The 144,179-nt window shown below is 39.2% G+C and overlaps 1 protein-coding gene and 1 long non-coding RNA gene across 3 annotated transcripts; both read right to left on the reverse strand.

Annotated features, from left to right (window-relative positions):
• Nucleotides 1-18,848: 18,848 nt before the first annotated feature.
• Nucleotides 18,849-101,535, reverse strand: ZFAT (zinc finger and AT-hook domain containing). Of its 2 annotated transcripts, XM_066336492.1 has the most exons (17): nucleotides 101,285-101,535; nucleotides 90,834-91,004; nucleotides 85,072-85,332; nucleotides 75,614-75,787; nucleotides 61,941-62,091; nucleotides 60,206-61,662; nucleotides 58,790-59,022; nucleotides 52,332-52,419; nucleotides 48,399-48,548; nucleotides 46,400-46,573; nucleotides 43,200-43,288; nucleotides 40,637-40,775; nucleotides 37,662-37,700; nucleotides 34,637-34,755; nucleotides 33,130-33,256; nucleotides 30,893-31,023; nucleotides 18,849-20,081 (listed from the first exon to the last, which is right to left on the reverse strand). In XM_066336492.1, the coding sequence occupies exons 1-17, from the start codon at nucleotides 101,301-101,303 to the stop codon at nucleotides 19,842-19,844; spliced, it is 3,762 nt and encodes a 1,253-aa protein (XP_066192589.1). In that variant the 5' UTR covers nucleotides 101,304-101,535; the 3' UTR covers nucleotides 18,849-19,841. The 2 variants fall into 2 exon arrangements, with proteins under 2 accessions (XP_066192589.1, XP_066192598.1); XM_066336501.1 differs by lacking the exon at nucleotides 37,662-37,700 and having other exon boundaries at nucleotides 101,285-101,533.
• A 26,534-nt stretch (nucleotides 101,536-128,069) lies between these two features.
• On the reverse strand, nucleotides 128,070-140,059 carry LOC136372042 (uncharacterized). Its single transcript, XR_010745438.1, has 3 exons — nucleotides 139,914-140,059; nucleotides 135,306-135,416; nucleotides 128,070-128,473 (listed from the first exon to the last, which is right to left on the reverse strand). It is a non-coding gene; the product is annotated as an uncharacterized lncRNA (long non-coding RNA).
• Between the last annotated feature and the right edge of the window lie 4,120 nt (nucleotides 140,060-144,179).

The following is a 144,179-nucleotide window of genomic DNA, read 5'->3' on the forward strand; positions in this document are numbered from 1 at the left end:
GAATGAAGTCATCTGTAAACCAAATTTTTTCTTCCTTTACAGGTCCCTGTTAGATAAATGTCTCTGTAAGCAAAATATCTTTAAATTAAGGGCAAGAGGTGAAATACATTGCTAGTAGAAGCAGGCAGGGCTTCAGTGAAATTCAAGAGGAAAATCTGACCTGATAAATGCATTTTCTTGAGTTGTGAGAAGGTAATTTGGACTTAAGAAAAATAATCTTAACACTGAGAAATTACATTATTTCATACAGAAGATACACTTGGGAGAAAGTAATATTTACCTATTTATATATATGAAACATGCGTCTTCCCCAAAAGAAAAGGTCATTGAAAAAGCCCCATCTAGTGTCTAATTCAAATAGCCAGGATGTACTCTAGTTTTCAGAAGGTGACAAACATTCCCCCTTACTAAAACAACTGTCTTCACTCAGGCATAAAATAAGAAACTTGAATATCCTGGTCACTTCTATAAAGGAAGACTGGAAACCTGTTCAGAAAGTGCAGATAAATCACCTAAGGAATAAAGCCAGGAGGAGGAGGGAGCCCCAGGGGCCTCTGGTGTGTGCACTCGTGATTGACATCTCCTTAAAATCTTCATGTCAAAGTTTCTCCAGTCTCTTGACAAACTGCATTTTTACTACATTCAGCTCAGCAGGAAAAGTGTGATAACTTAGAAGGATGAAATTCAAAAGCATTTCTGGTTCATTTGAAATAGCAGCAGCCATGACTAGGTAATAGAAAACAAAGTTCTTTTCATTGCTGTGAATCCCAATGATGCCATCTGAGGCAGCAGCAATAATGTTTGATTTTTCTTCTACATTTGTCATACAGGGACTGAGTGCCTTGAGGGAGGGAATGAAACAACAGCTCCCAACATTCAGACAGGTATATATTTATTTATACACTGAACCACAAGGGTAAGGAGTTGTGGGTGTAATACAAGGGGGCCTTCAACCTACAGCATTCAAAGCCATGAGCAAAGTAATTCAATAATGTAAAGTTTTGATCTGGTTTGTGTAAAAATCGAATTTATATTTTCTCACTAAAGTGCAAGCAGGTGACCATTGTCCACCCCAAGAGTGGGCAGCAGCCTGTCTGGTTCCAAGGCTGGCCTGTGTCTCTCCTACCACCCATGGATCACATCAAAGTGATGTGATGGCAGAGGTAAAGTGATTGAGGACTGCCCTGTACACAGTATCTTCCCAACAGGGTAAGTTGCAAGGAAATTATTATCAGAAGACACTTGTACGAAACAAGGTAAACAAACCATTTCTTCATCTTCCTGGAGAAAACAACTTTCACTTATTACACCACTAAAAAGCACTCTCGTTAAATTTAGCTACAGAGATGATTTTTCTGCCTAGTCACACCCCTGTTCTGGCTACTTGGCTAGAGGTTAGAAGTGGGTGAGGCAGCTTTTAGGAAGCTACCTGTGTTTCCAAAACCATGCTGGAAGGAGCCTGGTTATTTAGTTCAATTCCCTTCTTCCTAAGTAAGTTTTCATTTTCATGCATTCCTGTGCAGCTGTGTCTCAGCTGGATATTACAGTGCCAACATTTTGAAAGGAAAATTGCTTTCTGTTTCTCATAGTATTTCATGTACAAAGCATCCCTTACAATCCAAAAATGCAACTCAGGTCTTCTCTGCTTTTCCAGATCTGTGGTCCTTATTGTCATGTCCAAAGCACCAGGAATTACACTGGCATAGATTAGCACCAAGGAAAGAAGGATGGCATTTCTGTCTACCTTTTATATGCTGAGGAAGACTCATTTAATTTTAAAATTATTTAGAATAAAGCAATGTGTATCTGAAAATTCGTGGCAATTAAACTAAACTGTACAAATGAAAAAGGGCCAGGTTTTTCCCATAGCTGGCTGCAGTGGATGTTCATTTCTGCTTGTTTGTCACTCAGAATAACGCAAAGAAAGGTTTATTATCTATTACCAAGAATGGTTTATCATGTCTGTTTAAATGGCTGTAAAAGAGCTTTTGGAGACACGTGAAGCTCTGTTTATGTTATAGGCAGCACTGCAGCAGCAAAAGGCACATTTCTGCACCCTTCTTGTGAGAGGTGAAGATTTTATTTTTCCTTTCAAAACACATCTGTACTTAACATTGTCAGAAGGCACTGGACAATGCCTTAACATAAATCCTATGTTCATCTTTCCATAAAACAGCCCCCATGCCTGGGGACTGCTCCTCCTAGTCCTCTGGTGGGAGGGCTTGCAGGCACCATCTCCTCCTCACAGAGGGCCTGTGCTGGGGCAGGACTGTGTGCATCTCCCTCTGTGTGCCTCCCCTGTGAGATACAGCCTCTGTCAGTTGCTCTTTGGTTAGCACAGGTATTTATAGCATATCTAACCTCACTCTGATTTATCACAGCCTTTTCTTACACTTCTGTGAAGATTATCCTCGCTGCTCCAAAGGGAGATTATCCAGTCAAACAAGTCCTCAGAATGAGTGTCAAATAGGAACTTAATACCAAACCATCCCACCCAGGGGTCCTCTGCAACCTCCAGTAGTGCTGCTGCTGCCATTTTCTGCTATCTCCCACTTGGTTACACCACAGATGTGCTCAGATGCCTTTCTGCAGCTGTACAGCACAGGAGTGAGGAGGAAATGGAATATGCAAGTCAATTTTGTAAACTGAGGATTAGAGAGGACTAGGAGCAAACAAATGCTTGGCAGAAAACCAGCATGAACTGGAAGACAGACACACAGGATATATCCCTTGAGGCATCCAAGCACGAAACATTCACACCCCAAAACGGTCCCCACAAAGACCCATAAATGGGAATTTTGGGAGTGATGAATCAGACCTTCCATTTCCCCCGTGTTTCACTGGAAGCAGTTATAAATCATATCCATCATTACAAGTGCACCTCAGACAGCAAGGAGGTGGGAAAGGGGCTAATTTTAACCCATTAAGAGTTTTCAGGCTGCCAGACTCAAGTTGTGTGTCTTTGCGAGGGTGAAATAGAAAGAAGGCACCTAAGGGTACTTGAGAAAAATTAAAGGCTAGCACAAGCACATCACAAATTCAAAGAAATTCTGCACCCGGGATTTAGAAGAGCACTAGTACAAAGTAATAACTTATAAATCCTTGATTCCCTGAAAAATACTAATGCCAGTCATCTCAAGCTTTTTACTTATTGCCTGTCTACACAGCTGCCTTTCAGTTTAAGCATTTGGGAGAAACTTCTCTGGACAACACAGTGTGATTAAACTTTAAAATCCATTTCATGACACAATCTTCTACACTTTCTGAAGAGAAAAAAAAAATGGTATTCCACTTAAAATTTAGCAACAGAGCAGACCCTCTCTTGCCAGTTTTCACAACATGAGAAACTTCTTTGGGAGAAAAAAAATGAAAGAACCTACATAATTGGAAGGGGCTGGCAGGGTGGGGAGAGAAAAAAATTTGCTGATTATGTTTAGGGTTTTATACAGAGGATTTTATAAAGGGAGAAAGATCCAAAACATATTTTGGGGAAAAACTGTGCAGAATCTGTTCAGATCCCAGGCTGTGCCATTCCAGCCCTGCTCACTTATGAAACAGAGGTGGAAGCAACCAGGGCAAGAATGCTCCATCTTCTGATTAAAAAAAGAAAAGAAGAGTGGAAGGAATTGTTATCACTGCATTTGCAGCACAGCAGGCTGACTTCTTTTATTTTCTTTTTCTCCTAACTTACTTGTACAAGTGCTCCATTAATAATTCATGCTCTTCTAAACGGCAGGGCAGCCGCTGCTGCTTTGTCACATCTCACAATGGCTGAGTGACAACGCGGCTCTGACTCCAGGCCACTATCTTTGACTATCTGCCGGGAGAGACACATCGCTGTCCTTCCTTTGTCATTCAATCGCTGACACGATGGTGACAAGTGCTGGCCTGGCCTGTCATTCCCTTCAGCCTCCGATAGCAGAATCTGCCACTTTTCAGCGCAGGGTCTGCACTCCTGCGCCCCGGAGAAGGAGATGTGTGTCAATGCCGGTGCCGACTCGCTGGGCTGCTTCTGCTGGTTGTTTTTCCTCTGGATACAAATTTGGATTGACCATGCTTCAAAAAGCACAGAGTTTAAAAGCTGCTCTGGGACTAGCACCCAGCTAAAGCCCATAGAATAATGGTGTCCCCAGAGTGGTGAGAGGGAAAAAATTGGCTCTTTTTCAAGGAGAAAGTCTCGGGTGACAACGCCAGATTTCAGGGCAAGCAATAAGGGATCCCACACGGCAAGAATTATATGTTCCCTATGTTAGAAATGACCACGGCAGGAGATGATATTAATTCCTTAAATGCTTTTATTTAAGAAGGGGAAGCTCGGGGGATGGCCTACGCCACTACTGCTCCACCGCGGAGGAGACGCGGCTCGGCCCTGCCACAGCCGCCATTGCTGCAGGGCCGCTGCAGCGCCGGGATTCTGCCCTCACGGGCGTTCTCAGGAACGCAATCTGGCGCGTTTGGTCAGGGTCATCACCTTTGCTCAGTCCTTTGTGGTCATGGCGAGGGGGCAGAATCAGCCTCAGATAGCTGAGGGTCCTCTCGGTGTTATAGTGTCTCTCTTTTATTTGGACTTTGTGTTGGGTTCCGGTCGGCTCATTTTGCCACCAACTGCACTCCCTTTTGGAGCGGAGCACCATGGGAGTCCTTGGGTTTTCCATGAGGCTGGCAACAGCAGTTTGATGGGGGAACAGGGAACAGGAAGAGGAGCAGGCAGAGGGCAGGTGGGAGGAGCAGCAGAGGGTAAGGGGCTTACAATACAAGGGGTAAGAAACTGGGGTCCGGGATACAAACTTTCGAGGGAAGGTAAGGGGTATGCAAGTTGCTATGGATACCAGTGCACTCAACAGTAACAAGTAACAGTAACCAATCTTCCAACACTTGAACAAGTAGGAGTCCCTTAATTTTATTCACTTCACCCTACGTGGGCCAAGGAGCTTTTGGCCTGAGCTGGCAGGGCGGTGTCAGCCCCCAGAGCCCTCCCTAAAGGAGCGCAGGGCGGAGCCGGCAGGACACACCGCGTCCCTTCCCGCCGTGCTGGAGCCACGCCAGCTGCTTCACCGAGATTCCTAAAGAAAACAGTTCTGCTCTCCTTTCCAGATGCTTGCAAGCGGTGGGGGTGTTTTTGACAGGCACCAGGAAAGCTCCTGGGGCCGCCTGTGTCTGTACTAGGGACTCGCAGCCCCCGCTCGCTGCCGGCGGCACACGCTCGGTGCGTTCAGCCGGAATCGCTCCGGTCACAAACGCGCAACATCCCGGAGCAGCCGGGCCCCTGGGCCGCCGCTGACTCCGGGACAGCGCTGCCAGCCCTAAAGGCTTTCCTAATTTCCAGCACTCGGATCTCCCCAGAATCGGGGAGGCAGGCAAGTGCAAACCAAGGATTTAGCTGTAGGCAGAGATGTCAGTGCCAGCGCTTTGTCTCAGTGCACTCGGAGGAGGCAGTGGGGCATTCCCAGCACTCAGCCAGCACCCTCGGAAAAGGTTCACTACACACTGCTGTTATAAACACAGGGGACAAAATGTTACCCGAGCATCCTTTTCCCCGTGGAGACTCTGAATGCTGCATCCTTTATCCGTCCCTGCTGCAGCGCTGTTACCAATTACAGTCATTAAAGAAGAACAGCTGGCACTTGTTCGAGTAGAGAGCTCTCTCCAAAGCCCATGGAAGCCGATGAAAAATAGATCTCCTTTCTTTTACTGGATTTTGGATCAGATTCAGAGAGACCTGATGGTTTAGAAAGCAGGGAGTTGTTTGTTTTGGGTTTTTTTTTTCCCATTCCTTTGTTACTTCTCCATCTCGTTTTTGTGACTAGGGACCATTTCTTTTTCCAGTCTATACAAGAGGTTGGGGTTGCTTGACTCTCTCCCCTCCATTTTTTGAGGAGGGTCTAATTAAAAAACTCCACAGCAGGGCTGAAACAACTAGAAACTAGAAAGAGAGAAAGAACGAGGCAAAACAGCAAAGAGCATCAGACTTTCCATGTCCTTTTGCACACGATGCTTTTTTCCATCTAAGTACTTTCATGGCTGTTCCTTGGATTGTTCAAAGCTCAATTTGTCTTGCAAACAGATCTTACTGAAAGGTTTTAAGCAAGTCCTAGCTAGAGAGTCAATTAACATGTAATCTTTGACATTTTGTATCAGCACCAGCTGCCAAATGAGGGTTTTTTCTTTACACTGAATGAAATCTATTCCTTCAGTGCTAGAAAATTTGATTTTACATTATATTTTTTCTATATTCATCCAGGATGCTCTCTTCCAATCCCATGGTGGGGAAGTGCACTGAGTTTTGCTCCAAAATTACCAACAAAATCCTTCTTGAGCTCAGGGAGTAACAAATTAATCCAACAAGTACTATGTTGGGAGATGAAAATTTGCTTTCCTTTCACCTTGCTCTTTTGGGGCCAGATTTTCATTTTCACACCTGTAAGGCTCTGACCAGTGGAAGGGTGGCATGTTTGGATGGCCACAGCAGCTGCTGACACTGCCTTCCATTAAACTGTTCCCTCTCCTACTGTACAACAGCAACTTGATCTGAGATTCCCTGCTGTAATCAGAATGCAAATCAGAAGTTCAGCTGTTGTTGCTTCACAAGGCAAAAAACACCAGGAGAGTGTAAAAGGCTGGACAGCTGAGGCCTGTCCTCACTACCCTTCCCAAGTTGCCTAGACACCAGGCCCTTTATTTGCAGTGCATTAACGCCTTGAGCAGCTCTGGCAGAAAACATGACAGGTGAGGTGCTTCATTGGACCGCGCAGGAACCTCAGAATCCAACTTGCAGACTGGTTTCTGTAATTTCTCAGATAACTGTGAAAGATTCCAGCTGAGGTTTCAATTGGTACAGCTGCAGAAGTATTTAATAGTGCTAATTAAATTATTATCACTGCTATGTAATTTCACAATGTGTAATAAAATGAAGCCTGTTAGTTTTAAATATGCAGGTAACTAAATTTAGCAGTTGCAATAAGTTCCATCTTGCTCACCTGTCTGTATCACTGTTGAATCCCCACCAGTCACAACATGTCTGAAATTCCACATCAGTTCAAAAAGCTGTAATTATCTCTCTTTGAAAGACTAACAAGTAAGCAGGATTATATAAAAGGATTAAGCACATATAAAAATAACATACTAGAAACTGTAGGTGGACTAATCTCTGAATCACCTGAGAAGGCTGAAATTTCCTTCTTTTATGGAGCTGGGTGTTTTCTACATCTTGTTTAGCTCTGTAGAATGATTGAAATAAACTGCCACCTGTGCCCAGCAGAAAGGCTACAAGAATGTTGTCATGAGAGCTCCAGTTCTGGGCCACTTGCCTGAATCAGTCACAGCTCTGCAAGTGGCCCTGTCCCTCTGAAGGTCATGCAAACATGGGTAAGTTTCACATCAAGTGATACCACCACTTTTTTCTCTTAATACTTGTGAAAACCAGATAATAGCAATACTCAGAAAGAGTTATTATCATCATTGTGTTAATGACAGTCATGGAAGAAAGGGTCCAGCTCAATGAGGTGTGACATGGAAACAAATTTTGGGGGAAAAAAAAAAAAAAAGAATAAATGGGATAATCTGAAACCCAAATCCACAAGGAAGTGATTTACTGCAGTGCTGTGTGGACTGTGTAATCCTAAAGCAGAGTGGAGTTCAAGCCTGTAAAGAGAGATTTCTGCCACATGAATATGTCTGGTGCATCTCCAGCACGAAGGGACTGTGCCCACCCAACCTGTTGCCCTCCTGTCAGCAGAATGGCTCCACCTCAGGTTCACTTCACAAGATGGTCAATTAAATCAAGCTGATGAAGCAGACAAATCCAGCCAAAGGACAAATTAGGCTGCACAGAATGTCTCATTGCCAAGACAGAAATGTAACACAGGGAACAGATGCAGAGGGGCTGCTGGACACCCAGTGCCAGGAAACGCTCTCAGGAATTAATGGCAATATGGTCTCCATGCTGAATAGGAGAAACCATGCCATGAGATGCATGATCCAAACACTGGGGCTGATTAAAAGCAAAAATTAGAGAGAGGGCAAGATTATTCAAAGAATAGTCCAGCAGGTAACAGTTTACCATCTTTCATGAAGGGTGGATCAATATAAGAATGTTCCCAATGAGAGAAGAAATTAATTGCAGCCAGTGTTGCTGGTGTATGAGCAGAAAGATCACCAAGGGTCTGGAGCAGGAGCTGAACAGGCTGAAGTTTGTATTACTCAGTGTTAGATGGAAATGCAGAATAATTACTTTTGCAAGCTTGCAAAGGATTAAACTGATTTAAATAGGATTAATCTAGCTGAAGCCCACTCCATCAGCTGTGTGACAGTAATTAATATGCAGATTAGAAAAAAAAGCCAAAACCCCAGACATTTAGTCTGCACTAAAGCAACATCCTTCTTTCGTAAATTCAGTGACATCTCAGGCTTTACCACAATAGTGGCCAGCTATCTTCCAATGCACAAATATATTAATGTACAGATGAAATTATTTTTAGACTTTTTTTAAAGGCCAAACAACTTAATTTGGGACTATAAACTTAAGTTCTAGTTTCAAATACAAACTTAGAAAGTATTTAGGAAAACAATATTCAATTTACTTACTGTCTTGGTTTGGGAAGACAGGTATCTGCCAGGGAAAGCTGGAGTTTCCCTTGGAATGGAGAATGTCAACCCTCCCTCCAAATTATTATCATTTTGCAATTAGAGGCTTTCAGGCAAAGATTTCGGAATAGGAATAACAGTTCTTTACTAGGAATATTAGGAATACAAATGCAGTAGTACAAAAAAACCAAGCAAACAAACCAACAAAAATCCTAGAAACCGTGAGTCAGAAATACAACCTGCACCCTGTTGGTCAGGGTGTTGGAAGCAGTCCAAAGCAAACCCTCCTGGAGTGGCAGATGTGGTCCTGGTGGAGCAGAGATGATCCTGTAGAAAGGGTCCAGTGATGGCAAGATGGGTCCAGTCTTCCTTCTGGAATCCAGTGGAAAAAACAGCATACCTGGTGTTCTTAGGTCTCAATTTTTATCTAGGTAGGAACTGGTTTGCTCCCCCCACTGGGTGGGGCACCTCCCAATGGGATGATGCAATGTTTTTAGTCATGCAGTGAGCCTTAATGGCCCATTAACAGCAGATATCCCCGGGATGGAGGATGGGCCATGGATGAGATAAGGAACATTGCTCCATCTAGTTTTAACAGCTGGTAACAGAAGGCACTCACCCCCTCCTCCCCAGAGTTATGAGAATGGGTTATAGGAGAGATAAAGAAAACATCTCCCCAACTGGTTTTAACAGATGGAAAAATAGAATAAACATTTTTTTTTTTGGTTACATTACCCAAGACACTTACAAACACACATAATGAGGTTCATAGAATCATAGATTGGTTTGGATTTGGAAGTGACCTTAAAGATTATCCAGTTTCAACACTCCTGCCATGGACAGGGGCATCTTCCACTATCCCAGGTTTCTCAGAGCCCCCGTCCAGCCTGGTCTTGAACACGTCCAGGGATGGGGCAGCCACAGCTTCTCTGGGAAGCCTGTGCCAGGGCCTCACCAACCTCACAGGGAAGAATTTTTCCTAGCATCTGATATAAACCCCTCACCTTCCAGCTCAAGGTCATTTTCCCTTGTCCTATCATCCCATGTTCTTTTAAAAAGTCCCTCTCCAGCTTTCTTGTATCACCTTTAGGGACCTGAAAGTTCCTATAAGGTCTCCACAGAGCCTTCTGAACAATCTCAATTCTCTGAGCCTGTCTTCATAGAAAAGGTGCTCCAGCTCATTGATCATCTCGGTGGACTTGCTCCAACAGGCCCACAACTGACAAAGGATGTCAAGAATAACTCGCTAGGATTGTGACTCCATTTGCACTCAGCAGACAACTTTGTCATAGACAGCCTCATGAGTTTTGTGTAGCCAGATATAAGAGAGAGTTGCAACTAGGGTGAAATGCTTTATTAGTAGCTGTGCATTTCTGCTGGGATGAGCTACATATTACAGGAAAAAGTTTTAAACTAGTAAAAGTTTTACACCACCTGGATGTACCTCTTTCTCTGGACTCACTTCTTCAATGCTCCCTTCCTGCCTGCAACACCATGAGCCCAAGGGCTCTTGGCTCACACACCACAGCAGGCTGGGACCTCTGTGGGCCATTACTTGTCTGAAGAGCTGCTGCAATCTCTGGTTTGTACAAATCAGACTCGACCTTTGGAAGCTGTGGGTTGGAGGTGCAGCTCTTCAGCAAGTCCTGGGCAACTCTTGTGTGTGTTTGTTTTCACAGCAGCTCCACCTCCTGCTCCAGATACTGCAAGAGCTCCCCAGCCACCCACATGGCAGGAGTGCTCCCCACCCATCTCCCATCTCCATCCACATGCAGCTAGATGCTCATTTAGTGGCAATGAAATTCCAGCCATTGGCAGAGGAGAATTAGTTCTGTTGTTTGTCTGCTGATACTTTATAATCTCTACATATGCACAGCTAATTTTGTTTTTAACCGTGCTTGCTGTTCCTCTCAATCTCTAATACCTCCTGAGAAGTGGTATAATCCTATTGGTTCTCATTTCCATGATACATGCTCCCAAGCACATTCAATTACTGCATGCATAATTGCCAGCTCACATAGGCTCAATTATTAGTTTCTAAATCAGGTATTTAACTAACCCTTCTAAGTCACTGGGAGGGTGATTTAAAGACAGATTCATATACCCTTGTGGTGTCAGGCTCAGTGAAACGGTTTGGGTTTGCAGTAAATCACACAGTATCCAAGTCTTAGTGCCTTCTGTTTTATAGGCAGGATCTAGAACAAGCAAAATCTCTACTACACAGAATCCTGTTACATTTCTGACTATAGGGATGTGGCAAACTGCCTTGAACAGCAGTATAAAAATGGACCAACCAAAGCATTCAGCACAACAAAGGAGCACCAAGGGAGCTGAAAGCAGAGTGAGAGAGGCAAGGCATTCTTTTGAATATAGAGCGCAAGAGAATAAGCATAAATGTCCAATTCAGATGCATCTAGGCTCCACTGGGAAACACGCAATTAAATGAGAATCTGGCTTCATATTGAGCTGTGACATGGGACAACCTGACATCCAGCCTAGAAACTTCATTGATGCCTCACAGTGCTCAGTGCCCTCAAGTCTTTTTTAACCAATATAAGCATAAAATAGACTCTAACAGCTGGTGAACAAGGGTGTGGAAAGAGAGAGAAAAGTCAAAACCACAGTTTGTAATCTAAGACAAAAGTTTCTCTGCTTTTAGTTGTGGCCAGGAGGAAAGAAGACCCAGTGGCCTCCCTATAGAAAATGATAAATATAGGATTTTGCTGATAAATACTTTGTTAATTTAAGACAGACACAATTCTGGTTTGCAATACTACCAAATCAGACTTTTCAAAATATCCCTATTGTGTGGTTTTGTAAGCTGTGTTGATGCTTCCCTGGTGTCACACTGGTCCCTGCTAAAGCATCTACAAAGTCTCCCATTTGGGGCTGGACAGTAGTTATAGAACAAGATACCTAAAATCAATATATCTGCAGTTCAAAGCTGGTCTCATTCAGATTCTTATGGTGAAAATACCGACCAAAACCATAACTGCTTGAAAAAGCATAACTGAAATCATGCTGCCATCACTCAGCCAGAGTCTGTCAGAGTCTGTTCTTTTGTGCTTCCATTTATCTGCCAGGGAAATATCAGTTTCTAGAACTTCTAAATTTTTTTTTGTTTTTTTTTTTTTTTTTTTTTTTTTTTTTTTTTTTTTTTTTTTGTTGTTGTTGCTTTGGTTTTTTTGTTTGTTGTTTGTTTTTTGGTTTTTTTTTGTTTGTTTCTTTTTTGGTTTGTTTTTTGTTTGTTTCCCAAGAGGAAAGACAACACGAAGGACACGAAGCTATCCAGCTTCTCTTGGCTGTGTCACAGATTTATAGCTACCCCTACTCTAATTTTCCATTTACACACATGGAAAAGCCCTGTGTTTTAAGAACTTATATCAATCCCACCTACTTGGAGGTCAGAGAGATTAAGACCTTTGGGGGAAGGATTTTTGTTGAGATTTTACAGCATGTACAACAAGCGCTGACTAAATTTTGAAATCTATTACATACAAATAGTAAAATAAAAATGCCAGAATGTGACATAATGAAATATTTCTTTTTTTGTAAATGATTGTCAGAACTTCTGTTACACTTGGCTTTCTTCTGTAACAGTTTTTAAGGTGATGGTTAAAAAAAAAAAACAGAACAACAAAGCAACCAAAAAACTAAGCCAAACCAACAACAACAACCACAAAATCAATCAAATAAACAACAACAACCCCCCCCACAAACCCCTCCCCAAAAAACCCACCAAAAAACCCCCAAACCAAACCAATGAAAAACCCCACAAAACCTCAAGCCCTTAATAAAGTTTACTCTTAGTGCATCCTCCATCTTCCTTTGTATGAAATACCATGGAATACATTTCATGCTGATTCCCTGTTTTAAGTAAGACTAAAGAAATACTAGGTTCTCTCAAAAGTAACAGCAATTTTACACAAAAGTCTAAGGTTTACTTGCTCCCCTTGTTTTTCTCACTTCAGACACAGCTGTGGAGAGGCTCTATAGTAAAGAGCATCACATGGATATCTGGCAGTTGCGGTGCATCTTCAGATAAAGTAAAATAAAAATATCATTATACTAATCCCCAAAGCCTGTAACACAACCATTTGGGCAGTCCCTTTATTTTCTGCTAAATTACATAGAAATCGGAATTTTCTGTCAGTTTGGTGGTTTGGTTCTTGGTTTTTTTTCATTCTTACCCGGAAAATTAAAGCATGAGCATGACTAAGTACATCATCTACAGCTCTGTCCATGTTTTCAGTTTAAACACACCTTAAGAGGCAGAGACATAACTAAACAGGCCACATTTCTAATGCAGATACATTATATTAGCAAAGACCTTTTGCCAGAAAAAAATAATCTACTCAGGCAAGTGGGAAAAGAATTTATTCTAAATAAATATAATCAAGTAATACAAAATTAAAATACAGAATCAGGATAGTCCCAGAATTAACCATACCAGTGTAAGGAGTTTTATCCTGTCACCATGATGCTCTTTTCCAAAGCCATAAATACCATGTTGGTTGACATCACTGAAGTCCCCAAAATGCTCATGACCAGCTGTCTCCTTGAGCTTGCCCAAGCCCTCTCTGAGCAGAAGGCTCACGTGAAACTCCCCAACATGCTTCAAGGGAAGTGTAAGGGATTAAGTTAATGCTCCAGTTCTCTTTGGGTCTGTTAGGAAGCTCTTACATGACCTCTTGTTCTGGTTGGACCCTGGCTGGACACCAGGTGCCCCCCAAAGCTCTTCTGTCACTTCTCCTCCTATCTGGACAAGGGAGAGAAAATGGAACAAGAGGGTCACTGAGTTTAAACACAGGCAGGGAGAGATCACTCACCACTTACTGCCACAGGTAAAACAGACCAAACTTGGGGAAATTAATTGAACTTATTACCAAGGGTCGTGAGAAGTAAAACAAAATGCCTTCTCCCTCATGTCTCCCTCCTTGCTGGGCTCCAGCTCCTCCCCCTCAGAGTGCAGGGATGGGGAATGGGGACTGAGGCCAGTTGATCACAGGTTGTTTTGTCTCTGCTGCTGCTTCCTTCTCCAGCTCAGCTCCAGCACAGGGTCCCTCCCATGGGAAAGTCCTCCATGGACTTCTACAACCTGAGTTCCACCCATGGGCTGCTCCAGACTGGGCTCCTCTCTCCACATGAACACAGGTCCTGCCAGGACCCCTCTGGGCATGGGCTTCCCATAGCATCACAGCCTCCTTTGGGCATCTCCCTGGTGTGGGTCTCCTCCATGGGCTGCAGGGGCACAGCTGCCTCACCATGGGCTGCACCAGGGGAATCTCAGCTCTGGCATCTGCAGCACCTTCTCCCCCTCCTTCCTCACTGACCTTGGTGCCTGAAGAGGTTTATCTTGCATATTCTCATGCTTTCTGCCTGCAATTCCTTCTGCACAGCAACTTTTCTTTCCCCTTATTAAATATGTTATTCCAGAGGAGTTACAAGCATCACTGCTGGGCTCAGCCTTGGCCAGTGGCGGGTCTGTCTTGGAGCTGGCACTGGCTCTTTTGGAGAACAGGGAGAATTTCTGGCAGCTTCTGACAGAAACCAAAGTGTTGCCTCCCTGCCGTTAAAACCAGACCAAGCAAACCCAACACACCCATTCTGCTGGCCAAGCTATTGAGTCAACACTGACAAATGGAGAGAGCAGATCCTTAGGACCACACAGTCCTGCTGAGCACTTCTAGGTTCCAAAGTAGACATCATTTATCTGGCACTTCAGTAAATAATTTTTGCAGCTTCACGTGTTCTGACCTCACAAAACAACACAGTTATGCCATGAGAACTTGTAAGTACTACAACTGGTAGTAGAAAGCTCTTGTGCTGTGATACCTCCCAGGAGTTCAAGCCAACACCCAGCACATGGGAATCACCTGAACAGAAATGGAAAACATCTCTGCATTAGTGGGACTACACTCTAAATAGACAAGGCTTCACGTGCAATTCATTTAAGGTTTGAAAATCCAATCTGATTAGCTAAATGCAAACTCTAATAGACTGTCACTCTAAACAAACTGTGGCAAGTGAAGGGTGATTGTTTCTGCTGGAGAAACTGACTGGCCTTTGACCAAGAGGTAAGAGGTATGCACAAAGCATAGAGATTTTCTGATTTGGACCTTTTTTATCATATCTTGGATTCAAACTCTCTCATTCAGTCAGTCACCATTAGATGAAAGTATTAGTCAAATATTCCTATCTGAACATTTGAACAAACTATCCGTCCCTAAAAGATTCTGTACTCTACTTTTAATACCCGAGGCCCATTCAGCTCCCAGAAAGTATTTTCACTCCTAATAGCAGTAGCAAAATAAATGCTATAAAGGCTAATCAAAATGGGGAACCATTTCCAGAACAAAGTGTAAAAACATTGACTGGCTCTGTAATCCACTGTGATATTTTATCCCTTATTTCACTGCTTGCCCATAAAGAATATTACCAATGTGGAGCTCCTGTGGTCTCATTCTCATATATCTTTATGTGTTCCTGTAAAACACACTTGCAGTGTGTTTCATTTGGGTGCACAACACAAAATTATCCCTTATTTTCCAGAAGATAACATTCCTTGAACTGAAGAAAAACCCATAGCAAGGCTTGCTTTATAAATTCCCATTGTTTGTTTTCATTTCAAGACAACAAAGACTTTTTGGTCCCTTTTAATTCACCTGGGCTGATCGTTACTTCCACTTTTCAGGAAAATTTGCAGCATTTCAAAAACCAGGAAGAGCTCTGTATAACATATTGACTGCGATTTCTCTCTTTATCCCTCTTTAGCAAACAAGCCTATAAAAATACTTTTATAGAGAATAAAAAGGTCATTTATAGTGTTGTCAGAGACATTTATTTTGTTTTGCTACTTTACAGGCAGCTACTACTCACTTCAAGCCTTGCACTGAACTTTTTATGAAGAATATGTGACATAAGGAAATATAAGTGATGATTTTGCTCCTATTTAACATCCCATCAATTCCTTCAGTGAGCATCCATCTTCTGACAAGCATCCTTGTTAGGTGTCGTTCTGAATATAAAAAAAGTCTTTTGTCACTTTGTTCTCTTCTGCTGTCATTAAATGCCCAGAAATCTGAGGTGTCAGAGAAACCTTTGAGGTCAGCTGCCCTGCTCTTCCCACTGGGCTCATCCCTAATGTCTGGCTGTATTTTACTCATGCAAAAACAGAGCAACTCAAGGTGAACTTTAGGTACTACCTTCTAAGCTAGTAGATCCTCCCTGGACAATGGCAATTCTGTTATTTCACCTAATATTTCTTTTCCTTGACCATTTTATTCCATGGTAGTGTTTCACACTGAGCTCTGCTTCTTCCCCTCTGGTGAAATCCTTAAACATTGTTGATCAGGGTACACACAGACACCTCAGAGAATCCCAGAATGGGTCAGCTTGGAAAAGACCACATTGGATCACCTGGTCCAACCTCTCTGCTCTGGAAGGGTCATCCCAGGGCACATGGGATTTCAACCAGTGTCCAGAACTGGTATCAATCACAAACACAGCATTTTTGTCAATCAGCATTTATCAAGAGAGAAACATGATGATTTCTTTCTCTGCTTCAACCCTTTTGAAGGCTGATGGGGTAGGGAATACAATCACTTGAACAGAATATTTTGTTAGGCAGATATGAGAGATCTGCAGTTTGCACTGTTCTTTGAAATGTGTGCCACTGTTTGTAATCACTTAAAGCACAATACAGGCAGATTGAGAACAGGAACACATGAAAGACCACCTTAACCAATTACCTGGTGGAACTATAACAGGGATGGATAAAATACTGCATATTCACTAGAAGTCCTAATAGCAAGTCTGATCCTCAGGATGAGCCAAAATACATCTGTGACTGAGTGAACATGAAACTCTTCCCAGATTAAAGGTTGCCCTTGTTTCAAGGGAGAAAAAAAAGACAAATAGAATGGTGCTGCTATTGATGGAAATGATGTCTGCTATGATAGGAAAGCTGGAAATGCAAATTGAGAAGCTGTCAGGCCACGTGCAGCACCACTCAGTAACCTCACTGTCATTGCATCACAAAAGAAACCAGAACATCTGCAGTTCACTGCAGGATTAGCATTAACTAAAGAAGCCACACTTTTGTTAATGATGCCATCTGCAAATAAGCTCATGTGACTCCCTGTTCAAACTTTCAGATAAAGCTCAAACACACAAACAGTAAAAACTGTAAGCTGGTATAAAGAAATCCAATCATAAACCACAAACCCAAATATAGCCATCCATAAACTTTGACTTTGTGCACACCATCTGTTTTACAAAGCTCTGCTCTGTGAGTGCTGATAGCAGTCATCCTTATTAACAGATCAAAAGAATTACAAAACAAAAATGAATCTTATTTTTAATCAACACTAGTAGCAGAGTCTTCAATTGAATCTCAATGCTCTTATATAAATACAACTCCAGGTGTGGGCAAGACAAGACTGGCTTACAGTCTTTGAGGGCATAGGATGGGTTGATAATTCTACATCCATAAAAGGTTCATGTAGGTGGGACTTAGGAAAGAAGTTCTCCCTGAGTGGTCAGTCTCAAACAGTATGCTTTTATACCAAGTATGCTTTTATACCAAGAGTTAGATTTTCATAAGAGCCAGAAAGCTAAAACTTACCTCATTTCCACTGGCACTTCACTGAACCTTCTGTGATCAGACTCCTCCATAGCAGGTGTGAAGAGTTCAAGCCAAAAATCAAGTTCTGATCATGCAAGTGGAACACAGGCCCAGAAAATTCCCTCACATGCCAGATTTTCTGCCCACTTGGATCTTAAATCATTTGAACAACTGAATATCTTGCAGTAAGATTTTTGCTACTTTCTTCCTTTCTCTACTAACGGTGCTAACAGGACTGCTCATTCTTGATATGCAAGAAGATTTCTCGTGTGTTTTGGGTTTGGCTTGGTTTTTACAAATTTGTAAACCACATGTCCATGTTGTGAGCAAATTTATTGGAATGTGAAATAATTTTCCTTTATTAATATTGAATGGATGTAGTTCATATTCTATACAGCAGCACTAAGATGCTGTATGGACTAAGAAATTTATAACTTTAGAAGAATTAAAAATATTAAAATGTTTTGCAAATCTGAATTGTGTCAATGTCACTTCTGTAATCTTGTTGGAAAACATGCCAATAAAAGTAACAATTTTTGCTGTTTAGGTCATGCCAGAGCTGGGGAAAAAAAAAAAAGATCTGAATTGAAAAGTACTTTTAAAATAATAATTAAAAAAGAAAGCAGAAAATTTACGTGTTTATGATTTAGTATAGGAAAATGTGATATAACTTACCAATTATATATCAAGCCTTAAATTACATAGATATGTATGGCTGTGACACTGAAATTAAAAGAAACCAACCCATGAAACTCTTTGTCCAAATACAGCCACACCTCTTCCAGATAGAATTACTCAGTCTATCTGAAAGAATCAGAGATCCCAAGTGATGCATAGAAAAATATTTTTCTGTCCCATTTTCAGAGAGGTTTTACACTAAGTTCACCACTGTTACCACATGTGATCATGAGGCTCTTCCAAATGGTTTTAACAGCAAACTGGTTGTTTCAATAAATGGCTAGTTTTTGAGACTGCTTTCTTCTCTTCTAGGTAACAAAAAGCATTCTTATAAATCAACACTGAATTTCAACCAGTAGTTACACAATCACAATTTTTTATGCACATTAATCATACTGATACATTTGATGCATCAGTTTCTATCACATTACAAATGTTACTAAACATTTCATGGCTCATTCTTGCCAAGTTTACTGAACATACACAGAATCAACCCTGACACTTGTGACCAGATCTAGTCAGTGACACAACATGGCAACAAGGTCTCCACCTTACAAACTTATCCCTGGGGCTTCTGCTGCACTGCCAGGACAAACCAGAGGAAACAAAGCTGCCACTCAAGTCAAGCAATTATCAGTTCTTTTCCATTAACAAATTTAAACTCCCCCTCATCACAGGTGTGGGAGAAACTGCCATGCACTCTGATTTTGTCCAGCATCAAGCAAACCCAGCAGACTCGGGATATGCTGACAACCAACTCACTGTATTACATCCATTTAGTCAAAGGCTTTTTTCCACTTTTTTACCCAGGACACCCATAAGTAAGCTCAATCACAAAGAAAAGTCTGCCTGTATTTCATGGTGGTACTTTCTTGATAAGAGACTACTAACTGGAAGAGTAACTCGTCAGAGTCAATGCACACCAGTAGCTTTTAATTAGCTACAAAAGGAAAACCAACACTTAAAGAAGAACAGAAGAAAACATGACAATTTTTTATTTATTCATAATTTTTATAGCTCAATTTTAAAAATATTAAACCAGAAACCATTTAAGATTAATGAAGAAAAATCTGGAACTATATACATGCATAATTAAGAATATCTTGATTCTTGTCAATATTTACTTAGGCTTTTTTGTACAAACTTTTTCACACGGTCATATTTACAAGCATGTCTGTTTAAAACATATGAATATATATCTCTTATAGAATTTATAAATATTTTGAATATTTTTTTCTTGAAAACAAAAGAATATTTACTTGATTTGACAGTTTTGGTTTCACCTTATGATACCAGACAGGTATTTATTCAGAGGGATAGAAACAGTTATCATTATTCAAATAGCTAAATAATAGTCATCCTACTGATACCCAGAATTATCACATATGGCTTTAAATACCTCCCAAACTCAAAGGATCATCTCACAGGTATAAACTACAGTCCATCTGTGGTGTGTTTCTAATTAAATCTCCAGCCTTTGTTTGGGTTAGATCCACAACTCGGCAGACACTTTCTAGGCATGGACTCAGAGCTAGGAGGCCCTTTTAATCATAGAAACACACCTTTGCTTCCAGCCAAGTCAAGAATATATGAAGCATGTATAAAACGGGATGTATGGATTTTCCAGACACTCTAGGTATCTTTGTAGATGGTTTTTATTATGGGATACCACAGTTTTGAACAGACAATATTTTGCGAATTTACAAGAATCAAGTGAGAGATCTTCTAAGAAGGGGAAGAATACTTTTTCCTTAAAAGCACGTTTTAGAAACAAAAGAGTCTGAGAAGGTTTTGCACATAATATGTCTAAGTTACTGATACAAGCCATCCAGCTAAATCACTTCAGAAATCAACTGAAAAACCATCAGCTTGCTTGCTTTTGGTTGGGATAAAAAAAAACCCCAAACCTCTGGCTTTGGCAAATCAAGAAATTATCTCCTTTGAGCATGGTTCTCTAGAGCTCCTGCACTGATTCCTCCACAGTTTGCTCCTCCACAGGCTGCACAGCTTCCTGAACATACACAATGAATTCTGAAGCCTCCCCGCCCTGGGTGTAGACAGTGACTGTCTCGATGCCCTCCACCTCGTCCGAGGACACCACCAGGTGATGCTGCTCCGCCAGCTCCACCGAGGCCTGCTGCAGCGTCTCCTGGATCATCAGCGTGTGGTTGGCTGACTGCTCCTCTTCCTTCACCTGAGGAGACACGGGAGAGCTTACAGAAATTGCACCTTCCCAAGGAATACCTGGCATTGTGATGATTAATGGAAATAGAGCTCACAAATTAGGAATCACACGGCTTTGAAAGAAAATGTCTGTTTTGCAGAAAATGCGAGCACTTTTGATTAATGAGTGTGTAGCTAGGCAGAAAGCTGAAAGCACCAACACAGCATCTCAGTTCCATGCACAGAGAGCTGCAAAGTTTCAGGAACACTGGTCTTTGAGACAGCTTTAATGTCTCACCAGTCACTAATTCAAAACTGCCTTTATTTAAATAATTATTTAAATAAATCTGAACTCAATCAATTCCTCCAGTAGCACTGAGTTGAGAATGCATCCAAAACCATGCAAGAAAACATCTACTGTATCCACCTTTCTTTCTCTACCTAGTCAATGACTGCTCATAGAAGTGCAAATTTCATTGTAAACCTTAAGGGAATTTTTTAGAAAAATGTAAAATATAAATATCACTGAAATAGGTTCCTAAGGCCTATTTTGTGAGGCAGCAATGTTTACATTATCGAAAGGAAAGTGACAGAAATGAGTGAAAATAAAAGATTTTTTACTGAACATTTTGCTTCTTGTCAAAATTTAAAAAAGGAACACAGTCTGGTGTTGAATTCCAAATTCATACAGGTGCCTGTCAATTACTGAAATACAACACATACTAGAATGCAAAACCAAATCTTAATCCTCAACCAGACCCATATAAAATCCCTATCCAAAGCATTCCAGACAAGTATAAATAACTCAGAAAATCTTAAGTCATGTGGAAGAAATGCATTCTCTCAAGTGCTAGTGATAAAATAATTTACTTTTAAGGAGAGAATGGAACAGCAATTTTTCAGTACGCAGGATGTATGCAAAAGCATTTGTTAGGGGAAGGTGTCTCTGCCCATGACAGGAAGGCTGGAATAAGATGATCTTTAAGGTCCTTTCCAATCCAAACCATTCTAAGAATCTATGGTTCTGTTTGCTGGAAACCAGTGTGTTCTTGAACAACTGAACTCTAAAGTGACCTTAAAAAGAAAAGGTCAGACATGGTAGATTCTAGGAACAGTGGAATCTTAGTTACAGAAGATAGAAAGGGCTTTTTTTTTTTTTTAGTTTGAAGCTGGTTTACAAGTAAATATCAATAGCACAATAAAATTCAAGTAAATATAATTAAGATCATTAATGCTGTTTAAGGAGAGAGAGGGAACAGAAGGGAAGAACTACAGTGAAGATTCCAAGGATCTGTTTAGTCCCTTAGAGACCAGCAAGAAGAAAAATAGCCCCTATATGCTTGTTTTCCTAATGCTCTTTTCTAATTTAATTTTTTTCCCTATGCAACTGTTCTCTTTGTTATACAGTAACTTTGCTTCTGACTTTTCTATTTAATCTTTAAAATATCTGTCAGAACATTTCAGAGATTCACCAGCCCCTTAGGACTTCACAGCACTCTGAACTTTCACTCAATTAAAAAGGCTATAGAAAGCTTTTTCTTGAACAATAACAAGTATGTCCAGGTGTTAAATTATTCAGAGGACCCCAAGTCAGTATGGCTGTAATATACTAATGAAATATATGTGGATTTTATCTGGTGAAAGATTTAATATCTAAAGGGAATTTGGCCATTGTCACTGACCTTAATGCAACAGCACAGTCACACCCACTGATCACCACTCTGGCTTCATTGCACAGGATTCAGTTTATAGGGATAAAAAACACAGGAATGGAATGAAGTCCTTTTCACATTCTGTTACTTTTATCAAACATAAAGTTTAAACAGCTCCTGCTGAAGTTCAAGCCCAACACCCTACACAGGTAGATGATGCGGGATATTTTTCTTGATGCAGTAAAATTTGCAACCAGCCCCAGAAAGAACAATTTATGTTGTCTCAAAATGCAGGTATCATAGAATCAAAGAGTCACAGAGTCACAGAATGGTTTGTATTGACAGGGAGATGATCTAGTTCCAACCCCTCTGCCATGGCAGGGACACCTCCCATTGGGCCTATCCAGCCTGGCCTCCCAGGGATGGGACATCCACAATTCCTCTGGGCAATCTGTTCCCATGCCTCACTGTCCTCTGAGTAAAGAATTGCTTCCTAACATCTAATCTAAGTCTATCCTCTTTGAGTTTATAAACAATCCCCTTTGTCCTTTCCCCCATGTATCACAAATCACTGTCTCTCTTTTTATAAGTCCCTTTCACCAACATACCCCTCACTAATGGAAGTTTGAGCCTCTTTGAAAAGCAAGGAGCCAAATCATGAAAAAAATCCCATAGCACTGTAAACTTGTATCTCTTGCTGCACCTAATGTACCTTTTTATTTTTAAATTATTAAAGAAACCCTAAATCCTACTGAAAGCAACAGAGCTTTAGTGAATTCAGGCACCAAAGTCCCTTTTCATAACTCTCCTGAGGGTACTCGCTCCACTGTCAGCTCCTCTGTGGAAGTTACGGACATACAGAAGATCTACTAATGAATATTGCAACAGGCCATGGAAAGTCTAGTCACCAATAAATTCAGATAGGAAGCTGCAGTTAAAAATGTTAGATAATTAGAATCTCACAGCTTGTTATGAATCAGCTTACAATTACAGCCCTTGATGCTAGAGATGCTCAAACAAATACAGAAATAGGAGTGTCTAAAATGTGGCCCTATAATTATGCAATATACACTAATCACTCTTGTTTTGGTGCACTACACACAACCCTCTGACAGCATGCCTCAGGCCAGAAAAAATTACACTACATTTGCTAAGAGCTGCAAGAATGCACAACACAGTATGAGATGGATCTCACTGTTGTCACTCTAAATCAAAAACCATAAATAATTTTAAATATAGCTTTGTGAATGTACATAAATAATGAAGAGAGGAAAATAAATAAAGCACAGTTGACACAAAAATGAAATGAAAGCAGAATCTCATCCAATTCAATAGAAGCAATCTAATACTGATTCAGTATTATATCCTTTTGAAATGAAAATGGTCAATAAAGAAAGTTAATTTAAACTCCCCACCTGACTTTATCGGTGTGGGGTTATTACCCTTGTCATGCAGGGTAAAGAAAACTAATGCCTTTATTTCTACTGTTTCTAGCTTCCAGTATCTTTTTTTGACAGCTATCTATAATCCTTTTATTTTGACAAATCACCACATTATTTGGGATATTTACATTTCAAATCAGTTCAATGTTTACATGCTTCTGCTTGGTTCCTATTAGATTGTTCCACAGGGAATAATCTCGAAATGTTAATTTACATCCTTCAAATTGATGAAACAGTGGGACAGCTGCCATCTGAATGAACGAAGTCACCACACTCAATTCTCTTTATTGGCTTCTAAAATCTTTTGAAGAGCAGCATCCAAGACCTCTTTTCTGTTTGAGAGTCAGCTGAAAAGCATCTGTCTGCTTATCCTTCGTTAAAGAATGACAGCAAGGAGCTGAAGCCACACACAGCTGGCACATTAAATCAAGTCAGTACCTGCATAAATATTCTTTATTAGCTAAATCTGTCTCTGGCAAAAGCCAATGGGACTTTCACGACCATATCTTCATAAGAAGCTCAACATCTCTAAATTCCAAATGTTCTTAATTTACATATCTGAGGACCATCCAAATACATGGAAGTATTAGCAACAAATGGATCTCTCTTAGAGGAATCTTGACCTCTCAAAGTAAGAAAGACTTTTAAAATTTGAAATAAATTAATTCAAGCCATTAAGGAAAATATACTTCTTCCCTTTCTTGAAAAGGAGAAAAAAAATTTGCAGTAAGATGCTTAAGACTTTTCTTTATCCTAGAGCTCATTCTGTGAAATACTGTAATATCTTCAATTTTATTTGAAGTCAGCAGGTCCATTGTGCTTGAAACAGTTTTGCTGGGCCTGCCCCCAAATCTTCAGTGGAATTTTTCCCTTGATTTCAGATTGAATGCTGCTTTTTACTTTATGAAGCAGAAAAGTTAACCACAGAGATCTTTGAGATTTTCAAAATCTTACTCTAGGCTGCAGATGCTCCTATTTATATCACAAAACATCAGTGAGAAAATATACAAAATATCTGCAGAAAGGATTAAAATGAAAGCATTTTAGATCACAGAGAGCACCTGGATATGTGATGTGTCAGTTTACATTGGTGCCTACAAGTTTTGTTTAGTATCATTTCAATAATTTCAACTCTTTCTCAGTTCTGGTTTACATACAGTTATATTGTGTGAAAAAGACGCCCAGAAAACACCATAATTTGATCATTTGAATCTCTATAATGAGCTACAAAACAAAGACAATCTGGTGCAAAATGGTTTTGGAATAATAAGAGATTGAGTATGAAAGAGTTGCTTTGCATAAAAAAAAACCCAAAACAGCAGGGAGACAAACAAATCTTCATACTGTTGATGCAGATTTTTAAAAAGTTTTAGCAGTTGGCTGGTTGAATATATTTTGATAGAGGGACTGTGGCTGGACATGGCACTCATCTGGCAAAATGCTGGATCACCCCACCTCCTTTTGAGGCAGAATGACAACACTGCCACTGTTTTAGGAGCTCTAACAGGACAATGATCTTGAATGAGATTTTATCTGTACGATGCAGAGATGGAAAAACTCCTCAAAAGCTGAGGAAACAGGGCCTCAGCCCCATCTGGCCCATTTAAAACTTTCCATTGCTGTTACTGTCACAGGAAGCATCATATTGCTCTGTATTCTAAAGCAACCACAAAACTGACAACATGTCTGTAACTCCATATACTGGCAAATTTTGTAGATTACCACCAGCTCCCAAAATCCTGTCAGGACCAATCCAAGCCAGACTGAAATCCAAGGTGTGCTGCTGAAGTACAATGTTCAGTAGCCTCTGATGTGACAGCCATGCTAATAATAGGTATTTACTTTTGAAATGTGCTATGCTATAAAATTATTTTCTGTGATCTGCTTTGAGATGATGTATAATCTTGGCTCTGCCTTCCTACTGCTGTCACTTTGAAGAAAGTGTCTTACCATGGTAGGTTTTTACTGGAATCTCAAGAGATCACAGAATAAAAGGATGAACGGAACTAAAATAATGGGTGAAACACATGGAAATCCAATATTTTCTGTTTATCTTCTAAAAAAGATCTGTTTAGTTGTTGTAATAGCTGATATACTTATTCTCCAGAACAAGGTTAAAAATACGTTACTGTCCTTTTCAGAAATAGATTTCTCATTTCACTTTGGTCTAAAGAAGTAGTAAAAATGTCAGTCCTGTCTCACCCTTCTGAGTAGAAGGAAAAGAAAGAGAATTCAGATGCCAACTACTACTCTTTATTTATGTAGTGCTTTGGATCAGGACCTGGATTGTATCAGCTATGCTACATGAAAAGGGTAGCTCATGTCCCAAAGGCCTTATAATTTCAATATAATTTCAGCATAAAACAAGAGAAAGTAAGCAGACATAGAAAAAGAGAGGTGAGAGAGTAAAACAAATGAGACAGTGGTAGTTCAGTGTGACAGGCATTAGTGTCAGTATACAACAGTCTATCCACAGATAATTGCTGTCATCCTATTTTTGACAAGTAATTGAGAGAAGACAATGAGGTACAAACTGCTCCTTATTAAAAATCCACACAACTAAGCACAATATGGAACAAGGAATTAGAAACTTGTTCAGAAAAAGTAATAAGCAATTAAATCTTCATGGACTAAGCAAAAGTGCGAGACAAGATCTTTACAGCTAATGAGAAATGGGACCCTAAGTTGGAAAGGAATAAAAAAACCAGGAAAGAAAATAAGATTTTGTTTGATGTGGCAAAAAAAAAAAAGGAACATCAAGTAAACAGGATAAGAGAGGGTGATGACAAGAAAAATAGAGAAAGTAATCTTTGAGTTTTTTTCTGAAAGAACACAAAAGGGATGAAACATAGACTGTGAATGTCAGAAAAAAAATTATCAAAGTTAACTGTAGCATAAAATAATCATGGCTTGGGCAACCATTGTAGCTAAAAGGTGAAATGAGAAACCATATAGGAGTCATCATTCAGAACAAATTGGCACCATTTAGGTATTCACCTGCAGGCAAGGCCCAAGAATGTTCCTGAGGAGGAAATCAGCTCTCTGGCTTGAATAATAGGAAAGACATCCCACAGAGTTGAGAAATAAAGTGGACTTCTGATGAACAGCTGTGCAGAAAGGCGGATACGATCACCTTAGTGATTGATAATAATGACTAGTGATTAAAACAAACTTCTCAGCCATCTTCAGACTGAGCTAAAAGTGATGGTTCTAGAGCACACAAACCCAGTGCAGTATAACAGGCCTAAAAACAGCAAATTACCAGCAATTTTGTCCATCACTATTTAAATGAAAAAAACCCTGAAAAACAGATAACATGCAAAATTTAACTGGTTACTACAGTGCATACCAATGTAAATCTGCTGTTTGCAATCCAAAATTCTACTATTCTGTAGTAGTAATTTGATGCAAAAAACCAAAAACTCATATTTGGACAGAGAACCCTACATGCTTTCTACTCTTTGCATCAAAGAGATCTGATACAAGAAATAAATTGCATTTATGAAAAAATAAACTAATTACATCAGGTTAATTACATCTTCCTGCCATTAAACATCCCTGCTAGCAAAATCTGGAAATGGAAGAGCAACAACTAGAAAACAAACTAGAGCTGATGAACACAGACCAAGAAGAGGAAACTCTTCTGATGTTGTGGTCAATGTAGTGAAGGATTCAGGAACTGAACTTTCAAGGATGTTCTTCATACATTGTGAAGGTGCAAGCATATGCACTTTGACAATCGTTTCCTTGGAGAGTTACTTACACCACTACACACTGAAAGAATCTCTTCTTAAAAAATAACATATCGGGGTGTTCATTTCTGAGGGCAATGTTTCCTCACAATAAACTCAGTATTTAAATCAAACAAATGTTTAACTTGGAAGAAACTTTTTATGGAACAATTAGTATCCTTGTTTGATGTACACTTTAACTGAAAGAAACAACTAAACATCAAGGCAGTTTGTAGTAAAAAACTATCTCTTTTCTAGTTAACAGAGAGATTTTTTGTGAAAAACAAGTTTTTGAACACAGGCCTGCAGAAACTGTAAATCAAGGATGTGAGTGATACTGCCTGACTGTTTATGTTTGGCATGAGAGCCAGGAAAATAGTCCACCCCTATAAATAATGGATTGAACAGTCTCTTCTAGCAAAATAAACAAAAACCCAAATGAATCCATCTCCACCTTAAGGCACAAGGGCAGAAGTCCATCTGTAATATGACACAGAGAGCTGAATGTGCAGAAAGGAAAAGCTCTTGTTTTACCCTTTCAGTCGTTTCACCTTCCCATGTGCTACTCCCACAAAACTCCTTTCTCCCCAGTCTCTTGCCTATATTTACCATCCACTATGAAGAGTATTTCTTGGCTTTTCTAAGCATTTATTAGCCTCTTTCCTAGTTGTTCTTCAAACTTAGCACTCTTTCCTCTCTCCTCCCCATCTTGCTACTTTTTTCATCTTTAAGCAGAGCAGAAAAACTCAAATGCCATGCTATGAAGTATTATCTTCTTTAGCTCTTTTACAAAGAGATCTAGAGTGGATCCCTAGTAACTGAACAAAGATGGACTTCTCCTGCCATGCTGTGATCAAAGCTTCAAAGGGGATTTTTGCCACTCTCAGATCATATTAATAAAACTTCACATTACTAACTTTTTTTAATCAGGCATTTGGTGAGAAATATATATTATACTCCTTAACAACTGCATATTTTCAGAACTCACACAACTGGATTTATCCCAAATTAGAAAAAAAATAACTTTGATAACAGATCAGTATACTCACTCATGGGCAAGATTAAGATAAAATCATTTCAGGCTCCAGACACAACCTTGGAAAGGTCTCATACACGTGACACTAACAGAACCAACAATGATTCCTATTCCAAGCATAATCCAAGCTAAGCAGGGCTAAGTTTGCATTTTTTGGGTTTAGAATCATAAGTTGAATCCAATTCTGTCTGGAATTGGTTACTGCTACATTGTCAAAGCCTTTTCTTTAATATAACCATTTGTATAAACAAGGAATATGAAGTTTCCTAAGTTAGAACTGAAATTCTGCTCTCCACATGCAATTCAGAAGCTGTGAAGAGACAATGTGATCTTGATTTCCCCTCCATTATAATGTGTATTTATAATTCAGTATACTTGCAGTAAGGCTGCAAGCAGAACAATAATTTAATAGAAGAACCCCTCAAACATGGTATTGTGTTAGCACACAGGGTAGGGAAGTGCTAAAGCATGAGCGCAGCAGCATTACTGAGAGATGCAGCTGGATTTCTACAAGATTTTACAGATAAAGTGTAAATGGGACTTTTATGAGTGAAAGTATGGATGAGGTCAACTGTGGGAGAAAGAAATTTCCAGGAAGGAAAGAGGAGACAAAATTAGGAACACTGTAGTATAACATTTACAGCAAAAATAAATCCTTTTAAAACATTCTTTAAATTTAGAATTAGAAGAAATTTCTTGGTGCAAATAAAGAAATATAAAGGAAACTTTCAGGGGCTAGCTAAAAATGAAATATGAAATAAGAACTGATATGAGAAATGGGTAATGTATGTTCTTAGAGCAAAAGAAAAAAACAAACAGCATAAAAATCAGGACAACTATAATAAATGTTGTTCAGGAAAAAAAAGTGGACCTAAGCTGCTAAGCAAGGACTCAGCGAGGCCATTAAAGAACAGGAGTGGAAATTCAGTGACAGATGATGTCAATACATTGCTGACACCCTGAATGAATTCTTTTTTTACAATCCACAAGAGAAGCTGAAGGTCATAGAAGAAAGTGTGGAATACATTTTCCAGTAGGAAAGTGAAACATGAACATATCTAAAGGTCACCTCAAGGTTAAAAATTAGGAAGCTCTGATAATTAAAACCCAAACAAGTCATAGGTACAAATGAAGGATATTCCACAGAAAGCAACTCAGTATTGAAAAAAAAAAACCCACGACAGTTTCTAATAGGGGAGGATTAAAGTCAAGTTAAGAACATTTAAAGACTTCTTTCCCTCAGATTAAAATTGGGTGTGCCTGTAATTCTGGAACAATTTTCCGGTGGGAACACAAGAGCTGGAAAGTAACTACAGCTGTATAACAGAGCAGACTATGATAACAAACCGATTCCTATAGAAAAATAAACGGGAAAAAAAGTGAATACTGAAAAGAAAAATTTAAAAAACGTGAAATATTCTAAAGGGAGGAGAAACTGGGCATTAAAATAAAAGCAGCAAAGAGATTCTGTGCTCTGAGAATTCAATATTTCATTTGATATAGGAGTGGTGCTTGTAAGAGTTTGATATCAGACCAGCAAGAGTCAAAAGAGGTGATTAGGGCTTAGCAGACTGCAAACTCAAAAGGCAAGAAATATGGATTGAAAAGTGAAGAAGAAAATTAATTTGGAATATAAATATTTACTTGGAAAAAGTTACCAGTAAATTCAGAGGGTCCAAAAAGGAAATTATTACATTTTATGATGACTCAGATATTGATCAGAGCTAACACTTGTATATTTAAAGTTTAACACTCAGATATCAAATTATTCTCTAGGCAGCTCTACTTCAGCAGCCACTCTCTCCTATACCTTTAGTACAATAGCCTCAAAAGATGCATTCCTTTAGGGAAGAACTAATTTTAATAATATTGACAAAAACCAATTGCTAATACTGCCTTCAACCCCTAAAAAGGTAATCTCTATAGCACAGCATGCATGTTGGTAGTGGCTATACTATAAAAGTTGTTTTGAAACTTGCACATAATTGGACCACACTATCTCTCTTCTGTTTAATGACTGAATTTAAATGAAATGTGGGTATGTTATTCTACAAAAAAAGTCCTAAACTCTTACATAATTTCTAGTCAAAATATCTGTTAAGTATTGCAAACGAACATCTGAAAGTGCTCTGACTCCAAATTCTGCCTTGTCTTTGTGACATTTGGGCAGCAAACTTAGGAATTATCCAAGTACTTCACAGACCATGAACTCCACAATTCTATGGAGCTCTCATTAACTCAATGTTCAAAACACTCCAAAAATGCTGAACTTAAAAGTTAGTTTTAGAACTCAGAATAATCAGTTCTGGTTAATTTAAATAAAAGGAGTCATTTAAACTCTTTGGGAAGTTAAAGCTTCTCATGTACTTTCCTTCCCTCACCTGTCAACCACTGAGTGCAGAGACCCCAGAGAATCAGTGGGGAAAGAGATAAACAAAGAGCTGTGCTCAAAGAGAAGGAACAAGCAGGGTTTAAAGAACATTGAGAGGAGAAGGGAAAATGGCAGCAACAAAGTTATCAGACATCTGTGAGGAGGAAATACTGAGCAAAAGTCTTGATGTTTGAAGGCAGTAGGCCCTCAAATTGAAAATTATTTCCTTTTGCTTGCTGCACCAAGGACCACCTGAATCTTTTAGAGGACAATGGCACTAAGTGTCCACACAAAATGTTATTTATAAAGCCTGAAAACACTTGCCGGAAAAAAAAGCTGTATTTTCACACACATACCTGTATTTAGTAATTCATATTTTATGTATTATATGCACTTTTAGTTGTATTAAGATACATGTGTATATATGTATAAACATGCACATGTGTGGGCACTTAAACATACACACACAAGACCCAGCGAAAAATCAGGAAAAATTCTCCATGTGTCTTGAATGATCATTTAAAATGTATCCCTCGCAAAGCAACACTCATTTCACAATGAATATATGAAAATTCAATGTGCCTGGTTTAGAGAAGGAAAGAGCTCTTACCTGCTTCACCACTGTCACTGTGCCAGGTGCCATGGTGACAACAGAAGCCACTGCAGTGGCATCGTGGGATTCTGAGCCCAACTCAATGATCTGCTGCAGGATGTTCACAGCTGTTGGATCCAGTCTTTCACCTGATCAGAAAGACAGCAGCCATAAGATCATCACAGTAGGACAGCTCTGAGGCTATGGGAATCCAAGTAGCACAGCCCTGACTCGCAGCACTGTTGGTACAATTCAAAAGCTCAAGAATGTGACCCTTTAATAGCAGATCTATGGCAGGGAACTATTCACAAAACAAATTTGTCCAGGGAATACAGGGATCAGCAAGTGAAGCCACACTGATCACTTCTATGCCTATTTGAAAGAGATCTAAAACAATACATTGAAATAAAGAAACAACAGCAACAAGTCATAGCAGGAACTGCAAATTAGGAAGCTGCACGACTTTACAAATCCAAGTGTGTATTTACCAGACATTCAACTTACACAGAACCTACTTGTATACTTATAACCATGACAGCCATCAGTATTTTAGAAACCTATGTTTAGCATCTGTCTGGCCCTCTGCAATACCCCTCAACTTAAATGAAATAGTTTTATCACTAACCTGCTGAAGGGAAAGGTTAATTGCTTGAGAAAACTCATACTGATAATTTTGTAAACACTGGATCAGAACATGTCTGTCCTTTTAAAAAAATTCTCTGATGTGTGTAGCCCTGCCAAAGGAAAGGGATGTTTACAAAAAACCCCAAATTTTAACAACTATAAAAACCACTGATAGTTGTACTCTCACTTCTCACAAGGTGTTAAAGACTGAATGCAGAAAAATGTGGTTTTTTATGCATGAATACAAATTCCCACCAATGGCCCACCATTTCTACATGCCCATTGTTAGCATGAGGGAGAAAGACAGGGAAAGAAACTGTCAGGGTCATGTAAAGCCGCCTTATATTTGCTTTAATCACTCTCAGAGATAGAAAAGAGATAGCAAATAGAGTAAATCTACCTTCCTAACTTAAACTCTTTCAAATTGAGGATGATGCTGTGATAGTAGTCTAGGTCAGACAATTTAATTTCAAATAGAAAGAAGTTATATTTTACTAATTATGTAAGATACAAATGTATCTGAGTAGAGAATAAAGTTTTGCTTGCTTTGGGTTTTGGGTTTTTTTTTAAACCATAAAACTACCTTTAGACAAGATACCATTGTTTACATACTAAGAGGGAATATGCTGGAAGAGTATCTGAAGTTGGATGCTCTAAAAAGATTACTCAAAAAACTATAGCCTCATGCTTAAAAAAAAGAATTCTATGTACAGTACATTCCATGACAATATTTATTTTAATGTATTTATTTTAATTTAGATGTATAGAAGATTAAGGAATGTCCTCAAAAAGTTTTCACTTATTCAGAATTTCCTCTCATTAAATAATATATACAGACTGGTAGTAATGTAATTTAAATGCAACATGCTTGGAAAATTTGTAAAAACTGAGAGGCTTTGATATGTATCTCTATTCTGAACTGTGAAGACCACAGGGGTAAGCAAATGTAAATGCTGTCTTCTGATAACCAAGGCATTTATTTATATCTATTAAAAGAAAACCCCAAACAACCTAGGAACACCCACTCTAGTGTCTGGTGTTTTAACACTCTCAGAAATCTGGGCATTTTTTCCTTTTCTCCTGATTTTTTTTTTTTTTTTATTTCCCACTTAGCATACATTATCTAATGCTACTCTTTCCCTCCTCAACCAGATATAGAATAGCTCACTTAGTTTTGTGTACCATCAAAACTGAGACTGTTAGTGCTGTCTTGAGAACGTGGTAAATGAGCTATTCCACCATGTCACTCCTGCAGTCTTGCTGACTACAGCCAGAGAGGGAGAAAAATAACAGCCAGAGAATTGTCATTAGATACACACCATCTACTCTGCCAAGATAGCTAATTTCACAGAATATTTAATAATATAGGCAGGAAATTCCACACAGCTAATAATAAAGTGCAAAACAGGCAGTGATAAGTATTAATGACTTCAGGATATAGAAATTCATAATGAATTATAATTTCTCATTTATCCTTAAAGAAAATATAGCCCCCCCGAAGTAAGTTTTGAGTGGCTTTATTTCATAATTTTTAATAGGAGATCACAGGAGTTCATATATTGCCCAGTACACTCAAAAGAATTAGATATTTTGGAAAAAAAGGTGTTCCAACCTAGAAAAAGGTAACTTACTGTTCTCAGAAGTGTATCTGAGGTTCTGTAATGCAGCCACAGCAGCCTGAGTGCCCTGAACGTCTTCTCCAGCCTCTGTGATATGGAGATACTGAGTGGATGCTTCCTCGGAAACTTCGGCAGTTAACTTGGAAACAGAATCCAGCCAAGGCATGAATAATCTCATTTCAGTGATTTAACAGCAACAAGGAATGAGTTTGGACAACAAATATTGTAATGAGAGCTATACTGGGTGAAACAGAATTCAAGAGTATTACATAGGAGACAGAATAATCATCCCACAGTGTTCTTCTAGATTGTACTTCAAAAGTTTTTTTAAGGATGCTCAGTTATCCTTATTTTTGTTGCATGGTTTTCTTAGAACTCACAACAGACTTGTCTGTACCAGGGTTTAGCAAAGACCTTTTGAGCAAAATGAATTTATAATGAAAACACCTCAGAGGCTTGAAAAAAAAAGGGCATTTTGTTTTAGAAAAGTTATCCTTTCCATAAACTGTGGTTTTTTTCAAGACAAGCTGTCAATACATAGTCCTGCTTTGATGGGACTCTTTCTTTATAGCCAGTTCAGCAACAGAAACATTCTTGCATCCAGAATATCCCCTTATGTTTTCAGCTTTGGGCAGCTACAGGGAAAGTGCACAGATAATCATCTGGAGTATGGATACAAGATTCTTAAGGGCTACATTTTAAAATGCTTGTCCTGTGTTCTTTGAACAGCTGTCCAAATAGAACCTACTCCAGTGTTTTACAAGGACTTATCCTTCTGTGGATACTCAATGACTGTTAGACAAGACCTGTGGGTCAGGCCTTCCAAATCAGGCATTAGATTTGTGATGGAGGACAGACTGAAATTCAGCAGAAGAGGCCTAAAACTGTGAGGGTCAGGCAGCTGCAGTTGACTCCTGGCTTCTTCCTCTCACTGCACTTCAAAATCAGCTTGCTCAGGCAGTGGAAGACACTCTGCTGGCCAACCATAATATTTTAATAAGCGTCTAAATGTGTGGTTTTCCCATTGATTCTGCACGAATCTCTAGGATTGAAGCTGAAAACATGGAATGTATCATAGAAGACTTACTCTGCATAGCATAATTTCTTCAGCTGATCAATTAAAAAAATCAGTTTTCTAGATTCTAGTGTTCTCTGAACCAAGACATAGGCCTTTTTCTGCAGCTTTACTCATCTTACAGTTAACATCAGTGAACATTCAGCATATTAGGAAATGCAGTAAGTTTTTCAATTTCACATTTTTTTGCTAAAGCTTTTATCCTTTTGCTGCAAATAGAGGACTAGAATCCTAAAATGCAAAAATAAGCATTTACAAGGTTGCTAACTCTACCATATACTAAAATTTAACAGACATAACAAGGCATGCATTCAAACAAAGATAAGATTCTGATCTTATGTAAAGTCAGAATCACATTTTTTTCCACTTCTTATTTTTATTCTTACTTTTCTCCCCTGAATTTTAAAAAATCTTAGGGTCAAAGTCATTGTTATTTTGCTTTACCTCCCATTTGGTCTCCCCATCATTCTCCACTAGCTTCATTCCATGCTTGTTTTTAAGATGTCTGTTGAACTCCCATTTTGTACCATACACAAAGCTGCAAACAGGACACTTAATGCCACCTACAAGGAAACAGAAATAAATTCTTTGAGTTATTTTCATATAAATTCTTTTTCAATGCAGTAAAAATCTGTTTAATTTGACCCACTGTCAATCAAGCTATGAAATTGTAAAATGTTTCCCTTTAGCCATTTGCCATGAAATATGTTAATATTTAACATATACATCAGTGGCATACTTTATAATATTAAGCTATATTAATAATTAATAAATATTTAGTAACATTTTTAAACTTTGTCTTCTCTAAGACAGCTGTTTTAGTTTTGTCAAGTTTCAAATAAAAAAAAGTGGGTTGTTTTTTTTACATTAGCAAAGTGAATTAGGAAGATTTAACAATGAATATCCTCTTCACCCAAATGTTTGCTCTTGAGATTCATGCTAGCATGCAAACTGTAAATAAAGTTTTCTGCCTACAAAATGATGCACAGCATGGATGTATGTACAGCATTACAGGTAAAATGATGTACAGCATTACAGCTAAAAAACTAAGCACAATGAAATCATGAGAATTCACTTTTTTATATAAGATTAAAGAGCTTTTACTTATTTTGCTTATGAAAGTCATTTGGTCAAATGTCAAATCTCATTTGCTTGTAATTATGCAAATATAGATTTCGCTTTTTTTCTCCTCTACTGACTAAAGAGGACAAGAATAACCTGCATGGGATAAATTGTTGCATTAGGTGACCAGAACTCACAGTAACAAATCTAATGGCTGGGGAAGTGCCTTATGCCCTTCCAGGAACTGGGCTACCACACGTCTGACTCCACATCATCGTGGCAAAACATGATTCTCACCCATCATGTTCAAAGGCACCAAGGAGTGCCTCACAAAAGGTGGTTGTAAGCCAAGACAGTCCTTTATGAACAAGGTGATTAGAAAAAACATCCCATTTTACAGGAATGGAAAGCTACCATATGGCAACCAGGTGAAAAGAAGCAAAATTTTTATTTTGATAAAACAGAATTTAACTACACTCAGTCTCTAGGGTATTTCACTGACACTTCCTGTTACCATACTAACCCTCCTCTTTGCTAAGTCTTTACCAAACTTCACTGTTAGAGCAGATGCTCAATATTCCATCTCTAAGCAAAACTGAAGCAGTTTTATAAAGGGAAATTCATAAAGTTCAGCTTAGAACAGATTAGATTAGATAATATTATCAGTTACAGAAAATAAAATTACACATTAATTTCACACCAATCTGGAGTATTAGGGAAAACACATTGCTGTGAAATAGTGAACACTTTTCTGCATTACTTTGATATCAAAACTATTGTAACAACACACCAGGTAAATTAAATCTTTAACGTTTTTCATTATGACTTTAATTAAGTAAGAAGTAATAGAAGCATAGAATTCAACTGGTATTATGTAACTCCATATCAGTGACTTGATATGGAAGCTCAGAAAAATTAATTTCTAGATATTTCTTTAGAATGGTGGGTAACATACAGAGACAGTCAACGAATCACACGCCTTTACTATTTTCACTAACAAAACTGATGTTTGTAACAAAATACTGCAGGCAGATGTTACATAGCTCCACAACTTTCTTCCATTGACACGAGCTCTTTTTTATTTATTGGCCTAAAAACTCCACAAGACAATTCTCCTTTTTGTACAAAGAAAGCAGGTGATGACAGCTGTAAACCAGAACACTGAGGCCACAACTGGATCCTCATGTATGGCCTGCACAAGTAGCTGCACAAACACAAACGAAAATCTGTCTCTCAGACACATAAATAAAATGTTTATGGATGGGAGGGAGTATCAGTGAGGAGAAAAGAAACAAATTTGAGAAAAATTGTATGTGACTTGCCCACCACAAAGCAAATGAAACTACAGATAAGCCATCAAATGAGCACACAGACAGGGCCTTGAAGAAAAACTAGTGAGTAATGCATAATATTCTTGCCCCCTTTGCAGAATGTATCAAATTCTTATCCTATTTATTTTCATTTATTACTTTATAATACTAAAATAAATGTCAGATTGCAGACTTCTACTTAAACAGAGAAACACACACACACACCCTGCAAAATCTCAAGCATTCCTCTGATCCTGGGTGAATCCAATTTGTACCACAAGCCCAGAAATTAAATACTGCTGTCTATCCTTGACAGTGCGGTTGCTCCAATGAACAGTCCCTCTTCTGTGACTCATTAATTTATTTATAAGCTCATTCTAGGAATATTGAGTACGATCCAGCAGTCTACATCCATATAAATATTTCCAATGAAATTTATTTGCAGTGCCTGCAGTGCAGTCAAAACCAGCTGACAGTAGAAGAGATGAGCAAGTGTGAGGCAATTCACTCTGGGCTCAGTGGGTAGCTTAGAACAAGCAGAATACAATACAAATAGATATAGACAGCTTTTATTAGATATTAATCTTTGTTACTTTACCCTCTCAATTTCTTTTCAAGCCTCTTTGTTTGCTGGTACTCTCTCCTTTTCCTTTTCATCTATATTCCGTTCATTTCAAAGGATTTGTTTAATATCAGGCCTGAAAGGTCTTCTTCCTTTACATGAATATATGAATAATTTTCCAAAATTGCTTTTCAGATCTATGAATAGAGTAAATTGAAACTAAATAGAAGCTAGTCAGATAGCAAGGTGCAACTTCTGGCCCAAACAACTCAGAAACACACAGAATCATCCAAAGATTTGGGTTGGAAGGGACCTTAAAGATCATCTTGTTCCGACCCCTCTGCCAACTGGCAGCAACACTTTCCATTAGCCCAGGTTGCTCAGGGTCCCATCCAACCTGGCCTTTAACACTTCCAGGCATAGGACATCCACAATCCATCTGGGCAACTTTTTCCAGTACCTCACAGTAAATTTCTTCCTAACATTTATTTCCTTGTATGACACCCAGGTGTCATATATGTCAAATATTACTTACTTGTCACACTGCAAAATGTGTCCACAGTAATCTGTTGTGCTGTGTGAACCAAATACAGAAGACATTCTGATTTCCGAATCAGGAAAACTTTTATTAACTTCAATAGGATTCATGTTTATCACTTCCAAATGCAAATGTCTCCCACAAGGAACAATACTTTGCCCAGTGAGATGCCAAAATACTGAAAAAAAGTTATGTTTCTATAGTATGATAAGGAATTTCTGGTCTTGTTTCGAGCCCAGGTGCAAGATCCATCTGATGCATCACAGAACAGGAAATTGAGTTGGCAAAGGAAGCTGCATGTGGGAAAATTACACCTATTAACAGAGCTTTCTTCATTACAGAGCCCTGACAAGAGACAGACTTCACAGCTCCTACATGGATTTGATGCCTCATTATTACTCCAAAATGCCTGACTTTTCCACAGGTGAATCTGGAAAACAGGCACAGCACTGCTGTCAGCACAGGAAATATAAATGCTGTGTAAGGAGAGGAAGAGAACGAAACATGCTAGAGATGGAAAGAACAGAATAGGCTGCTTCAGTTGTAAGGGACCTACAAGAACCACCTAGTCCAACTGCCTGACCAATTCAGAGATAACCAAAAGTTAAAGCTGTTGTTAAGGGCCTATTCCCCAAATGCCCCTTAAACACTGACACTGAGGCACTGATCACTGCTCTGAGAAGCCTGTTCCACTGTTTGATCATCCTCTCAGTAAAGAAATGCCTCTAAATTCCCAGTCTAAGCATGCCAGGCATGGTTTTGAACCATTCTAACATGTTCTATCACTGGATCTCAAGGAGAAGAGCTCAGCACTTTCCTCTCCCCTTCCCCACTCAGGAAGCTGTTACAGAGCCATGAGGTTGCCCCTCAGCTTCCTACAAACCAGACAACCCCAGAGCCTTCATGTGTTCCTCACAGGACATGTCTTCCAGCCCCATCACAATCTTTTTTTCCCCTCTGAATACAAGTAATAACCTTCACATCCTTGCTTGGTGGATCCCAGCCCTGTACTCAGGGCTCCAACGCTGAGCAGAGCAGAAAAATCCTCTTTTTCCTGCTGGTCATGCTGTGTTTAATGCACCCCAGGGTGGGATTTGCCCTCTGGGCTGCCAGGGCTCACTGTTGGCTCCTGCAGAGCTGCTGTCAACCAAATACCTGTCTGCAGGGCTGATCTCCCTCACTTAGACTACTGCTTCCATCCTAGAGGCAGAAGCTGACATTTGAACTTCTTAAATTTCATCTTGTCCAGTGTTCCAATGTGGTGTGAAAAGGATATCCACCACAGAAAAAAGTTAAAGACTCTTCTCTCTTATCTCACTCCAATGTCTCCATTTTAAGGCTACTCTTGCATCTCAACAACTTTACTGTTCTTTTGTTTCAGTAGAAAAAGAATTATTTTCAGAACTGCATTTATCTGGCTCCCAAAGGGGAAGGAAAGCCTAATCAGTGTAAGATCAATTTTCTTTGTTCCGAACATGGCAAGTATGAGCCCTAATTTATACTAGGAGAATTCATTCTCTCATATCTATTCAGACAAATGATTCCTTGCAGTGCTCAGATATTTGGAAAGTTAAACAAAGGCCCCCATAGTGAAGAGCTCTTCCTTAATCTGGTTGACTACAAAATTAGAGGATCTGAGTACTGACCAAGCAAATACTACTTCCTTAAAACAACTGCAGGTTCCCCATGGACTTACACTATCAGAGAAAATACTTGTAAGATTACACTATGTATTCACCCTGTTACAGATACTTACTTTTCAAATTATTTTGGTGTTTTTTTGACAAAAGGAAACAAAGAAATGTTATATAAAACCAACACAGACTCAGATTACTTATTGTAGTTACACATTTTCCCCTTATAGAAGAAGTTTAAAGGGAGAGTCTCAGACTGAGTTATCTTTCTTTGTGTCATCATTTCAGTATTTTAATATGGATTAATGCCTTCAGTAGATAAATTTTATGTGTTAGAGTAATGATTTGCAAGAAACATTTAGAAATAATGTAACCTTAGAAGAATTACATTTAATTCATTATCTAATACAACAACATTATTGTAGTCTCTATTCTTCTTCAACAAAATCAGAATCTGAAGATTTCAAAAGATGCAACTGTTGGCAGTTTCCATTAAAAATAGGAAAAAGACTTTCTAAAATTATGAGTAACAAAGAAGGAAACTTAATTTAACCAAGAATTAAAATATTTTCCACACAATTTAATATTTAATGCAGCTTTCTCCTCTTCTTGCTCAATATTCCTCACACCAGGCACTAGAACTGAAGGAGCTTTACACCCAAAATCATACCTGACTGTATGATCAGTTGTTTGCTTTGGTTCATCCACCCAGTGTGTCACAGCAAAACTACTTATGGGAGCCAGACAAATCTTAAATTAGACGGTTAAGAGTTCTGTTATATTTCTAATGAATTCTTGGCTTACTTACACAGACACGGTGTGCTTTCTTTGCCCATAAACAAGATTCTGAACATAACAATTCCTAACCTGTTTTACTTGTACTCTCTTTTCTCCCCAGATTTTTCTAGTGGGGGCATAATTTGCTCCCATTTACTCTTCAGTCTCTTTCCTTATGTTTGCTCAAGTTCAACCTTGCAGAATTGTCACAGAAATTTATCAGCAGAATGTTAGAAATTTATCATACATTTCAACATACAGTGATACTTGACTTACAAAAAGAGACAAGTATAAATGATAAATGTATGCAACAACAAATAGCAGAGGCAAGGTCAAACAAAACTGTCCCAAAAGGTTCCCACACCCTTAAAATCCAAGAACAAAGGACATTGAACGAAGGGCAAATGGTGGCCGTTTCAGAATTACAAAAAGGAATAATGATTTATCATGTAACAACCAATAAACTGAAGAACACATACTGCACAAAATCTTCACACTGTTTGCTTCAGGAAAAAAAAAAAAAAAAAACAAGTCAATAAATTGTATATGGTGGAGATGTACCTTGCTGGATAAGAGCTTCAGCTGTAGGCTCCCCAGACCCTGCATTGACGTACTCTTCATTGGGATGCTTCCTGTTGTAATGCCTCTTCAGGGAACCAGATATATTGCAGGAATAGTGGCAATGTGCACAGCGGAAGGGCTGGGAGCAAAAAGGAAAATGTTGGACTGTATTTCTTCACCTCTTCAGGATACAGGTCTAAGCCGCAATCCCAAGTTTTGATCCCAAGAAACCATGCTCATTTCTGGATTGGGTGTCTTTTAAGGAAACCCTCAAAAACTCAAAATAAATTGAAGTTGTAACTAAACATAAACTAAATTTGGTACTTTTTATTATGTGCAAGAAAGCAAGTATCCTCACTACTGTAAGATTATTACTGAGTTTTTGTAATTCGCTAAATCGTGTGTTTTCATAATTGATGATAACAGGTCTGACCATGTGGAGAATCTCTACTATGAAATGACTCAGCTGCTGTGAGCTTTGGTGTGAAAAAGGGCAGCAAGAAAACTAAATAACTGAAAGTGCAACATGATTATACAGCCAATCTAACAGGTTTCCTTTCTTTTCCTTTTTTCCTTTTCTTTCCCTCTTCTCACCTTTCCCTGGCATTTGCACTTCTCTGACCATTTGGGAGCTGATTTTGGCAACTAAATTAATTATTATTTGTAAGAACACTTCGTTCTTCAAGTGACAGAGAGATAAATTCCTAAAGCAAAAAAAACAGAAAAACAAACATTTGAGCTTAAGGTAAACCTTTGATAATAACTTTCTGACTGAGATGTATCACAGTTATAGGAAGTTTGACACAACCATTAGGTCCTGTAAAAGAGTGCAGAGGTTGACCGAAGTCTCAGGGAAAAGTCAAGTACCTCAGAATAGGATGGAAAATGTTTCAGGCACAGCAGCCCCACCTAAAGCTCCTCAGCAGAAAATGGTTGGTACAGAAATGTTCATCTGGGAGCTGAATTTAAAGCACAGAAAGGTGTCTGCAGTCAGGGTACATTGATTAGAATACTCTCCTACCCTCATTGCTCATGATCTTCCTTCAGGCTCCAAACAGCAAAAATAAGGAAGAAAAGTGATGTTCAGACTGCCTTAACCTTATGCTTCAGAGGGTACTATAACATTCAGCTACTCAATATTTCAGAGATGTTCTCTTTCTATTGCTGAAACTGTCATGTTTTAAAGAAAATAATCCAGACAGATTGCTGTGCTCTTGTAGCACTCATTTGTGCAAGTCATGCATGTTACCTGCTACTGGATAGCAGGACTGCAAATTCATGGAGCTGGGAAATATGATGGATTAAAGGATCATTAGGTCACATAAGTAATGACATTTCTCTGAATCTGATAAGCATGCAAACAACTGTCCTAGAAAAAGACAAACATTTTTTGAACTCCTTTAAACAAATACCCCTGACTGATCTAATCCAGTGCTCAGTTCCCTTGATGATGTCTTGAATTGCCAGACTTATGTGTAGGCAGATCCCAAGGTCAGAACCAGCTACATTTCAAGAACTGCACTATGAGTATATTCATCACTTTGGCCGTCAAAAAAAGGAAATTTATGTATTTTCATTTACAGAAAAAACTTTTAAAAAATGTAAGTCCAGAGCAAAACCACATACTTAACATAGAAAAATTATTTGTTCAAAATGTATCATTTTTTTATGTGACTTGTTTTGTCTTCCAAAACTTAAACTATCATTGAAAAGACTGCTTGCCTTATGGTACTTGTTAAGAATGCCTGTAGTGAACTCCTTATAAAAGTAAAATGATCTGTTAGATAATGAAAGATGTCACATATGAAAATAGTATGATGTTTTCAGATACATATTTAAGAAATATGCTCACTATTAAGATAAAGCTTCACATTAAAATGAATATTCTCATAAATAAAAAATAAAAAAATTACTTTTCTGGAAAAGGAACCAGTCTAACTCCTATTTACCAAATAAAAGATTTCACAATACATTATATTAGGACCTATCACATTGAGAACCAATGTGAAATTTAGAAATAAAAACATATTACCATTTATTAAAATAAACTGTATTTCTACTCTACATACTTCATAAAAACATTAACAATTTTCAAAACTCTTTCCAATGAATGTTTCAGATAAATGGAATGTTTTAAAATAAATTCTCTTAAATTTTCTTCAAGTATATGAACTCATTTATAGTACAAGAGACTGGCAAATTTCAGGGAAAATTAAGATGGGCAATGAACTGTGATACAGGGAATTTGCTTTCATACCTCCCTAGGACATTTTAAGGTACATATTAGATTCACACTCTCAAGGACTGACAATCAAATCCAATACATTTGTTTCATATTGCAATATACAGATATTTTTGTCAAGTAAAACTACTAATTACAAACTGGTCATGAACATAATAACCTTATCTCAAAAGTCTGAATATAAAGTCAAAATTTCCAAAATATTAAAATGTTTATATACTGTTAACTGTCATCAAACAAGAAAATATGCCAGTTTTAATACTGTTATCTAAAGTTCTGTGTATTTCCTGATAACTTTAAGCATGATTTATGTTTTCTTACCTTGAAAGAGACGTGTTGTTCCATATGACGTAGGAGCTGTGGTTTCTGGGCAGCTGTATAGTCACACACTGTGCATTTAAACTGCTTTCCTGAAATGGGAATAGGAAATGGAATAGGTTTTTTTTATTTTTTATTTAAGTTCAGAAAACTACTGATTCTATTTCCTCATAAAGATAAATTCCAAAATGCTAAGAATGAACAGTATGAGAAGCCTGGCACTTGCTCTGCAAAATTTTTGTTAAATAGAGCTAAGAGCAGAATAAGGGAGGAAAAAGGCTTGAGTCTAATCTTTAAATTAAAAGCATTAAATGCTCTGGATTCTCCTGGGATAGTCACTTGGGAAAAAAGAAAATGAATTGTTATAGTGCACTCCAAATGGAAGAAGGAAATCCATTATTTACAACTGCAGGCACAGCTACTTTGCTATTTGTAAAGCACACTTTGAAATCTTTAAAACACCAATGTTTGATCATGTTCAAATGGGTTTAGTTATTTCTGTCCCAAGCACTGAATTACTGTGATGCAAATACATTTTCCCCTCAAAGCAGTCTCTCCCACTAAACTATTTTTTCCCTTATGATTTAAATTAACACAATTTCCTTCCTTTTATTCTCTGGGTCTCACACTCTTTTTCTCCTTATTTTGCCTCTAAGATATTTATCAGTCCTGCTACCTCCAGCCAAATTACAAGATGCATTAAATACAGTAAGACTTCATTCCTGAATTGAATGTGCATGGCTGGCAAACTGTATTTGACTGATATGGAATAAAGATATGCTAAAAACTACTCCAAAAGTAAAAGAACCAAAAGGTAAAGTAGAAGCAGAATAGATAATATTCGTGCTGTCAAAAGAGATGGGGTTTCTTTAGATTCCAGATGCTGATGAGAAAGGTAAAAGCATTTTATACTAAATGTGAAAGTTTCTATAAAACATGGCTAAGAAGAACCTTTTGGTATCAAAATAAAATAATGAAAATCAAGCTTTCTAGTTTACTTCTAACCAAAAACAGTAATGACCCTGGACCACAGAATTGCTTTCTATCATGTCACTCTTGAGAAGTCTGTCTTCTGGAAAAGAATAAATCAGACACAAAACTACTTCATATTCCACAACTGAAATTGACCTTGCAGGGCTCTGGTATTTGAACAAAAATTGCTTGGATTCATAAGTCAGGAAGACAGGATTCATAAACAGTGAAACAGCTTTCAAATTCACTTATTTGTGAAATAACTGAAGAACACTAGATGTGTGCTGCTAAGAACTTTTGCAGTGCTGTCACTACAGGAAGGGACACTACAGGAAGGGCAAAGAGAAACTGTCACTCAAGAGTCCTCTTGCAAACCACATTCCTGGTGACAAGTTTCCTTTTCTTTTACCACAACTGTTTGAAATGTGTGAAACGTTTTTTGGGGTGGCTTTAGTGATAAAAATTACTTAAGACTCCACAGACAGTGAGATCCTGCTTCACTGGAGCCAATAGTAAAACTCACCTTCCAATGGTACTGGGAATTTCCTGGAACAGTTTTGTAAGTGAGAAAAGCAAGGCAAACGAGCCTAAGTCTTGGGTTTATTCGTACCAGTCAAAAAGTTCACCAAAAAGGAACAGAGAGTCATGGAATGGTTTGGGTTGGAGGGGACCTGAAAGGTCACCTTGTTCCAACCCCCATCACCCCTGTGGCAGGCTGGGACACCTTCACTAGAAGTCACTGGAGTTATTCCAGAAGATGATGAGTTTGAAGCCAGATAAAGAAGGGCCCTGGTAATAACAATGCCTCTAGAGCGAAGGTTTCAGCCTGACCTAGCAGTAACTTTTAAAAGAACACAGTTCCTCGCAGGGATTTAAATGTTTAAAGCCAACTTCACACTTTTAAAGCCAGTGGCTAGATCCTGCTTAAGTATTGTGCTATTCTTGACAACATCAAACTTCAAAGCAGCCTCAGATAAATTACAGTAATAATTTAAACACACATATATTTTTTCAAGAAATCTAACACAAAGGTGAAAACAAATTCAACTTCCACTGTTGAATTTCACATTTGATCATGCCAGATGGTGAAAACAAAAGAGAAAGGTTTTGAAATGAAACCCCATAAAATGATTTTTTTTACAGGGCCATAGAAAGAGACCTTTTTCTTTATAGACTGATCATGCTTGAAATTTACTTTTCATTTAAATACAACAACTTGCCTCCTTCTCCTAGCCAGGAATCATCTGAAGTTTGCATTTGGTAAGTAAAATCTTGATTCTTGCATATTAAGTTTAGATGCATGTGCTAGACCTACTTGTTACTGATCAAGTTATTTCGAAATACTGGAAAATACTTTACCAATAACAAGTGATTTACTAATACACAGCATTTCTGCAATAATTTCTGTAATAAAACTATAATCTTCCTGTAAGACATAGCATATTGATGTAAAATGGATCATTTTCCACTTGAACATACAGACATAAACATTAAAAAATATCTCTGACACAGAAACTTCAAATATATTCTAAGAATGAAGCTGAGCATTGTGTGCTTTCTCTGAAGATGTAATTTGGAAAAGAAAAGAATGTCAGTGATATGGTTAATAAAAAGTGGAGTGAAGTTTGACACAATTGTATGAGTAGCAAAGATCAAGCTACTAAGTCATACTTATCCTACTAAATAATTTACTTCAATACGAAAAACATGGAATAATAAAGTATTGTTGTGCTCTAAAATCTGATATAAAATGGGATGCTCTTCTGGATGTGCATCTTGCTTTTTTCAGTTGTCATCACAGAAATACTAAAATTGCAGGGCAGTTGAGGTACTGCATGCGAGACTGTAGAACGTAAGTGCCCAGCTTGGCCACTGGCTGATTAGACACCAGGATTCTAATAATATTCTCATAGAATAAAACATTAAGTAAGACATTTAAAAACAGAACTATTGGCAATTTCAAATTTATACTGAGATAAACAATTTACTGTAAGAACAAGGAAGGCATACAAAGCCAACACATTTCAGAGAAACCTAATATTTCAGAGACAGCTGTCTTTCACAGAAATTATTTCAGAAAGTTTTGAATTGTTTACCAAATGGTGTCTCCTGAGAATAAACAAAATCTGTAAATCACATTTAAGTGTTCAACTGAAAAGCATTTGTTAATAAGGCCTGTAGTACAGCCAATGTTTATTGCCCTAAAATTGATTTAACAAACACACACTTACCATCAGCAGTATGAAGGAGTTTATGGCTCTTCAAAGTGCCTTTTGATTTGAACTTTTTCCCACACATATCACAAAGGTGGGTTTTCTCCGTGCTGTGACGATTCATGTGGGCTTTCAAGTTGCTCTTGCTGCGAGTGGCATACTCACAGAGGGAACATTTGAAGGGTTTGACACCTAAACATGAAAAAATATACCATGAAACAAGGAGGCTGTGCCTTTCCATGAGAGGGTGGACATTTGTTTGAAAGAAATTTCAGATCATGTGAGCAACATGGACAAAGAGAAACGCTTCAAAATTTGGATCTCTACAAGTAAGAAATTTCATTTATGGCTTCTGTGTAAATGATGCTGAGCTCATGACAGCATCACTTAACTTGCTAAGAGAAAGGAGTTCTTTCATAATTTTGCTCTACTGAAGCCAGGTACTGAGTTTAGCCAGGAAAATACTGATATTTGGGCCTTGCTATGCCTATCCTTCACTTAGAAATAAAATCCAAACTGTCTACATTGATACCAAGCTGGTGACTCCATGCAGAAGTCTTCAGGTAACTACCATTCTCCATTTACTACAACCAACAGTTAAGAAACCTCTTGTAATGAGGGCTGCTTCACAAGGCAGTTAACATGAAAGCAGAAGTTAAATGTGCAAGCTGTGTTTTATTGTTAATTAGTGTCAGATTTGCTAATGGTTCAGGCAGATACAAGCACTTAAAACTTCACTTCCGTCAAACTGTCCAAAGCACACAGAGAGATATCGAGTGTATCATCTAACAAAAGGTTTATAAGAACAAAATAAATCCTTCAAAGAAAAGCTGAAAAATCTGAACTGGCAGAGTAGTTCAACAGTTTCATGAGGGTCTGCACATTTTAGATTGAGACTCATGACCTTAAAATTAGATATACAACTATGAGGAATTACAGTCTGCTTTAAGCAGATTTGATTGCACACTTTGATTTGGGAAAAATTTCTATTCACATCTCTCTCCTGCTAGGTGGGTGACATGGGTTCCGAGTTCCAGCCAGAAAAAAAGAACTCTATCTACAGAATACACAAGGAATTTCTCTAACCTACATTCTGCCTTACCTAAACTCCTTAATAGGGGAAAGGCCACTGGAGAGGAGCCCTGCTGTGCCACACAGGCAGGAAAGGTCACAGTTACAGCATTCAAACACATGTGCCTTACTACCTAAACAAGAACACTTTGGAAACAAGATATCACTTGGAGATAACAAATCCCATTATCCCCTTTATGCAGAGGGATGGCTAAAGAACCTAAAATCACAGGCAATCTGTTCCATTGATTAGTAATGTGACTGAAGACTATGTAAGCTGTCTTCAGCCTTTCATATAAATACACAGAATGGGTAGCACAAGATTTTACTGTATAAAGATTTTCAATTCAAGGCATTTTTAACCCATGTGTTGCCACACTACTGGAATTTCTCCCTAAAAAAGTCATAAATACGATGAGGGATATCTTAGGGGATGTTAGTGCCTGTGGCAGCTAACTCCCATGCTCTTCAGGATTTAATTAAAATACTCACAGAATTTATATGTATACATCAAAGCAACTGGATTTCAATTGGTTTACTAAAAGATTTCCAGACCAAAGATTTTTGGACAAATGTAAAAGGAGCAGCAGAGACTCATAAGAAGATAGAGAAAACCACTTGTTTTAAAATACCGAGCATGTATTTAATTCAATCCTCCTTACTCACATAGAATACTTGATAGATGTTTATGAATGAATTTTTGGAAAAAAACTGCATCAGAATTGTATTAATTTATATAAAACATTTAAACTGTCTGTTCATGTTCTGAGTGTGAAGTTCCATATGTGATCCAGAATCCATTAAACTAATTAATTAACCTCCAACGTAGCTTAAAGTTTTGCATTCAAGTATAGAAATAAACTTGAATCTGGTTTTTTATGTCAGCAAAGCTTCAGTGGAATATGAGACTCATTATTTGCCCAAAAGCTTAAAACCAGAGATTTACCTTCATGGGCCCAAATATGACGTTGAAGGTCTGATCCATTCTTCATAAAATAAAAATCACAGTGGGGACATTTCACAGCTCGTTTTCCAATAAGTCCTTTCAGCTGAACTCTTCTGCCAAGAATCTCAGAAATAGTAGTCATTGAAACCTCTGAGAGAAATTCAAAAGACAGTAAGAACCAGAAGGACATGAGGGAATTTATTTTGTAAGTAATGCTGAACAACTAGATCCTGATTCAGTCCAACTTTTTAAAAGCTGTATTTCCCCTGCTCCCACTCAAAACTGACTTGAGCAAAGAGCACAAAGACCTTTTTTTCCTTTAGGCCTTCTAGGATGCTCTGTCCTATCTCTCCTGATCTGTGAATACACTGTCCTCACTGCCTGTTAAAAAAAAATAGTACTTTAAATATAAAAAAAAATTCGTTGGGCCACTAGCACAAAAGACCATTTTAATACTGTGACCTTTCCCCATAAAGTATATTGACACTTTTTTCTTCAATATTTTTAAAAGCTTTATTCAAGATTTCACCCCAGATTTCCACGTCAAGGATTTGAAGACAATTCACTTCACCCACAGTTACAGCGGTCAGAATGCTGATAATCAGCATTTAAAGGAAAAAAAACACGCTCATGGAATAAATGTGACTGGAAAGGACCTCTAAGGTCACCTACTCCAAGCAGGGTCAACTTTACAGTTCCATTTCCAAAGTTACATTAAGTTGCTTGGGGGTCACATCCAGTCCTGTTCTGAACACATCCAGGGATGCAGATTCTACAGCCCCTCTTGGCCCCTTCCAGTGTTTAACCATCTTTACAGTCCAAACTGTTTTCCTAGTTCTAGTCAGAATCTCCTTGTTTCAACTGACATCCCTTCATTGTATAGCTCCAAGAAAAATCTCCGTCTTCTTTTTAATTAGATTACTGAAGACAGCAATTAAGATTCCTCTCCTGGCCTTTTCTTATTCAAGCTAGACACACTCAGTTCCATGTATTTCCTTCATATGAGATAATGTTTTGGTTGTCACAGTGAAAAAGTTCAAAATAATGAAGTTTAAATTAAAGTGGCCCAGACACATAATGAAAACATTGCCAGATGCTTTTAAAAATAAATCAAATTGCTCAATGCACGTCAGATGAATGAAATGCTATCTCTGGACTTAATGCAAATACAACGCTCATGCAATCTAAACTTTAAGACATGAAAGCTGGTGATGTATTATGCCCTAAATCTTATAAATTTCAAAGTTCCTGTCTGAACCTAGATTTTTACCAAAATCACCTTGTCTCCTGGTGATTGGTCCCAGAATAGAATCACAAAAATTCTGCCTGAACTCATATGCACAGGGAAAATAACCTCAAAAGGTAACTATAAAAGCCCATGAACTGAGCAGAGATAAGTTCTAAGGTACCAAAAAAAAGAAAAACACAGCCATAAGTCTGAACCCTCATCTGCCTTTCATGATTTAGATCCTGCATTCATGACTGCAGGCTAGGATGTCTGCTCAGTGGGGAGCTGTGGAAGCTGATGCCTCTCATGTCTCAGAACTATTAAGAAATATCATCTTAAATCAGACAATGGATGAAAGGTAGATAATTTTGAGAGCTGGGACCAGAACCCAAGACTCCTCCTTCACTGCTGAGTACAAAAATCATTGGGCAATAAAGCCAAGCTCTCTTATCTCTTTGGTTTGAAATACTGCTCTGCCAAAGTCTACGGAGATTTTGGTCTCATGGTCTTTATGGGACCAAAATTCAACTGCTCTGCAAATACAGAAGAGGAAGGAGTACTTTTTGATTTCATACTTTCTGCTTGATGAAACAGAGGAGACAAGGGAGTGGGACATGCTGAATGATACTAAGGAAGGAGAGGGGGAGCTCTAGAAATAACATTTTAATGATAAATACAAAAGTATTTCAGTTTAAATTAATTTTTGATATGTCGTTTTAAAATTCAATTCCTGTTAACAGTACCCGTCTTTCCTTTCATCTTTATTCATTTTCATTTACATCTTTGAAAACAACTGCCACTGCAGTATTTAATAGCCAATACCATCAGACCCCTCACATTTATTTTGCTTGTATTTAAGTATGGTGCACAAATAAAGGATTTCTTCCTGATTACAGGGAGAAAATTCACAGAAATAAAAAAGATTTGTGCATTAATTCTTCTCCATATATTAAAACAGGGTTGTTACATAACTATTGCATAGGCATATCTTAGATGTCGTATTTCTTTCATACCACAGAGATACATTTAATAAATCTGCTATTCTGCCTTTATGTTCTATGCACCTGTGATACATGAATAAAAAATGAAACCACAAAATAATAGTGCAGATTTTCTTTTTAAATCTTACTTCTATTGTAAGAGTTTAAAAGACTCACTTGAATAAAAAATTGTACACCATAGTTTTTTAGAGGGATTCAATACCAAATAAACTGCTCAGGAGTATTTAAATCCATGAGTTTAGTACTTCAGGGCTCCAGAGTTAACTGGTATTTCTGGACCTCGGACACAGCATACACTGATCATTCAGCAGTGGACCAGTGCAGGCTGATGGCAACATGTCAGGGCACAGAACGTCATGTCTGCCAGGTCACAGGTCCTGTTATTTAGGGAAGTCTCCTATGCTCCCTGCCTGAGGCAGAAAAAAGGCTTTAAAGGCACAGTTCTTGAGATTGAATTTCTATGCTTACTGCTGTTATACCTCCTGACTACAGTATAGCTCAGAAGCCTTTTCTCATCTCAATTTCCTGCATCAGACATGTCCTCTGACGTACGACAAGCCCTCCAACCACACTGCTCTGGAGTGGTCTGCAAATAAAGAGGTTTAGTAACTAAAGAGCTGAAGTGGAACTTAAGGACGAAATTAAAGTGAAGGAAATTGTTTAAAACACGGGTCTAGCACTATCTAGTGGCAGTAGGGAGATAAACTACTGCTTTACCTATTATGCTGTACATCTGACAAGAAAGACAAGGAAAGTTACATCATTTTAATTGGATTTTTTCCTCAGAATCAGTTTGAGCATGACCAGCATTTTCCTCCTTTGTATCCAATTATGTCAGGTGATAAGGAGCACTGTAGATGAATTCATGAAAGTGCCACCTCTCCCTCCTCTGCAATAGCAGCAGGGCTTTCTATCCAATGTAACACAGATCCTGAGAAGCACGAAATTAGGGACACGCCACTGTGGATCTGCTGAGTTCACACCAGTGAGGCTTAAATCAGTCCCCACACCAGCATTTTCACATCAAACTCCCAAGATCTGAGAAAGGATTGTTTACTCAGGCACTCATTGACTCACCACATTCATGTTACCTTGTACTTGCACTGATAAATCAGGGCACCAGAATGCAAAGTGTAAACAGAGTCCGCAGCAGTTTGCTGGATCCAGCCAGGCTTGCCAGCTCCAGACTCCTACTGGCCACTGCACATCCCAGCTGCTTCTAGCAGGAGCATTGCTGCAGACCCCAGCTGGCCCTGGGAGTCCAGCCCAGCCCATAGGACCTGGGCACACACAGGGCCAGCTCTGCATTCACATCAGTCACCTACAGACAATTCATGAGCCCTAAATACATTCCTGTCACTTCATGTGAGGCCAGTGGGAATTTTACATCTCCTAGGTTGCTACAGGACGTCTATATGCCTGATCCCAAACTTCCTAGTGCTTAATTTGAATTCACCCTTTGTCGGATGAAGACAGATTTCTTAGCACAATTACCTGACATACACACAACACACATGCTCAAACAGTAACATTTTCCCTCCCAACTCTAACATCTGCAAAACCAACACAATTCTTATTTTAAACCAGCTGAATTAGAAATAGACTCTTCTCTTTCTTAGGAATATAATCACATTACGCTGCTCATTCTAAACCCCCATCCATTTATTGCAATAGACTGAGAAATCTTCCTTGATTTTTTCTTACCAGGGTGATTTGTCTTGATGTGAGATTTTATAAGTCGATCTTCAGAAAATGACTTCTCACACACAGGACAGGAATAACTCTTTTTATCCTTAAATGAGAAAGAAAGAGATTGCATTTTCAGTCTACTGGTATAATCACTATAGTCATTATTCAGTAATACATGGTTCTCAACAAAGTTATAATTCAAGGTTCGGTTTTTAAGGGAAAAATGAATGTATTTATAGTGAAATAAGTGAAGGAGAACTATTAGAAGACTCTAAGCACATCATTAATCCTCATGAATACAGGGCTCCAAGTTACAGCAGATGAGAATATGCACAATAAATGTAAGCATTATCCTCTGACTGACTCTGTAGAAAATCAGGAGTTGAAAGATCAAGTCACATAACAGAAGAAAATGTATTTGATGTAAGCAGTAATATTTTGGGTTTCTTCTTTTTTTGCACAAGTCCACCCTTCTGAAACCTAAGGATCAGATCTTACCCCTCTGAAGACTACCACTACTATGTGGACTTATAAAATGGCCTGAAATCAAGCAGCAGAGTTAACAAAGACAGATTCTATTACTTATTCAGTGTCTACATTTCTAACTATTTTATAAATATTCAGCATTTTATTTAGCATTTAAAGTCTTATTCCAGTACTTTGATTTAAACACTTAGAGACTACTGTGGATTTTCTCATGTCACTGATGTTATAACAGATTTAATACTATAAATCAAGTTCAGCTGGAGAGTATTGATGTAATTTCTTCCTCTATGTAATTTTAGTCTAATTGTAATTTTCATGTTTTTACAAATACATCTAACTCCATGTAGAAATGTAGGAATTTTCTCCCTTACACTTTAAATCAAATATTGACAGTCATAATATAAACTGGAGAGACTGATCTTTCCAGAAGTACCTGCTGGCAATGGATGCTCAATCAAATGAGTGGGTCATAGTCACCTCTGCACTGAGTGGATTTATTTGTGAGTGGATTATCAAAACCACAGATGGAGAGAGTCTAGTTAGTCCTGACAGCTGGGCAGGTGCCCAGGTAACATATTACCTGGTTGGAGAGGTGCAGCTACCCACCTACTAGAGATCTGAAAAGGTGAGCTGAAGAGACAGGACACTTCACTAGTTATTTCAGGAGGACAGAAATACTTCCTGAAGAGTATGAAAGGAAGATTACTGATCAAAATGAGACAGACCCCTGTGCTATGAACGAGAAATCTGGAGATCACAGGAGGTTAAGGGCCCTGGACTCTTTGACCAAAGAGTCATCACTGAATAGCGAGGAGGGCTGTACAAGGAGGTCATTATTGTCCAGATGTTGCAGTTGTACAGCAGTAAATGGACACCTCTCTTGAAAGAGAAGAAAACATTGATAGGTTTTCATGGCAGACAGGTTTTGGAATATGATGCAGCATTTGCAGTCAGTCTCATGTACCTCTGAGAAACAAATCCCTGTGCTGGCATACCTACAAGTTAAATCCAGCAGTAGCCCTAGAACACCTGGGCTGAAATAGCAATAAACACTCCCATGACTAGGATATGGAGCTCTCACTGCCGTTAATATGGCAGTGGCACAAGGAGAACTCTGCCTGAGCTGACAATCATTTGTTCTTGTGAGAAAACCTGCACCAGGTTTTCTGGGGATGGCAGCTACACAAGGATTACCACCCTGAGGACAGTACCTTGCTATGATGGAGTTGGGGCTGTCATCATTTTAAGCCCTAAGAATCTTAAGGGAAAAAAAGGAACATCATAAAATACTAGCTGAGTTTTGGAAGAGATTCAAGGAGCCTATAAAGCTGACAAAACCTTAAAAAAGAGCTGTTAATTTGTGGAATTAGGGTCTCTCAATTGACATAGCAGAAATCTGCTACTGATGATTTTGGATTTCTATGTGAACACATTAGCCCACTAAAGACTGGTAGATTGATCACAACAAAACTCCATAGCAATGTTTGCACCTCTTCAAAGACACAGTTGTATGATCACATTCATAATTTGGCCCATATATAAAAACCAGCACAGTATAATTTGGGACGCTTGAGCTGAAAGTCGTTGACAGATCTCGATCTGTTCCTCAAACTTGCTATATATCTGATTTCAAAATATACAACAAATACAGGAAAAAAATAGTATACTTTCAATGTACAGTTGGGTGTTCCTGGCCTTTAATACTCACTGAATTTTAGTATTTCTCAGTGTGACCAGAACACTGAGACAAACGTCAAATAAGAAAAAAAAAAAAATCAACACTCCAGTACACATATGCTACTTCAACTGAAGTGCTGTTAACTGCGACAGCTTTACATTCCTATTAAAATTCTTGAGGAAGGCAAGGCTATAAACCTATGTCTTAGAGAAAAAAATCAAAATAATCAGTAAATGCATCAAGAGCTATAGAGCAGCATGAATGGATGGGTGCTGAGAACACATCTTTCCACAAGACGATGGTAACAAAATCCTTCAATAATGAAATAATCCCAACAGCTTTTTTCAAGCTGTTAGAAAGTTATCTACACCAAGTTCTGCAGAAGTGATCTTCAAAAGGGTCATCTTTTGTAGTCCAACAGAGCGTGCCCAGGAGCACTGAGTCCCTTCAAAGTGAGTCTGTTAAGCTCCAGTTTCTCACAGAGAACGCCCAGCTGAAGCCAAACCTTTCCTTGCTGGGTATCCAGGGCAGTGGCACCGAGCACTGGAGCTTCTGCTGTCAGCTTGGAATGCTTAAGTGTTCTTCTGTTGCTGCCCTGAGAGCTTTTGTGAGTCCTTCATGTAATCATATCACTTTGAAAATAGGCTTCAAAAATGCCCTGTCACAAATGAAGTATTTCAGAGCAGTCAGACCACAACACAGAGCCCCAGAGAAGATCCTCTGCACCACAGCTCCAACTCTTCAGGTGCCCTGGCCATAGGTGACGACAGAAGCCCTTTGAAGGCTGAGGTTGAAGTAATACCTGAATCACATTCTCAGCATGCAAGTTCTCCTCTGGTAAGAATGAAAGTTATCCTTCCTATGCCTTATTGGAATATATGCCTTTTAAATGCCTTTAAAGGTTTTTTTGAAGGACAGGAACAGAAGCAAAGCATGGAGAGAGCTGGATCTACCTTTGTTAGAGACCAGCTGCAAAGTCCAATCAGCTATTTAAAATTCAAAGTCAATAATTTCCTGATATTTGCTCAACACCCTTATTAGCCAATTTGAGAAAACATAAGAAACTTAAAATAATTCCTACATAAAGGTGTGTTTTTCACTGAAAGTGTCGTTTACATTGCATAAACCAGGAATTTAATTAGGTACATAAGTATTCTTAAACCTAGTGAAAATAAATTAGCCTAATGCTATCACAAATTTTCTTGTTTATGCTGTTCTGTTATTAAATAAGACCACTTACATAATAATCACAAAGCATTTCTCTTTATATAAATGAATTAAAATTGCACTAAGAAAGCATCAGCTATATTGCGTTATCCATTTATAGTGCTCTGCAGAGAATTTTATTTCTCTGAGGCATGTGTTTCAAGATAATTCAAGGGATAGGCATGCAAGTATACAGTCACAAAAAGAAAAATTAAAATCCTCTACTAAATATTGGCACTCACAGAACATTTCCAGGAAAAGTTCCCACAACTCAATTAATACAACATTTGATTGCAAAATTTTGTAGAGGAATAGAGGGCCAAAGCCTACTCTCACATCTATTCAGAGCAACAAAAATTTATTTTCTAACCCCCACAAGACCAGAATTAGACCCCCAAGTTACACTGCTGAGGAGTGAAGACCTCCAGAAATCTTCATCATTGTTTTCATGATGTTCAAATTAAAATTTTCCCAAAAGATTCCTGCATTAAACTGATGTCCCATTAAAATGAAACTCAGCTAAAAGGATGTGATGTACCCAGGAGACATCTGTGCACATGTGACAGAGGCTACAGAAAAATGTGCAGATGTTTAGACAGACTTTTTCTGAAGTCTGGCAAGAAGCAGAACTCAGCTCACAAAATGACAAGCACCTGCATGCAGCACTTAAGTATTTTTTGTGAAATAACTATTAGTAAAAACAAATGCCAAGCTGACATTCATTATGGAAGTGAGGACTAGGAGCAAAAGCTGTTTTCCAACTGAGTGGCCCAACATTAGATCAGAGATGTTTTTTTTAATTGCTTCCCTCTGCAGTATCTTGCATTCTTGACTGCACAGTAGCACTGCTCCAGAGGCAGAGGTAACACATGCAGACCAGTGACCATGTGAAAATTTACTCTCCTCAGGAAGGGTAAATAAGCAATCAGAGCTTGAGCATCTGACATCCTACCAACAACCAAACTATTACACAAAAGGTCAACAGCACAATGGAATTTCTAAGCATCCTTCCAAAGACAAAAATAATTTACATCCCAAAATGTGCATGAAAGCAGATGTAGGCACCTAGTAATGAGTGGTGGTTCTGGGTCTGAACTGCAATTTTACAGCGGTGCTAATGTTGCAGTATCAATTACATACATAGACTTAAAATATTTTCAGAGACAAACCTCTCTGTGATATTTATCTGCTCAGCACGCTGAGTATGGCAAAAGCCACTGGGGGTTGTAAATAAACTCTGGTACCTACATTAGCATTGTTTAATTCCACGCCCTGACCTTTAATGTTACCATGAGCTCATTCATAAAATAAACTGTACTAAAGCAATTTGAAACTGCCTAGCCCTTTCCCAGGTCCCATGACATTGAAGTGATTGGTCATGTCAAGGTTTGAACTTTGGAAGAGTTCAATAAATGCCAATAAACATCAAAAATCTACAATAAAAATCCTAGGAGCAAAAGAGGAGTACTGAAAAATCAGAGAATATAAGCAAAGTTTTGGTTTTGAATCAAGCCACGTCTCAATTCCCAGGCTTCAAAGGTAAAAATCTTCCCTGTAACAACAATGTGTAACAAATACAGAAGGCAAGAGGCAGCACATTCACACTTCTCATCATCTGTCAGGGAATAACCAATCCCAAATTCAGTGCAAGACTTGGGTGCTGCACACAGGGTAAGGTGGGTGATTATACAGTGATTTATACAAAAATTAAGGGAAAGATGCTTTCAATACCCATCATTTATATTCTACAAATAATGCAGAGATCCAGCCAGCAAGGAGGTGATGGAGGATACACATCCACACAAGGAGCTGGACTGAGATTTCAATATCTTCCATCTGCAGAGAAGTTTTAATTTTAATATTTATTAAGAATTGATTTTTCAAATTAAAATTAAAGTAGATTTCCACATTTAACTGTGCATAGATATGTATTTGAAGAAGTGGTCATTTTCAGTGAGATATGCACAGAGTAAATATACCAAGCAGTGGGCACAAAGACTTGGCAAATTCAGTTACTAAGTAAATTCTAATACACGAATTTCTCAATCCATTTAAATAAATATATTTGACAGTAAGCATCATTAAGCATGCTTCTAAAACATCTTACTGCCACAATGGTTTTAATTACGAAATCCATTTTCTCAGTTCTATTTAGAATATGAAAATTATCTTCCTGGTGGGAGCTGTTGGACATCCATCAAAGTTAAAAAACAGGTACTTATGGAAGGATATAGGAGAGCTAATTGTAGACACCTTTTTCTTAAGTGTTCTTACAAAGATTTTTGCTATCGGGTATTGTAAACATCATGAATTCAAAAAAATCCAAAAAAAGAATGTCTATTTTGTGAATATTCTGCACCTTTCACAACAAATTCAGATTCCATTTCAAATATTTACAGAAGAGAAGGATGCAAGGGGGGGACATTTTTTTCTTTTTGTGTCATCTCTTTTGTTTAGTTTCAAAGCTCTCCAGAAGTAACTGCCTAAGAAGAGTAGGAGGTAAAGTATTGCTCTGTTCCAAATACCTTTAAAGGAACTTCAGCTATTGGAAATACTGACCAATATCCTACCAAGACCTGGTTTTAGCACATGGCACTCTGAACTGGAGAGCTTTCTGAACAAGACAGAACTTTTAAAACATTATCTCTCTATCAACACAACAGAAAATGGTAGATGTTCAACTGAACTAGGTGGAGATCCTAGGAAAAAAATCCATTTCAACAACTTAAATATCTTAAATGTGTGTAGTAATTAAGAAGAATATATTTTCATTTTACCAAGCCATCAATTTATGAAAGAAGGGAATTCAGGTTCATAAGATGAAGTAATGTAACAATAGTACCAACTTTATTCTATTCACTCAAACCTCAAAGGATCAGAAAATCCTGGAAAAGAAACCTAAAGAGAAACTCAGAAGAAAAACCCAAAGAGAAAATGGATACAGACATACTTTCCTGGAAACATCTCTGAGAAGGTCTAAATACCCAGTTGCTCTAACTCAGGTATTCCGAGAAGTGTGCAGAGAACACACAAGTAAGAATCCTGAGCCATGTCTTCAGGTATTACCACAGAACTACAAACACACATTTGGTTTGCTACTTACCATATCTGTGTGAACTTTAAGGTGTGCCTGGAGCTTGTATTTATCCGGAGTGGAGTAGTCACAATGTTCTGTGGGACATTTCAGCAAAATATTGCTGTGTTTCTGAATGACGTGACGCTTAAGGCAGTTCTTGGTGATGGAAGAATAATTGCACTGGGAGCAGTAATATAAATGTTCTCGAGTGTGTGTACGGACATGCATGTCATAGTGCACCTGGTACCAAAACAACTTGCCTGAAAAATAAATTGGACATGAAGAAAGTCATTCCTAAACAAATGCTAGTGAAAATACAAAAAAATTCCCTGATTTTCTTTCAGGACAAAACACACTGTTTGAATCTTGTTTCTTTTGTCTTTAATGAAAACCTGTCTAAAAACCCGTCACTACTGAAAATATGTTTACAAATCCACCTTTGCCCAAAAAAATCATGTTATACATCCTGAAACAGCCTAACGAGAGCAGCTTTAATACATGTGAATGATCTTTTTCCTAAAGAAAAAGTCCTTTTACATCTGTTCTCTTATACAAAGAATCTGAATGCAACTGTACGCTAAAAGAGACTGTCGAAATATTTTCTATTACTTTCTTTCATGCTACTTCTTCTTGAAAGTCTTTTTGGCATAATGGCACCAAAAAGCTCAGAGCAATTCATCTAAAGTATAGTGTTAGGGTGTTTCAAAAACTTGTTTTTGCAGACTTTGATTCCTTTCTTTTTTCAAGAATGAAAAATACAAAACACATCCCAAACTGCTTTCTTTCCAGTTATGTAAACACAAACTTTTTCAGTTAGAACAAGTGGGAATCGTGTGTTATTCACATAACTAAAAAAAACCCCAAACAATTACATTCAGGATAGTCTTGATCTGATATCATGTAATTAAAGTTTTCATCTCAAAGAACCTGGTTCAAAACAAGACACAAAATTATGCCAGTATATATGTTTCTATTATATGTACAGAATGTATCTTACTATACATCCTCCCACACTATAGGAAAAAACCTGAATTTTATACTAAGCTAATAATGAAGCTCAAGCATTAAAGCACGGACTGAACTAATGCTGATCACATGCTTAAATCTGCTGTGCTTGGCCCCAGTGACAGTTGTGACTTGGGGAGACACTGTGGACAGAAATAATCTAATTCTATCAACTTCACACCAAAATTGAGCCTTGCAAGGCACTGCTTTGCTATATTCCACTAGTGGGCTTTTTTTGAGGAGATTTGACTCATTTTACATTATTTGTACAGCAGAAAGTAAATCCCAGAGGACCCCCAAATCCATACTGAACTACAAAATTAATGCTGCTGCAAAGATACACAAATATATCAAACACCGCAAAGCAGCGGAGCAGGAAAAAGATAGCTCACTGTGTAACATTTTAAAAACCCCAAACATAATTCCACTGCTCCTTACCACAGTATTCACATTCCAAGTCTCCATAAACCTTCCTGATCCTCTCACGCAACTCAGTGCTCATCTGTCTTTTCTGCAAGCTGTCCAAGATCTGCATGAAGGCCACAGATCCACTCCCCCCATTGGCTGTAGCTGTGTGAGAAGAGGCTGCCTGTGGGCTGGTGGCTGCACCAGCTTCTGCTGCTGCCAAGGGGTCTGTGGGTTCTGCCGAATTTTGAATGGGTGGATTGCTTGTTTCTGATTCACCAGGAGGAACAGGCTGGATTCTCTCTTCAAGGACAGGAAGGTTCTCAGTCACTGTGTTGTTCTGACTCACATTTAAACTTTTGTCTTCAGATAGTAAAAGATGAATTTCTTCACCCTGCTCGTTTACAGAACTGCATTGATTAACTTCTTCATTTGGAGGAGAACCTTTTAACTCCTCAGGGCCAGCAGTACCATTTTTCAGCAGGAAGCAATCTGCTGCTGCACAGGGCTGAATGTCTGGGATTGCTACATCTGTTGTCTGACACAGTGTCTCTGCTACATTCTTCACCAAAGGGTTTTCCAATTCTAAGGAAAGGACTGCATCAATTTTTGCATCACCATTATGCTGACCATCATGGTTTACATCTGCAGCTGCTGATTCACCTTTAGAAGCAGATGGTTGTGGGGTGTTAGCAGCATCAGTACTAGTGACATCTGCAGTTTGTGTCTGCTGTTCACCAAGAGCTTCTGGCTGGATGTCACCTCCTGGCTCAAGCAAGCAGAAGCTTTGGTTGATAGAACTGTTGAAAACAGAATCCTCTTGCAGATCTGCATGTGTATCTTTGATGTGAGCACGGAGCCTCACAGAACTGACAAACTTCTTCAGGCATACAGAACACACGTATACAAAAGGGTGCTTTCGAATGTGAAGCTCAAGGGCTTGGTATTTAGTGGCCCCATGACCACAGAGCTCACAAGCAAAGGGTCTTTCATCACCATGAACAAGCATGTGGCGGTCCCGGTCCAGTTCATTTTTGAATTTGCGCTCACAAATATGGCAGTCATAGAGAAGCTGTCTTTTGCCCTCCCGCGTCATCAAGCGAAGCTCATCAAAAACATCTTTCACCTTCTTATCTTGAAGGTCGTGAGTTTCCTTCATATGTTTGATCAAATTTTTAACATCTGAGTATTTTTTTTTGCAGAAACGACAGTGCTGCTTAATTTTCTTATGAACCCTTTCGATGTGGACTTTGAGATGGCCTTTGCTGAGACAAGTGAAGGTACAATAATCGCAGCTGAACTTCTCCCCAGTGTGCTTCCGGAGGTGAACGTTCAGGTTGGCTTTGATGGCACTGGCATAACTGCAGTAAGAACACTTGTAAGGTTTCTCATTTGTATGAATCCTCAGATGTGCTTGGAGGGAGTGTTTAAATTTGAACACCTTGTTACAGTATTCACATGTAAAAATCTTCAGTTGAGTTGGACCTAACCTGAAAAAACCCAAACAGTTATATTTACATTGGTGAACCTTGGTAATATAATGTGTTGAAATTTCCTCAGACATTCATAATGGATAGAAATGCTTAGTTTAAAAAAAAAAAAAAAAAGTATTCTCCAAAGGCATTTTATATTATACAACTTATTCACAGTTAATTTTCAGCTGTTCCTTTATTTAGAGGTCTCAGAAAAATACCCCAGTTCCAGAAAAATGGGGGAAGCACTTCATTCATCTTCTGCGTGAACGCAAATGTAAGTATTTCAAAATTACCTGCTTGTTTTCATTGCCTGTTCATATGGGGTTTGCTGAATGGCATATTCTTGATATCCTTTTCGTTGTGACGGGTCTTGGACTGTTGTGTCCGGAGTTGTGGGTTCACTTTCATGAGGAGAAGCCTCAAGAGGAACAATTTTTCTGGCTCCTGAAGGAAGAATGAAAAGAATGCTCATTAAAAATTTAATACTAGAAACGTACGTTGTCTATAATATAAAAGTGTAAATTAAACAATACGCTCTGTAATCATTAGTTAGACTGTTTTAGTTTCTGTTGTTAATGATGGATAGATACACTTCTAGAAACTATCAGCACTTACACCACAGTTCTGCTTAAATAACTTGCCAGGACTTACAGTTCAGAGGATTATTCAATGGTGCTTGATGCATGCCACAAGAAGATCCTACATCCAAATATCTCCAGCTTTAAAAGACTGTAAATCTTCTGAATAAAATTTAAATCTTTCAGTTTCTGCTTCATAATACATCCTTTGAAAAATATGCCAAGCTGTTTAATCAGTTGCACAAATTAAGGCTGGGGAAAAGTTTAGTCTAAAAGACAGTTTAGTCTATATTTAAAACTCTGTACATCTTTTCCTTAAACTCTTTATATTTTGGGGCATATTGCCATCCCTCAGAATTAAAGAATATGTTTGTAACAGGCTTCCCAGGGCAGTGGTCACAGCACCAAGCCAGACAGAGCTCAAAAAGTCTTTAGACAATGCTCTCAGGCACATGGTGTGATTCTTGGGACTGTCCTGAGCTGGACTCCTTTGTGAAGCCTTTCCAACTCAGGATATTGAGATTCTATGTTCCATGTCCACTTCTCAATCTCCACTGGGAGCAGAAGAGGCTGTACTGAATGCATTAAGACCAGACTCCTGAAGATATTATTTATAAAATATAAGCAGTATTTACATAAAGTCTCTGAAACCACGGTGGGGGTTACCCAACAACAGGTGTGAAAGACTTAGTGACATTACATGGAGGAAAAAAGTGCTGTAGACAACAAGAAGAAAATCAGATATTCTGTGGGTCTTTCTGAGTGATTATGAATGGGAAATTGAGATATTTTGAGAAGGGGCCATTTGGGAGTATGTACAGCTATTGAAGCTTTTCCTATCAGACTGGACATCAGCCAACTCTAAACAGAATAACTAAACTGTAATAGCTCTGTTGTTCACTAAACTGATTGCATCTAAAACCAGCTTTTTTGGACTACTGTTTTTTAATAATGCTTTCAGTTCTGTACTAAAGATTCTGCAGGTTCAACAGAACTTATCTTCCAAGTTTTTACCCTAAATGTTACCAGAACATTACAACTTCTATTTCCTGTTCCTCCCTCTCCCACAAATGTCAGGTTGTCCACAGGATTGCATCTCCCAAACTGCACTGTGGTAGCTCAGTGAGATGGGACCTTGTCATTACAGCACAGGAGCCATGGTTCAGTCTGTGGATTCAGTACAAAGGTAACAGAACAGACATTAGACACCAGAAAAGTGCTCCAATACTTCAACACTTAAAATAGAAGCAAATTCTATATTTAGAGTGACTCAGTTTAAAGAAAATAGGTTTTAAACTGCTTTATATGCATGATTACCTGTTCCAGGCCTCCTGTTTCCTGACTGTGAGACAAAAATCCTCATTAAATGCTCCACACTAACTCTCCTCTGTGCCCTTCTGCATTTCAGGATGTTTGAGCATTCCCTAAAAGCACTGCTGAACTGTTTAATAGACTTTCATACTATGACTATAAAAATTTAATCACCTAAATTGGGTGAACTAAATATATACTCTCTAGATAAATACTAACTCACGAATATTTTGCATACTTTGAGTGGGCAGAATGCTCCAAGGTTATCCTCATGTTACTGCCTCTAAATTACCTATGCAGTTCACAGAGAGACAAATGTCTTTAAAAACTTTAAGAGGGAGATTCAGATTTTCAGACATGCTGATGAAGTACCTGCTGCCAAAAGGCACTCATGTCCCCTAGTGGGAGGTTGCTACTTCCCACCCTTAGAAGATAGGAAGCATTAAGACCCATTAGATGTCTCCGTCCTATTGGGATGCTGACTGAGGTGCCAACAGACCAGCAGCCACAGCAATCACCACTAGATCACAAACTAATGACTGCAGCACATGGCCAGGAGGTGAGAAAATTGCTTTCTAGGGTCTACCCAGTCTAGTCCCTACATTCCCCAAATCTCAAAAGAATGTCCTCAATATCCAGGCTAGGGAAATGCCTAAGAAAAAGGCAAACACACACAAGGTCTTATTTTTCATTAAAAACATCATATGCTAATAATGAAGACAGAGGTGTTCCTGTTTCCCTAGGCAATCATTTCAAGAAGTCAAAGCATATAAATATCAGGGGGAGAAAAAAGTTTACTGATAATTTCTTTCAGAAAAATCCTTCCTCCAGCACTATCATATCTCTATTTTAAAGGCAGAATCGACTTTAGTTTACTAGACTTTATTTATGCCTTTTGCTTTCCTCTCTTCAGTCAATATCACCTACGTAAATCTGCCTTCAGAAGAATAAGATTTGAGTTTCTCATGACATTCTGACAGCAGCTTCTACAGATAAGCATTACCCAGTGAGCCTCATCTCTAGCTCAAACTGAGATGGCCTCCAGCCTCTTCCAGTCTGTCCCTTAGAAAAGCAGCCCGTCTTTCACTACAGAGTTCTCCAATACTTATCAACAGTCTAAAACGTTATAGAATTATTAGGAATGGATCAGAAAGAAACCAGGAAAGAACATCAAGCTAATTCCTATTAATTCAACTAAATTCTGCAAACGTCTTAAAGTTTAAAGTACAGATCACAAAAAAGGATAAAGAAGAAGCTGAAAATAGTAACAAAGGCAAAATCAGAAGTATTTTGTTTGAGAAAGGGATACGGAATTTGGAGAACTTCAACTTGGAAAAGTGGTAACTGAAAATGAAACATCAGAAAAAAATTGGTAATTAGAAATACTGTAAAAAAAAAGTGTGAATAATCATTATCTCACAATCCACAAAAAAACCAGTTCAATACAGACTTAAACAAAATAAAGGAATTATATTTTCACCCCACATATAATTAAGTTATGGAACAATGACTGCATAATGTCACAGAGACTGAAAATATAAATGCATTCAAGATGGGATTTAGACAAATTAATTGATACATATTAAATACGATAATCTAGATGCAAACACCAGCTCAACAACTGTCAGAATCCATGAGACTTTACATTGTAAGTGTCTTTCTTCCCTTTCTATGTAAATGCTATATAGCATATATATATACATATATGTTATATATATATAACATATATGTAGGTGCTATATAAAGGACTTTAGCTGAAGTATAAAACAAATCTTCATAATGTAGGTACTCCTGTCTGTAGTTAAAATAATGCGCTATGGATATGAAGTGAATATTTGTTTCTTACAATCTCTTTTAGAAAGAACATGTTTTTCCAGTTTCCACAAAAATATGTTGTGGTTTAAAAACAAACCAAGTAAGAGGCTCTAAGTCAGAAATAAAATTTAATGAGAAGAAAAGGAAAATAAAATAGAATAAAATAAAATAAATACAAAAAGAAAAACCAGTGACAGAGTCAGAATACAACCTGATCAGGGTGATGGAAACAGTCCAGACGAGGTGGTCTTCTTGAAACAGAAATCTTGTAGAAAGGTCTGGTAGCTCCAGTCCTCTGGGAATCCAGTGGAAGAGGGCTGCTTCTACTGTCCCAAATCCCAGCTTATATCCAGGTGAGAATGCTTGGCTCTTCCCCATGGGCGGAGCATCTCACAATGGGATGATGAGTCATGGAAGAGAGCCTTAATGGCCCATTAAAGAGAGAGATAACGCCCGGAGGGAGTTATCTCTGAGTCATGCAAAAGGCATTGATGGGCCATTAACTGAAGATGGTGATAGAATACACCCTAAACTACAACCCAGGACAATCCACCCCTTATTCTATTACCATCTACAACATGCCTAAATCAATACATTCTTACAGATGAATGCATATATACATACAGAATGAAACCTTACACACTGCTCTCACTTAAAATTAAGTCTCCCTGTGGTACACAACGGGTTTCTCCATCTTTCTGCATTACCCACCAAGTGTAGCCAGGTCCTTGAGCAAAGACAATCCCATGGACGGGTCTGCCTTTGCCTGAAGTGGGATTAATCCAAACACTCTTTCCTAAAATGCCCTTCATGTGTACCACAGGTACTTTGTCTCCATCCACTGTGTGTAAGGGTTCAGACTGGGCAGGACCACCTCGATTGACAGACCCTCGGGTGTTAACTATCCATGTGGCTTTGGCTAAGTTTAGTTCCCAATTCTTGAAGGTTCCCCCACCAAGTGCCTTCAGGGCAGTCTTTAATAGTCCGTTGCACCGTTCAACTTTCCCGGCAGCTGGTGCATGATAAGGAATGTGGTATATCCATTCAATACCATGTTCTCTAGCCCAGGTGTTTATAAGGTTGTTCTTGAAATGGGTCCCATTGTCCGACTCAATTCTCTCAGGGGTGCCGTGTCTCCACAGGATTTGTTTTTCAAGGCCCAGGATGGTGTTCCGGGCAGTGGCATGAGGCACAGGGTGGGTTTCCAGCCATCCAGTGGTGACTTCCACCATGGTCAGCACGTACCGCTTTCCTTGGCGTGTTTGGGGAAGGGTGATATAGTCAATTTGCCAGGCTTCCCCGTACCTGTACTTCAGCCATCGTCCACCATACCACAGAGGCTTCATTCGCTTGGCCTGTTTGATTGCAGCACAGGTTTCACAGTTGTGGATGACCTGTGAGATGCTGTCCATAGTGAGGTCCACCCCTCGGTCACGGGCCCATCGATATGTTGCATCTCTTCCCTGATGACCAGAGGCATCATGGGCCCAACGAGCTAGGAATAATTCTCCCTTGTGCTGCCAATCTAGATCCACTTGTGATATTTTCACCTTGGCAGCTTTGTCTACCTGCTCGTTGTTGCGATGCTCCTCATTAGCCCGGCTTTTGGGTATATGCGCATCTACATGTCGAACCTTCACGGTCAGCCTCTCTACTCGGGCGGCGATGTCTTGCCAAATGTCAGCGGCCCAGATGGGTTTTCCTCTGCGCTGCCAATTGGCCTTTTTCCAGCGATTCAGCCATCCCCACAGAGCATTAGCTACCATCCATGAGTCAGTGTAGAGATAAAGCCTCGGCCACTTTTCTCGTTCAGCAATTTCCAAAGCCAGCTGGACAGCTTTAAGCTCTGCAACTTGACTCGATCCACCTTGTCCCTCGGTAGCTTGTGCAACTTGTCGTGTGGGGCTCCATGCTGCAGCTTTCCATTTCCGGTTAGCTCCTACAATTCGGCAGGAGCCATCAGTGAACAGAGCATATCGTCTTTCAGTCTCCGGTAGCTCATTATATGGTGGGGCTTCCTCAGCGCGTGTTACTTGCTTTTCTTCTTCTTCTTCTTCAGACGATAATCCAAAAGTTTCACCTTCCGGCCAGTTCGTTATAACTTCCAGAATCCCAGGGCGATTTGGGTTTCCAATGCGGGCGCGCTGTGTAATGAGGGCAATCCATTTGCTCCATGTGGTATCGGTGGCATGATGTGTGGAAGGAACCTTTCCCTTAAACATCCACCCCAGCACTGGCAGTCGGGGTGCCAAAAGCAGCTGTGTTTCAGTGCCAATCACTTCTGAGGCGGCTTGAACTCCTTCATAGGCAGCCAAGATCTCCTTCTCTGTGGGAGTGTAGTTGGCCTCGGAGCCTCTGTAACTTCTGCTCCAGAATCCCAATGGTCGGCCTCGAGTCTCCCCAGGCACCTTCTGCCAAAGGCTCCAAGACAAACCATTGTTTCCAGCTGCGGAGTAAAGCACATTCCTCACATCTGGTCCCGTCCTGACGGGGCCCAGGGCTACTGCATGAGCAATCTCTTGCTTGATCTGAACAAAAGCTTGTTGCTGTTCAGGCCCCCAGTGGAAATCATTCTTCTTGCGGGTCACCAAGTAGAGAGGGCTCACGATCTGACTGTACTCAGGAATGTGCATCCTCCAAAAGCCTATGGCACCTAGGAAAGCTTGTGTTTCCTTTTTGTTGGTAGGTGCGGACATGGCTGTGATCTTGTTGATTATCTCTGTGGGGATTTGGCGACGACCATCCTGCCATTTGACCCCCAAGAACTGGATTTCTTGAGCTGGTCCCTTAACCTTGCTTCTTTTAATGGCAAAACCAGCTTTCAGCAGAATTTGGATAATTTCTTCTCCTTTCTTGAAGACCTCCTCTGGTGTATTCCCCCATATGATGATGTCGTCAATGTACTGCAGATGCTCTGGAGCCTCACCCTTTTCCAGTGCAGCCTGGATCAGTCCATGGCAGATGGTGGGGCTGTGTTTCCACCCCTGGGGCAGTCGGTTCCAGGTGTACTGCACGCCCCTCCAGGTGAAGGCAAACTGAGGTCTGCACTCCGCTGCCAAAGGAATGGAGAAGAAGGCGTTGGCGATATCAATGGTTGCATACCACTTTGCTGCTTTGGACTCCAGCTCGTACTGAAGCTCTAACATGTCTGGCACAGCAGCGCTCAGTGGTGGCGTGACTTCATTCAGACCACGATAATCCACCGTCAGCCTCCATTCTCCACTGGACTTACGCACCGGCCAAATCGGGCTGTTGAAAGGTGAACGGGCCTTACTGACCACCCCTTGGCTTTCCAGTTTGCGGATCATCTCATGTATGGGGATCACAGAGTCTCTGTCTGTGCGGTATTGCCGACGGTGTACTGTTGCTGTGGCAATTGGTACTTCTTGTTCTTCTACTTTCAGCAGTCCCACAGCAGAGGGGTCATCTGAGAGACCAGGCAAGGTATTCAATTGTCTGATGCCTTCTTTCATCACTGCGGCTATCCCAAAAGCCCAACGATATCCTTTTGGATCTTTGAAATATCCATTCCTGAGATAGTCTATGCCGAGGATGCATGGGGCCTCTGGGCCAGTTGCAATAGGGTGTTTCTGCCACTCCTTCCCAGTTAAACTCACTTCGGCCTCTAATACAGACAGTTCCTGGGACCCTCCTGTTACTCCTGTAATAGAAATGGATTCTCTTCCTACATACCTTGATGGCATCATGGTACATTGGGCCCCAGTGTCAACCAATGCCGTATATCTTTGTGGGTCAGATGTGCCAGGCCATCGGATCCACACAGTCCAGTAGATCCGATTGTCCCTTTCCTCTTCCTGGCTAGAGGCAGGGCCCCCCTATTCCTGGTCATCGCATACGTTGTTCTCTTCCTGTAAATGAGTTGCTGAGGTTCCTTCAAGAGGATCAGTCATATCATCATTCCTGTAACGTCTGGAGTTCTGTGCACGAGAGACCGGAGCAACACTGATTCTAGATGAGCTTTTTGTTGTAGGCATTTCTCTTTTCAGTTCACGTACCCGGGCTGCTAAGGAGGAGGTAGGTTTTCCATCCCACTTCTTCATATCTTCTCCATGCTCCCGAAGAAAAGACCAAAGGTTACCTCGGGGTGTGTATCCTCTCTCCCTGGCTGGGGGACGCCTGCTCCTAATCGCAGAGACTCTCGTCGGCTCTGGTGAAATATCGTAAATTTCTTCCTTAAGTTCTTTTTTCAGTTTCTGATGGCCTTCTTCAATTAAGTTCCTGACTTGCTCAGCCAGTCTTGTTTCCACAGATGAGACATGGGCACGAACTGGGGCGGTGACAGTGTCCTCGTAAATCCTTAGTTTATTAGCCAGGACACCCACCTTGTCCTCACCTTCTCTCCATTGCAGTGTTGCCAGGTAACGCGAGTACATTTCTGGTCCAAGCCGTGCAAATCTCAACCACATCCGTGATGTGCACTGGACATCATCTGGGCTCTTAGGAAATCTCTCATCTTCTGCAAAAATGATCTCCAGCACAGCCAATTCCCTTAGGCATCGGATACCTTGTTCTATTGTGTTCCATTTTCCTTGGTGCACTAGGAGGTCTTCTTTACAAAGGTATCTGTCTTTCACACTTGTTAGCAGTCGCTGCCAGAGGCTGAGAGTTTCTTGGGTTTTTCCAATTCCCTGGTCAATGACCACATCGCGGGACAGTGATCCCAGTTGCCTGGCCTCAGTTCCATCCAGAATGGTGTCATTGGCTGCAGCATCCCAGATGCGGAGCAGCCAGGTGAGGATGGACTCGTTGGTCTGACGGGTGAATTCCCTTCGCAGGTCACGCAGCTCACCCAGAGATAGAGAGCGGGTGATGATCTCTGTCTCTGTCTCTTCAGCTGAGTGCGAAGGTCCTGCTCCATCCTCGTCAGTCGCTATGCGGACTGATTTGCTCCTTGATTTCTTCTTCTGAGTGGTGGCAACTGCTACTGGTTTAGGCTGTTCCGGTTCAGTGACGGTTTGTGTGGAGATGCTGACAGCACTTTTGGTTCCTTTTTCCTCTGTGAGAGTCTGTGTAGTCGTCGATGTTATTGCTTTGCTTCTTTTTACCTCTTCTACTTCTTTAAGAACATGCTCCAACACACCATGTAGTGTTTTGATTCTAAGCATGGTGCGGGCCGTACAGAGAAAACCAAGCAAGACTAACAAGAACATCATGCTGTCCTTGGCATCCAGAGGGTACTCAATATTTTCAAAAACTGCTGTGTCCTTCCTGAAAAGCTGGAAAAAATCATTCTTTACTCCTCCCCACAGGGGCTGGGTGAGATTGTTGAGGCTCCAGACGTAGCATCCTAGACTAGAACAAGAATACAAAACTGGGTATATATTCTGAATAATGTTCATTGCCTCAGATTTTATCAAGCAATTGACATAATAGACCAGTAAAGCAATTTTAGTACCATATCCTGGTCTATGCAGGAGCATTAATGCCGGCAGATAGTGCCCCACGTTTGGAAAAATATAGAGAGATAGGTATAAGACACATGTAAGCATGTTGGGCATCATAACAGACAGGTGTCCTCAATAAGATTGTAATTTCTGACTTCTCTTATTGCCTCTGCCCCACGTTGGGCGCCAAAAATATGTTGTGGTTTAAAAACAAACCAAGTAAGAGGCTCTAAGTCAGAAATAAAATTTAATGAGAAGAAAAGGAAAATAAAATAGAATAAAATAAAATAAATACAAAAAGAAAAACCAGTGACAGAGTCAGAATACAACCTGATCAGGGTGATGGAAACAGTCCAGACGAGGTGGTCTTCTTGAAACAGAAATCTTGTAGAAAGGTCTGGTAGCTCCAGTCCTCTGGGAATCCAGTGGAAGAGGGCTGCTTCTACTGTCCCAAATCCCAGCTTATATCCAGGTGAGAATGCTTGGCTCTTCCCCATGGGCGGAGCATCTCACAATGGGATGATGAGTCATGGAAGAGAGCCTTAATGGCCCATTAAAGAGAGAGATAACGCCCGGAGGGAGTTATCTCTGAGTCATGCAAAAGGCATTGATGGGCCATTAACTGAAGATGGTGATAGAATACACCCTAAACTACAACCCAGGACACCACAATATCCTGTGAAATGTGCTCCAAATGTGTGTGATCCATAGTAAAACAGTTCTGCAAGTCAAATCATCAGAAATCAACCCTACCCATAATCCCAGAGCTCTCCTTGCAAACCTATCCCTAACCCTCAAAATAAAGCTAAAAGAAAAGCAAAAAGGACCATTTAATATTTGTGTAGGTTAGGTCACCCTGAGGTTGAGCACATTTTAATTTAGACAAAAATAGACACAAAGACCCGTGTATTGGAGGACGAAGATCTCCCCTTTCACCAGATCTGAACAAAATCATTCTGGAAACCCATGATAACATAAACACCTGCTCACATTCGGAGGGGAAAGCTTTTATTTTCTTAACCTTGCCTAAATCAGTATTTGCTTTAAGTCAGCATAAGGGTAGCATCTTTTCTCTGGCCTTCCATTCAACTACATGTTGGTGATGCCTAAGAAGTACCAGCACAGGAGCTCATGAAGAGGATTAGAGAGGGGATCTACCTAAAATCTGCATCATATCTCTCCTTCTGCAAATACTTAATAATTAATTTTCTAGTCTGTTTTACTACAGAAGTGCATCAATAGGCAGTGATCCAAAGGACAGAAAGCTGGGGTTGGAGAACAGCACTTGCCTGTGACAGCAGTCTGTACTTACTGACCAAGAGACTTTGAAAAGGGTAGTCCCAATCCTTCTCCTTTCCCCAGGAGGGTCACTTTGCCTGACATTGAATCCATTCAGATGTGTCATAAACCCACAACCATCATTCCATGGGCTACAGAACAGAAATTATCTTAAACAAAAAAGACTGCTATCAGCTAAAAAGACTGCCACCAGTTAGTAAACTAAGTACAAGAATAGCAAGCAAAATTACATTCTTTTACTTCTTTTCCACTGCCCAAAAATTTCGATGGAAGAAGGAACTAAGTGTTCATAGATTACAGATAGAATCTTCTCACATAGTTGCACAAGAACTCAGCTGGACTTTTATGGATAGTGGAAATCAGGGAGAGAAAAGCCTTCATGGTGTTGTATTAAGAATTTGTAGTTGAAAAAAAAAAACCCAACTCCTTTAGAAAACAAAAAATAATTTTTTTCAAGAAACTGGATATTTCATGCTATTTTTGTATTTCTTGAAAACAAACAAACAAACAAATAATCTACCATTGACCATCTTTACAGGAACTTAAAATGAATCTCCTAGGAACAAGCTAAGTCTTTAAAATATTACAGAATTTACATAAAACAATAATTTAAATGTTCATATCTCTCCTGAATCAAACCAACTGACCATGAAAAATAAATTGGTTTTAGACACCTTGATAATTTACAGAATTTAAATATAGGAAATAAAATACATTAAAAATCCAGAAGATGGAATACTCGGCTGAATTTACTCACTTTTTCTTAAAAAAAAACTATTAAGAAAAGTGCCTGCCATTCAAAACCATTTTCAGAAGTGCGTGTAATTGTAGTTATTCCCTCTCTTAATTGTGATGCTTACAAAATACTGTCATGCGTTTGATCTGATACCTTGGTGTGCTCATGAACTCTGCACTCCTTCTCTGCAAGGTCCCCCAAACCCTCCACCATGGAATCATGGAACGGTTTGGGCAGCAAGGGACATTAAAGGTGATCTAATTCCAACCTGTCCGCTGTGAGCAGAGCCACCTTCCACTAGACCAGACTGCTCAGAACCCCATCCAACCTGGCCTTGAACACTTCCAGGGATAGGGCATCCCCAAATCTCTGAGCAAACTTTTTCATGCCTTATCACCCTCACAGTGAAGAAATTCTTCCTACAACCTAATCTCAACCTACCCTTTTTCAGTTTGAAGCTATTTCCCCTTATCCTATCACTCCATGTTCAGGTGCAGGACCTTGTGCTTGGCCTTGCCCTGCAAGAGCTTTGCACAGGCTCACCTCTCAAGCCCATCAAGGAACTTCAAGGCCCGCACTAAAAAAAAAATCTACAACTTTTCTTCAAACTGTATTTACTCTGTGGGTTAATGGCAGCTTTCATATTTCTATAGCTGTAAATCTATTACCTTTCATATTCTTCCCAAGAAAACATTACAAAAGAGGAACACCAGAAAAAATCAAAGTTACCCAAATGTCCTTTCTGGGAAGCTATAAACTGACTGATTCTGTTTGTTCCAAGGGATTTTGAAGAAAAAAAATTAGTCACAATCTAAATTATATAAAGCATTGTCTCAAACCTCATGAGCGTTTACTGAAATTACAGCAAAGTGTTAATGCAATACTTCTAAAAGACTCTTTTATTTATGAGGCAAAAAAACCAGTCTGAGTAGTTCCTTAATACTGGAATAAACTATATTTTTTAAATTGTCATCTTAAATGTTCCAACAAAATTTTTACTGTAATGGACACAAAATATTTCCATGCACCCTCACAACTAGGTAACAGGTGGGTACAGATTGTTAATGCTTGCAGAGAAGGGACTAAATTCAGATAGTGCTTAAGGACCTTTAAACTTTATTTTCAACTTAACTTTACAGATGGTCTAGTACACAGAAAGCAGAAGAGAAGGGAGAACTATTTTATCTATTTATAATCTTCAACAGCAGTCTACAGCAGTAACTCATTTCTTCAGCACATGATAAATCTGCAGAAAAATGACTATGAAAAAGACTGTGAAAACTCTCTATTAAAAACTCCAGACATTTAAGTATTACTGAGAAAGAGGAACTGTATAAGAATTTCTAGTGACATTAAGATGCAGCTAGATTGTGGAAATTAATGGAAAAAAATAGAAGGAAAATCAATGAAAAATAAATTAAGCCATATTTGCATTAAATGAAGTATTTTTCCTTTGAATCTTTAGAGTTAATCCCTTCTATCATATCTTTTAGAATTTCCAAATTTTGAAAAGTTGGGTAACAATTCATAACTTTTTGAAGAGTACTGACTTTTTTATTACACATAATTTAGCTGGAAACTTGAATGCCATAAGATTATTAATTGTCAGTCAAATAGATAAGAGGACCTTTAAAAAATGCTGCAGGTTCATACTTGACCATAAATCCTTTTGGCTCATTAAAGCCTTCTGAATTTTTGAATGTGCTATGCCCAAGTACCTCCAAAGTTTAAGTTATTTTACTATTTTGAGTACCTCAAAAAGCATATGTGAAAGAAAGCCAAACATTTGGTAGCCTAAAGAAAAATTTTATTAGGTAGTAATTAAGGCAACAATATCCACTAGATCCTCTCCTGCATCACATGCTTCCTACATCTGTTTCATTATCTATATTCACTATTATTTCATTTGCCTTTTTAGGCAGGTTTGGAAGGAAATGGATCTTGAATTGCATTATCCACCATGTCTTTCCTTCCCCTCTTGGAAATTCTTCTAATCCTTGCCAGAAATGTAAAGGTCTAAGATAAAAACTCTTACAGGGTGCATAAAATTTAGCACCGGGGAGGGGAATCTCCAGTTATCGCTCTTTCCAGAAGCCCTGAGGAAGGGAGGTTTGTCAACATCCACAAAGCAACACCTAAAGGACCCCACTTACACCTCCTTGAGCCCCTGAACCAGCACATCACAGATGTCAATATCAAAAGCTATTAACAACACAGAGAATCCTGCTAGCTTTCAACCCAACAGCAAAATGAAGACCTTAAAGTTGTTCTGTTATAAGCAAAACAAACACTCAGAAATGTTAGCGGTAATGAAAAGGAGAACAATAAAACTACAAACTTGAAAATAACGCACAAAACTATCAAAAAGGGATTCTGACAGTCACTGGTAAATGGTTAACAACCAGTTAATGGTTTATATAAACAGTCAAATGCAAATGTAGTTTCAACTGAATTGTTTGAAACCTCTAACCATTATGTATATCTTGATTTTCAAATATATAAACACTTTTCTGTTCTTTGGTTAATGTTGTATAATTTTCTTCTTTAGAACTATTCAGAGACTAAACATAACTGATGCTAATACAGTAACTGAGGTTAACTACAGCCAGGTCCAGCATTTCTGGTACCTATGTAGAAACGCGATTAAAGTTCTACAATTATGTAGCTGCCAGATGCAGAGATTCTGTATCAAGATAATCACATAATGCTAAATATTTTTCATACACTAAATATTTTAAGCAATGTGGTCTTAGACCAATGAGTATTTCATACAGTGTCAGCATAATTTAAAAAATTATTATAGAATTGGCGATTTTGATTACCTGGAATAGTTTCATGGGCTGTCAAAACCACACTTATAATAGGATTTTTAGCTCCTGAAATCTGTTCAGTCTCCTTAGTTGATGCTGTTTTCTCTGTTTTCTGAACTCTGGGCCTCTTGGGAGTTTTTTCTCGCTCGTCTTCCTTCCTGTCAAGGTCAACGTCAGAATCATTACCTAAAGAGCAAACATCAAAAAGAAGGTAACTATGTACAAAAGCAATGCAGGAAACACCATCACTAACACTGCAAGAACAAATGGGGAGAACATTTATGCTACAGTAGAAAGAAAGACATTGTAAAAACAAGACGTGTTACATGATTCCAAAAGGGGAACTTTCCCCCCTCTGTTTCATAAATCTAGTATGATACTTATACAAACAAAGAAAACAAGAGAGAAAAAAAAATCAGTATTTAAAAAACTAACTCTAAAAAATGTGTTTCTAAATTCATTCACATTATTGTGGATTTCTGTGAAAATGCTACAAAATTTGTCAAAGTTCTCATGATTTTGCAATGAATGAACAATTTATTTTTCTCTTTTCCATATTTAATTGTTCTGACAATCTTAGGATTATTTATTTCAGGACCGGCTTCATTATCAATCTTATTTAATGAAAAGTCTTTTGACAATCCCTTTGGTTGAGACCTTCTTCCTCTCCCGTTATTGTAAACCAACAGCCAGAAACATAATTTCCTTTTTAGTGTTGACTCAAGAATAACTGGCGTTCAAGATAGTTTTTTGGGCCAATCTAAATCCCAACATGCAACTCCTTGTTTTGAAGGCCTGCACTTCCAAACCATTCCCTGTTGCTATTCAGAATGCCTTCAATCTCCTTAATTGGATAAATTTTCAACCTGTTAACTAGAAACTCACACAACACTTGTATGCAAAACACTCCTATGAGATAAAAATTAATAGCCAGTAATCAGCTGATTTCTTTCTTAAAGCAAATGAGGAATTCCTTTACTGAATTTCTAAAAAATAAAAATAAAAGTTAAAAAACAAACAAACAAAACCACCCAAGAGACAAATAATTATCAGCATAGACAAAAACCAGACAACTATTAAGTGTATACCAATAAAATTTCTTATATGAGATGATGTGTTAGAAGATGCCGACAAGAAAAAACAAAGTCAGCAAATTAAGGCATTATGCAAATGTTCCAGAAGCAATGAACAAGGAAAGAAGAATCTAATGGAAGAAAATTATAAGTAAATCCAGTGAATTTTTCTTTTTTTTTTTCCTCTCTCAATCTACATTGGCTGATTCAATCTCCAGAGTAATTCATTCCAGTAAGAGCCAAGCTGTAGTGTGTCCAGACTTGTTTCTGACATGCAATCAGCAGAAGGAGTGAAAAGATAGACAACATGAAAGTGGCTGTTTTAATTCCAGTACCATTTTGTAAATGCTCAGCTGAGATTGAAACAAAGACTGTCTTTGTGGCCTGACTGTAATGGAGCAAAGGTTTAAAGTGTCCTGGCTGCTCTTTACAAAAATGAAAGACACAAGCAGGAGCTCAAGCAGCATGGATAGGGCTGATCACATAACCTGTATAAACCACAGTTTCTTTAGCAGACACAGAACCAGAAGGAAACAAGGTGTGCAGGAAAATGTTTAACTTTCTCAGGCATCCTGAGATGGAAATCTGTATGCTGACAACTGGCAGTGATTTAATATTAAACTGTAAGCCTGAAATTCATATTTAAAATCTCCAGAATGAGGAACAACCACAAAGCAAACTGAATTCAAACACAGCCAGCCATGATTCTGCCCAACTTCCAGCTCCTCTGCATGGAGAGCAGCACTTTTCAGCACCTAATAATGATTTCTTCAATTTCATTATAAAATTTCCTTGATCTATGCCTCTTCTCAACTGGGTTTTTCTCTGTGGACTTCTATGATTTTAGAAAATATTGCTGCTTTATAGGTATAAAGAGTTTCATAATGTCCCCATTTAACTCCTTAATATAGTTGAAAATTATTCATTTATACTAAAAGCACATAGTTCTAACCCTGATATTTTTCTGCAATACTTGAAAGGGATATATGAAGATAAAGAAAAATGCCCTTCAAACAGAACCTGCTTGTGCAGCGGTTTCTTTTGGTGTGCTGAGGAGAGGTGGAAGGAAACAGTCAGACTCTATCTTACAGGTCTTTACCCACCTTGGTGATTCTATGAAACAAACACATTTTCACATTTCCTTCATTAAACAGCCTCTGCTAGTTTATTAGCAAAAATAAAATGAATCATCACAAATTTCTCAGCAGGATATGGTTAGCAACACAAGAAAGTCTTCTCATAAAGAATTAGAATTCACAGAATCACACAATAAACTGAGTTGGAAGGGACCCACAAGAATCAGGGAGTCCAACTCCTGGCCCTGCCCAGGACTGTCCCCAAGAGCCACACCATGTGCCTGAGAATGTAATCTGCTTATTGAATTGTTTCCCTGAGAGTACTTCACATACTGGGTTAATTACTCTGCTTTTGTTCTGTGGGCAGTAAGTAAAATTGAAAAGCAACAGGAAAAAAACCAGAAGATTTTATATACCTACATATATAGGCATATTTTATATACCTATCTATACTATATATAGATTTTTTATATATTTTATATATACAGACAAAATATGCTTTAGCTAAAAGAAATCTAGAACCCTATAGTGGAATAAAAGCTCTGATGAAGAGAACAGAATTTTCTCCACTTCACTAGGGATCATGTAATTCCTAGTAGTTACATGAACAGAATCCAAGCACCTTATTCCTAAACTCTCCTTTCTAACCCTTAGAAAGATTTTAACCATTAATCAGTTTAATGAGGAGGTAAAGTGGCTGAAGACAAATAACAAAACCATTTATTACCTTTTAATGTTAATATGCAACTCTATTAACTTTTAAATATTGGAATTCTACCAAAACAAGGAGAACCATAGATTTGAGTTTGTCTGTGACTCATGTCAGTGAATAACTATGACCACAGTAATAAACCAACAAATGTTTCATATTATTTTTCTTTCCTGATGTGCTCTGTCAGGCAGATCAGTTTGGCAGTTCTTTCAGTCTAACCAAGGGTCAAGGCAAAGAGATGTTTTACAATAAATACTGCTGACTGTCTCCCTGCTTTCAGAAGAGACTACAAATACTATTTTAAAAGACTTAAAAAAATATACAGAATTGCAATATAAAAATATTTCTTTGCTAAAATAGTGCTGTTTCATATGCATAGAATATTTGTGCATGCAGGCTGAGCACTAAAAATTATGGCCATACAAAAAAAATTTTCATCCAAAACCCAAAGTTGGCAAGTACTTCAAACAAAGAATCTCAAGTGCCTATATGACTAAAATATCTCAACTTTTTCCATATGAGCTGAGAACACCCAGCCCCTAACAGGAGGACTATATCCAGTATGAGCAAAGGTGTGAGGAAGCTGAGTGCCATGCAATCTCAGTTAACACAAAAAAAGCCCACACATAAATTGGTGAGAAACAGCAGTGAGGAAACTCCACTGATTTCCTGATCATATATCTGCTGCTAGTGCTGAGGATCTGTAAGAACATTTTCACCATCACATGATACCTGATCAAAAAACCAAAATATCATCTCTTTAAAGTGATCTATTCTGATACTTAAATATTAAAATTTATTCACTAATTTGATGCATGTTAGTGGCAGTAGCTCCATTCTACCCATCTGAGAGAAGAAACATCTTCCAGAAAAAAAATCTTGATAAGCAGCTGGGGTGCATACACTGCCAACACTTTTTGCTACAGAGAGAACTATTTTGTGGTCTGTGTGTAACCAGAGACTTAAAAATCCTTCAAACCAGTACTCCTTATCAAATTACCAAATGAACAAACACCTTAACTCTTAATGACAGGTCCTGAACACTCTCTACGTGAAAAAAAAAAACCTCACCCTGTAGTGGAAGGTGTGCTTTAGGAAAGGATTAAAAGGGAGACAAAAGTATGTTTTAATGAAAAAGAGCTTCAACTTTGACCACAGGGTTCAAACAGCCTTTCTATAGTATGTGACCATCTCATCAGTATTTAGCTGCCTTTCTGGAAAAAATTCCTACACTGCTAGGATCATGGATTAGAGTGCCAAATAAATGCTTTGTCCATCTCAACTAGGAGAGTTCTGCTGTATAATAACTATCATGGGTTATAAAGGAACTATATTTTATTATATGGATGAATTATATTATATGTATGATTTTAATATGATTTGTGAGAAAATGGAATATATGCCACTTGAATAGCTAAGCTAAGTTTCTCCAGGCAGTAAAAGCCTTTGCTTGCTCCTGAACAGGTTTGTTTAGACAAACTGTCTCACTCTGCAGCTCCTTTGCTAAGCAGTCAGCTCAGCACTTTGTCAGCTGGCACCTGGATCCAACAGACGGACGACGTGACCTCCCCTCCCCAGCGTCAGGCATGTCAAACGCCGGCTTGTGTTTGTGCAGGAAACACAACTGAGCTGCCTCTAACACGATTAAGAAATGGTCATGTGTGTTCATCAGCAAAGCTACTGCCAGCTCTGAATTAATCAGGGCTTCCAGGGTCCCATCGAACTGCATCCTTCATGTGTTCCATGATTCTGTTGGAGTCATTAATTGGAGGGACTGCTCTCAATTTACGCTTGGATGTACAACATTTCACAGGCATAGCTACACAGTCTTAACGGGCATGTTTTTAAACTACTCTTCATTCAAATTACTAATTTTTAACCTCTAAAATGTGGTATTTCATAGCAGCAGGAGAGCAGCTTGGAAAAAAGAAAAGTAACACAGGCAATTGTTTTTTCTGCAGAGAATGACATCCTACTTGCAGAAAGAATTAATTTAAATTAGAACCCAGGTGATGGCAAAAACATTTTAAACTTAGGCCAAAACTGACATCTTTAAGATATATGTAGGCTCCCACTTCAGTAGGACTGAATGGTTCATCCCACAGAAGGGACTGTAATCTGTCTTCCACCCAAACACTATTCCCTGGCCATTAAATGTCCTCTCTTGTATCCTGCCAGCCAGATCCAAGTCATTTGCCAGAAATGCTCATTTTGTTTAACCAAAAAGAAACAGAAACAAGTGTACACACAGTTTGGTTTAAAAAACAGCAATTTGCTTAGGCAAATAAGCCCTCTATGAAAAAGTGTATTTACTAAGAAGGTACATGGGCAACTTGGAAATACAGTGGACATTTTGTAATCCTGTGCTGTACTGGCTTTGTGTGGCAATTATTTTGGTAGCAGGGGGCTACAGTTTGGCTTCTCTGATGGAGATTTGGGTTTATTCCTCATTATCCTGCTCTGATTGGACTGGTAATAAATTAGTTTCCCCAGGTAGTGTGTTTTTCCTGTAATGGTAAATGGTGAGTGATCTCTCCTCATAAGCCTTTCATTATATTTTCTCTTTCTAGTCCAGCTGAGGAGCTGCTTTCTGGGCACCCTGGAGTCCAGGCAGGGCCAACCCTCCAAATTTGAAAAAAGTAATTTCTTTTTTTTTTTTTTTTTTTTTTTTTTTTTTTTCCTTTTCCTTATCTTTTAGTGAATGGGCCCACAAGGTGAAGGCAATCATTATGCTTTAAAGGATGAAACTAGATGCACAGAGGATGTCAGTAACCAGTAAGGCCTGGTAACTCTGAAAAGAGCAGGAGAACTATCAAGGAGTCACAGATCTCAGAGATGAATGCAGATCACTAACTACAGAAGCAAGGAACAGTAGAACACTGCATCTACCAGTTATTCCACTGACCAATACATGTGCAGTTTCAATGAAGTTTCAACTAGAGTTTTCTAATGATTTATTTATTTTCAATGTCTGTTATGCTAGGGATTTCAGCACTTTTCTTGTCGACCTATAAAAGACAGAAAGCATTTTATTACTTGGAAACTTCTATGAATATTTGAGCTGCAGGTCAAAACATATATTAGATTTCTCTGAATAGAGACTATCATACATAATAACTATATATATATCTTTTTAATATTTTCATGCTTAGCATATTTTAGCAATATCCAAAACATTATTTTGGTCACAAATATAAAATACTGCATCATATGAGCTGCTATGAAGCAAGTTAACTCCATTGCAGCCAGATACAATGCAAAGTGAAAACATTTGATTATTAACCAGATGTCCACAGAGTGCTAAGCATTGCAAGAAGTTAAAAACATGAGAAAATGGTATAAACTTTAAAACTACAGAAACATCTCAGAAGCATTACAGATAAAAGTAATTTCAAGCTGGAAAATACACAGATAAAAGGGAAAAACCTCAACTTATACGTACTAGGTAAAATGTCAAAGACTAAGTGCGAAGAACCTGCAGCCAAAGGTCCTTGTGAATTTTAGCCATCTATTTTGAACTGTCTCTGACATGCAGAAGCATATATTATATTTCTGGAAGATTCAAGGACCTTCAATGAAATCTTCCATCCAGCTGTATGAAAATTTGCAACAGTAGATTCAAGAAAAAAAAAATCTGATAAAATGATGGGTTCTAAATTGACTCTTAAGAGTACAAGAAAGGTCTGTCTATATTTCTAAATATGTCCCTGAAAACGTAAGTTTAATAGTAAGCAGGAGTCAGAAAAATCAACCATAATATAAAGGAAACATTAGGAAAAGAGCAGAACAGCAAAAAACCCACTTCATGCCACAGTATGAACAAGGGCTCTGCAGAAAGATCTGGACATGCTGGATCAATGGACCGAGGCCAACTGTGTGAGGTTCAATAAGGCAAAATGCCAGGTCCTGCCCTTGGGTCCCGACTGCTCCATGCCGTGCTCCAGGCTGGGAGCAGAAGGGCTGGAAAACTGCCTGGCAGAAAAGCACCTGGAGTTGTGGGTCAACAGGGGCTGAACATGAGCCAGCATGTGCCCACCTGGGCAAGAAGGCAAAGGGCCCCTTGGCTTGTATCAAAATTAATGTGGCCAGCAGGATAAGGGCAGGGACTGTTCCCCTGTACTCAGCACTGGTGAGGTCACACCTTGAATCCTGTGCTCAGTTCTGGGCCCCTCACTACAAGAAGGACACTGAGGGGCTGGACTGGGTCCAGAGATGGGCAATGGATCTGGGGAAGGGTCTGGAGCCCAAGTATGAGGAGCAGCTGAAGGAGCTGGGGGTGTTCAGCCTGGAGAAAAGGAGGCTCAGGGGAACCTCATCACTCTACAACTGCCTGAAAGGAGACTGCAGCCAGGTGGGGATCAGCCTCTTCTCAACGGACAGGATAAGAGGAAATGGCTTCAAGTTGTGCCAGAAGAGGTTTAGATTAGATACTAGGAAAATTTCTTCATTGAAAAGATGATCAACGATCACAACAGGCTGTGCAACAAGTGGTGGATTCAGCACCCCTGGAAGTGTTCACAAGGTCTGTGGATGTGACACTTGGGGACCTGGTTTAGTGATGAACATGGTCATGCTGAGTTAACAGCTGGACTCGATGACCTTGGATGTCTTTTCCAAACTTACTGATTCTGTGACTATTATGTCTCTATAATGTTCCTTAGACAGGGAACATACTGTTCTTGTCCATTCCACAGAGTTTTGAGCTAATGACTGTATTCAAACTTTCTAAGAGGAAAATAATAATGTACATGCTACTTTATCTACATATTGAGAAACTGGTAAGTTGTCTCAAACCATTTCATATGATAAATCCAGAAGTGAAAAGTTTTCCTGTGATGGGACAGTAATCAGTAGACGACTGACAGCTGAATTTCCGAGATATATTCCAAAGAAGAATTATGTCTTCAGGATAAAACCAGCCCCCAATAACTTCACAATTTGCAATCAAGATAGAAAGCTTCCAAAAATTGGAACCCTTTATTTTGGTGACCCCAACTCATTTGTTGCTTGACTGTTTGACTTTGCTTGACTGCTTTGTATTTACCAGGGCATAAACAAAAAATATTTTATCTGCCCAAAACTGTGGCTATTTTCTTTACAAAGAAAGCAAAGGATAAGCAATTTAGTGTGGAAAATTTCCCAGTGTGTTTTGTAGAAAAAGCAATAAAGATGGGATTTAGGAGCTCTAATGAGCTAACAGGTCAAGAACAGGTAATTTGAGTTGATACTTTGACCTGCAGTTTATTTTAAAAGGACATTAGAAAGGGTGACATTTCTAAAATAATTCAAATATTAACACTGGACCTAGCACATACAAACAGCAGAGGGCATGGACACTTGGGATGTCAGAGGTGAGACAGCTGGAGTAACTGTAATTTTGTGTAGTTGAAAAATTGTACCACTGATGACAGCAAAATATAACCAGGTGCTTTATCACATCAAGAGTTGCTCTGCTCTATCAACATATTCTAAGCTTATTTTAATTAAGCTTTGCCACAGAAGTTAAGCTTTACATATCAATGAAAGTAAAATAGTCATACTAGTTGTGTATAATCATGACAGACTAGAAAGAGTAACAAAACAAAAGAGAAAAAAAATCAATGGCTAATTTTGTCTACAAGCAGAATCCACAATATTATACCGAGCAACTGTAGCAAAAGCAAAACCTGAGCTTTACCATCAACACAAAAAGTCAAGGAAATTGTTGAATTACTTGAATTTTAGCATCAACAAAAGGTTAATCTCAGATAAGGTTAAGGTAATTTGGACTAAGTTATTGCTTTGTATGTATGTGACATTCACCTCAGGGAAAAGTTAAATAGACAGGTAGAGGAGCTGATTATTGTATGTCCCTTCAACTACTCTACTCTGAACAAATATTCACTGTTGTCTTTTTAAACAGATTGGGGTTCAAAACCCCAGGCCAAGGAGTGTTTAAGACACCATCTGGACAATGCCCTTAGCAGCAGTTTAACTTCTGGTCAGCCCTGAATTGGTCAGGCAGTTGGACGAGATGGTCACTGTAGGCTCCTTACAACTGAAGATAATTCCATTCTGCTCTGTTCTATACTAAAAATTTGAGAGGTTGAATATATCCAAATCAATCTTAAAGCTAAATTTAAACACTGAACTCTCCTATGCCAAAGACAAACATTCACATAAACCTTTGTTTGAGTTTGAGATTATTTTTTATACAGTAACAGAAGCCATCCAGAAATGCAAACTCAATCAAAAGAAGAGAACAGAATTCAGGTTTCCCAAGTCACATGATAGAAACACCTGTACAGGACCATTCTTCCTCACCTACATGTGATACTCACCTGCATGGCCTATATCACTTCTCACTGAAAAACAACCCACTTTATGACAAAAAGAACAGCTGCTAATGCAAAACAAGCATTCAGGGAGTTGTAAGACAGTCATTACTGTAATAAACATTTTGACCACTTTTAAAGAAGTTTAAATACCTTGTCTAAGTTCAGTTTTGCTTTTTTGTGCTTCATGGAACAGACAACTCCACTCCATTTAAAGCCAGCACTGGGGATTCCGAGCCAGGTCTCAGGGTAGGGAGCAAACTGCTTCAGATATTTGTGCTGGGTGTTCTCTTACCTCCATCTCCTTCTTCTTCCCCTTCATTTAGAACAATAATGCAGATGTGTTTAGTCAGCTGACGTGTGTTGGAGAATTTCCTATTGCATTTCCTGCATTCCAGGCTGCCTGGTGAGACTTCAGATGGTTCTGGGCCTTCTTCTGTCGCAGCTGGAGTCTCTTTGCTTGGAACAGGGTTATTTTCTGCCACATCTTCATCCACACAAAACTTCTTAGTGGACCCTTTTGGTCTGCCTCTTTTCCTCTTTGCTACAAGAAGCTCTAGCAAAGAAAATGAAAGTAAATTAATTAAATTCCATTAGCTAATTAGCTAATATCTCTCTGATCTTTGAAAAATAGGTGCCTCAAATGAAGTTTGAGAGAAATTATCCCAAAAGCTGAAAAAAACATTAGCATCACACACACATATTTCAAGCAGTGGTATTTGCTGGCATTGTGTTATTGAGATCAGCAGATGTCAAAGTGCCACAGTTTTACTTAATTACACTGCAAGCACTCTTCTAGACTACACTATTACTCTATCAGCATATTTATTCTTCAAAATTGTTCTACTGTGCTTTAACACTACAAAAAGACTTTGAATTTCAAAAATTTTTAAATAAATTATCCAGGTATTGAGATGTAAGCAGAGAAAAACAAATTATGTTTAAGAAACAAAATCTCATTGTCCTTTAAATATAGTGAACAATAACTCTCTAATATTTTCTGTTGATTGGTTCTTGATTGTCAGCACTTTCTAGCCAAAAGCTGGCATAAAAAATTGTTGGTAACAAATAAATTCCAGAAGCCATGCAAAAAAATGTTTCCATAATTAAAATCAGAAGTCATCCACAATTTCTAATGAATACAATAAAATTTCACATTTCCATATTTCTGTAAAGGAAATATTGATGAAATCCATGACATGCAGTGCACAGAAATGAATGACAACATAAATTTTATTTCCTGCTTAAGATTTCTCTCATCACTCCTGCAGAATCACAAATACTGATACACTGAGACTTGACAATGTAGAAGTCTGAAAAACCATGAAAAGAGAGAATATTTAAAAAACCCAAACCACAAAAATTTTTCAAGCACAGGTGCCCAAAGACCTGATGGAATCGGTTGATTTAGAGGATATGGAAAAATAAATGACCTAAGGAATCCTAAAGGAAGATAATGCAGGAGAACAGGAGAAAGTAGCATAGTGTTATTCATAACCTATTCAGCATTTCCCTAAAACATACCAGGCAAACAAAACTCCACGTTCAGGGATCACAGCTTTGAGTTAACCATGTAATTACTATCAAAAGAAAAATAAGGCATCCTGTCCACTTAGAGTGACTGAATACCTGCCTGCTTAAATAAATGTAATAAAACTGTCAAAAAACCTTACTATGAATGGGAAAAAAAACCCAAACAACTGTTTCCCATAACTTTTTTCAACCCTCCACCAGTGTCCTGAACTTTCATGCTACCCTAGCAAAAGAAATTTTGTCAATTTTCAGCCAAAAAGAAAGGGGGGATTTCAGTGCTCTCAAAACTTCTCTTTGCTGCCATTCATGCTATTTTTATATCCATCCATCATATCAATCACTATTTGGGTTGAAGAAATTAACAAAAATTAGAACAAACCCAACAACAATTCTCTTTACATTAACCCATCAAAAGGCCACAGTTTGCTAACTGTCCAACATGAGGAATAGAGATGTGGATGCTGGTCAGACTACTAGAAAACAGTTAAATCCAAAGATTGGAAGAATGAATGCAACCACCATATTCTCTGTGTATGATATTCTTTTCATACTTTTACAATACAATCATCAGATAACAAAAAGAAATTATGAAAAATCAGGTCAAAGAGATGCTTCTTCCTGACTGTTTTAGTGCAAATTTAACGAAAAACATAAACAGCACTTTCACATTAAAAAATTTAAACAAAATCTTGCACGCAAGTGGAAATGTGAAAACTGCTCCTTTAGATGGCTGGTGATAGAACCTCTGCTATGGCATACAAAATTGCAGTTCTTAGCACTGGGACTAGTAAATGTTTCCACCAGTAGAAGAATTTACAGCAGTTCTCAAGCATTTAAAAGGTTTGGTGGCAAGAGGCAGGCAGCAACAAACACAGGAACAGAAGGGCTCATGTGAGCAACTGATGCATCACCAGAACTTCTGAGGTTTGTCACAGTCATTTCTTTTCCTTGCTCCTTGGTTTCCTTTTTTCCAGAACAGAGCTTATCTCAAGCTAGAGTTAACAATGCCAGAATTAAATTTTTAATGAGGCACATAACCACAAATTACAGCTGTCTCTCTACCCAGCTTGCCCCCAGTGAGCTCTTCACACTGCATTATACAAATTCCAGCTCAAACCACCTAAGATCAACAACACACAGTAATTTAATAGTAGAACATTGTCATTCATCTGCCAATACATAACTAAGGTAATCAAATATTGCTTGTTAGAAAAAAGAATCTATTTAACTGCTAAAAAAAAGCAGTAAATAAATAATAGAAAAACCCTATCACTTATTTCAATGATGCTTAGTCATAAATAGAAGCTTTAAATTGGTCATTATAAAGATTTTGAATTTAGATCCTGTTCCCTCAAGAACAACTTAGTTGTTTCTGGGGATTTTGCTCTCATTACAGAATGACTGAAACCAATCTTTATGCTGATTGCTATTGGATGAGCAATGGCAAAATCCATGGAAGACATTCTTTGCTATGCTGTATAATTATGTACTCAAAGATATAAAAAAGACACTTCAAAAAGTGAGAAATGAAATAAACTGTGTGTCTATTTTTATACTGTTCCTTCATAGGAATTGTTCACATAAGCTTCTCCAAATCAATCTATTTAATACAAAAAGTTTGTCAGAAAATGCTTGTGCAAGTGTCACTTAAACCTCCTGACCATATTTTAACAGGCTGATGCATTATGCAACATGAATCCTTCCTCAGATGTCAGTATAAAGAGCTCACATTTCATCAGCCACAACAGCACAGGGCTGTATTCAGACTCTTCTGCACATGGTGTCACACAAACACATGGATACAAATCTCATCCCCAGCCTTATTTTGTTACTGTTCTGTGTTTGTATCAGGGCATCTGCAGCACCTCCTGTCCCTCAGGTGAGTGCTGACTCTGCCTGCACCCTGTGTTCAGGCAAGGGTGAGGCTGATGCACACACCATGGTTTTAAGTGTCCTTAGTGAGCTGCACTCCTTGGAGGAAATTATGATATTCAGACTGCAACTTTTTAAGGTTTCCAACAGAGCCGTGCATCCCATAATCCAGTACAGCCCGAAACAAGCAACAATCCATCAGGTAGTGACACTATGAATAGATCAAGCCAGGGCCATTGATGCTGTCCCACAAATCCTCACCAATCTGACTAGAAATAAGCAAAAGAAAACTGAGTTTCAATAAGTACTTTGAAGGCAATGGAGATCATTGTGAAGAACTATAAAAAGCCCAAGGCTAAACTGAGTATGAATGACTACAATTACCAGGTAAATACCTGTCATGTCCCAAAGAAAGATGTCACACTACAGTGCTGGACAAGACGTGACCTGTGCATAGATGTGTAACCAACATCTCCCACTTGGTCCCACTTGATAAAAAAATTTTAACATGGTTGTATCAAAATGTTTAGGACAAATCAACTCTAAATAGATCATGGCTTAATGATGGGAAAGTAGCATGACTAAACAAAATTCAGCAGAGAGCACTGTAAATAAAACAACAGTTTTTTATATGCCTAGCACTTTACTTGTCCTCAGTACTTATAAAGTCATCAATTTATTACTCAGGCAGAATAAAGAGCTCCATTAGCAACTCAGCATTCACTCTTCTATACCAATTGTAGGGTAGTTACTGTATTTACCAATACTTGGAAGAGAAATTACACTTTCAAAGGACAAAAAGATGTTCACCTACAAGTCACCAAGTACTAAAAGTTGTAATTTCTAAGACTGTCATTTACCAATTACCCCTCCTTTCAATGACAATACTGAATTACTACAAAGACTGGTTCACTGAAAAATAATTGTGCACTATAAACTTTCTAAGTTTCATCTGCTGCAGATTCCATAGCAGGAGGGAACTGCATAACTGATGCTTTGAAAGAACTCTTTCCAAATCTTATGTTCAACTGCAGAATACCATATTTTTTAAAAAAACAGAACACAGAAAATAATTCCATGGGACTTCAGAACCATCTTCTCCAATCAATCTGTCTGATAGGAAAAGAGAAATGCTAAAGAATGTCTAGAATATGACTTGAAAATTCTGGAAAAATAATTTACCTTGACATTCTTATAACCTGAAAAGGTAGCACCATATGAACACATGAGATGAATACAAGTATTCACCAAGAATAATGAGAAAGGTAAATTATGAATACATAGCTTAAGGAGGTTATATTTTACATAAGATTTGCAGAGTTGTTTTCCTAAAAGCTATTTATGTCTAATTTCTGTTGCTTCAGATCATAATGGTAATGACAAAATATTCCCATAAATGTACAATGTATGCTGAACACATACAATACAGAAAGTGTGGATACTCCTAACAACAATGCAAGGGAAGTTTACAGAAGAGTCTTTTTACTAAAATGAGTAAGGATATGACAAGGTACCAGTCTCATTGTGCTCGGAAACATACGTAGTGAAGAGATAACAGCAAACCAAGATTTGAGAAAGGAAAATGCATTCTGCATGCCCAAGGAATTAGTTCTGTATATAAAAATAAAATTAAAATGATATTTTGAAAACTGATTCGAAATTTATTCAACATCTTCTGATACATTGGTAATTTTGGGCATTGTGTGAAATAATATTTTGGTGAGATTTTTCCTCATCTGAGGAGACAGCAGCTCTAGTGAAATACTACATGATCATTATTAGAAATACCTTCTTACATTGATGAAGTTACATAACTACTGAATTATTGCTGGTAAATAAACAAAGAAACATCACATACATATGTTAACACCAAAAAGAATCTTACATGTATGATATTAGAGAGCTGTTGATCCATAAGCACAAAATCCAGAAATGATGGCTGAAAAATTCTAGTATTTGTGTAAAACAAGAGATTTGGCAACAATATAAATACATCACTCATTAACGGCATAAAAGAAGATAAAAAGTCTGAATTATTTTTAACACATTGCTAATATTCCAAAGAATGACAGTTATGATCTGTTAAAAATGGAATGGAATGAATTTAACTTCTTCCATTGCACAGTAAAATTTTTATGTGTAACTAATTCAACCTCTGATTGCTTTATTTACCAGCATAACTATGAAAACACAGTTATAAATTATGAATTGTGCCACTTTCTTTTTGGAATAGAACTTTTAACACTACCTGAATCACAGCAAACTAGTTAGAGAACTCAAAAAGGACACCGAAGCCTCAAGACACACTGTATCACCCATGGTGTCCTGATTGCTTTTCACTGCTGCTAGACAATCTTCCCACTGCTACTACAGTGCTCAGATTAAAGCTCTAGGAAGCAAAATTTGCTATACTTGACACTGAAAAATAATGAACCCATGTCATCACTCCCTAAGACCCACTGAGTTTATCCGTATCTGTCATGTGATCTATTCTGTGCTGAATGAAATTTGGGGTGGCAGTTGTACAGTGCTCATTATAAAAACAAACTGTGGGAAACCATTCCATGCACAATGCAGAGTCATCACACCACAGGTTTTATTAAAGAAATATGCAACACTGAAAATTACATTCCTCTCAATTTATGAATGTACCTTCTCCATCTTTGCTTGTGTTTGTGGGCACTGTTAGAGGCTGGAGAGGAATAACGATGTCATCCACACTGGTCCCCTCCTCTGTGTGTTTCTCAGAGACATGAGACAACAGCTCAGACTTATTCGGTGAAAATAAGTTACAAAGCTTACACATGAAGATGGAATGGATCCCTGAAAAACAAAACAAAACAAAACAAAACAAGTTTAAAAATAAGGAATTAGTGTTTTCAAATGTAAGTTATTTATGTTACCGTGAGTTACTGGGATTTTGGTTCAGTCAACATAATAACTATATTTTACTTAAGACACATAACAGGCAGCAATGAGGTGAAATGACTAATGTTATATCACTAAATGAACACATTCATAATACATCCCCAAATAAATTAATTTAAGAAATGGGTAACTTCTTAGCTAGATCCTTCTAGGGCAAAAATTTTCTTCTGGTTGAACTCTTAGAAATGTTTTAACATGACACAAAAGGAAGAACAAATTAAGACCTTTTTTCTCTTCCAGCCTCAAACATCACTATAATTTTATTTATTTTCAAACACAAGGTAAAATTATATGTAAACACAACACCCTCATCGAGTTCCATGAAAAGTTACTGTGGATGTAAGAAAACCAAATAAACAAACAAATCTACCCCTTCCCCTCCCAAAAAGATCCCCTAAACAAACTAAAAACCTTCAAAGCAGCAGGAACAAATGAAAAATGTCATTAAAACTCCCCCAGTCAATGCTTTAAACAGAAATTTGACACAAGCTTTTTAAGTGAAGCTTAGGGGTTTATTTAATTCACAAGTACTTGAAATGTGATGTGAAAGCAAAGCCTCAAGAAAGTAAATAACAAAAAAGAAGGAATAATACAATCCCAGATTAAAAAAAAAAGATCAAGAATTTTGGCCAGAGAAATTCAGAGGACTTTGTTTTCTAACACTGCAGTCTTTTGGTTTAATGGTTGATTTTTGAAGAGTCCCTACTCCCTTCCAGGTCCAGTGAAACCAAAAATCAACCAGCAACCAATTTTAACAACACACTTGTTCTTGTGTATGAAGTTCTGGCCCAGAGATTGGTTTCAATTACTATTCTCTCTCCACCTCCCTATGGAAAATTGGGGACATAAACCCACTGAAACGAAAGCGGAACAAGCAGCACTTCAAAAGGTACAAATCAAACCAGAGATCACTGGGTAAGTACAGAAATAAAGTGATAGTTTGTGATCTTTGGGATGAATCTGGGGATAAGAGAAGAGGAAAGCTGCATTTTGGGACCTATTTTTAAAACAAACCTAAGCACTCCCCTACTCAACAGTATTCCACTTCCTTCAAGACCCACTAATTATATGGCTCCCCCCCGCCCCCCCCAAAAAAAAAAAATCTTTATTTAAGGTGTCTTTCTTACAGGTATTTGCACTTGAAATGTAACAAAAGGAAAGCTCAAAACTAACAGGCAGGCTATGCCTTCGTCTCTTTCAAAACATCTCTGAAAAAACAACTCCAATACTGCTCCTGTTGTTCGAAATAGCCTCTTACTCCATACAAGCAGCTATGTAAGTGAATGGTACAACCAGCACGTTCTTAGGACCTCAGCTGGGTTCCTTCTCAGGCATTCTGCTGTCTTGAGCACACAGGTATTTCTGTTATGATTACAGTATGTTGAAATGTTCCTTTGAACTAGTTCTCCTCTAGTTAGCATTATTCTTTCTTTTTTTAAGGGCATGAAGCCTGTTATTGACCCAGCAGATAGCAACTCCTTAAACATAAACACAAAATAAAACCTATGAACATTCACCTAAGCATTTAACCAATCGAAATTCCACTGTTTAGCTGATATTTCTGTTATTTGTCACTGTTTTTGCTTCCTGACCTGCTGGCTGTTTTCCCTACAAGTTCAGGCTCAGCGCTTTGTGCCGTGTCTCCTCCTCCAACAACTGCAATCAGCACTCACACACCACTTTATCTCTCCTCCCAGTGAGGACTTGGGGAGGGGCAGAAGAGCAAGAAGAATCCCCAGAAACCTCTGTGGGTGTTTAAAAGTGTTTGATTACCAAGGCCACCCAAACCCAGAAGGGAACAGCACAGGCGGCATAGCATAGTGAGTGTCAGTGAAGGTGGAGGAAGGACCAGGAGAACACACAGAAGATGCACAAGCTTCACACAGAGGTGAGATAGAAACCAAACAAAGTAAAAGAATTATTTTAGGAAGAATGTCTGGAAAAGGAGGTCAGAGAGCAGAGGATAAACTCTGCTGATCACCAGACTAAATAAGTATGGAGTAAGCAAACAATAATTGATTATGCAGTTGCTAATTAGGCAGTGTAGCAATAAAGCAATGAATTATAGTCAATTAAGTGTAAAAATCAAATGAGGGGTAAGTTAATTAACTATGCATGGAATCAATGACTAATTAGTGGATAATTAATTATGTAGGAAATCAATGGAGCAATTAATTAGGCACCAATTAAATATGCGGATAAAGAAAGGAACAGTAATCAAGTATGCAGGTACACAAACATCAGGAAATTCAGCCAAAACCAATCTGGGACATTCTGTTCACTAAACATGTTTGTGGTAATTCATTATCTTCAGTTTGCCCTTATAAATCGTGCTAAATATACACTGAAATAAATAATACCAATAATTTTCTTCTTAATTGACGATGTAGAAAATTGAGTCATAACATAAGCGAAGCCTTTTTTTCTAATTCCTCCAAAACCCTCAGCACATTGCTTAATTAGTAAGGTTTTTTTGGGTTTTTTTTTCTTCACACTAAGCATATCTACAGCAAAGGGAGTTTAACAAATTGACTACTGCTAAAAAGGAGCAAGGTACAGACCAGGAAGCAGATTCCCTGATTCCCAATCTCCTTCACAAAGCATAAACCAATATCTGTCCTGTTTTGCTTTAAAGGTGGAGTGGAGAAGAGGAAAGGAGCAAGAAAGAAGCAGTGATCTTGGAAAGATCACTGAAATTAACAGTACCTTAAGGGAATCAAGGAATATATTACTGTCATATGTACTTTCAACCATTGTATGACAAAACTCAGTGCAGGTAATGAAGAATTTTAATTTTGCATAAAAAGAAAGCTCAGCGTTGTGTACTGGTTTACTTTTAATGACTACTCTTATAAGGCACACAGAGCAAGGACACAAATCTGTTTATATACATACACACCCTAAATGATTCTAATGGATCCAAAAAATTTCACCTTCCCTTTCAAAGCAGGCAAGAGTTAACAACTTTTGTAAGTGCCTTTGAAGTTCTGCAGCTGTTAAAAGGAATTAGAACTCCACAATTAAATATAAAACTAAAGAGTCATTGGATATTTGTTGGCCTGTGGAAACAGTTGATAGGATCAATAATTATGCATCTGGTCAACCATCCTAAAACACGCAGCAATGAAGTTCAGAATATGAATAATTACTTATTTCCATCTAAACTTACTGCAGAGCTGAAACAAACTTGGTTGCCTCATCACCATCAAATTCTTAACAGGAACGTTCTGCAATTAAAAACCTTATTCATCAGACTAGGACTTGGTCTTGTTGAGCTTTTTGTTTTGTTTTTCCTCTTTCTGCTGTTTCTCTACAGACATCAAGTACAATAAAAAGTGGGCACAACTATTCCATTCAAACTATTTGTTTTGTAAAAGAACTTTTCACACGCAACAGTTGAACATGTAAGATATTGAAGTGTCTAAGAATATTAAACAAGACTTTCTATTTAGGAGGAAGCAATGAAATGTGAGGTAGCAGTTATTATGAAAGCAGCACGTAAAAAGCCAATAACTTCTGTTTAAGACAAGCAACATTATTTCTTAGTAATAAAATGGTTTCAGCTGAACATAAAGAATGAGGAAATACACTAAAAGAAAGTACGATATCCTGTATTATTGTCAAATACTTTAAAAATACTTAACTTGTCAGTTCTTACTCCTCTAAGCATGTTAGAAGCTTTTCATTTTCAAAGCCATCTCAAACATCCAATATTTTCACAAACATGTGTATCTCTGATTTTTATTGCTTCACCTCCAGGACACTTGTTTGTTGGTTTTGTGATTTTTTGTAGAAATTTTTTTTGCTGTCATTGTTTTACTTAAAATGTACTTTCTAGAGACCACATAACATTTTAACCATTATTTTAATAAAGATGCTGGTATAAACTATTTTTATTTCTCTAATTTCTTAAAGAACAAAATTAAATAAATCAATACTGGTTTCTACCTATTATCTCTATTTTGATCCATCAAGAAATTATTATTCAGTATTACAGCACATCTCCGAATCAAAAGCATTATCCTTGGTAGGTGTTAAAGAAAAAAGAAGTATATAAAGACTATAAAACAAACTATTTGCTACCATTAGAACAGCAGCACCACAAGAACCCTGTGCTCAAAACTAACAAATTAATCCTACTAGAAGCAGCAGGTGGAGAATCAAAAGCTATTTTAGGGGTTCCTTCATCTGAATTAGGGCAATTCTAAACAGTAAGCAACAGTTTCTTAACTCACCAGCTCACAATGACTGCCAAAACCAAACAAAACCAACCCTCCAGAAAGCATTCAATCAAAGAAAAGGTGCCCCTGACCATGACTGTTCTCGCTCTTAGCTGCTAACTAAAATCAGGGCAATTTAATTATCATTAGTTTAGTGCCACAAACTTTATATTAACATTGAGAAAGACTGCTACAGCAATGTTGCTGTAGGATGCATTCCTACAAAAACGAAAAGATGATGTTGAAATCAATACAATCTAATATGGTTTTATGCAAAACTCAGTCATATACATTCACCATTTTTCCTAGCCAGGCTGTAAGTGAGGTTTACTCAATAACCTACATATGTAGAGGCTCTCAGCCATTGCATACAGCACTAAATTACACTGAGATTTGTGAATGTTTATGATTAAGAAATAATATAGTTTTAAATCTCTACCTTCCCTGTGAAGGTGGTGAGGCCCTGGCACAGGTTCCCCAGAGAAGCTGTGGATGCCCCATCCCTGGAAGTGTTCAAGGTGGAAAATGTCCCTGCCCATGGCAGGGTGGTGGAACTGGGTGATCTTGAAGGTCCCTTCCAACCCAAACTATTCTGAGATTCTATGATCTATACAATTAAAATATATCAGGACTGAAAAAATAGTGCACTAGTTAAAGTGCCTGGGATATGAATTCAGTACAGTTCCACTGTGAGCAAAACTAAGCTGGCAGCTCTGTACATAACTAAGAAAAAATTACAAGTTGAGAAATAAAAGCGGAGAAGCATCAGGCTTTACCCAAGCAAAAATTTAAGGGAGTATGGAAATGGTTTTAAATTAAGACAGAAGGGCAGGTAACAAGTGCAAAAGACCACAAAGATAAAGCTGATTCACCTTGCAGCAGTAAAAATCAGAGACTACTTTCACACCAAGGATGACACAGAAATTAGTACCTTTTTTACAAGAAAGAACAAAGCGATTTCTTAGGTTTGTTTTTGTAGTTGCTTTTAAAAAAATAAATCCAACTACAACTACAGTAATGCAAGAAGCCTAATAAAATAGCAGAGTTGGAATGGCTGGCTGTAAATAAGAATGACTGACATTCATGCATTCAAATAAGCTTCTGATACACATTGTAGTAATGCCAGGGGGTCACTACCACTACCAGAGTATCACGGACAAGGTAGGACAAGGTAGGATGTATTATATTTAAAAATAAGGTATTTTAGTAGCAGCTTATGGTCACATTTGATCGACAGGCTATTTTAACAAGTAACAAAATTCCTGAGGAATTTAAATACAGTGCACAGAAAAGTACAGTGTAAGGAACAACCTGACCACAGGGGTACTGTGACGGAGGGTCACACTTGCGGCTGCTGTTAGGAGCACGAAAGGACGACGCAGGCCAGCAGGAGGTCAAGCAGGAAAGCTTCTACTTTATTTTTCTGACTTTATATATATACAAATTTATTGACAGGTCAAGATTGGCTACACAGGTAGCCACTTCTTTGACTTGGTTGGTGACTATCACCATCAATCATCATTCTCCTCCTAGAGAGAAAGAATGTAAACAATTCTAATAATACACATAGTTTACTTGAAGCTGTGTGAGAACAAAATGCAAAAAGTGAAAAACAGGCAAACTTGAGGCAAGAGGGTACCAATGACTGTGGCACACTGGAAGGGATAAAAGAGGTTACAAAGACAGAAACAATATATTGTAGGCTTTAATTAGCCTTGTGCAGAATGGTTAAATGTTAGGCCAGGACAGGATGCCAAAATTAAACGTTTAGGCACCATTAATGACTGTCTCACCCAGCAAGCAGACAGGGAAACCACATGAGGAGAAACAGTTCTTGACTTTATCAGAAGTCAAACACAGAACCCTTTTCAGAGCGACTTTATTTGAGAGTTACTCTGTAACCATGATTAAAATACTACTCAAAAGCCCTCTTAGAGTGATAAAGAGCCAAATGTTTGTGTTTCACTTCAACAATGCAAACTATATAAAGATAAAAAGCATCTTTAACAAAACAAATCACAAGAAGGACTAAAAAAGTTGCAAGACAAGTTAAATCCTTGAAAGCAGCATGAAGGCTATTTAAAAGCATCATATTTGATACTAAACATCAAAGAAGGTTTTAGAAACAGGAAGGAAAAATATAGCACAGCTAAACAGCAGTGAAATGAACTTTCAGTAGAAGAAAACATCTTCATAGAAGTTTTGTAAAATGAGGAAAGCAAAAGAAGATATAAATTGTGCCAAATTTAATGTAAAACACAGTGAGGCAGATCATTAAGGGCAATTTTATCAACCTAAAAAATAAAAAGCAGAATGTAGCAATAGTTTTAAAACATCTCAGCAGTAACAGGCCTGCCCATGAGCCTGTGCAATTAAAAGTAACCAGTATAGGAAAAAGACCCTTCATAAAAAGTGAGCACATAGTAAAATAAGTTTTTCAATTTGCTGTCATTTTATAATGGTTTGGAGAGGTTTTCTGTGAAAGAACTCTCAATTACAGCAAGCATTTTAAAGATGGCCTCAAAACAAGGCTAGGAACTGCACTCCTCAGAAACAAAACCTTAGAGCAAAAACAGACAGACCTACAAAAGAGATGATCCTACAATACAAAGACCTATTAAAACCAGAAAATATCCATACTGGGCTTACATCTTTGGATATTGTTCCTCTACTGAAATAATAATAATCATAATCATCATCATCATCATCCTTAAAAGGTACAGAAATAAGGAAGATCAACCACACAGCACAGTTCCATACATAAGCAGTTAAAAAACTTAGAGAGGGTTTTGTTGGTTGTTTTTTTCTTTTTTAATTGTTGTTGTTGTTTGGAGGGGGTTTTGGTGATTTTTTCTTTGCTTTGTTTTGTTTTATTTTTCCTAGAAGGATGTAACTGAAGATTGGAGAAAAGGCAAAGTGTAAAATGAAGAACTGCAGAAACAGCTCTCATGAAGGATATGACCCCTCTGAAACTACTGCCTGCCTTGCAACTGATCTCTCCCTGCTGCTGCAGCTCCAAAGTGGGTACACATCCACTTGGTGTCCAGAATTCTTAGAAGCTGACCAGGAAGAACCAAGCTGATAGAGACTGATTGGGGCTCAGCAAAGCCCATAAGAAGGTCTAAGTGCATATTCTGGACAAGCATCACTGTGTGCTTGGCCTGTTCTTACACTTCTCTATTTAAACACCCATTGTGTGCTGTTAGGCACATGAAATTTCAGGAGTGAAGCAAAATTAAAATCCAAATAATTCAATACTTTCTGACATTATAGTTTGCCCATCACAATAAGAACACTGTGTAACATAGACTTTAACATGGCTCAGTTGTTCCAGCATTGAAAGAGCATCCTTCCCCTGTCTGGGGTCCCAGAGGGGGGCACAGCCTGCAGGTGGGTCTCACCAGAGAAGAGGGGCAGAATCCCCTCTCCACCTGCTTTAGACGAAGCCCAGGACACGTTTGGTTTCTGGGCTGCCAGAGCACATTGCTGGGTCATGTCCAGCTTCTCTTCCACCCACACCCCAAGTCCTCATCAGGGCTGCTCCAATCCATTCCCTGCCCAGTCTGTGTTTCTCTTTGGGATTGCCCCAACCCAGGTGCAGGACCTGGAATTCAGCCTTGCTGAGCTCCACAAATTTCACCCAGGCCCAGCCCTGGCACTGTCACCCAAACCAAACACATTGCATTTAAGCAATCTGATACTGTATTTGTGAAAAGAAACTTGCATTTGAAACTACCGGAGTTTAACTGATGATGGCAAATAAAAGCACATGTATTTTTCTGTTTTATACACATCATCCTCACAAATGCTCCAGGAAAAATATTAAAGTTCTTTAAAAGAAGACAACTGTCTCCACATATTTAGGTTGGCTAAAATATATAAAATTCATGACCTGGATATAACATGGATTTAATAGGACATTCCAATAATTAGGAAATTGCTTTCAGTTTAGAATAATCACTTTATCAAACATAGAAATGGGATAGCTTTTCCATCGTTAAGGAAAAAAAAATTTAAAAAGCCATAGTAGATATGTTTATAGCAAGACATTTTTATTTTCATGTTCTAAGATCTCCCTCATGTGGCTAAACACAAGACTGCTTAAGGTTCCACTGAAATACACTAACGCACAATTTCATAATGTGTAAGGTGCACTACCAGACACCAAAACAACTCAGAACTGCTCAAAGCAGAAGCACAAACTATGTGATCAGTCATCAACTTCAGGATGCACTGTATGAAACACTCTGAACTTGATTTTTGGAAGCAGCCATAATGGAAATGCATCTGAGGTCAGATACACCTCAGCAGCAGCAGTATCAAAAATACTGAACACCGACGACAGTTCTGGGTTCATCCACACTCAAAACACTTTTTATTAAGACAAATGTGCTTGAATAAATGTGAATTTATTAGCAGCACTAGTAGTAAAGAGAATTATTTCTCACTGAAACTTGTATCCCAGAATATAAAGCAGTCCTGGAATGTTTTAACAGTAGTCCATAAGTAGCACAGCACCTGTTAGCTATTCTGCTACTCAGTTACTCTTCTGATAGCCCAATTCTCCTTGGCATAAAATCCTGTTTCACAGAATCACAGAATAGATGGGGTTGGAAGGGACCTCTGGAGATCATCTAGTCCAACCCTCCTGCCAAAGCTGGATCACCTAGAGCAGGTGACACAGGACTGCATCCAGGAGGGTTTTGAACATCTCCAGAAAAGAAGACTCCAAGACCTCCCTGGGCAACCTGTTCCAACTCCATCCTCAACATAAAGAGGTTCTTCATGTTGCAGTTGAACTTTCTGAGTTTTAGAGCATGGCTATTACCCCTTAGTGGTTGTTTGAGTTGTAAACTATCCATCAATACTTCGTAGAACAGGTAAAAACAACTCGTGATTCTAAAAATTAAGACGTCAACTCGGGGAATGAAAACCAGAAGCCAAATTCGAGTACACAGGGTAATTAACAGGCATTAAATTATTGCGACATCACTTCACAAACTTGTACTGCAACAGCACATAGGGACTGCAAAGGCAGAAAGCACATACACGGCACTCCTAAGGCTGCCACTCCTGAGTAACTTTATTCACTGCTCCAATGAAAGCCAGGCCAATAGAAGGCACACGAAGGCCTGAGATGACAGCGCAGTGGAAACATCTTTAACGCATCTTAATCATCTGCCTTCTGCAGCTGAACGGTGGGGACCTTGAGCTGTTAACACTATTTAGAGCCGCTGACAGAGGAGCTCACGAGTGTTTCAAACCCAGGTGAGCACAGAACCATGGAATCGGAGGATGGAAAGACATGGGAACAGACCTCAAAGGTCATCCAGTCCCAACCTCCCGGCCAGGGACACCTCCCACTAGTCCAGGTTGCTCAAGGCTTTATCCAGCCCGGCTTTGAACATTGCCAGGCTTGGGGGAGCCACAGCTTTCCGAATCAACCTGTTCCAATCTCTCACCGCCCTCACAGTAAAGAATTTCTTCCTAATATGCAGACTAAACCCCTCTTTCAACTCGTACTCATTACTCTCTGTCCTGTCACTAGAGTTCCTGAAGAACAGTCCCTCTCTGGCTTCCCTGCAGGCCCCCTTCACACCCCGTAAGGCTGCTGTGAGGTCTCCACGCTTCAGTTCGGCACCAGCAGCAGCTCCAGCTGCTCGTTCCCAGCTGTTCCCGACCCGCTAAGCGGCAGCCTCAGGAACAGCAGCCGGGGCACAGGAGGACTCCCAAGATCGGGCTGTCCAAGTTCTCCGGCGGCTTCCGGAGCCCCCCACAGCCTCCCAGGCCACCGGGCAGCGCGGGGCGATGGGAGCTGGGACGGCCGTCACTGTGGGAACTACTTGTCGTGCGGAAGGAGCGATAGGACCGCCCCGCCGACACTACTTCCTGCGGCCGCCGCGCGGGGATCCGTGCGCGCTCCCCCGCCCGCCCGCCCGGCCCGGCCCCGCTCACCTGCAGCCGCCGCCTCCATCGCCGCGGGGGCTCAGCGGGACAGCGCGCCGGGGGCCGAGCGCGACACGCTTGGAAAACACAGTAAGGGAAAATGGAAAAAAAAAAAAAAAACAAACCCCACAACACCGAAAATCGGGTCCCCGTACGGCGTCTTATGGCGAATCTGCCGCGGCCGACACGGCAGTGGCGTCTCGGCTCGGCTCCGCGGGGCGGGGCGGCGCCTGCGCAGTGGCGGCCGCGCGGGGCCGCGTCCCCTGAGGCGCCGCCCGCGGGCTGAGGGAGCGGCGGGAGGGGAGGATGAGGGGACGCGGCTACGGGAGACACCCAGGGCGGCCGGGACACTCCGCCGTCATCTCCCCGTGCCCCACTGAGCACCCGCCGCCCTCCACAGGACCCCGGGGCTGCACAGTTCAGGCTGACACAGCCCTAGGATGCCAAAGGCGTTTTAATTCACCACCTTTTGTAAAATGTGTTTTAATTACTTTAGCACATACGTACGAGGTAGTCATACAATGGACTGGGTGGAAGGGACCTTAAAGACCATCTAGTTCCAATCTCTTTGCCATGGGCAGGGACACCTTCCGCTAAACCATATTGTTCCAAGCCCCGTCCTGCCTGGGCTTGAACACTTCCAGGAATGGGACGTCCACAGCTTCCCTGTGACTCTTCAGTCTGATTCACTCAAGAACTTGCAGAGTCTTGCCACCCTCACAGTAAAGGATTTCTTCCTAATTTAAACCTACCTTCTGAGGTAAGAGCTGAGATCATAGGGATCCAGGGTTTGTGTCCCTTGTCCTCCGGGCCACCACCGGTAACTCTGGCAGAACTATCTGAACAAACACCCTTAGTGCTTGTGGGCATGAAAAGGCCAGTGTGAGGAAGCAGGGTCATTTGTGTGTAAAGGTCACCTCCCGCAGATGTCACAGCATTCACCAGCCTTACACAGAGCTCTGCTCCATCAGCCCCTACAGGTGTAGGAGGGTTGGTGGAGGCCAGGCTGGGCCTTAGCCTCCTGCAGACAGACTGGGCAGCTGTACTTCACCAGTGTTCACCCCATCAATGCTCCTCTTACTCAGAATGACCTCGATGAGACAACTCTTATGAAAACATGTTCTTTAGAATTTATGTTAGAGATCCAAGTAGAAGGCAGAAAGGAAAGACCAGACCTTTCCAGAGGCTGGGGTTGCTTCTCTGCAAAATTTTTGTCTCCTCTGACAGATGCAAATAACAGAGCAATATTATAGCAGAGTCATTACTGGATGTTCTGACCTTATGAGACGCAACACTGGGAACTTGTCTTTAGCCTGCTACCTTGACCTGCCCTCTTCACCTTCTAGTCTCCTTGTGCCCATTTCTGCCCCTCTTCCCACCCACTGCACATATCTTCTGGAGAACATTTCATACTTCTAGGAGCAATAAAGATGAAAGTACACTTGTGCTCAGGCACACACTGCCCATGAAAGGAAGGGACTGTGCTCTTTTTTGGACATGAATAATATTCATCCTTACCTTGGTATTGAAAGAACATTCTCTGGTCCTTGAGTCACTGAGCCTCACTACAGCAAGGAGGGTGGATTGTCCTGCCAAGAAAAGCACTTGTCTTCACATAGAACCACTGGTTGAGCATCCACATGCCACATGGTTTACTTTTTACATACACATACTGCATACAGTTCTGCTTTGCACAATCAGAAGCCTGTTTTAAAGGCTACAGTAATAAAGGCTTGTTATTTACCTAAGACAACAAATCAGAGTTGAAATCACTGAGATTTGCTGCCTGGCCTAATCAAAATGTTTGGGGGGTTTGTCTGTTGATGTCAGAAAAGAAAAAGAGAAGCTATCACTGTTGAGGTGCCTGGCCAGGTCACAGAGCCTCATGAAGCAAAGTTTTTGCAGCTCTGAATCAACAGTTTCACAGTTCAAACAAAAATATCCTCAAGTTCTTCAAAGTGGCATCGTATTAAAAGCCACATAATTCATCCCCAGCAGAGTTCAGCTGCACCACACACAACATGGATCCAGAATCACCATCGATTGTGAGGCCCTCTAGACACAGACCGTGGTGATTCCTGGGGCTGTCCTGTGCACAACCTGGGCTTCAATGATTCTTGATGGCCCCTTCCAACTCAGATATCCTGTGATTCTATGAACAGATCCCATCTCAAGGGAGAGCCTGATCCCAGTCTGTTCATCTCATTCTGTCAGTTTTATATTGACAAAACTCAAGGCCCACACCACCCTTGGTCTCCCTGTCCCTTCTGCACATCCCCTTGTCTGACCTTTCAGGTCCCAGTTTTCATTCTTTCATTCAGGAATATCTTTCCTGTTTTTCTCAAGTGTTCTTTCCAGATGCTTTCTCTCTCACCCCTGACGTCTCTCTAGCCACTTGCAGACAAGCTCCTGCACACACAAGTGTTTATCAAATACAGCTCCCAGTTCCTTCTCTTCAGCCCACTGAGTAGCTCCTTCTCATATTCTCCATGCCTGCCTGTTTAGTTCACTTCTCCTGAACCAACTCTTGTAGAACAACAACAACAATCATCATCATCATCATCATCATCATCATCTCTACGGAGTGCTAGTGAGTTCACATATAGAGCAAGTTCAGTATTGCACAGGTTGTCAGCCTGCATCTGGAGCTGGAATCCACTAATAGATGCCCTTATTGAAGGCACAGCAGATGCTGACTTCTTTTCCCAGTTACATGGTTTGGCTTTATTCACAAATAGGAAAAGCACTTCACTGAGGATGTACATTCCCAAGTGTGAAACGAGAGGGCAGCTTCCATACAAGCAGCCCCATGGAATTAAGGTGGTAAATCAATCAAAAGTTAGAATTAGTAGTGCTTTTTACAGTTTTGATTTCCGTTTGCATAAGCTATTTCTGGGAGTCTTTTACATCCCGCAGTCATACACTGCATTTGTTCAGAATCTCTGACTCATTCAGCGTTGCTGACGTACCTGACCTAGATATGAATGAGGGCTACACAGCACAGGGGCTCATCTGTAACACAAGACTCTGCCTCGTTTGTTACAGAAGCTGGAAAAGGTTGAGAAGTAAACATGAGGTTTAATGAAGGGAAATTAGAAACAGATTTTTCTCAGAGTTCATTTATGATGTAAAACAATGTTCATTAATTGTGTCTTCCTTCTTTCCTGCTTTCTCACTGTGGCATTTGCAATGTGCTTTGAAAAGCTTTATGTATTTCTATAGTTGAAAACTTTGGCATCTGTGCTTCAATGTGATAATTCCTTTTAAACCCCCTTATCCTAGATGTCTTACATTGAAGATATCCAGTTAGGGAAGCTTAACCCTAAACTTCAGTGCATCACTTTTTGGTTTTTTCCCCATGAGCATTTTGAGAAAATAAAGTAATTTCTGTTGAATAGCAAATCTCTGAGTGCCCCATAAGCACCCAAAGCAAAATAATGCAAAGCTCTGTAGAGGGAAGACACAATAATTGCCAAAATGAGGCAGTTGTCTGGTGAGAGAAAGCAGTAAATTATGTGACTGTGACCTCAGAATCTGCAAAAAAACCAAACAAACAATGGAGGACAAAAGCAGACACATGCAGCCTTGATTTAGACACTTAATGACCTTCCAGTGCTTGAATTTCCAACCTAATTTTTATTATACCAATATTTTAAGACAGAAATCCTTTGGCATTTTATGAAGTAGCATGTATAAAACATTATAACAGGAGAGCAGAACTCATAACAAGCTAAATATTGTAAGAAGCAGTGTAAAATAAAAAGATCTTCAACTTTGTGTGCACTTGCTGTAGAATAGAAAAAAGCCCAAGATGTCTCTCTGGGTTTTTTATTAATTACACAGTACACATACACTTTACTGCATTTGCGTTTCCTGTACATTGTTGCAAACAGTTCCCTGGGCAACTTGTTTCAAGAGCCTGACAACTCTTTTTGTGAATATCCAATAAAATCTAACTTAAACTTTCCCTGGTGCAACTTGAGGCCTTTACCAGTGTCACTTGTTACTTGGGAGAAGAGGCCAATGTCCATCTGGATACACCCTCCTTTTAGGTAGCTGTAGAGAGCAACTGAGTGCCCCCAGGCCTCCTTTATTCCAGGCTGAACAGCCCCACTTCCCTCTGCTGCTCCTCATCAGACTTGTGCTCCAGACCCTTCCCCAGCTCTGCTGCTCTTATCTAGGCACACTCCTGCACCTCAGTCCATCTCTTGTAAGGGATCCAGAACTGGACACAGCACTTGAGGTGTGTCCTCACTAGTGCCAATAGAGGGGGACAGTCAGTGCCCTGGTCCTGTCCTGCTGGCCACACTGTTGCTGACACAAGGCCAGGAGGCCATCAGCCTCCTTGCCCACCTGGGCACAGGCCAGCTCACGTTTGGCCACTGTTGGCCAGCACACCAGGGCCTTTCCCACTGGGCAGCTTTCCTGCCTCTCTGCCCCAGCCTGAAGCACTGCGGGGCCTTGTTGGGGCACGAGGGCAGGGCCCATCACTTGGCCTTATTGAACTGCATACAGTTGGTCTGAGTCCAGTCAATCCTACCTGTCTATATCCCTCTGCAAAACCTTCCTACCCTCCAGCAGACCAACACTCCCTCTTGGTTTGGTGCCATCTGCAAACTTAATGAAGGTACATTTGATCCCCTCATCCAGGTCATCTACAAAGACCTTAATCAGGGCTGTACCAAGAATTGAGCCACAAGAAATGCCACTAGGGACTGGCCACCAACTGGATGTGTCACAATTCACCACCACTCTCTGGGCTCGGCCATTCAGCCAGTTTTTAACCCAGCAAAGAGTGCACCTGCCCAAGTTTCTCCAGGAGAATGCTGTGGGAAGAGGTGCCAAAGGCTTTGCTAAAGTCCAGGCAGACAACATCCACAGGCTTTCCCTCACCCACTACATCGTCACATGGTCATAGGTCAGGTTGGCCAAGCAGGATCTCCCTTTCATGACACCATGCTGGCTGGGCCTGATCCCCTGGTTGTTCTGTATGTGGTGACACTCCTTGTGATTTGCACCATGACTTTCCTTGGCACCATGATCAGGCTGTAGTTCCCCACATCCTCCTTCCAGCCCTTCATGTAAGTGAGTGTTGCATTTGCCATCCTCAAGTCATCTGGGACCTCCCCAGTTAGCCAGGACTGCTGATAAATGATAGAGAGTGGCAGGATGAGCTCTTCCACCATTCCATCACTACCCTGGGGTGGATCCCTTCCAGCCCCATGGATGTGTTGCATTATTTTTAAAAGAAAAGGAACCATTGTTTAGTGAGAGCAAAGACTTAACTTTGTAAAGTAATTTAGCAGTTCTTCCTGGGTTTTGTAAACTGTTTTTCCACTAAGGAAAAACTTGAGCCATATTTACAGCTGTGGAGGTAATCAGCAATATCCATTTAATATAGATTCTGGGGGAGGGCATAGAAGAGAGCATTCTCAAAAGTTACACGGGTTTAAGATAATTTTTTAAGTTAATTAGCACATATATTTTTATCACATTTTTATTTTCCTATTGATTTCAAAGGGAAAGCAATTTGAGCTTATGCTCTGCAGTTTTGGAAGTTCTACTTGAAAATGCAAGGAGGAACGCTCAGAAATTATAGGGGGTTGTTTGGCAACCAGCCTCACGCTTAAGGAAGAAAAGTTGCCATTGCTTTCCTGTAAATGCTACATTATTTCTTTTCCACGTTATCTGTCTACAGTAACTGTATCTGCTTGTTATTTTTATCTGCCATGTTTAATGTTGAGTTCTTGTTTAGGACTGCATAATTGCTGTTTTCCTGTTACAGAACGTTAACTTTATGCTTCCAGTAACAACTTTATAATGAAAATGCTAATAAAAATGGGGCAGTACAAACTATGCAGTTACAAATCTCTCCAGAGCTTAGTATCAGGCTTATCATAATTCTTGACATCTCAGGATTGTATAGTCTACTCATACTGATTACACTGCACAGTTAATTTAAAAATTATCTCCTGCAGGCCTGAGAGAAAGGCAACAATTATAAATAACTTCAGAAAAATATATACATACTGAAAATGTTTCTAATAAACATTCTGGTTTCCTCAGTCTAGCAATATAGTCACTGCAGGACTCAGAAATACTCTCTATTAATCACATTTCTGCTTGCAGGTTTATACTATTTAATCCTATTACAACTGTACAGCATGTTTTTCCTTTGGTAGGTGTTGTCAGCCTAGCTGGAGACAGCAGCACAGGCTGGAACACTGTGCAGGTTTAAATGGCAGTTTTCCTTGTTCTTTTAAGTACTTTTGGATGAGGGTTGTTTTTTTACACAGAGAACTACAAAACAAGAAATTATATTAGAAAAATGAAAGTTAAGAAATGCTATTATGCGCTGTTTCTTCAATCTAGTACAAAATGAACACTGTGCAGCTGGACTGAGATAGAAATTTATGTGAGAAAGCAAATTTTGCCTAAAGCTTTTCAAAATGTAGCACTGTCAAAACAGAATTATTTATATTTATGATTATGTATAAAAAGTGCAGCACAATATCCAAACAGCACCCTGATTTCATTCTCTTCATCTTTACTGTAATTCAGGGCAAGAGGAAATATATGTACACAGCAAATAAAAAAGGCAAATTCATAGTAAAAGCAGCATATTCTCCTCACCACTAAGTGGTTACTGAAAAAGGCACGAAGAGAAGTGTAGAAGATAGATATCTTTGTTATCGTATTCCTGCTGGGAAAGTTGCCACAGCTCTCATGGAACAGGGAGCTATTTATAGGATAGTGGAACAGAGAGGAAAAACAGCACCAATCATGCTGGGTTTGATTTATTAACTCTACAGGAGGAATTTGACAACCATGATATACCCAAACGATACAAATCTGACAGTTCCTCCATGATTTGTGTGATGGTAATTTGATTAGACACTGCATCATATGTCTGACTTCAGTAGATTGCTGTACAGTTCTCAATCTTCATCAGTTTTCTGCAAGATAATCATTTCCTTAAATACTTCATACCTTAAGTTCCCTCCCAGGAAAATGAGAATGACCACCCCTACTACTGACACTATTGACATTGTTTACCTGGACTTATGGAAAGCATTTGAGACTGTCCCACACAACATCCTTGTCTCCAAATTGGAGAGACATGGATTGGATGGATGGACGGACAGACGGACTGGATAAAAACAGGAGGCTTGGAACCAGATGACCTTTAAGGTCCCTTCGAAGCCAAACACTTCTGTGATGCCACGATCTAGGCCTGTCTGCCTATAGCTTCCAGAGGGCCCCAGAAGCATCCAGAATTCCCCAGTGACTATAGGAGGAGGTTGATGGGACCACTGTGGCCATATAAACAAGACTTTAAAGGAGCACATCCCTACTTATGATAAAAATCTAAGGGATCTGTGTCATATGAATACCACTGAATTCCTCATTAGTCTTTTCATCTTCCACAATTATCACAGCCTGATACTTCCCTCTTTGACATAACAAATAGTGATGATAGAAGGAAAATCCATTAACAGGGAAAAGCTGTAAATAAGTCCTTTTTCAGAGTAATGTTGCTTGACTGACAAAAAGTCCAGTCATCACCTATTCATTCTTTGCTCCTTACAAGGAGGAAAACACATGGACTGCACAGTGTTTGTGGGTATTTTAACCAACCCCTCCTTCTCTCTCTTACAGAGGCATTTTGAAAGTAGTATATCACAAAATGTTTTAAGGAACATTTACAGTTTTGCAGTTTTCCTAAAAATCACTAATACTGTTCATCTTTTGAATACTCCAGCTACTGAAATGTAATGACAACAACACTGAATTGTATAGTCTACAGGCAGTCTGTGTAAGAGAAGGTGGCTTCATTTCTCTAAATACCATTTACTAGGGCTGACAGAGGCTCCAGTTAAACTCCTTAATTGGAATAAGCTGTTTGAATTTCCTTTTTTATTACTCCTCCAGTGTGAGCTTGCAACTTCAGGTTTCATTGGGCAGTATCTCAAACCCAAGCAACTCTGTACTCTGTCTGGCATTGATCTCTTGGCCATGCTACAAGGTTTCTCCACATTCAAGAATGATTTATTATTCATTTTCCCTTCCTCCTTGATAAAAAACATGTTGAGTGTGCTTAATTTATAACTCCGCTGCTCTAATGAGATAATTGTTCAAATTGGAGGGTAAAAGCAAATAAATTTTGTAGCTTGCACACCTGACTACTCTCTCTATTTTTGGAGCTTTCTTCAGTCATTTTCTGTGTTAACAGTTAGTGAAAGTTTAAGCATTAAAGGTTTAGGTAGATTTCTTTCTGCTTCACTTCTCTTTCTCTGGAAGAACAGCACGGTTGCATAACACGTGAAGTGCAGTCCCTAAAAACCATCTGCTCAGTCTCCTTTCGTTAGTACACCATGGCAAGGGTTTGGGTTTGGTTATTTCTGTAACACAGACACCACTACTTAAACATCCAATAAAACTGTGTAAGTTCTGGTTTTATGTTCATACAAGGAAACTCTGCTGAGAAATTACTCATCCCTGTCATAGTTCAGCTGTCAATTTTGCAAAGCTCATTTATGATTAAATCCATGTATGTATTGTAGACACTTCATGTGCTTTATGACTGTTTACATTTGCTCATATTTATTATCTCCTAATGTATTCTGAACCATACTGGAAGCCTGATTATAATCTCATTCACATTAATGAAAGTCAGAAAAAACCACAAAACTTAGAAATCAGTGAAGTCACTCAGATGTTATGAAATTTAACGGAGCCAGAATCTGGCCTTCAGTCACAACAAATTTAGATAGATTTAAATTACATGGTCCCACATCAGCAGCACTACCCTGCCATAAAAACAACTGTCAAATCTAATTAACAGACATGAGCTGCCACTGAGATCAAGCCCTTGGAAGCTGTTACTTTAGTGTGACCTTACCTATTTTTCTAGCAGAAATGCTGCAGCTCAAACAAAAATCCAGGGAAGTTTGATATTTTAGAATTACCTAATATCCCATATGGACACACTGGAAGACATCCAGCCAAGGACCAGCAGAACCTTCACACCCCTTGTGGTTCCCATGCATGCAGGCCATGTCTGCAAGAGCTCCAGAACTGGAGCTGCCAGTGAGTGGCCAGAGCCTGGCACAGTACAAACCCCTACCTGGTCACTGTCACACAGCAGCACACATGGATGCTTATTTAAAATGGCATCTACATCAAAGAAGATGTTTTTGATGGAAGGAATTGCAGCCTTCATTCTGCATCCCACAATATTAACTACTGCCTTATCAGTTGAAGCATTAATAAGTAAACATTCTTAACAGAATTTCCCTGTGAAAAACTTCACTAGATCTTGACTTGTTCTTACCACTACTACCTATACATATACATATACATATACATATATATATATATATATATGATTTTTACATCTGCACTTTAAGCAATCTAAATAAATAGAAAAAACAGTTTTAAGATGAGCATCTGTATGGAAATTATTTCTGATTTTTCAACATGCAATTGGTTTTTCTAGTATTAAAAAAACCATGAAAAACTATATCAAAACCTTTACTCTTACCATGAAACACCATCCGAGATTATTTAAATATTTATTTTCTGCTACTAAGCATGTGAAATGGCTAAAGTTTCAATTTCCTGAATTCACTGATTCCAAATAGAAAAACTTTATGCTATGATGCTTTTTGGTCAACTAAATTGATAGGTGTTTTGTAGGTTTTTGAGGTGCAAATTTCCCAGATTTCTCCTTTCTGAACTTGAGCTTTTGCTATATAAAGAACATACATAGAAGAGATTCCTCACAACTTCTTAACTCAGTTTTCACTAAGTTTTCTAATGTGAGGATGCCTGAGCTAAACACAGATATCAATGCATTTACTAATGGGAGATGTAGTATCACATTCCAATTTCTGCACTACATTAAGAACCAACACTAGTGCCTCTGATCTGAAAACTCTACTAAATTATCTCCCTCTCCTTTGCCCCTCAAATATTCCATCTTTTGATAAGACTGAGTTTGCTTCTTGCTTTCCTCTATCCTATAACACCAGCTTTTTTCTAAGACTAACTTAAGCAGGAAGGTGTTGGGGGTATTTCTTTGTTTCATGGCAGAATCCCAATTTCATTAACACTTCTCTGAGGGTACAAAGTTTGTGCCTCCAGCTGACAGAGACAGACCAACATCAACCCCTTGGCATGGGATGCATCCAAGAAGTGCCTCTGCCTGGAGAACCAGAGTAGCTGTGACAGTGGAAATCCTGGGTGTGTTATGTCTCCATTACAGGCAGGAAGCAGCCCACAGTAACTATGACACGCAGTTCATAGGATGAACTATTAATGAGACATCACACACAGTTAAAAAGCTTCTGTGGACTGTCCATCACTGGACTGCAATCCAGATTAGAGATTTGCTATCTTATAAATTGCTTAGAATAAGTGGGAAACATCTCCAGAAGGATACGGTTCATAGATCGTATTTTCCAGTAGATGCTAGTTAGTCAATTCAACTAATTTAATAATATGTGGGGAAATGTGTTTATTAAAAAAATGCATTAATCTGTGCACTTACATACATGCTTTCAGCATGTTTTCCATAGCCTTAAGTAAACAGAGCTCAGTTCACAAAGCATCTTTCATCTCTGCCACTTCCCTTTTTCCTGTCAGACAAAGATAAGGCTTGTGTGAAGCTTGGAAAAATAATTTTTTCACTTTATTAAAATGGCAGATTTTTCAGATAAAGCTATATTGTTTACAGGAAATTATTTCCCTGCTGAGACAGTGATGTTATCAGACAACAAACAATTCTGACTGACATAAACTGCATTTCCTTCATTCCACTTCCAGGGCCCACGTACTGTCCCATGGATCAGGCTTTCCTTGGCTGCAAAGGTGGGCAAGTGAGGGATCTGTTGTTCCTTAACAGAAAGAGAAAAGCCAGAGGTAAGACCCTCACTACTCATACTCACCTATGAACTTAATCATGCTTTAAGTTCAAGTTTTAAGCAGTTTTAACTTTGTCTGTACTCTCCCCAGACACAGAACCTCTATAAAACACAAATTAAGCTGGCACAGCTGGTTAAAAGAGTGAGCTGAATTTTGCAGGAGTCTTAGTGAACATAACAGACAAGCAAAGCAAATATCAATGAACATCTATTAAAATACTTTTATTTTTAGCAGAAGACAAACCCAGGAAGAATCAAATATATGAATAAATGTGTATTTTCAAAACTGCTGTGAAAAAAATCCACATTAACTATGCTTCTGTGTTTTTCAAGAGAAATTTAATTTTTGACTGTTAAGTAACTTACCATTGATGTCATATCTATAAAAAACTTCCAGATAATCTTATAAATCATTCACACTCTATCTTTGCCCAAGATATTTATCCCATTTTGGTTTTGGCCACAACTGGCACCTTCGGATTATCACTGTTTATCTAAAAAGCACCAACAGAATGGAAGAAAAAAGTGAACTACACTATTTAAAACATAGTTTCAAATTCTGCAGGGTTATTTAATCCTTGAACACATAGTCTAGAAGTTTACTTTTAGTTTAGCACAAGCTAGAATGCCTAACATTACCCCAACAAGGAGGAACAGTACCAAAATCACCCTGTCTGATTCTCAAGTGAAGATTTTCAGAGAATGAAAAAGGAGTCACGAGTCACAACACTTACAAGTGCAGCCAAGCCCATGGAAGGGTGCACACAGGCATAGTATTCATTCTCCTATCAAATACTCACTTAAAACCAAAACCAAACAACCCCTTCTCCCCCTCCCCTCCCAATACTGGTCCTGACACTCTTCAGTGTTTTCTCCCTTAGGAGAAACCAAACTATTTGAAATCATTCGACACAGTATCATTATAACCTAGTCTACTGCCTATGTAACCAAGGAGTAGCTAAACAAAATCCTCAAACCTGGAACCACAAAAACTTAAACTCTTGAAAACCCCCAAATATTCAAATACCCACATTAATTAAAGCTTCAACAGGCTCATTGGTTTACTACATTCACGTTTTAATCCTAATGAGTTTTCAAGGGCTGCAGCAAAAGCAGTCAGAACTGCTCTTTAATAAAACAACAATTAAGTTGTTGTTAAGTTAGTTGGATCATACTTGAGTTTCTGCAGTATGAATTCTAGATTTCAAATGCATAAAAAAACCCAAAACAACACCTGCTGAAACACCAAATATGCCTCCACATCTGATCTGCTCATATTGTTTACTCACTGTTCATGCTACCAAGGAAATTAGCTCCACATAGAGGCACTGGCTGAAAAGATTCATCGTAGACATTTTGGTTAGCAGTAACTGTTGATTTGAGGATTCCTTCCTGCCATCAAACTTTTTCTTTTTTTGTCACTGCACTATTGCGTGGCTCCATGAGCTTGTGATGCACACAGTACACCAAGTGAGGGCAAGGATCCAGCCTGAGGAAGGACAGCGAGAGCATTTCACCGCTCCCCATGACACCAGAGAGCTGTGCCAGTCACAGAGTGTGTTCCTTCCCGTGAGCAAGGGCAGAAATCACAGTGGGATGGGTCAAGAGTGTGTGTCATCATTCACCACCAGAGAACAAGTGACAGCAGAGCTGCAGGATGTCACAGCCTCACAGGGAAATCCTTCTCTCTTGGCACTTTCCTTGTACTTAAGCACAGCTGTCAAATCCCGGCATTCCCAGAGCACAGCAACCCATGGCAGCAAAGACAGCAGAACTTGAGAGAAGTTCTCTCAGGCAGAGTCAGGGACAACACGAGGCACCTGATTCTGGGAAATGTAATAGAATAGACAGGCAGGCAGATTTTTTTCTGGAGATAAGCTTTCAATGCTTTTAATTACATCATCTCTCCTGAAGAGGAGGACTTGCATCCCTCATCCTCCCCTCGTTCATTCCAACTGGAGATATGTGTTCTGCACCAGTTAAACAGATGCACTGAATAAAAATCTAAAAGAACAGTTTTGACCATGCAGAGTGCACATGCAGCAAACACATGGTTGCATTGCAGTGTTCACAGACATGGGTGATCTTCAGATACAGAATTTGATGTGCTCTCTTCCATGCAATAGCCTCCAGTGCCATATATAGCATAACACCTGCCCACAAGGACTTCTACATATTAAAAAACCTCCTCAATACACAAAAGTAAAAGCAAAACAAAAAGTTCAATTATAGCAAAATGGGGCTCATATGTATGAATTTAAATGAGGAAAAATACTCTAGTTTTTATAATGTATTTGGCATTATAAGTGAAAGATATTATATTTTAGAGTCTGAGTCTTTCAAATATTAATAAGGATACCAGATTGTAAAAGTGATCTTCAAGAAGCCAGTTTATGCTTTACAAAGATGAAGAATTCCATGTCCTTCATTCTTCCATTTGAATAAAAATATTTAAGTTCTTTTTTAAAAGGCTTTGGTACTTAATAATGCCCAAATGCTGAAGCCATACTTCATTTCACAACACATCCATCAGCAGCACGAATGTGATTCTAATATTTGATAGAAGAAAAGCTACTAGGAAAACAAGAGATGCTGGTCGTTTTTCTCCTATGCAGATTTCCCCTTTCAAAGATATTAATCATTTTTTTAAGATACAAAGGGCAACAGAAATTGTTAAAGCTTAGTAGTTTTACTGCTTTAATGATCTCTTGATTTGGGAATTGTTTTTACACTACCCTCTAAATCCATTCCTCCTTTGACAATGATCAAGTAGATAATAAGCAATAAATCACTGCTACAACTGAGAACTGAACATTCAATATAAGGTTTTAGATTATTTCTGTCATCAGGGTATGAGATGTTGCTTTTCAAGCAAAGATATATTGTTACAGTTCATTTGCAATTAGAAAGATATAGATCCCATCAGTTAAAGCCTGTTTCCCAATAAACATGCAGGCCTTTATACAGTCAGAATCATAATTTGGGCATGAAGAGATTTCTAGAAACACATGCTGCTTCCATAGAAATTAGTGCTTCCAATACTAAGTACTACTGAAAAATAGGATTCCCTTGCCAATGTCATTTGACCATTGAGGAAAGCTACCTTTCCAAGTCAGTTGAAGTAAACATCCATCCCAGCCCCTCTACTTGTTATAGCTGAGTGTAGGATGTTTACAGGAACTAAAAATTAGCTGAACTATATAAATACAGCAGTGCCTTTCAAGATATCAAAAAAATACATCTGCACATACTTTTTGTACTTGCACCACTCATACAGTACATGCAACTCTTACTAATCTTCACTAACATCAGGAAGTCAATCCATGCATTTTAACATTTAATTTTTCCGAATATCAGAACACAGTAATATCCACATACAGTCCCAATCACTGTAGAGGTCCAAAAGCAAAAATAAGTTGTTTCTCTCTCACAGCCTCTGTAGAAGAGCATGCTATTGCACTTACCTGCCAAAGCCCTTGATGTTCAGTACAGGCACATTCTAGAAATCCAAAACAATTTTTAAAACAGAAACTCAACTCTGAAATATATATGGGAGATTAACGAGGTGGTAAAAACTGGGAAAATGTCCCAAAATGAGGTTTGGGAAAACCTCAAAAATGTCCATCTCAAATTCTATGCAACAACAACCCTTTATTTCCAGTTTCCTTAGAGTGCTAAATATTACAGCATTTGTTGCAACAATTGTGCATCTTATGTTCTTAAAACAATTCCCACTTCTCCTCTAGAACCCTTTTAAGGCACCTCTATTATTTCAACTATTTTCATTCTTATTTTCACCTCCAGTTTCAACTGTATTTCAGAAATACAAGACATTACAAGAGCAAAAGAGCAAAACACTCTTCAGCTTCAGCATTTTATCTTGCATTTTACAGGTGTGTTTAATTTTATGTCCAGTCTTGAACAAACAAGACTCAGCAGTGCAGGAAGAGAAAATTTTGATGAACCCCATCAGTCAAGAGGCGGAGCCTCAGCCTTCTCCAAGCTCTTCTCTGAACAGGTGTTTGCAGCTTTACTGAGTAAAAGGAATCACAGATGCAGATTATTTCATGCACAGAGGAGGGGGGAAGCCCTCCAAATGTTTTAACAGTTGTTCTTTGTATGAAGGAAAACACAAGCTCAAGCAATTCTACTGAACACAGCTGCGAGTTCTGAGCAAGGGAAGACAGTGCTCGACCAGGCCAATGCAAAGTCACCAAAGACTTGGGGGTATTGCTCCTAAGTGGTCACAAAAAGTGCTCAGAGGAACTCCACAGGCAAGCCAAACACTGGATTTCAGACACTCCACCTGCTCAGAAAGGGTCAACCTTGGTATTAATCACAAGCTTTTATCACCAAAGGCAGCTGTACCTTGCACCGGCACATACAGCTAATGTCAGCCACCCAAAAGCAGTAGCTGTGTGGCCACTGATTTTCATTCAGGTTATTTCCCACTGCTGCAGAACAGCAGGAACTGATCGATGTCACACAAGCAATGGTCACTGGCATCACATGAACAAGGTGAGGTAATCTGCTTGCTGGGCATCAGGCTGACCTGTCAAATTTGCCTCTTCTGTGTTTTTGAGTCTGTCCTGGCCTTGTTCTGCAACAGTTGCTTCAACTCCTCATCCCCATCAGAACTGCAGAGATACCAAATCATCCCCCTCATCCCTTCTCAGATATCTCAGTACAGCATGCTCACCTGGGATCATGGCATAAATGTGCATTTGGACAACACCATGACACCCACCTTCTTCAGCTGCAAACAGCCACGTTTGAGACATGCTAAGACATTCAGGACTTGGTATTTCATGCATAGAAAAACCACTTCCTTTTTTTCAAACACTTGGCAAAAAAAAACCCTCAAACAAAAATAGTGTGGATTTTTAAATTTATTTATTTCCTTTTTTATTTCCATTTACAAGCCACTTCAATTTATTTTCATGTGCTGACATGTGACATCTGTGTTTGAGTACATGGATTAGACACCAGTACAATATGAAGGTATGCACAAGTTCAATTCCATAAGACTTGACTGACAAACTGCATGTGAGCTAAGCTATTAAAAAAAAAAACAAAAACAACCAAACAACAACAACAAAAAACCAAAAAACCAGCATTTATGGGGAAGGGCTAAGACAGCACTAACTAAAATGAACACTAATTATAGTATGTTTACTTTGTACTAAGAAGTTTGTTAACAAAAACATTTTCCTTTCTTCTAAGTCCAAATACTATCTAGAACTAGGAAATGCTAAATATTTACAGTAAAAAAAAGCTTGGAAAACAACTACCAGCATTTTTTTTAAGGAATCCAGCTCTGCAGCTCCTGTATCAAAGTCTTTTTAAAAAATATACAGCCATGATTTGTCAAACCAAGTAAGACACTTTTAAAGAAGATATTTTAACTGAGGTTATATTAGGTGTGCAAGTTGCTTTAAAAATCTTCATAGAGGTGCTAGCAATTAATTAGATCAATAAATAAGTTCACGATCTTCTATCACCACACATTCCTACGTCACCAGACAGAGCACACAGTAATAAATAAAATGGTTACAGCAATGGGACCATCACAGAATAATGGCTGTCCTTGGCTCCCCTCTGGTCAGTCACTGACAGCTTCAAAATCATTACCTTTCCAATTCTTATTAGTCCAGCTTTCCTAGGACTAAGAGATCCTCCTAATTTTAATTCTGATAAGTTAAGGAGAAAATATTTTACTTTTTAAAAGTATCTATATTTTTGGTCATAATAATATTTGACAGCACCATTATTGTGAAGCTGAACAAATAAATACCTAGGTTTGGTATACTACTGTTAAATTAAAACAGTCTTTCATTTAAGTGTCAGGGAATAAAAGAAATAAAATATTGGGAGGAAAAAGAATAGAGAGCTAAATTATTGGAAGAGTATTTCTTGTATTAGCAGCAGTTCCTTTCATTGGCCATCCATTTAAAAATAGAAGACTAGAGTGAAACAGAGAAGGAAAGAAATCCCAGGCAAGATCCAGGCAACAGCATATGCAGATCCCACTGGAGAAAAGTGGAAAGCGCTGAAGCTTTCCTGCACATACTGCTCCTGCTGACATGACTGTTTGAAGTTGTTCAGGAACTGAACCAGTGAAGACTTACTCCCAAAGGAATACTTTCAAAAGTTGTTATTTCCATGAAAAGCAAACCATAGTGATGGCAGCACAAACCACACCACAGACAAGGACATACACTGTGGATTGGGAGAACAGCAAAAACAGACTGGGCAATGTGTTTTTAACCTTTATTTTGGTCTTGGGTTATGCCCAGCTAACAAACAATTATGAGCACAACCTTCTCACAAGAAGACTCAGAATACAGAATTCCAGAGAAAACAACAAAAAGCAAGGCACAGCAGATACAAGGCCTGCTAAGTATTTGACAGCATTGATAATAATGTGTCCTCACAGCCCTAAATAACAGAAGCTGCTAAAACAGACAATTGATAAAGCAATGAAGGGTTCATGGGTAACTGTAGAAGTTCACCACCATTTGTCATTCCAAGGAAGCCTGATCCTGTAGTTTATACTACCAAGCAGCAAAGAGCTTGACTTTGAGCAACTCCTGCACCAGCTTTGGATCTCCATTTCAGACTAGATTTCAGGAGATGACACCTACCAGCCAGGATAATGCACAGGGAGGCAATTCATCTCTGTCTACAGAAACAGTGCTTGACAAATATAAATGTACACATGTATTCATGACAGCTCCTCCTTCGGCTGTTGTCCAGGCATAGCCAGGTGCAGCAAACATCTGACTGAAAGCTGGAGCTGGTACAGCTTCCAGTCGGGGATGTTTACAGCAACTGACTACGATACATCACTACATCACTGCATCACTGCGAGGGCCTTGGTGCAGAGCAGCTGGTCACCTCTAGGAGAGGGAAAGAAAAAAAAAAAAAAAAAAGGCATTTAAGACAAGCTTCTGTAGCATTCTAGCGAATTACTGTGCAGCTAATGTTAAAAAAAACACGTTTTTTTCATTCCGTAGCAAAAGTACAGTTTTAGATTCACACACAACTTACATTAAATTAGTATTTCTAAACTTAAAAACTAGATTAAAAATTATATATATTTTAAGATGTCTTTAGGTTCAAACAGATTCATTCTTATTTATGTATTATTTTATATTTATTTATAAATATATATTTCATTTATACATTTTAAATAGACATAACATTATTATTATTTTAAAGATACATTGACTTTACTTCCCTGTAGGCTTATTCCTGGAGCTCTCAAAAACAGACTTCCACTTTGAATTTTCCCATTATTTTTGAAAATAGCTATCCTTTCATAAATATTTCTGGTTTTAAATACAGCTCTGTGCAAAATTAAAGACAGAAGCAAAACCAAGCCATGTTCATAATGAAGAAATACCAGAAACAGAAGCTTGACAGAATTCTGAAAATATTTACCCTCAAGCTCAGAATCCTGCCTGATCAGTTTAAAGCTCTATTACAATCAACTGATGAAAAAAAACCCAAATCAAACCCACTCTCTTCGGGTAAGCATTAGAGAGGGATGGGGTGAGAGGGAAAGCAACCTCAGGATGAAACGATTTCACTCCCCATCTTCAAGTTCCTATCAAAACTCCCACAAGACTTGCATTCAGTTCTGCAACAATATCTTCTCTAAATTAAAAGAACCTTTATAATATTAAAATTTAGTATTTACACTGTAAAATACTCAAAGAGGAAATAGTGTATATTACACCACAGTAATTTACTAAAAGCATTTCACCCAGTCAGTTGTTGCACTTTCTCCCAATGCTCTGATTTCATGCCGTGGAACTGGGAGTGTTCAACTATTCTGGCTTGATCATATTCACATACTTCTTAAAAACCTTAATTTTGTAGTTTATAGCAGAATGCCTTCCTCCCACTAACAGAGCTGCAAGCAGAATGATATATTCCCCATTTAGCAGTCCTTATCACTTCCAAATGAAAATAATTTTTCAAGTCGCAAGTTTCCCAGTACCAGATTATTCGTAAACTTCAGCAATTTAAGGTTGCTTGTTCTCTGTTTAGATCTCCAGAGCAACTCATACAACCAGAAATTATGACAAGTTTAAAACTGAAGAAAAACTACAGTATTCAAGATTTCTCAAGTGACAGAAACCCAGTCACATCCAGTTTTCAAAGAAAGGTTTCCCTCTGCAACATGAGAAGTTGTTACTAGTAAGTGAATTTTGTTATTACAGGAAGCGGCATGCAGTCACTATGGATACCATGCTGACCTTCAATATTTTTGAGAATAAATAACTAAAAAGCCAGTGGTCATTTGTGACAAAAGCCTCTTCAGGCTGTTCCAAAACTGAAAATTCCTATTTTACATCGGAAAGAAATAGGCTATTTCATGCAGAGGTAGGCACATGGTATTTGACTAATTATGCTGCTAAGCATTAGGTTGCAATGAGCCATTTCTTTTGCTGCTTTCCTTTAGCACTTCTTAAGGAATAATGAAGGTTACTACAATGTCACCTGCCCAAAGAGAACAAACTCTCCACAGCCTTGTTTTGTTTTACCATGTACATCACCTCCAAATTGCCAATCTACGTGAAAATGACATCTCTTGCTGCTTTATTGAATTCACTTTCAACTATAAATACTTGCATAACATCTTACGGAGTAACCATATTTATATAAAAGGAGTTGAAATTTTCATTTCCAAACATGGTGTTAAAAAAGGCAGAGGCATTACAGGTGACAGTACAATTAAATGCCTGAAAGACACCAATTTCCAGAAAAGTTCTATCAAAACTGAAGCCATACATTCATTAACAACCCCAACCACTTTCTTTGTTTCAAACAAAAAAGTAGAGCACACATTCCAATCTTCCTTAATGGCACAGCCCTCTTGTTTCTGTAAAGACTAAAAGCACTGAAAACAACCAGGATTTTTTCTAATGTCATCAGAAGCTGAAGAACATTGACCACTGCATTCTGTTAATGCCTTCAACTGTTGTTCTTGAGAACAGTAATAAAAGACTGTTAAATATAAGAAACCATTATTTGAAATATGAAGTCCCCTCCTAACTCCACATGTAGAGAACACACAGAACGATGCAGATGAAGTCTAATGTTTAATACTACATGAAGTCCTTCTGACACCTGAAATATACCTCTTTGTTATTATAGCAATGTAAGATCACCTGCCTAGGAACTGTTCTTCAGCTGTTAATACTCCAGAATAACAACAAAAAAAATTAAAACCCTTATTTAACTATCAGAAAATTTGTGTGTGCTGGCTGTTGACTTCCAATTGCGAAGTTCTTCTCGCTGTACTTAGATTTGTGTGCAGTTCAACAATCCCTTTATTAGTTAGGATTTAATGTTTAATTCTCAATTCCCTTCTGGTCAATACACATGACTTTAACAAAACCATCATGTGATTTCCCTCATGGAAAACTCAGGATGTAAGAGAGACACCATTGCAATACTGTTTGTGTTCATTCACCAATTCCAAATCAAAGCCATGCAGATCACCAAGACTTACTGCAACTTTTCCAAGCTTCCATCATTAATTTCCCAGTCACACCAAACTTCTACTGCACCTTTCATAAGCATCTTGAGCAAAAAGTCAAGCAAGACAGGAGGGAGGAGGCAAACAACCAAAGAGCTTCCTCCTTCTCTTCCCCCACATCTTAAGATTTCCTCACTCTACAATCAGCATCACTACTGAAATTCATTGTATTTGGGGCCTCAGTTGCCACATAAGAACAGTGAAATGTAAATGGAGCCCGAGGAGCCTGTGTGAGTGTGTCTTTGGAGCCAAGATCTTGTCAGTCAGTCCATCTGTCAGTCAAAGCAATTTAGCCTCAGATGCCTGATGAAAGCAGTGATGAGAAATGACAGAGGCAGACAGATGCTCACTGTTGCTATGAGGTTTTTTTATAAGTCATGCATATTGACCAGAAGAGAACTGAGAATTAAACATTAAACCTAACTACTAAAGGGATTCTTGAACTGCACACAAAATAAAGTAGGAAGAACTTGACAGTGGAAATCAAGAACTTCCACTGTGAACTGCAGTGAACTTCTGACACCCACACAGAGTTCACTGCAGCACTACAAGTTAACAATACTCACCATGAAGAATTACAATGAAGTAGGAAGTGTACACAAGTAGTTTTGACACTACATTTCCTGTGTATTTTCAGAAAAACACATTCAGCTTCTTTTGATCACTAATTCTTACATAGTGCAACTAACAAATTTGGCACAAGAGGGAGAAAGATCTTTTAAACTGGAACATGTATTCTAACACAATGAAAGATTGAATCTAATGGTACCAATTGTAAAGGGAGAGAGAAAAAAAGTGTCTTTGTATTTTGAAAATGTCTGGGAAAGCATCAAAGTAGAATGTTATTAGCACACCTCAGATAGAATTTCAGTAACAGCTGCATGCATACATCATATGTAACAATTCCAGTAAAACAAACAACTAAAAGTCTGTCTGGTAATTATTTTTTATCTGACAAAAGGAGTTCTAAAGGAGGACAAACTACTGAAAAAGGATAATGGTGTCAGCCAAGATAAAGCTCAGATCCTGATTCAAGATTGCCCCACACCTTAGTCTGAACAAAGTCTGATTAAGTCTTAAATATAGTGTGCTCTGCCTAAGAATGATGGCAGCAGTTAGATACCCCCTTCTTCCCCACCAGTCTCATATTCATTCCTCTGGCTGAGCAACACAGCTCAGCCTAAAGAAACGATATGCTTATTTATGGAACAGCATCTTGGGTCTCCATTGGGTGGAGAACCATACCCAAGATGTTATTCAGTCAAATTAAGTCTTTATTTCAGGGAAGTTCTGCAGTAACTGGTAATGTCCACAGTCACCACAGGAGGTAGGAAGTGGCTAATTAATTTTGCTTTAAAAATGAGCTAAAAAAATAATTTAAAAGTCATCTACCACACTACAAAGTTATCATAATGGATTACCCTCATAAAGTCCCAACCAGTAGGTTAACCTGCAATCAAGAACAGTAAAAAAGAAGAAACAGTATTACCACCCTTACTTGTATTTCTCTTCCTCAGTACAAAGTCATCCAGTTTATATTGTTACAGGAAATACAGCAACATGCACTGTTATTTTCACTTTCTAGATTTTAAACTTTTCCAGCAGGACAGCCTCATCCCAATGCACAAGAGGAACCTGAACAACCAGAACTACAAAATTAGGAGAAATATGAACACTATGAATGTATTAGGCCAGATTTCACATAAAGATTCTATCCTTTCCCTCAAGTTTCAATTGAAGTATTCCTTCCACAGTGTCAGCAAGAAATTTTAATTATACAACCTCAGTAGGTTTAACATTGTAATTCATTACTGCTATCCATGGCATAGTTTCAATTTCATAGTTTCAGCTATTTACCTCTTTTTGTCCCTCTTACAGGAAAGGAACTTTTGCCTCATTCCTGGTAAAGATCTACAGGGAAACTAGACTGCTCAATGGGGGACAGATTCTTGTAGATATTTAATAATTAACTATTTAAACAAATCACTAAGTATTTCCAGCTCCCTCTACTGACATATCTCCATGTTATCCTGAAGAGTCTTCCTACTCCAAACATGGGCCCATAATCTGTCTTTTCTTCTTCCAAGATAATCAATCTCAGTGATCCAGGATGACAAAGCTGCCTGTAAAAACTGGGTTTTTTCATCTTAAAGGCACCTTTAAAGCATAAGATTCAGAATATCCTCCAGTCTGAAAAAAATAGCAGCTCATACCAGTGATCTAATTGCTCTCCGAGAGTGAAAGACAGAAGCACAAGGACAAAAAACAACCTTAAACTTGAAAAGAAATAGAAATGAAAAATACACCGAAGAGATGTTCATTGCAGCACTCACTAAAAAATACCAGGAATGGTAAAGACTGAATTATTTGTAATAAGTTCACTACTGAAGTCCTCCACACCTGCTGACTCAAACATGGCTGAGCACAGATGGAAAAACCTCCCTGAAAAGAGAGAAACCAAAAAATCTATATAAATATGTCATTTGTTTTGTTAAGTAAGTCGTTGGTTGGGGGCTCTTTTGAGGGGATATCAATTGAGTCTGGTGTCGCAGACTCCAATCAATGACATTTAAATCCATTTAGAACACTCCTTCACTTAATGACTTTTCACTCACATTTGCAATTATAATTCTCTGGTGATATCAGCTGTCAACAATAGCTCTCTGTAACACTGTGAAGGAACAAGTAGAGAACTGCAAGCAGGCATTCAAAGTCCTTCTGCTTACCTTGCTGAACAAGGGTACATTTGGACAATGTGCTATCAGTAGGGTCCAACAACTAAGTCTAGAGCAATTACTAAATTGCTGCAGAACCTGGTAAGGGTCAGGGCACCAAGAGCTCCACAGAGAATGTTCCCATTTTAAGGATAATCCTCTGTGAATGTATTCCAATCCTTCCAAATGAATATAGTTGCAAATATGACAAGTCCTGGCATCATCACACTGCATTTTGAAAGCAGAGTCTGAAGGCTACAGCTGCAGCCTTTAGCTTCTGCTGAAACTACAGTGTCAGAACCACCTATTTTCCTTGCTGTATAAAGAGGGTTCAACTGCTCCACTGCAATTAAATCCTGAAGGATATCAGACTGAGGAGCTATCTATACACCAGCATCAATCCTAACCTTGCTCCTAGAGCATATGCACTTTTTAAAATTACTTCAAAAGAAAATAAGTGCAACCCAGCACACATGCAAGTCACAAATATCAGGTAAGTGCACAACACTTGGGTTTACAAAACATCTTTGTTCTTATGCACAAATTTTTTTTAAAGAAAGTCAATTACTTGTTTTGCAATAATACCCAGGAGATCCATTCTTTTAAGCATACCCGTAATCCTGCTTCCACAGAGGAAACAGTGCACACCAGAACAGCACAGTCACAGCATCCACTTCAGGATCAACAATCTCAAAACCAAAACCAAAACCATACAGCATCAAACATTACAAAACTCCTTTCAACTACTTTCATACTGATTATCTCTATTTAAAATGCAGATTTCACCAAGTCCTTCTCAGAAAATAATTTTCAGGATTTACTGACAGTAATTGGAACCAGACACAGTGTGCTGGCCAAGCAGCTCATTTTGAAAACATTAACTCCATATTATAGAATCAATCTTACATAAGATCTGACAAATAGACTTGGAAAATTACTGCTTTCAGAGCCTCTCAAACACCATCTCCCCCAGAATCAAGCTACCTCCTTCAATAATCTATAATGAACAAGAATTAAAATAGACTTTCCTAGTTTGCAAATTTGCCAGGAGTATAACTGATAAAACTGAGTTATGTTTCCCTACTTGGAACAATGTAAGAGTTAAAATTTAGTTAGTGGACTAATACAATATGAGGGACACTTTTAATTTTTTGAAGAAGACAGAAGTAACTTTTAGTAGGACTTGTTTTTCTAAATAATGAAAATAATTTTTGATTTTCATACTGACTGTTATAAATTTTGCTTACTAACTACTAATTTAGTTTTGGTTTTTTCCGTATTCTACAGAGAATTACCACAAGATCTATAGAATATGCTGAGTTTGAAGGGATCCATCAGGATCATGAAACACAGGATACCCCATTAATCACACCATGTGCCTCTGAGTGTTGTCACCTACTAAAGAATCATGGCATTCAGAGTTCCCACCATCCCTGTGCCTGAGAATGCAAAAGTACAGAGTCCCATCAGCTTATGGAAGGAACATGGATAAAGTCCAGATGAAATTAGTTTTGATAATCTTAAGGAGTTAACAAATATTTATCAAAGGCAGAGAGTACTCAACTCCTGGGGGCTCTGATGAAAGTTGAATGGACCAGAGAATGTTCTTTGACTTCAGGACAACTTTTCAGGACAGGTGTCCCACCACAGACTCACCTGGAAGCTGAGATGCCCAGAGCTCCATGAACAGAAGAGAAGCTGGCCTGGAAAACTGGCCAGATCTCTGGGTCACACAGCTGCAACCAGCAGATGAACACCCAGCTGCATCTCAGTCAGGTGGGACTCCAGGGGCCATCCCAGAGCTCCAAACACCCACGAGCACACAGGAAAGTGGGACAGAGCACACCCTCAGCAAACTGGCAGGGGATCGGGAAGTGGAGGAGAGCAGGAAAGAGAGCGCTCACACAGGGAATGGCAGCACTTCCACAAACATAAACACACATGAATAAGCCCAAATGTGGGGCCAAAACAAACCTCATCCCAGGCTCAGGGCAGGAAAGCAAAGCTTTCAGGCTGGACACAATGACAATCTTTTTCTCTCAGAGGGTGGTGAAGAGCAGGCACATATTTCACATGGAGGCCACGGGTTTGCTGTTCTCAGGGGTTTTCATGGCTTCAGGGGTCAAAGCCATGACTTTTCTCACTCAGTGCTATTTCTGTTCCTGCTCTGCATGAGTGGTTGGACCAGAGACCTCCAGAAGCCTCTTCTGACCATTACACTTGCAACTCCATAATCTCATTAATTCCTGTAATATGCTTCCAGCAACTATAGCCTTGTTCACATAATTGTCCTCAGACATAATGAATTCAATATTGGATACAGAACTATTCATAGATTACACCAGTACAGTCTTTTCTATAAATAACCAGGTGTTATCAATAGATTCCACTGCCAGTCGGTCCAACAGTTCTGAAATCACAAATATTTGATGTTAACACTATTTTTATCAGTTGATGCCAAATATTTTAAAAAGTAAGTTACAGATAAAAGAAGTTGCATACCTAAGCCTACTGTATTTAAATATGCTGCCAAGCACTATCCCATGTCACCTCTGTAGATGATTCAATGTTCTTACAGAAAAATAACCTTTCAAGATTATAATTTTATGCCAGAGTATTAAAGAACAAGCAATATGAAAGATATTTTTACTTGGCTTGCATACAGGAACTCCCCCAAATTTGAAAAAGGCAGCAGAATGTTTCCTACAATACGCTATTTTGAATATGAAAATTTTAAAATGTTACTCTGAAGCAGTATATAGGGATGCCTTAAGCTAAGGACTGACTACAAATTTTCAGTCTCTGTTTTTTTCCGCAGCAAATGTCATTTTTGTTTCCTCCCAGTACTGAATACAGCTTTTTAAACCATCATAAACTAAATACTGAAGATGGACAGTATGACCCGAACTATTTTTCAGTCACCCTACAAATGCAGCAAATAATCAAAATTAAACCATTTACAGTAAACAAACAGTTTAGAAGTAACTTAGGAGTAGAAGGACTGGTTCCTACAACTCATTCCCACAATAATGCAGTTTAAGCTACAATTCAATGCTTAAATTGACAAATAGCTCGGTGAAGAGGAAACCTAGATCACTACCTGGCATTAAAATCCTGAGGTTTGGTACAGCAAACCTGAAATTCCCATGCTGTCACCACGTTTCAAACTAACAATGAGAGCTACTCAATTTTATCAAGATTAGTAGCTAAAATGAACTCTCTTCCTTGCGTTGACTGATGCTTTTCACACCTTCTGGTTAACTAACTAAAGCAGTCCTCTAAAAAACACAAACCGCAACCCTCTGCCCACATTAGTGGGTAAGTGTAGTGCAATGGGAGGAGATCTGTGAAACCAAACATTGCGCTGAAGACAACATTTAAACTACACATATCCCAGGCTATCTTACTTCAGAACAGGCTCTAATCCTGCCTAAGGTCTAAATATCCATTCACCAAATCCATCAGTGAAGTCTAGAAGCACTTGCTTCAATTGTGATTTTCCCAAACATGACTTGCATGTTCAGCAAGATCAGCAGCAAAGAATGCCAGTACCCAGCCTACAGTGACAGGCATTCTGGGGATAACAACACACAGTTGTTCTCAAGTTGATCTTGAAGCAATTTTTACTAGCTCTGCGAAGTACAGAGTAATACAAGAATATAACAATTACATGCAGCTGAATTGTGTTGCACCTCAAACAAAAAACAACTGCGCAACAAGAACATCATTTAATGCAACTTACTATTGCTTTATAATTATCTTAATGAGGGAGGCTGTTGCACAATGACTGCTCCAAAACCATGAAAAGAATACTCACACCACTGCATTTGACTACTGGTACACTTTCAGGATGGTTTAAATTGAATATGGTAAAAGCACTGTGACAGAAGGGTAGTCATGTTCTCTGTCTTCCAGCTGAGGGATTCCTACTTCCTCTAATGCTCCAGGAATTTTTGGATTTCATGATGCAAGTTACTTGTATAACCACTATATTAGCTGCAAAATAATCCTGGGGAAAAAAAAAAAAAAAAAAAAAAAAAAAAAAAAAAAAAAAAAAAGAGAGAGAAAGATGAGTTTTCTGCAACAGCAGGTAGATGATCACAATCACTGGAGAGCTGTTCGATCCTCAGCACTGACATGAATGAACTGCAGAGGCCAGGACTGTCTGTTGTGGTGACAATACAGTGCTAAACCAAGACAGGTGAACTGTTTAACCACAACAGAACATTCCCTTCTCCCAGCTCCCTAAAAAGATAAATTCTTAAGACATTTGGTATCAACATTTTGAGTGGGGAACAATGTGAGCAAGATTTAGATCTCAGAGAAAGAGTAAACAACAAAAGATGAATTTGGCAAAATCACACTTCTTTAAAGGTAATATTAAACTTTGCAACCATTTAGATGCAGCTTCAATACTTCCTTGCCTTGCAAGAGGAACCTGACATTTAAAAAAAAATCAGCAGAGAAAGATCAAGTTGCTTTTCACTCTCTGCATCAAAGTTTATCCCCACTGCAAGTCTGAACACTGTCCTTCAGCTTCTTTTGTTAACACTGCACATTAACATGGAGCTCTTCCCACAGGCTTCTGTGCCAAACACAGTCAGCAGACTCCACCTCTATGGAAATCAGCTGAGCAATTCCACAGCAATCACTTTTCCTAAATGCTGGAAGGAGTCCCAAGTCTGTTTTGTGTTCCCAATGCTCCACTTGCCAGTACTTGGTACAGGGCAGGTTAGTCCCAAAAGCACCCGGCCCTTGGGGAGGCCAAGGCAGTCCAAAAGAACAAAAGAATAAACAAAAACCTGAGTAGTCAAACGCACCTAAAACCACTTCAGGCAAAAATTCCCCTGAAGATTTTGCTGGAATAACACGTTTCTGGATATTAATATTCCTGAAAAGTATCTGTGAAAACCACTACCCAAGGATGTGGTTCTATCCCCCTTCACTGACTGGAAATGGTACACGTGCTGCTGACACATGAGCATCAGTTACTTCATTAGGTCAAGGGTACAGCTCTGCAGAATTAGCATGAGTGATGCAGGCCAAGCCCAAGAACAGAGGTCCCACATGTCATTTTAATGACAAAAATGTCATTAAATATGGAGTTTCTGCACAAAAGATTTTATTTTATATGTAAGAGCCTGAAATAAAAGCTGATTAAAGCTAGGTATCAACTCGTTTAACAAGTCAGCAAAAAAAAAAAAAAAGAAGCAAGCTGCCCACGTCATTTCACCATATTCACATATGAAAAATGTTTACAAAAACAGAAAAAATAAGCAAACATATTCTCTTCATAGGAATCTTGCCATACTCAGTTCATGAACCAGAGGATGTTCCCTGGAAAAGGTTTGAAGTGCATGGATGCTACAAGTCCTTAAGACTTACTTCACCTGTTGAAAGAGCTAAAAAATTCACTCAACGTTCCACAACCATTACCATTTGCTTCAATTGCTTTTTAAAAAGCCAAACAAAGTAGGACAAGTAACTGAAGAAAACTCCCGATGTGTTTGGGCACTGACTAAACTCTGAAATTAGTTATCTTCCACAGCCTCTTCTGAGGTGTTTACCTGCAGGTGCAGGACGAGTTACTGAAAGCAATTTTTAGAGATACCTACTGTTTCTACTCTTTATCTGAGTGACCAACTGCAAATTCTCAGTCAGGAAGTTCAAGGCCAGGCTGGATGGGGCTTTGAGCAAGCTGGTGTAATGGAAAGTGTCCCTGCCTATGGCAGGGGTTAGAACGAGATGGTCCCTTCCAACACAAACCATTCTGTGATTTGTAACTGTAGCATCTCAAGCACAGTCCAGTGGAGACCATATTAGCTCAACAGAAATGCTGTTAAAACATCCCAAAAATTCCTCTGAGCAATCAATGCCATTAAAAACAATCAATTTCATGTGCAGTTTGTAATCTCCTTTCAATGTGAAGCATTCAAATCAACTGGTGCTAGAGCAAAAAGAATCAGCAGTAGCATTTCTAGAACAGGGTTTTGTGAAAATTGCTAAAAGTTAACCTACACAAAGGGACCTACAAAGACACACCGAAGGAAATGCTGCAAACACAGGCTTCCAGTAATTTGTATACAATAAACTCAAGCACTAAAACTCATCACTCTTGCATAAGCTGCCTTAGGCTCCACTTAAATGCAAGAAACAAAGTATCATAGCCAGCAAACTCTGTCAAGCTCTGTTCACAAGTGAAATCTAATATTTAATCTTGCAAATACCAACTTAACTAAAATATTACTTAAAAGTACAACATCTCAAACTAATTATATTTTACAACTTAAATCAGTAGCTTGGAAGACAGAAAACACCAGAGTTATCAATAGCCTGTACACCACAGTGCTTCAGTCTCCAGTGATCCATAAGTCCGATCTGTGCAAAGATTAACCAGACAGCTAAAATAACTTGATTCTACAGAGGGGGAATAAATGACTGAAGCAAACAGCCACATAGTTCAAGTTACCAGCAGATTATAGACTGTCTAAACTGTTAAGAACTAGATTTGTAGTGTACCAGTAAACTGACAGAAAACTAGTAGTTACCTTCTCATTTAAAAAAGACAGCTTAAGAAAATATTACCCCTTCTCCTGCCCACGCCAAAAATAAATTAATGATTAACAGTCTTTAAAAACTGCAGCAGAGGTTTGGTTTTACTGGGATGTCTGATACTCTTAAGGAGAAATTGAGTAGTATTGCACATTACTGCAATTCAAGCTGTGCAAATAAAGGTCTTGTTTCTTAATTTCTATATAAGCAAGAAGTCAGGTATCATTAACTACAACAAGAAGGAACTTCACTCTGAAGTTCGTGTTGTGTAAGAAAGAGCAACAAACAAACCAAACTTCTCCCTGATCTTGCAATATGCAACAACTTCACATTAACATACAGAATCACAGCTTCCATCAGTTTGTTAGAACCAAGGAATGTTTAAGTATACAGATTCATTACACTTTGATGAGCTTTTACTGCTTCTAGTTAATATTTGGCATAACCTGACTCTTAATTGAAACATCACCTTAGCAGCCCCTGATCTAACTAGTGTGTTTATCAAGACAAGTCATTCAGTCACCAGGTTCAAATCAAAAAACTCATAAAATTTTAATTAGGTTTCTGAACTCAAAGCAGTCATGCAAGCTGAAATTAAATGAAGAATGCAAGACCAAACAACCATGCCTAATCGCATATCTGAGGATATCAACTACCACATTCATTTTGTAACTCATAATATTAAAAGCATTGGATCAGATGTGGCAACTCTTTTTTCAAGTTAGAGTAATCAAAAAAGAAAGGAAGTCAAAGTGGACAGATGAGTAGTTTTAAAAAAAAATCTCTGATTTCCTTGTTAAAGAATCTGTCTTGTACCACAGCTGAGCCAAGTTTGAACACTGCAAGTTCCATTCAGCTGGAGATATGCACACCAGTCTTCATAAAGTCCTAGAAGTCACCTTCACTTTCCTTAGTATTTCCTTGAAATAGTCCCTTGATACATTCAGAACAGATGAGGGGCAAGTTACAGAAAAGCTGTCTTCCCTGATACCAGAACATTCCCGATGTTCCAGTGACCTGAAAGTACCTGATCCTGTCAGCAGACAGCTTAGTTATCCCACTGCAAAGGGCTGTGTGAAATTTGTCCTTGACCTACAGGGAGATCCAAGGGTTATGCTCACAGAACCACCAGCAAGAAACACATTCCTGAACACTGCCTTTGTTGTACTGGGATAAAGTATACACCTGTCAAACTAGTATTAAAAATTAGTTACCTGTAGTATTTCTTATCTTAGCCAAATTTATTAGAAAAAAATGTGTTTACTTGTCCTTCCAGGAGTGAAATATTGATTGCTCTTAAGTTAAAGTTTTACTGGGTAAGTTTACTGTACAGTAATTTAAGATAAGTAAAACTCTAGAAGAAGCAGACTAGGGAGAAGATGAGAAAGAATATTTATCTACAGGTATGACCTGTATATAATCAGATCATTTAGTTAAAGTTTATCAGCAGAGCTAAAAAAATATCACAAGGTCTCTATAAAATACTCTCAGAAAACACAGAGTTAACAAAACACACTACACTAATTATATGAGCATGTTGCAAGCATGTTCATTAAAATACTGACGCATATCAAATATGGACCAGTCAGCCAGCAAAATTAATACTGGCAGAATGAAAAAGCAACTCTTTCAACACAAAGGTGCCCATCTCCAGCCAGAGCCTGAGCAAGGATGAGGTAAAAGACAGATGTGATGGAAAACTCAGCAATTTTAACTTTGAACCCTTAAAGCTAACACTAATGAGAGACTATTGCTGACTTGTCAGGCCCAACAGCAGAGATCTGCTTTAAAACTCTAGGTAAGAACAACCAGATGTGTCACCATGTGTTAAACCAGAACACAATTTTTCATCTGTTCTGCTTTTATCCTTTTGTTTCCCATTTCAATCTTACTAAATTAAGTCTCCCTCCTGTTTTTATTATTTTGTTTGCCCGAAGATATAGGGAAAGGAGACAGTTTGGTGAAGGGTAAAAAACTTGCTCTGTGCCAGCCACCCCAAGTACCCTGAGAGAGGTGCTTTGGAAACTCGGGAACATTTTCTGCCAAGCTGCAGAGAGAGGGTCAGCAGGGCATCTTCTGCTGCCAAAAAGCACTTTCCAGAAGCTACAAATCTGAGCCTTTTCTGAGAGTTATCAACAGTACACAACACAGCTCCCCACTCACCCAAAACTGCAAATTCACACTGTGATTTCTGCATGTAAAAGTGCCCGTGAAAGTCAAAGCATGGCCACTCCGAGCAGAGAACTGAGCAGTTTGGACAACGCACAGACACCAGCTCAGTCTTCAGAACACTGGGAAACACTCTGAACATCTGCAGAATGACAACCCTGCGTTTGGCTGAACCCTGCTGTATCTGCAGAGAGAACAATGAAGTGCATGAATAAAGCCCTCTGAGGCTCAGCTGGCAGTTTGATTTATTATACTCACGTTAAGCCTCCAACGCTCATTCTCCGCATAGCTCAGATACAGCCAAGGATTTAGTTTGGACTAACTTACTTTATTTCTATAGTCTTTACATAAAATGTCCGTGTTCTTTTAAATTTCATTAATATCATTTTGATATCTAACATGTTGATTCAGTGTGAAACATCAGAATTAAACAGCCTTTTAGCTTCCTCATTCCCACAGGACTCATTGTGCCCTCAGACACGAAACAATCTTATCTAGGGCAGTTCTTGTGAATATTTTAATCATTTTCCCTTTATCTTTCTAACCTTCACTTCTGCAGAAATACAGACCACATCTGCTCCACGTTCTTGTGTGTTAAACTTTATTGCTGTTGTTCAGACTGAGGCATGCTGAGACACTGTACAAGTAGCAAACTGTTTTTACTAAAGGATAACTGCAGGCATGCAAAATTATCTGTACTAAATAAATTTTAAACTGAAATGTGTGTTGTGATCCTTCCATTCAAATGCCAGCTCAAAGCAATGCCTCTTTCTTGGGAAGTAGGGCATTCTCCAGTTAGATGAGTTCACTACTGTTTTAGCCTATGGAACTCACTGAAAAAGGAAAAAGCAGGAACATTTTGAAACAAATATAAACATGACCAAGTTACTATTGATAACTGGATCTCAACACACTCTCCTTCATACGTACACCTTATTATTATTATAAATTGATATTATAACCTTTTCAAGTAGCAATCAGTAGGGCAGGAGGGCTTTTTTTTGTTCTATTTCTGGATTTGTTTTTTTTTTAATAATCCTTAAAACTGCACGAGGGGACAGGATCAATCATTCACCAGTGCAGCCATCCCTCCTGATCTTCTTTCCATTCCACAACTCCAGCAGTGCATTCAACCAACAATCTGGAAAAGACCACTGAGCCAGGCAATGAAGAGTCAGGCCAGACAACTACCCAAAGAGCTTTCCAGTAAGTTAGATAAAGTAAGTTATGTAAACAATTTATCATGAGCAAATCTTACTACCTTCCAGACCTTTTCAGAAAAAGAAATAAATCTATCATTACAGAGGTTCAGGCACTAAGATTTTGGATCATTTTAATAGTATTCCATGTCATGCCCGCCGAAGGTAGATCTGAATAAACTTGCAGATGAAGTCTATAACAACCTGAACGTATTTTTAAATGTTTCCTAGTCCTGATAGTTTTGAAAACACTGACCTTTCCCTCATCCCAGAAGTTCCCCTGACAATGGTAGGCATGCTTTCACCCTCATATATGCTTCTAACTTGAATATTTTTACCTCTCTGGAGTATGGAACACCGATCACAACAGAAAAAATCCCCAGCACATTCACCAAACTCAAAATGCAGCAGCATGCAACCAGCATACTGACAGTCTATTCAGCTTGTTCTCAATCTGATTATTCACGTGTTTTGTACTGACTGCCATCTGTCCACTCCTCCTCCTGTCTGTCTCTGACACAGACTTTGTGCCATCTCATAAGCCTTTTTTTTTTTTTTTTTAGCACTTTTCTGCACACTTCCTTCAGGACACTGCTACAGAGGGAATAAACTTCATTGTAAGATTGCTTCCTGGAGCTCCCCGGGCATTACATTTCAATTCAAATCAACTCCAATTTAGAAAAGGTTTTGCCACGTAACACTCAAAAAAGCCCTATACACTTACCTTTTGCTTTAAAAATACTTTTATATATATAACATGCATGCAGATAAATTATACATCTTAAATATATGTATAAATACATTTACATTCGTATTTAAGATGGGAGACAGATTCAAGACAAAGTCAGCCACTACTCACACTCTCTTTTTCTTTCCTCATTTAAACTGCAATTTGAGCACCAATCACCAGAAGATACATACCAGGGTAAGCACACAGGTATTTTTATTTTCGGCAAACAATCCACTGCTTCATAGGACTTGACAGTTGTCTCCATTAACTCCATGGCTGTTGCAGCCAAATCTTATCAGGCACTGAAAAGGATGCTGGGATTAATTATGTAGCTCCAATCTGGCCCTTTTATTAGTATCAGGAATGTTCATTCTCCAAGTTGTACATGACAGTCACTTAAAACTCCATCTGGCTCTTATGATTTACACCAGGAACTTCCGTGCTAGGAGTTCACGAATGTATTAACTGCACTGAGGGTTTTGGGGTTTTTTTCCCCTCTTAAAGGAAAAAAGTTTGCAAGAAACAGCTTAAGTATGAACGGACCCGCAAATGCCTGTTAGCACTTGGAAATTTAGGAAGAAAGAGATTCTCTGCTTCTTTACACAAGGCTTGTCTAAAACTTTGGAGAAAAATAAATGCAAAAGAGCCTTCTCTTTACTCTCTCTGCTGCTGACCTTTAGACCTGACACCCACTGCATCCGGTGGGAAACTTTTTCCAAGAGCCAGACTCCTTATAAATATTTTAGCAGATTTAAGCATCCAGACCACATTTTATTTGTCCACATCTACTGAAAAAGCTACTGATTCATGATAACATATATGAGGACCTTTATATTCACAGAACTATCTGTCACACAATAAAATATAACTTACAGAATCCTGAAGTGCTACATGAAGGTACTTTTGAAGCTTGGGGTTTTTTGGGGGAGTTTGCCTGTTTTTTTCCCCCTTTTTTTTAATTATATTTATTCTTACAGTTGCTGCAATTCTCTAAAATACAACTTCATTGCTGCCTATTCTCCTGTATATGGTTTTAAAACAGATTTGCATAGCCTCCATAAATAACAAAAGCACTAGGAAAAGTCCATGCATCCCCATCTTTGGTCGATAAAAGTAATAGCGATAACTCAATTTCCTTCTCAAAATAAAAACTCAAGTTTCTCTTAGATGTTTTGCCAATAAATGTCCTTAAACTTGCAAGAACAGCTTACTTAAAGGATCTGTTCAGCATCTAAGGACTGCACTTGTTCCTTTTTAGATAACCAGTCCCCTTGTCAAGTCTTGCATTCCTCTTGCTTCTCCACTACAACGAGAACCTGTTTTGTGCAGTATGGAGCAGATCACTCTGGAAAGTCACAGGAAAGATTTCCTTTACTTCCACAGGGAACATCAGCATTCCTCTCCAGGTGCACTTCTCCTCCAGGTGAACCCTTCTTCCCTCTGTAGGTGGTTCCCCTGCAGAGCTATAAATCTCACAGCCTTGTGCACAGCTGTGCCAGATCAGTGCTCCAAAGGAAACTTTCCAGCTGCTCCCAACAAGCCACGGAGTCAGACAAGGACAACCACATTCACCAAGACAGGTAATCAGGAATTTGGCTCCCTCACACTGCTACAGCACTAACAAAAGAGACTGAAGTATGTAACATTAGACACTGTTCAAATAAGGGGCTCCATTTACTTAGAACTAGATTATGCATATTGCTTTACTGCAGGATTTTATGCCAGAAAGTTTCAGCTAGATTTAGCAAGCAAGAAAAACAGAAGAAATGTTTGGGTTTAGTGATTATAATGGAGGGTTTGTTTCAACTTCACCCATCAAGTGGCAGTACTTTCATTATGCATGAGTAAATGCTAACTGCAAGGACAAGTTCGAAGGATCAGTATCTGAAGACAATTCCTCCCAAAGACCTTGTAACAAGAAGTGTGCAGTGACAGTGTAATAAAAGCCTTTATTTTCCAGTCTTAGTATTATCGAGGCTTCTGTTGACACTTTAGTCCTTTGGGTTTTATGGCTGTTTTATCACCAGCCATCAAAACTGCATTAGTGGCCCATCTACATATGATACAGATCAAGGCTTCAGTCCAGTAAAACCTGTGTCACATGACTTCACAGCAGTTACAGCTCTATTACCAAAAAGAGCAGGGGACAAGCTGTGTCTCACTCCAAGTTATTCCTCAGATGTCTCCTAGGACACTGTTATGCTCCTGGCTCATAGGAAACTTGCATGCAGACATTTGAGACAGGCAGCAGCTCTCAACCCCTCCCGTAAGATAACGCCAGTGAATTATCATGCATGAGAACAGCAGGACAGGATGTACAGTGTGAGCTTACATAAGACACAAGGCACTGCTGGGAACCAGCACAAGTGAACAGCATAAAGGGCTCAGAAAAATGCTGATGTCACTCGTGTACATTCAGCTTGTGCTGGCCAAGTTTCTCTGAACCCAACACTGGCCTTTCTGGCTGTTTGTAAAACCTCGCAGTCTGCTCTGCTACAGCCAGATCTTGTTTTCAAAATCCTGTGTTTCTTCCTAATGAGAGCTTTAAGATGAGCAAGAATCTAAAGAAAAACAGAAAATGTAATGGAGAACTGGAAAAAGCGTGTAATTGTGTACACAAACACTTGCTCCTAATACTTACTGAGAAAATAGTTCAAGCACAACTTACCCGTTTTAAAACATGACCTCTGCAAACCTACTAAGGTCAATGAGACTTACAGTAGTTACTCAGTGAGCCCTGCTTGCATAAATTAAAGATGCCTAAGGGTAGCTATGAAACCGGGTATTTGATTTTTCCAGGGCACCTACATATTAAGAATTAACAATGAACTGCCATTCTACCAGAGCAGCTTTCAGGTTCATTAAAAAAAAAAAAAAAAAAACAAAAAAAAAAACAAAAAAAAAAAAAAAAAAAAAAAAAAAAAAAAAAAAAAAAACAAACAAAAAAAAACCACAAAACTCAAACCAAACCCAACTGGGTTATGCTTACCTCTTCCTCAACGCAAAAGCTTTCCTATTTAATATTAATCTGATTATGGAAGTTTTATATTAAATTGAGCAGATTCAAATTACTTTCAAAAATCCCCAAGGTATGAGGGAAACAGTGCTTCTTCCTGGTGTTTCCTTCTACAATATATTTTAAAAATATATGAGTAATCTAGCTGCATAAGTCAGTATTAAGCAAAATGTAGAGAGAGAAAACTTATTTCACTGAGGTCAGGATTTGCAGCAGCAACTCCCAGCTCTGTGCTTGGCTGCTTCCATTTGTTATTGCAGTGGCTGCACTTCGGAGCAGCGTGTGAACCACGACAGTCAACTCCTTCAGCTTCAGAACTCCTGTATTTAGTTTTCTACTTATGAAATACTGGAAGTTTTCTGATTTTCCACAGAGAGCATCCTATAAGGTGAGGTGGAAAATACTGCTCCTAAAACTAAGACTGCCTTTTATTACAGGTATAACAAACTTACTGTCACTCCCTTTAGTACTTCCTTGCCAAAACAGCACATAGTTCAGAGATGTGAACTATCAGGGATAATCTGCTAATTAGACATTCACGAGGTTTCATTAGCAGTGGAAGAGGACACCACACAGGTTTGTCCTAGGCAAACAGAAGTGGGAAAAAACCCCATCCATAAAGTATTTGCAGTGTGGAATAGTACCTCTTTGAAAGCACACGTTACATCAAAACATGAAGCATAAGACGACCGAAGTGGAAATCATGCAATATCCAAGGTTATTAAATGTCTTTTTAAGCAAGGTCTTATTTCCATTAAAGTGTGGCTACTAGAGTTCACATCCTGGCTAGAGCCTTTCTGCTTCTATAATAGAAATACCATCACTATCTACCCATTATTGCTACAGCAGATAAGCATTTCACAGTCATTAGTATGTTTATCCACAGGACGTTTTTGGAAAGCACCGCTATTCCCGATTCATAAGCAAACAGAGGACTGATCCAAGGTCACAGAGTAAGTCTGTGGTAAACTAAGAAACTTCACCTGGTTTTGCCTTCCTGCAACTAATACTTTCTATTAATGAGTCACTGCTGCTCCTCTAAAACATTCTTTCAGCAGAAAGAGACAACAGACTGCCTGTGGCATTCAAACTCTACATGCTAATAGCAGCTCTGCTCCAGGGTTTGCTAAAAAAGAAAAATCACACCCAAGGGCCTTGTTCTGTACTGTCACAGAATCCTGCTGTGCACTGGGCTGCTGTGGGGGAAAAAAGGAATATACATATATATATATTATTAGGCAGCCTGCCTCGTCTGTGACCCAGCTCTTTCCCTGGAGAAACAAAACCCAATCCTTGAATAGTTTTACTCCCTCACGCCACAGACCACCGGGCAAGGGCAAAGTGCAGGGAGGAAGGGACAGTCAACTGGGAGACAAGTTATGCAAAGCTGGGGGCCAGGGCGGGGGGCAGCACTCCCTAAGGCCCACAGGGAAAAAAAAAAAAAAAAAACAAAACCAAAAAAACCAAAAAAAAACCCACAAAAAAAGACCCCAAGAAACCAGAAACACTTCTGCTGGCGGGTCACGGGAGTCACAGCCCCGGGGGTCCCGCGGGGGAAGGTCCCCCGGCACGGGGGGAACACCGGGAGGATGGGGACTCCTGTCCTACCCCGCACAGCGCAAGGAGACCTCTCCCAGCTGCCCCACCACCGGGGACGGCCGGCCGCGACCCCACACCCCGGGCTCCTCCAACAGCCGATGCTCGACCCAGCCCCGGCCCCCTCCTCGCCGCCTGTCCCCCGCCCCAAGCTCGGCCCCGGAGCGCCGCTCCTCCCGTACCGTACCTGTGCGGGGAGGCGGCGGGGACCGAGGGGCTCCTCGCCCGGGCGGCGGGTCCCGCGGAGCCTCCCGGAGCGGCCGTCCCCGGCCGTGCCCCGCCGCGCTCGCTGCCCTCGCCTCCAGTTTGACCTTTCCGTGTCTCCGCCGCCCGTCCCCGGCACCCTCTGACGTCACCGCCATGGCAACCAATCCCCGCCCTCCCCGGCCCCGCCCTCCAGTCCCACGTGCGCGCGCACGCGCCGCCGGCGGGAGGGGGCGGGGCCGCGCGCCCCTCGCGGCCAATGAGCGCGCGGCGGGGGCGGCCTGGCTCCGCCCCCCCGGAGTCACCCACAGGGCACAGAACCTACAATAAACATAAAACATTGATATTATATATATTTATATTGTATGTGTATATATATATATACACGTGTGTTTGTATATGTGTGTGTGTCTGTAGATGTGTGTATGTGTGTGTAGTGTATGTGTATGTGTGTATTTAATTGATATTATATATGTTTATATTGTATATATATATATATATATATACATGTGTGTTTGTATATATGTGTGTGTCTGTAGATGTCTGTATGTAGATATGTGTGTGTATATATGTATGTATGTGTATTCCTTTTTTCCCCCCACAGCAGGCCAGTGCACAAGCAGGATTCTGAGACAGTACAGAAAAAGACCCTTGGGGGTAATTTTTTTTTTTTTTTTTTTTTTTAGCAAACCCTGGAGTAGAGCTGCTGTCGGCTGTAGGGTTTGAATGCCACGGGCATTCTGGTGTCCCTATGGGCACTTGTGCCAGGGGAGCACAAGATGTGGGAGCGTGAGCACTCAGCCCTTCATGGAGTCAGTCCTTCCCTCTTCTCTGCAGGGAGAGGGGGAACGCGGGGTCCTGGTCGATGGCAAGTTGAACACGAGTGCCCTGGCAGCCAGGAGGGACATCTGTGCCCTGGGGTATCAGGGACAGCATGGCCAGCCAGGCAAGGGGATTGTCCCACTCTGCTCTGCACTGGGGCAGCCTCACCTCGACTCCTGGGGGCAGTTTTGGGTGCCACAATATAAAGACATTATGCCATTAGAAAGTGTACAAAGAAGAGCGGTGAGGGTGGTGAAGGGTCTGGAGGAGAAGCCATACGAGATGTGGCTGAGGTCATTTGCTCTGCTCAGCCTGGAAGATACTGAGAGGAGACCTCATTGAGATCTGCAGCTTCCTCAGAAGAACAGCATCAATCTCTTTTCTTTGGTTACCAGCAACAGGACACAAGCAAATGGCCTGAAATTATTTCAGTGAAGAGTTGGATATCAGGAAGAGTTGGATTTCAGTGAAGTGACGTTGGATATCAGGAAAAGGTTCTTCACACAGAGGTTGGTTGGGCTCTCCGGGGAAGTGATCACAGCACCAAGCCTGGCAGAATTCAAGAGAAGTTTAGACAGTGCTCTCAGGGATATGGTGTGACTCTTGGGGGTTGTGCTGTGCAGGTCCTGGAGTTGGGCTCAATGATCCTTGGTGGTCCCTTCTTACTTAGGATGTTCTCTTTGATTCTGTCCTGTTCTGTTCATTTAAATGCTGCCTTTTTTATGCTCACATTTACACAATTCCAGCTTGTGCCCATCATAGTTTGCCTTCTCCTTTCCATCTCTAGTGTTCTTCCACATCCCATGGCACTTAAAAATTCCCCGAAGATCAAGCTGCCTCTCCAGTGCCACAACTTACAGCACGTTCCCATTGTTTAGAGAACATATGGGTAATTGTTTTTTCTTTTCCCAAAATACTTGGCAAAGAAATCATATATGTAATATGTATAACATATGGAAGGCTGCATATTTCAATGCCTCAGTGCACAATGTGTGCATAAATGTTTTATGTGTAAATGCTTTGCTTCAAACACTTGTCAGCTGTGAGCACATGCAGCTTGCAACGTGTGTAAGGTCAGTGTGTTTGACTCTGGGCTTGTACTTTGTTTCATGAAAGGTGTGTGCATTATCAGCATGTTACATATTTCAGGCTTTAAGTCAAGATAAGTACACAGGCATGATATTTAAATACGCTATCAATTAGCAGTTATACTGCCTTTCATCTGCCCGACATGCAGAACACGCTGCATACTTTATGTGCGCCACTTGCTGTCATTTTTGGAGCTGTGACAAATTTCAAATTATTTTAACCAGAATATTCATTCAGAAATACAATTCTATATTCATCAAAAATACAAGCTGAGATGTATTCATCAAACCTTTCCTGAAGGTGGATAAAAGGGCATGGATACAGTTTTCTTGCCTTTGAAATGCACAATACCATTCTTCCAGAGTATTAAAAAAGCAGTTTAAATCCTGCTTTTTTTACAATCACGACCAGGATCTGCAGTAGAAATTCATGTGTGGTCTGGGTCTTGCTCATTTAAAGGCAGGAAATAATTTTAAAGAGATATTTTTAGCTATCACTAAATCTGTGACATGTCTTATTCCTTATCAGCCCAAGTAGATTTAGTGTTGTACTACTGACTGATAATGCTGTGATACCTGTACGGGCCATTCACTTAAGGACTGGACTTAGTGATCCTTGTGGGTCCCTTCCAACTCAGAATCTTCTGTGGTTCTGTGAAAACAGTGCAACTGGCTGCTATTCAGAGCAGGAGTGTTTGGGTGGAAGGCAACTCTTGCGTGGTGGGCAGTGAGGGTGACGCCAGCCTGTCCCAGGAGCCCGTGTGTGGGTCAGCCAGCTTTGCACAGCAGTTCTGGTAGATGCCAGCTCTGCTGCAATTTGCTTTCTCATGGGTTCCTTTAATTCCAGTCTCCAAGCCATGAGCCTGACTGTGGCTGGCTTGCAGGGCTGTGAAGGGGATGAGTTTGGCCAGTCAGGAGCAGCCAGGAGTGTCCTCATTCTAAGGTCTCAGACAACCATCTGGGCTGAATGTGCCTGTCAGCCAGGATGAGCTGCATATCAAGACACCAGAACTTGAACCTTCATATTTGTAAGGCTGAAAATGTGCAGTATCCATGTTACTGACCCCCAAATCAGAAGGAAGACTTTGAAAACCAAACTTTTAGGAAGGGCATAAATAAATGAGCCAGCAGAGATATATCAATATGACCTCAGTGTTTCCTTTCTGCACATCTCCTGTTGCTCCCCAGTTCAGCAAGGAGAGCCCTCTTCTCCCTGGGGGTCAAGCAGTTTAATCAGTGTTTGTGGGGGACATAAATATAGTCCTCAGCATGAGTAAATTCAAACCAAATACACTTTGGCACTTTTATCCATGAAATCTTAAAAAAGCCAAAACAAGCCTATAATAACTAATTGGACGTGATGAAAGGAGATGGCACAACAATGTAGGTGAGGGAGGAGATGGAGAAATCAGTCCCGAGGAAAGATCTGGCACCCACAAGGTATGAGAGAGCCAGAGCTCATCGGTTTAAATATAATCTTCCAGAAAGGGAGGAGGCAAACAAAAACAACGCACCAAAGTCTCTCATTCTTGCACAGAAAATGCCAAAGTCCCACACCTCATTTCCATGAGAAAGGCCACTTCTGGCAGTGACATTCTGCTGCATCGAGTCCCTGTCACAGACCTCCTCCTCAATGCAAGGCTGAAAGAGAAGGGCAGAAATAAACTCTGCTTTTCGAAAGGACTGGAGCTGCCAAAGAGGCCCATGGAAAGCCAATTGTGCAATGAGGGAAAACAGGGAGGGAGGATCCCTGCTCATAGACACAGTGAACCGCCTGTCGAAAAGAAGTGGGAGAAGGGCTAAGAGGCATTTTGGTGCATTTATACAGATGTCGAGTGAGTGCTGGTTTGAAGCGTAATTGTTGACAAAGACACTGATGTGGGGTTGATTTTTAATGCTGAGGCGTGTTGCACTCAAGCCTTCTCTTCATATGCATAACATCCATAAGTGCTGCTGATTTCAAATCCCGGCTCTCACAGAGGTTTTATAAGCACTTCTCTCTCATTTGTAGATCCTGGAGCGCTTTACAAAGACAGAGCTATAAATAAGATGGATGGGAAAGTGAGGAATTGAGAGGGGCTTTTAAAGGGCAATGGATTGTTTCTTTAAGGGTTTCTGTAGAATAGGACAAGATAAGAACTGTCATTTTACTCAATATAAAATATTTTGCAGTGGCATATGTGTCAAATTACTTGTGCATAGATATTTATGTTATTAAGGCAAAGTTTTGTCACGCTGTGTCCAAATTCTCTCTAGCTCAGCTTTTGGAAAGTAAAGAAAGAAAAGCACTTAATGTTAGATTTTAAAATTATACATGGATTATTTTAAGGCACTTTTAA

Source organism: Sylvia atricapilla, chromosome 1, assembly GCF_009819655.1.
Source record: "Sylvia atricapilla isolate bSylAtr1 chromosome 1, bSylAtr1.pri, whole genome shotgun sequence".
Taxonomy (NCBI): domain Eukaryota; kingdom Metazoa; phylum Chordata; class Aves; order Passeriformes; family Sylviidae; genus Sylvia; species Sylvia atricapilla.

Excerpts from the sequence above, each read along its gene's own strand:
- ZFAT (XM_066336492.1), bottom strand. Across the intron at positions 37,701-40,636 it reads TGAAGCTCTTATCCAGCAAG|CACAACAGATTACTGTGGAC; the intron begins GTACATCTCCAC and ends TGGTTCACACAG. Across the intron at positions 31,024-33,129 it reads CAGATACACTTCTGAGAACA|GTGAAAGACTGGATCCAACA; the intron begins GTAAGTTACCTT and ends CTTTCTGATCAG.